Source organism: Lithobates pipiens, unplaced genomic scaffold (assembly GCF_037356315.1).
Source record: "Lithobates pipiens isolate NorthernLeopardFrog02 unplaced genomic scaffold, aLitPip1_a1.2 Scaffold_8, whole genome shotgun sequence".
Classification (NCBI taxonomy): Eukaryota; Metazoa; Chordata; class Amphibia; order Anura; family Ranidae; genus Lithobates; species Lithobates pipiens.
Genome location: NW_027507903.1, coordinates 463,345,205 through 463,489,383, shown reverse-complemented (window position 1 = coordinate 463,489,383; position 144,179 = coordinate 463,345,205). Strand labels below are relative to the sequence as shown.

Below are 144,179 nucleotides of genomic sequence, written 5' to 3'. Positions count from 1 at the left end.
CTAAAACTGGAGAGTGTAAAATCTGGTGCAGCAGTGCGCGGTAGCCAATCAGTTTCTAACTTCAGCTTCTTCAATTAAACTTTGGCAAACAAACCTGAAAGTTGATTGATTTTTTAATCTAGCTTCACAAGATTCTGCACTCCAGTTTTAGTAAATCAAACCCAGCGTGTCGTACACTATTGCCAGTTACTGGCCACTTAGACCCCATTCCTGCCCAGGCTAATATTCAGCTTTCAGTGCTGTCATATATTTTGAATGAAAATTAGTCATGCAACATAGCACCCAAATTCAATTTTTTTTTTTTTTTTTTTAGAGAGAAATAGAGCTTTGTTTTGGTGGCATTTATTCACCACTGGGGTTTTATTTTTTGCTAAATAAACAAAAAAAAGACAAAACCTTTGTTTGTTAAAAAGTCGTTAACATTTCACAAATAGGTAACTTTTCCTCACTGTTGTTGTTAAAATTTCACAAATAGGTATTTTTCTTCTTCACTAATGGGCACTGGTGAGGCTGCACTGATGGACACTGATGAAGCTGCACTGATGAGGTAGCACTGATAGGCACTGATGAGGCTGCACTGATGGACACTGATGAGGTGGCATTGATGACTACTGATATGCTGCATAGATGGGCACTGATGAGGTAGCACTTATAGGCAGCACTGATGGGCATTGATAAGCTGCACTGATGGGCACTGATGGAGCTGCACTGATTATAATGAATGTGCTTACTGTGCCCCCATAGATCGGCTCTCCTCTTCTCACACTCTGTCTCTGTGTGAAGAAAGGAGAGCCAATAACCGGCAAGTCTGTTTAGATTGTGACATCTGTGATTGGACACAGGTTAACACATGGTAAAGAGCTGCTGCGATTGGCCCTATAGCCTGATCTGTGATCCGCTGTGTCCAAGGCACACAGTGATCACAGAGCACTCTTGGAAATGGAGAGCCATCTATGGCGTAAACGGAAAGCAGTTAAAAACAAAATATAATGCTTTCTATTGTTTTAATCCTTTGTTGCATTATTGCATATCAGTGTTGCCGATCGCCTGTAGCCTCTTTGTTGCCACTTTCTGCCTACATGCATTCCAGCAATCAGGTTCCCTGATGGTGACAATAGTGGACCATGTCAGTGTAATCTGTGTGTTGTATGTAATATGTCCAAGTTTTGTGAGAGGTGACGATTCAGGGGGACAGTTGGAATATGGAGACACAGCATTGTCACCATATAACTGGAAGTGCTTGAACTAGGCAGGATCGTCTGGTATTATTTTAATGAAAGATGTAATCAGCCAAGATTTAGACTTTAAAGCTCATTTATGCTGAACCCAGCTCCTCACCAATGTTTTATTTTCCTATATGCATTTCCATGTGTGTTACTTACAGCAGGAGATGAGCTTTAAATACTCACTTTCTTTAATGAAATGGAGTCTTTAACATAAAATTATTTTATTTTTCTGGTTTACTGGTCCTTTCTACTAGAAAGTACAAGAAATGTTTTCACAGAGTGTTAGTAGCTACCCAAGTGATTGCATACATTTTACACACTAAAGTGTACCTTTCATTAAAGTTCAGTCTGACAGACTTACTAAATCACATTATTTTTTGGCATAAAAAAAAAATCCTTCTTTTAGGTAAAATACTGCCCATAGCACTCTTGTGTGAGCTAAAACGTCGGCAAAAAATTGCAAGAGAAGTTACAGGAATTAAAAATTCCAATATGAGTAGCATTCAAAATATAGTTTGTATATTGAGCATTCAACCTATTTTAATAAAATAAAGAGAAAATATTAACCTATGATATACTCAATTAAATGGACACTTAAGCCTCATACACATGATCGGATTTTCCAACGGGAAATGTGTGATGACAGGCTGTTGGCGGAAAATCCGACCGTTTGTACGATCCATCGGACAATTGTGACATTTTCCACGGACAAATGTTGGATAGCAGGTTTTAAAAATTTCTGTGGACAAAGGTGTGTTGTCAGATTTTCCGAGCGTGTGTGCACAAGTCCATCGGACAAAAGTCCAAAGTACAAACACGCATGCTCGGAAGCAAAGACGAGCCAGAAGCAGAACTAGTGTTCGTAATGGAGAATTAACATTTGTGACGTGGCAAATTATGAAGTCTCGAAATGCAGCGCACATTCTCTTTAACCACTTGCTTACTGGGCACATAAACCCCCCTCCTGCCCAGAGCAATTTTCAGCTTTCAGCGCTGATGCACTTTGAATGACAATTGCGCGGGCATACAACACTGTACCCAAATGAAATTTTTATCATTTTTTTCCCACAAATAGAGCTTTCTTTTGGTGGTATTTAATTACAGCTGGGAGTTTTATTTTTTGCTAAACAAACAAAAAAAGATGCAAAAAAAAAAAAAAATCATGTTTAATAGTTTGTTATAAAATTTTGCAAACAGGTCATTTTTCTCCTTCATTGAAGTGCGCTGATGAGGCGGCACTGATAGGCTGCACTGGTGGGCACTGATAGGCTGCACTGGTGGGCACTGATAGGCATAGTTAAGGTGGCACCAATAGGCATAGTTAAGGTGGCACCGATAGGCACAGATAAGGTAGTACTGATGGGCACAGATAAGGCGGCACTGATGGGCACAGATAAGATGGCACGGATGGGTGGCACGAATGGGTGGCACAGATGGGTGGCACTAAGGGGCACTGATAGGTACCACTGATAGATGGGACTGATGGGCACTGATAGGTGGCACTGATAGGTGGCTCTGATAGGTGGCACTGCTGGGCACTGATGGGCGGCACTGATGGGTACTGGTAGATGACACTGATGGGCACGGATATGTGGCACTGGGGTGCAGCACCGTTGTTGAGGCAGATTGCGGGCACTGCTGGGTGGCACTGTGGGCACTGCTGGGTTGCACTGTGGGCACTGCTGGGTGGCACTATGGGCACTGCTGGGTGGCACTGACAGGGGCACTTATTTATTGATGGGTGGCACTGGCAGGGGGCAGGTGGGCACTGGCAGGGCTGGTCGTGATCGAGACTGATGTCCCAATCACGGCCGCCGGTGATCGGCTTTTTTTTTTTGAGGAGGAATAATAGCCGATTACCGGCTCCGTTGTATCACATGATCAGCTGTCATTGGCTGACAGCTGATCACGTGGTAAGGGTCGGGAACGACCCCTTGCTCGGATCGGTGATCAGGCGAGTCTCATAGACTCGCCGATCACAGAGTGCGCCGCGCGGGCCCCTCAGGGGGCGCGCAGGCCGCTCGTGCATGGGACAACGTCAATAGACGTAGTCCCGGCAAAGGAGGTCCGTGCTATAGCCATCATTTGGCTATAGCGCGGATTTCAACTGGTTAAAGGTAAAAGATACAACTACGTTGGTGTCCCTTGTTAATTTTACATTGTATTTTTTTTGTGTAACTGCCTACTCCCAAACTGTCACTGTAAAACACATAGCCAAGTATTATTTTCCACATTTTTTTTTTTATTGTGCATTAAAAAAAAGAAAACAAATAAAATTAGACATGCTATCTGCCAATAGAACTTAACCAAAAAGTGCATTCTATGCATCCAAAAATATAGAAAATATACCACATCAAATCATTATTATTCAACCAAAAAATAAAATAAAAGCCTCATGCATGTGTCCTGCTTCTTAATATAGGGGCTCAACAATGACAAGAGTTGGTGAAAGCAGGGGTCCGTCATCCGGAGATAATTCCAAAAATCATCTGGATTATTCTCCTGGAGCTCCTGCAGCAAAGGCTTATAACAGTGATGGCAAACCTTGGCACCCCAGATGTTTTGGAACTACATTTCCCATCATGCTCATCTACACTGCAGAGTGCATGAGGATCATGGGAAATGTAGTTCCAAAACATCTGGGGTGCCAAGGTTCGCCATCACTGGCTTATAACATAATTGGTCACGATTAATAAATCAACCAATTTTTGGTCCAAGAACTCCTCCTGTTCTTGGACTGAACTTGGGTCAAAGCAATAACTCCAAGGCCAATAATAAATAACACGTTATCTCCTCCAATTCCACAAAATCCAGGCGCATGCCTTCGGACAAAAGTCCAATGTTTTGTCTGTGGAAAATCTGATTGTGTGTATGAGGCTTAAATGTTATCCTTATTCTTCATAAATAATCCATACACATCTACTACTCAATGGCCCTCTAATCTATTTTTTTATTAAATTACTTCCTATTGTGCTTCTCTACTTTCTTGTAACGACCTCCGTGAGTTGCAGAACCTCTCCTTTCCCCCTCACTTCTGTTTGTTTGTAACAGGCAGTGCACGTTATTTGCGGTCATGTCCAATGCTCTGTGTACACTACAATTCCCAATTCCATAGTCCGTTTCAGTGTCTGTGTTCCTACATACAGAGGGACCATGGTGTTAATGTCATTTTAAACTGTTGTTTAGTTTACTCATTGGGATATGTGGGGGGGGGGGGGGGGGAGAGATGGATCTAACCATCCAATAATCACTGTGGATATTCCATGTCATTGGAGACTGCAGGGTGTCTATTGTTTTCTATCAGGCAGACAATGGGGCTGATTTACTAAAGGAGTTAAAGGAACTTCGCTCTACCTATATAAAACGAAATTCTCTCTGTAGAAAAAATAAAGAATAAACTCTTACTTACTACAGGCATACCCCACTTTTAAGTACACAATAGGGTTTATTTACTAAAGCTTGAAAGAGCAAAATCAGGCTCACTTCTGCATAGAAACCAATGAGCTTCCAGGTTTTATTACCAAAGCTTAATTGAACAAGCTGGGGTTAGAAACTCATTGGTTTCTATGCAGAAGTGAGCCTGATTTTGCACTTTCCAGCTTTAGTAAATAAACCCCATTGTGTACTTAAAAGTGGGGTATGCCTGTAGTCTGTGTAGTCCGGCACTGACATCTTTGCAGTTGATGTTCTCCTTGTGCCACCCCTTTGCGATGCCATCTTGAAACTCCTGTGCCTGTTGCATCCTGGTTCCTGCGAATGTGCCGACACTACATGTTTCTGCAATGTTATTGGGAACTTGCAGAGACCTGTGGTGTGTCTGTGCATGTCGGCATTGAAATTGTGCGGGACTTCTACCCCCTGAAAAACTGCTTCCTGTGATGTGTGAAGTGGACATCCCAGGAGGCAGTGGGTGGCCAAGCTATGTCATCCTGACCTAGGCGAAGAATCAGGAAGTACTGTGCTGCACAGGAAAAAATAAATGAACTGTCTGCAAATGTTTTAGGAGGGGAGGAGGAAGCAGAGGTGTGGAAGTCCATTTCACGGGTGAAAGTCCACTTTAAGAATCTTCACAAAATAAATTGTGTCAGTTAAAGCGGAGTTCCACTCGTTTTAATGTTTATTAACCTCCCTAGTGGTAATCCCGAGTCTGGCTCGGGTTGAGATTTTAGCAACATAAACGGTAACCCCGAGCCTGTGGCCCCGAACCTGCTCTTCTGGGGTCCCTCGGCGGCTGTCTCGGCTTCCTCCCGTAGGTGCTTCTCACGTTAATGCGAGCTCCCTCGCATTGGTGAGAAGCACTGCGGGCGCGCTCCCGTGATACAGCCGGCGGCTATAGCCGCTCGCTGTATCACAAGGCCCCGCCCCCCGGCGCGCTGCGTCATTGGATGTGATTGACAGCAGCGCGAGCCAATGGCTGCGCTGCTTTCAATCCATCCACTCCAGCCAATCAGCGGCCAGGCTGAGCGGCGAAGAGGACGGCGGGGGCTAGCGCGGGATTTTCGAGGGGTCAGGTAAGTAAAACGGGGGGACTGGGGGCGCCAGCAGTGTGAGATGTTTTTTCACCTTAATGCATAGAATGCATTAAGGTGAAAAAACATTTACCTTTACAACCCCTTTAAACACTAAATCTAATGACAGCGACAATTCTGCAAATGAGCAAATTTCAGTGTTTTTGGATTTGATTACATTATTGAATAATTTTTATTATTATATATTATATTATAAACTATCATACCCGGGATGTCTGCTAGACTCTGGTTTGAACAGATTCAAGACAGTTATTCCTAAGAATTACAGGACTACAATATAAAACGCCAAATTTCCATGCAAAATAATTGTACCGCTTTCAGCACCTAAAACCAGAACTAATCATACCGCCAGGGAGGTTAACCACTTCAGCCCCAGAAGGAATTACCTCCTTAATAACCAGGCCTTTTTTTGCGATAAGGCACTGTGTTGCTTTAACTGACATTTGTGCGGTCATGCAACGTTGTACACAAACAAAATGTATGTCCTATTTTTGCCACTAATAGAGCTTTCTGTTGGTGGTATTTGATCACCTCTGCAGTTTTTATTTTTTGCACTATAAACAAAAAAAGACAGACACTTTTGAAAAAATAAACTGTATTTTTTACTTTTTGCTATAATAAATATCCAAAAAAGAAATGAAAAAAAACGAATTTCTTCATCAGTTTAGGCCAATATGTATTCTTCTACATATTTTTGTTAAACAAAAATTGCAATAAACGTATATTGATTGGTTTGTCAAAAGTTATTGGGGTTGATTTACTAAAGCAAAAAGACAGTTCATTATACAAAGTGCAGTTGCCTTCTGAAAGTGCAGTTGCTCCAGAGCTCAGTAAATGAGGCAAGGCTTCACTATGCAAAGAATACCCAATTACGTGCAAGGAAATAAAAAAATAAAAAAACAGCATTTTTGCTTGCACATGATTGGATAATATCAGTCAGCAGAGTCTCCGCTCATTTACTAAGCTCTGGAGTAAGTGCACTTGCAGAGTGCAACTGCAATTTGCAAAGTGCAAATCAACCCTAAAATGTCTACAAAATAGGCAATATATTTATGCCATTTTTATTATTATTATTTTTTTTACTAGTAATGGTGGTGATCACCGACTTTTAGCAGGACTGCAACATTGCGTCAGACAGATCAGACACTTTTGACTCTTTTTTGGGACCAGTGACATTTATACAGCGATCAGTGCTAAAAATAGCCACTGATTACTGTATAAATGTCACTGGCAGGGAAGGGGTTAACACTAGGGGACGCTCAAGGGGTTAAAGCGGAGTTCCACCCAAAAATGGAACTTCCACTTAAAGTGCTGGTGACCCCCTCACATGCCACCTTTGGCATGTCATTTTTTTGGCGGGGGAGTGGGTACCCTGTTTTTACAGGCACCCAGTCCCCACTTCATCCCCTGGCACCATGGCACCGGAAGGAAGATCACCTCTCCCCCTCCCTCCCTGCAATCTTCTGGGACACATCAGAAGATTGCCCAGCCATTCATGGTGCGCAGCACAGCTTGCTCATGTGCAATGTGCACCTGGCTGTGAAGCCACAGCCAGGGCCCACAGTTAGAATGCCTGTGCCGTGGAGAGGAGGGAGGTGTTTCTAACTGTGAGGGGAGTGTACTGACTGGGAGTAGGGAGAGATCAATATCCCTAATAACTAGGAACAGCAGATCTCCCTCTCCTCCCCTGCCAGAATGGGGATCTGTTTGTTTACATTGACAGATCCCTCTTCTGGTTCTCTGTGGAGTGGTGGCCGGTGGACATCGCAGCCGCCGGCCACACACATCAGCTCTGGCACTGGCCTGCTATTGCTCTTAAAGCGGCCGATGTACACCTAAGGCAATGTGTGCTGCGCCAACCTGCTGCAGTATAATGACGGCGGCTGGTCGGCAAGCGGTTAAAAGTCATTAGCTGCAAAACGTGTAGCTCCTGACTTTTAATAAACACACACTCACCTGTCCCACGATCCAGCAATGTGGCCGCCCGAACCCTCGGTTCTCTTTCTCTCATTTCCCCAGCGCCGGCACTACAAGTGTGAGCACCCGGTTGTGATAGCTTTGCCTCCTCAATGGTGACGTGTCACAGAAGATTTCAGGGAGGGGTAGAGAAGAACTTCCATTCGAGTCGCCTAAGCAATCTGAGCGGAAGTGGGAGTGGGTACCTGTCAAAACTAGGTACCCGCTCCCCCCCAAGAAAATTATGTGGTATGGGGGGGGGAATGCTTAAAGCGGAACTTCCCCCTTTAGGCGGAGCTTTGCTTTAACTGCATATGATTTGCTATTTAAAGTAAACATTCGACAATTTATTGTGAAAATATTCTTAACACCTTTAGTAAACAAGTTCACCTGTCTTGGGGTGAAATAAGAGGATCAGCAAGACACAATGACTATACAGAGCTAACAAGTGGGAAGCACAACTTACATATGCAATAAACAAATAATTTTGTACATATACATTTAAAAAAAATATAGCTCAGGGATTCACAGGTATTTAAAAAAGCACAAATAATCCAAGGCTTTTCTCACTAATGTTTCCAAGGGTCACAAGCCTTGATAAAGGTGGTCTGTGACCTCCTGAAACGTTGTTGAATAAAGCCTTATTTATCCTCTTTCAAATACCTGCAAGTGACGCAGCTTAATTTTTACTTGTATATCTCTTACAGTGTGCACCCAGGACTTTATTAATCTAAATTGTGCAGGAATCAGCTATTGCTTTTTTTTTTTCTTACATGTAGATAGAAGTTTTGTTAAACATTAGCAGGCATTGCTAAAAATATTTAAATTAAATGAGAAACCATTAAAAAGCATATAAACTCCTTAAAAGATGAGCAAGGATATCATTATCTTTGCCTTATATACAGTATATTATAACCATCAAAAAGTGAATATTTTAAAGTAATGACACCTTAATTAGTACGGTAACCATGCTTAAAATCTTCTGTATGTTTGCCACACAATGTGACATCCTTAAAGTATAACTAAAGGCAAAACTTTTTTTTTTTAGGTTTGGATAGAGTGGAGATGGATTAGAACATCTGTCAGTTTTTTATTACTCTCTGTGCCTCCGTTAGGGAAATTCACCCTCTCTATTTGTCCTATTTACCATTATCATTGAAAGTGAAAAGAAAAAATTCCCACATTTTGGGTTGTCCCCAGAAAAGTAATAGAGGGGAAATCTTCCAATGGGGACACTAGTTCTGGTGACCTGGGGGTCCCCCAAGGGATTCTCTTAATTTGCAGGGATTTCCTCTCACTTTCTGTTTGTCTATGGGATAGGAAATGAAGGCAAATCTCTGAAATGGGACACAGATGGTGAAAAAAATCGGATAGGGGTTATAACCATTCCTTGCGCTATCCAAAAGCGAAGAAAAAAAGTTTTGACTATAGTTCTACTCTAATTCCCTTATCATTAGATGACAAAGACTATATAATATAAATATATTTTCTTTCATTTGCTATATAGAAAACGTAAAAGCAGGTCATATTCCAGTATCCTGCATCCACATCAGCGAAATATAAATTCTGTTACTGCACTTTCCCTGGGTTATTTCTCATTGTTATGCCATGCCAACATATTATACCACATTTTTCAACGTACACAGAGCCATTAAAGCATATCGGAACCCAAGAACAAAAATGTGATATTTTACAGATAACCAGTCCTCAGATGTGGTAGCTGCATTCTTTTTCCTTTTTCAGGCTTTTATTTTATTTTTGACTAGTGATTCTACAGGTAACACATTTACAGGGTCACAGGGTGACAATGTTGGCTTTGTTGTATCTAAGTTACGGCATCTTAGGACAGGACTACAAACAAAAGTTCATTGTTAGGGTTTACATACCCTTTAATATCATTTACTGACATTAACAAAACTTACAATCTAGTGCCCTACCATACCCATACATGCATACCTATGCCCATACTAGGGTCAGTTTTATAAAACACCAATTTACCTACTACATAAACCTCATACATCTTGATAATAGATACAAAAAGGAATAAACATAATTTAACTAAAATATTTTAGTGGCTAATGATACTAATGTGTAATATTCTGATATGGAACGTACTTCAAGTTACTGAAGAAATTTGAACTCTCCTCCCTTTAATTCAAAATGGTTCCATGCCACATTGTGTGATCATGGCAATACGTTACCAATGACCACGAATCAATAGTCAAATATTGTACCGTGTTAGCCATCAATTAATGCAGAAGTAAGGAGTTTACCCTTTATTGACAAACTTATGTTGTTAAAATGTAAGCTTTTGGGATTTCTTAGATCCCTCTATCAGGCTTTAGACAATTCATTGGGAAATGTATAAAGCCCGACAAAGGGACCTAAGGAATCCCAAAAGCTTGCATCCTTAAACCAAAGTTAGTCAATAAAGAGTATCACTTAAACTTCAAACTTTCTGCTATCACCACAAACAAGAATGCTCATTAAGAACCATGACATAAGTGATAATTACATTATTGATTATGGGGCTGCTTAGTAGGCTGCCACAGAGGGCGGTGATTCTTCCTTACCCACCGGAACAGCTTTTACTAAGTGATGGTGAAGATGTGAGAGTCCAGCACCAAAGCATCTTGAATTTAAAGGAATCATTTTGTTTCTCCAGCAAGGTATAACAAGGAATCAATTCCTTATAAAAGATTACAATCTTTTACAAGAAATTGATTCCTTTTTTTATGCCTTGTTGGAGAAATAAAACGATTCCTTTAAATTCAAGATGCTTTGGTGCCGGACTCTCACTTCTTCACTGAACTAACAAACTGCAAGTGCCATGTGAGTCTGGGCACGGGTGTCTGGATCTCATCCTATTCATATAGGATTTTGGGGTAGTAGGACCTTTATCTTTTCTTTGAATGTTTTTAGTAAGTGATGGCTTCGACCATTATAGGATAACCATACACAACTGGTTGATATAGGTCTCCACACATGCTGGATATAACTTAACAATGCATTTCATAGATAACTGCATATATTGACCAGGAATCAGACTGATTACAATCCACTCAACATATAAGTAACATACAAGTAACAGGCAAGAAGTTCTCTTTATTAAGTAGACATAAATTACGTTCTAAAGTTTATACAAATAAAAAGAAAAGGTATAGTTCACCATTTCTTGGATGGGTGGTTGCCTACTATTTCACACATCTAAACTTTGTATTTTTTGTAAAAGAACACCTATCTAGTAGGAGTAAGGGAGTATCTCTGGGATCTTAGAAGAATGTACTTAACAGAGGAGAATCATTTTGACTGTAAAAATAATTTCCTTCCTTAGCTTTTTGCGGATTTATTCATTATGGACTTTTGTTGAAAAATTTCTTAAGCATATTGAGAGTAGTGTCCTACCTGGTAGATACCAATTCTTTGTAATGGACCACCAAAAACATGTATTTGTATGATACAATTTAACAGCTAGATGATTCCAGGTATGTTTTTCGTTAATTGAAGAAAGTACCTATAAACCTTTTCAGGTCTTTCTATACCCAAAGTTTTGATGCATATTGAGCTAGCCATCACATTTAATCAAAATGCTGATTACTTTTTTTTTATAAAAGAGTGTTTTGTTTTGTTTTTAGGCAAAAAATAATAATTTAGGAACTTTACGTCCTGAGCATTAACGTTACTGTTTGGCTAAAATCGGGATAGTTATCTACTACTGTGGTTCCTTAGGGTACAAACAAAACAAATATATGACTTTGTGTCTTTGTGTGAGTGTTTACCACCTATCCTTACCTTCCATAACACAAACAATATGGATCCTATGACTTTTTAATAGTAGTTATGAACTTGTGATCTCAGTTAGGATAAAACGTCACTTTTACTCTTTATAATGTAGCACTGTTGTCTCTTCAATAAGAAGACATTTTTGTTATATATTTCTGTTGTTTACATACTAGTACAAATAACGGGTTAACATGTTTTCGTAGTTTGGCATAGATAACTGGATTCTAGACTATGTTTTCTATGACAGCACAGTGATAATAAAATGATAACTGATTATGCTCCCAAGATGGTTGTGTAGTTGTTTAAAAACAAATGCTTAAATGGCCTCTTGCATCACTCTCTCTTGTATATTATTTTGTAGTGTGTATTGCACACTTGGCAACTATACTATTAAGAGAAAAGAAAATAAAAAAAAAACATTAATCTTAAAACATACGGCAGCTGACTTATGTTAAGCACCATGATTTTGGAGTCGACGTAGACTTCTAGATGTTTAGTTAATAATGGTGTATTTAAGAGCATACAAATACCAGTTTTGTAATATGTGGTTAATGACATGATCATGTTTACATCCAATTTTTTAAAATTCTTTTAAATATATTTGCAAAAGGTATAAGACATGCACTGTATTCATTAGGATTTGCTATTCTATTTCTACATTTGGCAGCCACTTTTGTTTGTTTGGTGATGCAAAGCAGGTTTTTTGTATCATATGGTTATATAGTTTGTATGTAGGGAGACTGACACCCCAATGTCAATCCTCCTCGTGACGCCCCCTAGAGGTGGAAACAAATTAACACTTATTCCCTACTTTGTGGAGGTAGAAAAATGCACTTTTTATGTAGGAAAAGGTTAAAGATGAACTTAGCTGAACTTATCTACTAAAATTGATATGTTTTGAGAGAAACATGTAACTGAATGTTTTTTTTTTCTTAAAAAACAGCACTTGAACTGTAAAAATCAAGAGCTGAAATGCTTGTATTGTAAACTAAACTTTTGTCAGTTGTTTAAACTGCTTTAATTTAAACAAAAGACTGTATAAATCTTTGTATTTTTTGCTGATTCTTTTCTAAAAACAAAACAAAAAAACAAACGATCTATATGTGAAACAAATATATAAAGTGAAGCAATTTATCAAATAATAGAAATGTAAATTTAAAAAAAAAGGTGTAGATGTACTGTAGAGATATATGATATAAAAAGTTAGAAAAAAAAAAGGTAAAATAATGCAACTATGCTATCCATGAATATTCCTTTGTAGTAAAGCTGCATTAGGTGTTGTATATTAGCATACTCTTCGATTAATTTAGACGTGTGTGTGTGGCATAAAAACAAAAAGTACCAAAAAAAAGGTCAATGCTACAGTAATTGTTAAGATGTTGATCTCATATAATGTGCATTCAGATGATAAAAATGTTTTTGAATCACAGATCCCATAAAAGCAGACTAGCAAAATATTTATTTAAGAATAATTTTACACAATTACACCCACTTTTAAATATTTTCTTCACAATTTTAATATATGATTTTAAAACATTTTTTTTTTTTAAAGTTTGTAAAAACATATATATAATAAAAATATATATATAATTATATTTCCCAACATGTATTTGTTTTCTACACTATACTTTCAATATACCTAGATTGCAGCCTTTAGAAATGTGAAAATGTGTTTTTAGTTTACATTTTTTACCAGCATTTTCTAGACAGGCAAACATCTAAATTACAGGTAAAGGGGGAGGGGGGGGGGAACAGTTTGTAAGGTTAAAAGTTCATTTTTCAAGTTCCTTCCCAGGAAGTTTACAGAGCAGTCCCAGTGACCTTTGCTCACATGGGGCCTTAAGGAATGGCCAATGAAATGCCTAAAAAAATCTTAATACAAAACATGATTTTAGGTCTGCTTTCTAAGCAAAACAAAAAACATGCTAAAGATGAGGACATTTCCAATAATATAATAACTAATAATTGCTCTGCAGCCTATATGATTAACATTTTTCTACACAATGAAATTTAAATTGTGCATTTTTAAAAGCTAATTTTTGCTATAACCACACATGTATTCACAACATGCCATAAAAGATGAACTCAGAAACCTTCCTTTTGTTATTTTTGTATAACAGGTATATCTTAGTTGATCTTTAAGCAATAATTAGATAATATGCATAATTTGGTAAGTTTTTACAAAAATAAAATATTTCTTTTTGCCCTATTTAACAAATTATATAGTGACCGGTTTATTTATTACATTTTAGCACACAAGGTGTTTTGAGGTGGAAATTCTGCATTTTTGTGTTTATTCTTTTATACACATTAAAGTGCTTTAATTTTTTGTTAAAAATAAATACAAATGTAATTTCTTTATCAGTGTAAAAGGGACCTACATGTAAAAAATGAATTATTTAATTGCCTGCTGCTGTGTTACGGATTTTATATATATATCTCTATATATATATATATATATATATATATATATATATATATATAAAATCTATCTATCTATCTATCTATCTATCTATCTATCTATCTATCTATCTATCTATATATATATATATAGATATATATATATATATATATATATATATATATATATATATATATATATATAGAGAGAGAGAGAGAGAGAGAGAGATACATATCTATATATATCTCTATATATATATTTAATAGATTAAAAATAGAATTATTTTACTAAGATAACAAGGATAGTTTTAAAAATGCTTTGCAAGTGGTTTGGAAGGTGATGAAGCATTTTTAGGAAATAGGTTTGAGGATTAAGATTAACAGAATTAATTTTAATAAAACATTTAGTAATTTATAAGGTACACACAAATTCTTATGATTAAAAGACTACTGTACAACAAATTTTAGTTTCTTAATCAGAAGTAGCAGTTAAAGTAATCAAGCATATTCATTTTTCTACCACTTTGAGCAACATTTATAGAAGAAATGGAGGAGAGATTTAAAGATACTGCTATGATAGATCAAGTCAAAACCAGGGGTTTTCCATGTGCATTTGTCAGTAAATGACCCTATTTACCATTTCATAATGTACATTTTATCTCTGTGTGTTGAATAAAAAGAAACACCACAGCACAGGAAGTGGAGGAAGGTAGCAGGAACAAAATCTTCTTGTTTATTCAACTCAATTGAAAAATATATATATATTTTAATACAACAGTGCTGGGAGAGGCGGTGGCATGTTAAGAGTTAAGTTGTGGGGGAAGTTGCACAAAGTGAAAGTTTGCAATTAAAAGGAAGGAAATAAAAGACTTGCAGCACTCTGCTTTACCAGAGTTGATTATCCTTCAAAACAGACCTCATTAAAGTGCCTGACTCTTTATGTTTGTTTGTAATTTTTTTTTTTCCTTGCCAAAGGTAAAGAACCTATAAAAAATAAAGTGCCCTCACACAAGAACTTATTTTCATTATTTTTCTACCACACAGCTGGTGTTTAAACTTATTTAATTTAAATTAAAATGCAATGATATTAACACCCTTTTTAGTTATTCAATGATAACAGAGCCTTTAGCTAATAATTAGCAGTAAATAAATATATTTATATGGAAAAAATGCACAGTATAAAATGCATAATATAGGTGTTTATGGACAAAATTAAATTAAAAAAAAGTTAAATAATATCAGAATTTAAACAAAACGTCAGCTCTGTAAACTTAAAATTGGTATGCATCAGTCTTAAAAAAAAAGGTTAAATTTGTTAGGTACTTTATAATAGTCTTCGAAAACATTTTAAATTGTTTGAATGGCGCAGCATTTTAATTTATAAATAAGGCCTTAAGGAGGGTGTGGAAAGAAAAGTATGTTTCTCCAACTGGTGCATTTAGATAATATGGAATCTGACTGGTATTCAGGGTCACTAGACATGTTGTTAATTTGGCTAAGGATTTGGTTCTAGATATCCGTCGAGAGATCAAACCTTCTGCCACCCAGACAGCATGCTAATCACACCCCGGAAAGAGAAGCTTGTGAATGGGCTTTGCTTAAAGAAAAAAAAAAAAAGAAAAAGATGACTATCACCCTTTGTTATATAAAACAAGATATAAAATTGTCACTGCGGAGATGCACAAAGCTTCCCTTAGTAGAAATGTCAATGCTTACATATTAAAATAAGGAGGTAGTATTTATTTATTTTTTTGTGAATTTTCTACATAATGCATTAGCTGCAGGAGTGAATAAATTAATCTTTAAGGGGTTTTCTCTCTTTTTTAAACATCTGGGGGATGAAACACTGGACAAAACTGATACCACATCTGCTGCCTACAAAACTGTTAATCATCAGACTTCTTTACACATTGCCTATGGGGGATGTATATATCATTTATAACCCATTTGTAGGTCCTGTTAATGTCAGTTTAGCTATACTTAGACACTACCCCATGAGTAGTCATTTAAACATCATTTGTTTATGCAGCAAAACTACTAAGAAATCTTTTTTTTTTTTTTTTTTTTTTACAATCTTTAACAGTAGCAAGACAAATAAGCAAACTTGAAGATGTATTCATTGTTCATATGTAATCTTTTTTTTTTCTAATAAAATCTAAAATTGCAAATGCATCTGTGCAACACCCTACATTTATTTAACGTGTGTAAAAGCATCAATTAAAAAATAAAAAATAAAAGAGATAAAACACACACAAACAGCTTTCAAGCTGGAATGCGATACAATAGTGTCTCTGAAGTGTTAAACAACCCACTCCCTGTATATAGGATCAGTGAGGCAATAGGAAAAAGGAAATGAAATGGGAACTTGAGAGTATTTAAAAAAAAAAAAAAGAGCATGCTGTCTGAATAGGTCTAAGTTCATTGCATTTTGTTCATAAATGCAGCCTATGGGAAGGGAGGGGGGGGGGGCAGGGGATGGTATGTTCCATTTTCTCAATGATGACATGCATTTATCAATGGATTGCTGGCAGGACAGGAGAGGGTTAACACATAGCTCAGATTAGATTGTGCTGTCAGACATATAAGTTCCAGCTCTTGTAAACCACATGATACAAGGGGAAAACCTTTACAATGTGTGTTGTACAGCAAAAAGTACAAAATGCTACCAACATTTCACGTATTTCATGTTCTTTGAACAGATTTTTAATTGTGAATGAAATCCCAGACGTGGACTAATAACTTTATTAATCTATCATCGTGTTGCACATGTGAGCCTGTGACGTTACAGAAATGCAGCTCATTCAATAACAGATGGTGGATAACAATTAAATACTGTGAAAAATCAACATAAAATTCCCACAGTTCCTACTTTTTTCAACCAAATTTTTGTTGGATGCGAATGTCAGGCATATCGCGCCGCCGGACATTCGCCACAAACTTTTGTTTTGCAATTCTTAACCTATTATCTTCCTAATTTTTTTATTTTTTTTTTATCTCAACCTGTTAAGTGATTAAAAATGTTGTACCTAACTGATAGCAAGTGTTTTTTTTTTTCCGTCGGGGTTACTGATATAGAGAGAAAGCTTTCTCCCAAAAAAAAAAAAAAATTGAGTCTGCCCAGTAACAAACATCGCGCAGTAGCAAGCTCAGTACAACTATTGGCTATGCAAATACAGAAGGGGGGAGTCACACGGCTGCCTAAACGGATTCTCACACTTAAAGTGGTATTTTTGCTTTTGCTCTTCAGTACTAGGGAGTGCAGAGCAAAACCAGGAGTTGAATATTTTCACTGGTTTTAATAAGTTACTTCTGTTCTTAGGAAAGATTTAGCTGGACTTTTAATTAACTAGTAGGTTTTTTGTTTTTTTGTGATTTTTTTTGTTTTTTTTTATTTTTTTTTACGACATGCAGGTTGGCCTGAACAGGTATTAAACAAGACGTGTTTAGACCTAACAAATTATACACACCCGCTGTACAAATATGCACTTAGCATGGGTAATTCAGGGTGTCACTGTTTTCATTCATGGAATCTTATCAGTGAAAATTAATATTTTTACAATTAAAAGGCAGGGAGGTTCAAAATTGAAGAATGTACTGTCATTTCTTTTATATATATATTACATATAGATTATTATTATTATTCAGTATTGATGTAGCCCCAACAGTTTGTGCAGCGCTTTGTGGACAGACAGTACAGTTACAATACAATTAAATACAGGAAGAATTGGAGGGCCCTGCTTGTTACAGCTTATGTATATTGTCCTCACTGTATTTTAAATATATTTTGTATATTTTTTATCATTTTTTTTTTAATGGTATAGTGCAAATAATGTAGACAAAAAAAGTGATAGTAATATTGTGGTAAAAAATGCCCTGAATTTCCTCGAAGTCACTATCATCCCCACCACGCTCGGAGTAGATAATAGCAGCTACTGACAGTCACAGTGAAATTTTCCAGGAATTATCCTTGACAGCCACAAAATATAACCTATATTTGCAATTGCAGTCCGATGACCATAGGAAAAACAAAAAAATCAAGGGATTTTCAATGCCATCTACATATGCTAACCATTGTTAGCGCATGTGCCAACACACATTGGCATGTGCCAACTTCGCACATGTGTCTTTGTTCTTGTTTTTCTTTTCCCTGATTGGCTTACAGGTAGTTAGAACCTTTCAAGGTCAAAATAGTAAACTTTTTATGTGGGAATCCATAACGATATGACATCAATTTTCAACTAAATTTGACTATTTTGTGAACAGAGCCCTACTAATACCAAGAAGAACTAAGATAAGACTGTCTAGGGGAAATTTACTGACATATGCTTACCATAAACTACACAAGTGGGCCTTGGGTGGTTGGAGCAAAGATGAGTAAAACACCTTTGAGTCATCATGCTCCTATAAAGTTCAATGCTTTGTACTTAAAACTAAAAAACCCACAATACCCCAATTCATAATATTTTTAGTGTAACCTCATATTAGTTCTTTATTTGTTAAAACAATTGTCTTCTCCAGGTAAAGACCAATCAAGAGCAGTGATAATATAAAATATGCAGTGACCATTGGCTACTAATAAACTTTTAGCTTTCATCAGTTTAGAGCACACAAAGCAATGCAAGATGATCACTGATTGGTTGCATTGGGTCACTGCATTGTTCTCACTAAATAAGACAGTAGAGAAGAGAGAGTAGATTATCATGGTGGAGAATGGTCATTTAACAAAGTAATGTTTACAAAGGAAGTACATGTGGCTCATATTCTCCAATGCTGCCACACCACCCTGCTTTTCAGTTTGTCAAATCAGACAAACACAGGTACCCGACACCTAAGATATAAAACAGATAACCTGAACATGGATCGCATTGGCCACCAATGATTCAGATGTTTGATAATACAGCTTGAAAGCTTAATTTGAATAATTTTGATATTAAGACCCAATAATGCCAATGCAGTTTGCTCCTATGGGAATCATGAGAATTGAAACCCAACCCATTTTTCAGCAGCTTAGGTTACAGTTCATTGGTCTACACATTTTACCTTCTCAGTACCTGGGGGGCCATACAGAGGGAAACACATTTTCGACAAATTTTCATAAAATACAAACAACTTTGATCATTTTTGGTTCAGCATGTTCACCTGTTTTAAAATAAGATCAGAGTGTGATTTAATTATCAGTTGTTCAGATGGTGTGTACTTTTTTTGTTCATCAGTAGCCTTATATTGATTATTCATTTGATTTATAAGAATAAAAAAAGTTGGATTCAAATTTGACTGGCTGTTTTTTTACCATTATGTATTATCCCCTTTTGAAGAAAACCAATGGTTGAAATGATTGATTGATCAATACAATCAATTTGTGGGTGATTTTAGCATAGTATTGCATGGTGTTTGGCCAGCTTTGGTTCATGAGGTCTAGCAAATTCTGTAAAAATGTATGTGCACAAGAATCTTAACTAAGTAGGTTTTATAGGTTGAACTTGATGGACTTTTTTCAACCTTGTCTACTATGTAACTATATATATGTGTATATATATATATATATATATATATATATATATATATATATACACATATACATTTATAATCTATAGGCATTTTTCTTGTTCTGGATATAGTACAGAAGGGATAAAACCCCTGTCATGTTTTTATTACTGTCTGTGTCCCCACTGGGAAAATTGACCTGATGGGGGGATTTACCAAAACTGGAGCATGCTAAATCTGGTGCAGCTGTGCATGGAAAGCCAATCAGCTTCCAAGTTTTATTATCAAAGCTTCATTGAACGAGCTGAAGTTAGAAGCTGATTGGCTACCATGCACAGCCGCACTAGATTCTGAGTGCTCCAGTTTTAGTAAATCTTCCCATCATATGACCTATTGGAACCTGAACTGATAGAGAGGAAACATATAAATCTAAAATGTTTATTTGTTTCTGGTCAGGGACACAGGGGAAATCTTCCAATGGTAACATTCGTACCAGTGCCCCACAGGAATATTAGGGAGATTTACTAAAACTGGAGCACTCAGAATCTGGTGCACCTGTGTACAGTAGCCAATCAGCTTCCAAGTTCAACTTGTTCAATTAAGCTTTGAAAATAAAACCTGGACGCTGATTGGTTTCTATGCAGAGCTGCGCCAGATTTTGCACTCTCCAGCATTAGCGAATACCCCCATTCTCTCCAATGGGACCCACACAGCAAAAAAAAACTTGCCAGGGATCTACTCTTTTCAAAACTAAAAGAAAAGTTGAGGCTTCAGATATATTGTAGGAATGAGTAAATGTTGTTAACCCTTAGTAACCAGATTGATAAATTGTCAGATAATTTGATTTCTCACTCATTCTGTTGCATTGCACACCTCACAGCTCTCAGTGCCACCTTACTGAATAAGGCAGCTTGTCTACAAGTAAGGTCCATGCAGTGTTTAGTGAACATATGTATGATTGATAAATGACATCCAGAGTCCATTTATGTCAGCCAGCATGCTAAAACACATGTGCACTGGTATACATTGTGTGGGGGTGTTGCATTTTTTTTTACAACACATCACACTGCTTTTTTTCATATTGATGTGTGACAAAATTACACTTTATTCAACTCTATGCGTTGCAGTATAGCAGTGCACCTGTATGGCGCAAACACGGCACCTAGAAAACAGCTGTTTTCTATGTGCCCGTGGGGTTGATTTACTAAAACTGGAGAGCGTAAGATGTGGTGCAGCTGTACATAGAAACCAATCAGCTTCCAGGTTTTATTGTCAAAGCTTAAATGAACAAGCTGAGGTTAGAAGCTGATTGGCTACCATGCAGAGCTGCATCAGAATTTGCACTCTTCAGTTTAATAAATCAGCCCCCTTGTGTTGAACCTATGTATCTATCACCATTTTTTTTTTTTATATAAAGTAGAGAGGGAGGTTGGATCCTTACACTTAAAGTATAAATACATGCAAAACTTTCTTTTTTTTTAGTTTTGGATGGAGATGGATTAAAACCCCTGTCAGTTTGTATTGCTGTCTGTGCCCCCCATTAAGGAGATTCACCCTCTCTATTTGTCCTGGTTACCATTATCAATAAAAGTGAAAAGGAAATCCCACTTTTTGGGTTGTCCTCAGAAAAGTAATAGAGGGGAAATCTTCCAATGGGGACACTAGTTTTGGTGACCTGGGGGTCCCCAGTGAATTCCTGTAATTTGCAGGGAATTCCTGTCACTTCCTGTTAGGCTATGGACAGGACTTGTAGGGAAATCTCTGCAATGGGACCCAGATGAGATTGCTCTATCCAAAGTGGAGAAAAAAAAGTGTTGCCTATAGTTCTTCTTTAAAGTACACACGATCAGAAAATCGTATGAAAAATACCGCTTTCGAAGCAACCTGATTGGTTAGTACACAGCTTTTGAGAGCCGATCACGAGAAGTCATGTGAAACTATTCGATGGGACAAGCATGAAATTTATCATACCAGATTGTACGATTTTCATTTAGGGCTGGTTCACACCGCAAAAATTCACTCCAGATATTTTCCGGATGCAATTCTGCATGTGCGTTTTTAACTCGTTTTTGACACGTTCTGGTGCATTTTTGATCTGTTTCATGCAAAAAAAAAAAACGCACTGGACTGCATGTGATGTGAACTGGCCCTTAAAGCGGAGTTCCACCCATTTAAAAGTCAGCAGCTACAAAAAGTGTAGCTGCTGACTTTTAATAAACAGACACTCCCCTGTCCCACGGTCCAGTGATGCGGCTGCCCAAATCCTCACCCCTCTCCGCGGCACTGGCATTGTAAAGGTGGGCACCCGGCTGTGACTTCACAACCGAGTCACGCACTGCGCGAGTCGTGCTGTGCATTGTGAGTGTTAGCGGTTTTATCCCTGCTGTATGGATCTATATTAAATAAATAAATTATTTTTCACTGGAGTGCGGCCATCTGGACTTTTTTTTGTTTTTTTTTGCATACTGAGCCGCACCCACACCTGAAGAGGAAAGAGACCATTGGGTCCAGACACCTGGAGTGGGTTCTCCTCTGCTGCATTGTGAGTGGCCAGGCAATCTTCTGGGACCTGTGACGTGTCCCCAGAAGATCGCAGGAGGGAGGGGGAAGAAGAGAACTTCCGCTTGGTGCCGTGGTGCCAGGAGCAGAAGTGGGAGCTGGGTACCTGTAAAAACTAGGTACCTGCTTCCCCCTCCCCCCCCCAAAAAAAATGACATGTGGCATGTCAGGGGGTAAGGTTTTTTTTTTTTTAAGCGGAAGTTCCACTTTTGGGTGGAACTCCGCTTTAATCAGTACAAGTTTAAATATCTGAGAACACAATCTTGATTTGATACAAAGAACAAAGTGCTCACAAGCCCCCTTGTGGTTGGGGTATAATTTGATGAAGTCATAAGAGGCTAGCTATCTGAATGTATCAGGGGTTCCTGTGTGCAGGTAACTCATTGTCCTCTCTGATCCCCATATGTGCCCCTTGGGCATTTACTTTTTTTTTTTCTTTTCTTCCCCCCTTTTTTTTTTCTTTGCTTTGTTGTATTCTGCTTTTCTCATGGGGTGTTATTTTGAAAATATTAAATAAATATGTAAAAAAAAAAAAATCTGTAGAAGTTGTCTTTTTCGAAAATACAATACAAATACACTACAACACATGGCATCACTTCCAAATTTTTATTCTGTCGTACGAAAAATTTAGTAACTTTAATTAACGCTTCCTTTTCGATATGAGATTAGCGTGCAAAAAAAAGGCGATGATTTGTCAGGTAATATCATCGTGTGTACTAAGTATTATCCAGCAAAAGTAAGAACCCCTGATTACATCCACACCCTATTAGATTGTAAGCTCTTCTGAGCAGGGCCCTCTTGTATTTTATTGTATTATAACTGTATTGTCTCCTTTTATATTCTGCCTTTCTCAAAGTGTGTTATTTTGAAAATATTAAATAAATATGTAAACAATTAAATTCAGTACAAGTTGTCTTTTTTTTTTCGAAAATACAATACAAATAAATACACTACAACATATGACATCACTTCCAAATTTTTATTCTGTCGTATGAGAATTTTCGTAACTTTAATAAATGCTTCCTTTTCGATATGAGATTAGCATGCGGAAAAAAAAAGAGGGGCGATGATTCGTCGGACAATATCATCGCATGTACTAGGTATTATCCAAAAAAAAAAAAAAGGGGGGGGGGGGTGATGGTTCATTGGATAATATAATCGCGTGTACTAAGTATTATCCAGCAAAAGTAAAAACCCTGATTACATCAGCACCCTATTAGATTGTAAGCTCTTCTGAACAGGGCCCTCTTGTATTTTATTGTATTATAACTGTATTGTCTCCTTTTAGATTTTGCTTTTCTCAAAGTGTGTTATTTTGAAAATATAAAATAAATATGTAAAAAAAAAAAAAATTCAGTACAAGTTGTCTTTTTTTCGAAAATACAATACAAATAAACTACAACACATGACATCACTTCCAAATTTGTATTCTGTCGTACGAGAATTTTCGTAACTTTAATAAACGCTTCCTTTTCGATATGAGATTAGCATGCGGAAAAAAAAAAGAGGGGCGATGATTTGTCGGACAATATCATCGCATGTACTAGGTATTATCCAGCAAAATAAGAACCCCTGATTACATCCCCACCCTATTAGATTGTAAGCTCTTCTGAGCAGGGCGCTCTTGTATTTTATCGTATTGTAACTGTATTGTCTCCTTTTATATTGTAAATTGTTGGCGCTATATAAATCCTGAATAATAATAATAATAATAATAATGGAGACGTCTCCAAACCCCTTACCTAAATGTTTTTCTTTTCAAAACTTTTTTTTTTTCTCTACCTCCCACCTAGCCTACCCCTTGCAAGGCAAAGCAACTCCCAAGTAGAGTTCTTTTCCTGCTTGCAATTGATAGCACCTACAAAGTGACTTTAATTACATTTTTTTTTTTTTTCCTGTATAAGGCAGATGGGGGCGGGGTTTAAAAGAGAGGAAAAAAAAGTGTAAGAGCTGTCATGTGTGCCCTTATACTAGGGCCTCCTGCTTGCTGAGCAGAGAGAGAGAGAGAGAGAGAGAGAGGAGGAAAAAAAAAAAAACTTAAAAAGTCTGGCCAGCTGCTGTTCTACATAATAACACCAAGTGCTTGGGCCAGCCCTAGTGCAAGCTGCGTCACTGTGCAGCCAGGGAGCAAAGTGGGGAGACTGGTGTGAGCCTGGTGTGCACTGGAAACAATAGATCTCCCCCTTACCCCCCTCAATCTTCTCTCTCGCCCCCACCTCTTGGGCTTGATCTGCACCCGTGGAAGTGGATCCAATACTGTCAGCTAGTGAGAAGCCTTGGAGGAGGCGGCCAGCATGGAGCTGCTATGCTGTGAGCTGGAGACTGTCCGCAGGGCTCAGACTGACCCCACGCTGCTCTTTGATGATCGGGTCCTGCACAACCTGCTGACCGTGGAGGAGAGGTATCTGCCCCAATGCTCCTACTTCAAGTGTGTCCAGAAGGACATCCAGCCCTTCATGCGGAGGATGGTGGCCACCTGGATGCTGGAGGTTGGTGGATTTCCTTTTTTGAGATCTCTAAAAAATAAGAATGAAAAAAAAAAAAAGTTTGCAGTTTGACAGCTTGCTGCAGATGTATGGAAGGATTGCAATGTGTATGTGGCATGCAGGATCGTCCCCAGGATCCATCCACATTGGCGATCCCTGCATACAGATCTGGGCTGTCATACACAAGGAAGGCATTCTGTGCACAAGGATAAGCAGAACCCCCCCCCCCCCCCTTCTCTGTGCCTGCCTGCTGCTGGGATCAATAGCTGTGTTGTGGGGCTTGTGATCGGGGTGCTCCTTTGTAGGGTGTCTGGGAGCCTTTATATTGTACTGGGAATCAGGAGGGTGACATGGACACGTGTTGCAGAGTTTAATGAAACTCTTTGCAGCAGCAGCAGGAAAAAAAAAAAAAAAAAGTTTTGTTGGCAGGGATCGGCTGGAGCTGATCGAACTTGTTGGGGGGTCCAAGGAAGGGACTAAGGGGTGCTGGGGAAAAGAGAGGTCCCCCTTCTACTTAGTCCACGTATGCACACACAGGCTTCCCCATGCATTGCCTTCTTTGTGACATGTTTCACCCCCCCCCCCAGCTCTAAACTGCTCCTGGGCACAACGTGGGAGATGCCTCTCTAGATGGGGGGTCACTCCTTGTCCCCCCTAAAAGGAAGGGGGGTTTGGGCACAGGTAAAGGGGGGCCGACTTAATATACTAATATGACTTTTAATCATTCCATGTGTAGGGGTGCTGAGTTTCTTAGGCTTACCTTTTGGGGGGGGGTGCAGTGTATAAGATCAGCCAGATCACCCTAAAGAGGTCACGTGCCTCTTTTAATTAAAGGGCCGCCGGGGGCCCTTTAATTAAAGAATCCATGCAGGTTGGGGGAAGGGGGAGCTGTGAGTTTGATCGGTGTAGATTGGGGTGCCTGAGATTGTGGGTGGCCCGATCCTTCAGTAGATGGCATCTGGTCTGTGAATAGCGTGCATTACTGGTGTACGGCCGCGAGTTAATGAATCCGACTGGTTTTGGGGTGATCTTGAAATGAACCCCTAAATTAAAAAAGAGGGGGGCACCGCTGATTAAGTAGCAGACCCCCATGCAGCACCCCAGCCCCATCCCAACCTCAACCCCCCCTCCTCCTCCTCCTTCCTTCCTTCCATAGCAGCCATGCTCTCCTGCAACCCTGGGACCTCCTGCCCCCCTTGCTTTCATCGAGACTTTTACCCCCCAAAACGTGGCCCCCCAGTCCCCACAATTGTCGGTAAAGATGCAGGGGGGTCTGATCTCCCCTCCCCCGCAAAAAGCGGCCGTCTAGGCATTTTTTAAGTATTTTTTAATATTTTTTGAAAAAATGACGAACTCAGAATTCGTCCCAATGGCTGGGGTGGAGTGTGACCTGAAATGTGTGTGTGTCTCTTTCGCCTTTCCTATGGAGCAAAGGGGGGCTGTGAAGGTGAACCCCAGCCTGGACACATCATAATGTAACATGTTAGAAACTTTTATATTAAAGATTTGTCTGATTTTCTGCCGTATTCAATGCATTATTTAACCATGTCCCCTCCCTTTCTCTCTCCCTCTTTCCCTTTCTTACTCTTCTTTCACCCCCCATTCCTACCACTTTCTTCTCCATATTTTGTCATTTTGACCCTTTAAAACTCATTTTCCTCCCTTATTTTGTCATGCTTCCACTGCTTTTTGTATATTTATTTTATATTCTTTTTTTACTTTCCCTGATGCCTTTTCTGTGCTTGCCACCATGTTGTCTCTTTATACTTCATGCTCCTTGTCTGTCTTTTCCAACCTATTTACATCATTTGTTTACCATTACACTTACTTTTCTGCTTTATTTTTATAAACTGTTATATGTTTGCCCTCTTCTCCCTGTACATGTTACCCTGTTGCTGTTTCACCTTTGCCCATATTAACTTTATCATTTTCCTACTCATGCTTTTGCATGTTTGCCTCCATCTTGCTTTTCTACCTGCATACTTTGCTATTTGGATACTTTGTCCTGTTTGCTTTTTTTCTTTAACCATTTACTTCTATATTATTCCTCTATTTTGCCTCTAATCTCCCCAATGTTTGCTCCATAACACATTTCCATATTTCCATATTAATTAACTTTTTTTTAACTCACATGTCTGCTCATGCTTTGCATCCTTGCCACCATGTTGTAACTTTTTTTTTTGCTTTAATATATATTTATTTTATTTATATATTATTCTGTTATTATTCTTTAACATATGGCCTTATTTGTTTATTTTCTTCAATATTTCACCTTTTCTAACCTCTATGTCTTTAAATGACATAATTATTCTTTTAACCTCTGCTTGTATGTATTTCAACACAAACTACTTTTTGATTCTTTCATACCACTTCTCCATATTGTTTTGTTATTATTATTCCATGTTTTGCTTTATCTTTCTTATTTATTTCTGCATGCTGTCTTCTGTGCAAATTGTTTTATGTTATCTTCATTTCCCCTTATATTCATGGCATGCAATTTGCCCCTTTCAATACTTTTTGCCTTTCTTGTTCCCCCCCTCCCCCCCCCCCATCTATACTGCCTGGCCCCCTTCTGTTCATTTTTTCCATAGGTCTGCGAAGAGCAGAAGTGCGAAGAAGAAGTTTTCCCCTTGGCAATGAACTATTTGGATAGATTTTTAGCTGTGATTCCCACCAGAAAGTGCCATTTGCAGCTTCTGGGGGCGGTCTGCATGTTCCTCGCCTCCAAGCTGAAAGAGACTATCCCTTTAACCGCAGAAAAACTTTGCATATATACTGACAATTCCATCAAACCCCAAGAGCTGCTGGTAAGCAGCCCCTGTTACCTAAAATAAATATGTACAGCTTTTTTTTTTTTTTTTTTGTCCTTCCATGGGAAAAGGTATTTCTGGTTTAACTCCATAGGAAACTTTCTTATCATGCTCAGGGTCAGCCCTTTAAACATTATTTTTTAAAGCCTTGCTTGCTTGGGATTATGATTTTTTTTCCCCCTAAATATTCTAGCACAAAACATATGTTCATATGTCTCTTTTTTAGGTATGTATTTATAATAGATGATGTGTTTACAGTATCTTTTTTTTATTATTCTTGGGGGGAAAAAAGAGTGAATTTTTTACATACATTATATTTTTTTTTACATGCAAACTTTTTAAGTTCTTTCTATATACCACTTTGATATATGTGTTTATATAGATAAAACTAGGAGGTGAAAGCAGTTTTATTTCATATGGCGCTGGGCTCCTATGACACTTCTGTGGTATCTTCTGCCACCTAGTGGCAGAGACTGGATGGCAGCTATCCAGAACCTAGTGGGATGTATATTAATTAATTTATGTAAGACTCCATCAAAGCATTTATTTAAAAAGAAAAGTCTTTGCTCTTTGTGACATGAACAAAAGCAACCCTGCTTCTGAGCTCTCTCTAAGCTCTCCACCTAAATAATAAGCAGCCGGAGTCAAATGGTCTCTGGTCATCAGGAGCATTGTGGTTGTTTCATGTTGTTAGGGGCTGCACAGAAACCTTTTTTATTTTATTTTTTTAAAGTAGGCAGGCACTGTCTGCAACACTTTAAATGAGATAAGTGGATCAGCAAAGCACAGTACTATGTAGCGCTGCTAAGCAGGTTTCAGTACCGGCCTATTTAATAAGCAAAACAGCTACCCCCTACACAAATACAACTTGTATGAAGAAAAAAAGGGCTTTATTAACTCACACTGATAAGAGATGAGCTGGTGTGTATCTAGTATTTACTTTTTGTGGTTCATGACTGACATAATAAGTGGCCACACATATAACCAAATATTTTTAGGTTTTCACATATGTGTGGATGTTTGAGGCATTGGGAGGTCTATATATATTGTTGGAATTATGTTTAATTTCTAATAGCAGTAGGCAGTCAGTCAGGTGCAAACTGATATTATCAGAGTTGTCCTACAACAGATACGTTTTTAAATGGCTGTTATGCGATGTACATCCATTGGCGCTACTTTGTTAAGGCTATATGTGTGTGTTTTCCATATTTCCGATACCTTGGTCTGTATATGCATTAAAGCATGCTTGTTATAGTCACTGTGGAACCTAAGGGGCTAATCCTCCTCATTGTGTACAAAGGATAAAAACCCTGGCTTCTCTGATCCTCCTCTTCTTCCACTGTCCCCTAGTAGTTTCCTGATAACAGAGAGTCTATGGAGTCAGGTTGCACATGCTCAGTTTGGTGTGTATTGCTAGAGAGGTTTTTTTTTTCTTGGGAGGATCCATGTGATCAGTACAGGGCCAGTCAGCACTGTCTAGACAGAGGGCCAGGGGTCTTGTAGTCTCACTCTTAGACAGAAAACTCCTCCTATATGCTTTAACCAGTGCTTGGCTGGATACTGATAGAAGTCACAAGACTGTTCTGACTGCTGATGAGAAAAGGTATTTAGCAGTTTATATTTACTAAAATAATTGCATTTCCATGTTCTTTGTACCGTGGGAGATCAGATATAGGTAATGCAGGGTCCTGGGTTTAGTAACACTGTAAAGTGTACTTGTCATCGGGCACGGGTACCTAACTGGCATAGCATACAAAGCCAAAGCCCATGTGTACCTCCCCACAGGTCCTCAGGGGCCCCAAAATGTCATGGAATACTATTGTGCAAAAGCCGAAAGAAGCCTCCCTAAGGTTACTACTAGTAATTAATAGGGGGGAGGTGTGAGGGGCGGGCGATCCTTCGACTCATGCTGCTGAAAAAGTTGTGATTTACATATTATTGTACCCTTGGATTTGTATAACCCATTATGCTGATGGCTCTATTCATGGATGGGATGAACATCTTTGACACGTGAGGCCAGTTACACCTGTTGTATCATATTGGCTACTTATACCTGATGACAGATGTACTTTCAAGAAGACCTCTACCTTCAACTCAAAATGGAGAAACAGGAGACGCGGCCTTTTTGGACATAGTTCTTTTAGACAGAGATTTGCACCATGGAGGCAATGGGGGGTCTGATCTGAGACAGAAATTGTGGAGCATGCAATATTCATAGTGTGGGTAGGGAGAACTTTTCTAATTATACATACACTGTATCAGAAGGATTGTTCATTAAGGCAAAGGGGAAGATTTACTAAAACTGGAGCACTCAGAATCTGTGCAGCTGTGCATGGTAGCCAATCAGCTTCTGATGTCATCTTTTTCACTTAAGCTTTAACAATAAAACCTGGAAGCTGATTGGTTTCTATGCAGCGCTGCGGCAGATTTTACACACTCTAGTTTTAGTAAACGTCTTCCAAAGAGTCATTTGTAAATAGCTTTCTTGACTTCTTAAGGCTGGGTTCACACTGCTGCGGGGGGAGATCCGGATGTGATTCGCACCGCAAATCACATCCGATCTCCGTAGCGATGCGAGTACAGCCATACAGATAGTATGGCTGAATTCGCATCGCTCCCGCAGCAAACTCGCACGGGACCCTTTTTTTGGTCCGCAACAGAATCGGATCGCATCGGGGTTCACACCATGCGATCCGATTCCTGTGCGAGTTGGCAGATCGCACTGCGATATGCGGACGGATCTGGGGGTGTCATTAACATATCATTGACACTCCCAGCCATCCGCATAGGGCAGTGTGAACTGCCGCGGGAGTAATGCGATGCGGGAAAACGCCGCGGATTCTCGGCGTTCCCGCATCGCAGCGGTGTGAACCCGGCCTAAAGAGAACTGGTCACATTTTCACTAACCTGTGAAACACACAGCACCTGGTACATCATTTACTTTGGGAAAGCTCCATGCTTGTACCCCCTTTACCTGCTTTGGGCACTGTAAAATCTTATATCCATGTCTGCAAATTCTTCTTCTCATCTTTCTCCTGGAATGCTGAGGCCATGGCCACTTTACAATTTTAAAAGGAACATAAAACCGACATGAAGTCATGCTAATTTGCAGGTCCATCATGACTATGACTAAAGCAAGTCTTGAATTCAGATTGGACTTTACTGGAGCGTTGCACACTAGGCGCTGTGTACTTAACAGGGTAGTGAGAACACAACTGATTCTCTTTAAAATGACCTGTTGACTCATAGATTGGATTGACTGGCTTTGAATTCCAGAGTCATTGTCCACACTTGCTGGGTGAGTTACTGGAATCTGCACATCATCTTTGCTCTTTGAACTGCCTTAGTAAATAACACCCAACAGAGTGATAATTTTGTGCTATCTTTTGTTGTGTGCAAGAGAGCAATTTTCTGTTTACTGTGAAGTTTATTGTATATGTAACAACAGCTACTCATATATGTATAGAGTGCATTCTGACTTGTAAAATACCCTTTTAGAGCTGTTGTTTGTTCTGGGGGACGGAGTCCCTAATGAGTACATGTACATCGGCTCATTGCAGTTTTTTTTTCTAGCAACCCCAATTGATGTTCTAGAGCAGGAGTAGGGACCTCGGCCCTCCAGCTGTGGTGAAACTACAAATCCCATCATGCCTCTGCCTTTAGGAGTCGTGCCTGTGATTGTCAGGGTCTTGCTATGTCTCATGGGACTTGTAGTTTCAAAACAGCTGGAGGGCCGAGGTTGCCTACCCCTGTTCTTGAGTGGTCTTATTTATTAATTATAGATAATGCAAATGCACATATATATACAGTATAATGTAAATGTACAAGGTGCAGCAAAGCATAGCTAGCAGTTTCAGTTCTGTGCATTCCGAATAGTGAAAGATGAATTCTGATTGGTTGATGTGTACTTGCCATGAGCTACTATTTCTCTTACCTTAAGGCCTACTATCTCTGGTCTATTACTTGTCTTCATCTATTGTTGCACTACAAGTCACATGGCAGGCTGTGATTCTAATTTTCACTATGTAGTAAAAGTTGGTCGGGAAGACCTACTGTTTGGGAACAAGTGTGCAACCAGTGAAGTGTTAAAACTTATGTCTGGTATGCTTGTTCCAGGTCTATGAGTCACTAATAAAAGCAGGATCAGTTTGATAGATCTGGAGCCTTCTTTTAAGCTGAGTGCACATGGTTGCTGTGCCTTAACACACAGGTGTTAACGTCCATTGTATTAAGATTAATTTTAATGGGCTGCCCTAGCACTCCAAAAAAATGCATGCATTTTTTGTAATGCACTGCACCTCAATGCACAGTAATGTGCTGTGGTGCGCTGCAATGCACATCCACTGGCATAGTGCATTGGGGTACCAATAAGAATAAATGGCACTGCAGCAAAACAACAAACATAATGCAGTATGCTTTAATGCACCGTAGTGCGTTACTGTGCATTATGGTGCTGTGCCAGCATGTACATGTACACGGGACGTTTTTACAACCCCTCCTGAACGATTTAACTTGACAGTAACCCACTTTTAAAATGTCAATTTTGCCATGTTTAGATGCCGTGTTTGTGTTTAAAATTGCTTTTTTTTTCCAAAACAGACAAAAATTATAAACGCCTGCAAACGAAGCGTGGCTAAACACGAGTTACCGCATTTAGCAGCGTTTAGAATCGTTTGGCGCTTGAAATGCCCCTGAAGTCAGCATCTGAGCCCATTTTTTTGCGTTCCAAAAAAATCCTCTAAACTCAACTGCCTTGAAACGACGGTAAACGGCCCTGTGTACATGTACTGATAAGATAACAGAGAAGAGTTTAGGAGCAGTTGAAAAAAATGCAACATCCGTTTAGCAGCAGCAGTGTACATGAGGCCTACTTACCGCACTGCAGCGGTGTAAACCCAGTTTTAAACATTCAGGGTTCAAACACACTTCTGCAATTTCCATGAGCCACTGAAATGCATGATAACGCATGTTAATTGCAATGTATTACAACACACTGTAGTGCATTATCATACATTGTGGTACGTGGTGTCATAAAATGCTGCATGTCTGTTTCTTGGTTCATTGCTGTGCGCTAAAGCAGCCAATATCAAACATGCAACACATGTTTGCATGTGCCACAACACACATTAACACACATACATTAGTAAAATGCAGAAGTGCGAATCCAGCCTCAAGTTTCAGAGGAAAAGTGTGGCTGTTGCCCATAGTAAACAATCAGCTGTTTGCTTTCATTTTCACACCTGCGCAAAGAAGATTGCAATGCAGATAGTAATGAGGATGTGAAAAGTGCAGTAACCTATGGCGACTCAGCTCCATCTACTGCTGCCATATCAGCTGGAAGCTGATTGGACCTTGTTTTTCAGAGTTTGTTAAAAAAAAAGTCTGTTTCCTATAGCAACATATAAGAGTCCTCATTTTTAGTTTCCCAAGCTGCAATGGGAGAAGAAATTCATATTGGGTTATTACAGACATTCCTTGATCTCTTGTCTACAGGGGCAAATTTTATATTTTTTCATTCATTTTTGTTAGAATCAGCATTTTTTTCTAGACATTATTGTAAACACCCCAAAAAGTATATATATTTTGTAAAGGAAGAAACCCTGGAGAATAAAATGGTAGTTGTAGCAATTTTTTATGTTGCATAAACTTTGCGCAGTTATATATAAAACACATATTTTCAGTGAATTAATGAATTAATGAATTTCAGTGCAAGCAAACACAATATTATATCTAATGTTGGTAAAATATAAGAGGTGGGGTTGCGATGAGTAAATAGATATACCAAACAGGTCAAGTCTTAAAATTGTGCATACAAGTGGAATCCCAAAAAATGATGGTACCCAAAATTAGGCCACTTTAAAAGCTTTTAGGGTCCATTTACACCAGTGGGACTGCGTTGGGTGGCTATTCCAGCACAGTCCCACAGCACCACCAGTGGAAAAACAAGGTAAAATGCCTTTGCTCCAGTGTGGCTGGTTCTCACTACTGCGTAGCGATTGTGAGGAAGGTGTGCCCAGTGCAGTCAGTTAAACTCTGAAATGTCACCGTGTGACATTTCAATGAAGTTAATTTAAACAAAACAAAAAAAGAGTGAACAGGATGGTTCTGCACACTAGCCATTGCATTTCAGTGCAGCGGCTGGTGTGAATGGACCCTTACAGGTCTTCAGTTTAGAGTTAACCGTGAATTATGACCCTAGAATTATTGCTCTCACTCCGTTTGCAACAATACCTCACATGTGATGCAATTAATGTTACATACATGTGCTCCCCTTGTGGTGACCTTTTTATATGGGGTGGGTGTGGGGATGACAGGGGTGTTTTAATAATTCTCTTTTTCTTTCTTTTTTTTTTACTTTATTGCTATCACAAAGGAGCTAACAAGCATAGGCATGATAGCATGGGCAGGTGACAAGTCTGTTAGACCCCAATGTTTCCCCTGTTGACATTATTCTAGTACAGATCATGCTGTAATAGCTGCATTCTTGGCTCCACTAGCTGGAAAATGACAGCTGTAACCCCAGAAGTGACATAATACACGTTGCTTCCATGGTCATTAGTTGCTCATTAGTTGCAGGAGGAATCGAGGTTCCTCCTGCTTTAACCAGGGAAGCTGTTTCCTGTATCCTGGGCTCTCCAGTAGAATGGGAGAGTCCATGAACCACGGCGATTGGGGGGGTGGGTTGTGCATCTCTTTGGGAGTCCTGTAAAAGTTATCCATCTAGAGCTAATCACTTTTACCTCTTAAAACCAGGATTAAGCTCACAACTGCAGTAGCAGCAGTTATCTTGATATAATCACTTACACAGAAAACACCCTTGCAGTGCCCCCCGCACTGCAAGGGTTGGCACTGTGGGGAGGGGGGGTGAGGGCACTGCAAGGGTTAAGTGCTTAGGTCTAGGTGAAGAGGAATAAGCTGTAATACTTACCTAATTCATTGCTTCAACGTGCTCCCTCCATGCTGTGTGACGGCCCCCCTAAAGCCACTTCTCTTCAGCACTTTGGCCTGTAGTCGTAAGCTGATATCACATAATGCGGGATTAATAACCCTGCATTGTATGTGAGGCAGTGCGGGACCAACTACAGCTTGGAGTGGCACAGAGAGGAGGTGAGGTGAAGCCTGCTGGAGTGTGAAAGACTAAATCTTATACTTAGCAAACAAGATATTTTCTTAAAATTACAGTTGCCTGCATATGTCAGTTTATTGGTTGTGTTGATGTGGACATTCATAATCAGGTTGAAGTGTTTAGATTTTGGAACAGCTTCTCTAAAAACATATATAAAGCCATTTTTTTTTTCAATTAAGCAAAGAGGTGTTAGAACCCCTTTTTATTGCTTTTTGTGCCCCTGCCAGGGAGAATTACCCTCTCTTTTTGTCACGGGGACCATTGTCATTGGTACAGATGTGGTGTGATGGAAAATCCAACATGTAAGGCCGCGTACACACGGGCGGACTGTCCGCCCAACTAGGTTCGTCAAACAGTTTGACAAACAGTCCGTTCAAAATTAGCATGAACGGACTTGACCACACACGATGAACGAACAGTCCGCTGAAAACTTGCGCGATGACGTGAACGGCACGTACGACGGGACGAGAGATTCGAAGTCCTATACACTGCAATGCAACCTTCGGCGTGTAAATCCTTTCTGAGCATGCGCGGAACTTAGTTTGACGAACAAGCCTACACATGAGCGGACTGTCCGCTCAAACCAAGTTTCAGCGGACAGTCTTACGGAAATTCCGAAAAACTTTGTTCGTCAGACTGTCCGCTGAAACTGTCCGCTGAAGCCCACACACGAGCGGACTGTCCGCTGAAACACTGTTCAGCGGACAAAGTTGGACGAACAGTCCGCCCGTGTGTACGCGGCCTTAGAGTTGTTACAAGAACAAGGTGGTGAGGGGTAAACTTACAAGGGTCCTAGCCACCCCCTACTCTATCCAAGACGTATAAAAAATTAGGTTTGGTGAAACAGCCGCAGTCTACATATTAAGTACCATTGCCAATGCAGCCCGGTGAGACTCCCTGAAAGACATAGACAGTGCAAATTGTATCTATACCCAAAACATTTGTCGTTTTGGATGGATGGGGGTACGATTAGTCAGGTTTTATTGCCAATGGAGGCTCTGTTGGAGAGATTCCTTCCCCTCTTGTCTTATAAAAAAAGATTGTCCCCAGAAAAGGAATGAGGGTAAATCTTAAGTAGGGGAGTGCTAGCTTTTAATTGCCATTGTTTTGCCATTGTTTTCCCTGTTGCAGATTTTCCATAGCTTCCTGTCTGGTTAAAGATTGTACTTAGAATAGAAAGTGAGGGGGAAACGCTTTAACTGAGCCCCTGAAAGCAGTAAAACCTGACGAGTTTTGTGAACATGAGCTTTCCTTTGTTTATCCAAATCTAAAGGAAAAAGTTTTTGGTATGGAAACACTTTGGGGGAGATTTACTAAAACTGGAGTGTGCAAAATCTGGTGCATCTGAACATAGAAACTAATCAGCTTCCAGATTTTAATATCAGAGCTTAACTGAAACATCTTAACTTAGAAGCTGATTGGCTACCATGCTCAACTGCACCAGATTTTTCACGCTCCAGTTTTAGTAAATCACCCCCATTATCTACCCTGAAAGAAAGAGAGTCATGGAAGAGTTTCTGACAGACATGCGTTCTAATCTCAATGTTGGTTTTTGCTGGTGAAGGGGCCACAACTTGTAAGTAATCACTCTGAAGGCCAGTACAGCAATGGTGGACGTCTTTAAAGACATGGATTTTAATCCCATTGTTGACTCTCACTGGTGAATGGGGTTACTACTTTCAGATTAGGGACTCTGAAAGCTAGTATAGTCTGGGTAGACTTCCTGAAAGGCATTGGTTCTATGTTGATTTTCATGGATGAAGGGGCTGCAACCTGCAGATGAAGGACACTATAGCCATGGGAAGCCTCCTCAAAGATATGGGTTATAATACCCATGTTGACTCTCACTGGTGAAGGGTTAAAACTCTCAGGTTAAGGACTTTGAGGGCCTGTATAGCCTGGGATACTTCCTGAAAGACTTTTGTTCAAATCCCAATATCATCTCTTGCTGGTGAGGGAGCTGCAACCTGCAGGTTAAGTACTTTGAAGGACAGTAAAGCCATGGGAGGCTTCCATAAAAATGCTAGATGTTATCCTAGCATCGACTCAAGTTTTGGCTTTACATAAAACAAATGTATTAGTCACAAAAAAATTTGAAAATCTAGCATATGTTGTCTATCATCAGATGAATTAACTTAAGCTGGCCATACACCATGCAATCTTCTTATTCAATTTTATTTAGATTTACCTTCAATTATTTAGTGCAAGGGCCTACCTGATTGCATACAAATTGAAAGAATTTTGGTTTGCCCTACTATTATATGGTTTTGGTAAATCTAAAGGAAAGCTGTACAAGAAAATTGTATAGTGTATGGCCAGCCTTAGTACTAATACTCAATAATGACTATTGATTTGCATGTAAGTTATGATTGAATAAAAGACTCAGCTTTGTGTTGGCTTTTATTCTAGGAATGGGAACTGGTGGTCTTAGGAAAATTGAAGTGGAACCTTGCTGCTGTGACACCACATGACTTTCTTGAACACATATTACGGAAGCTGCCTTTACCTAAAGAAAAGTTGCTTATGGTGCGAAAGCATGCACAGACCTTTATTGCACTCTGTGCCACAGGTGGGTCCCATCCCTTTATATATGGCATTGGTCTATTCTGATTTCTTTTGCTACAGCATGATGTATTTTCTATACATATTATTCTACTTTTTCTTTTTTTCTTTTGGTCATTGTCCCTTTCAAACCCAAATGTTACTGCTGGGCATGCACAATTATTAAAAAGAATAACTGAGTGTAATTTTATATGCAATTCGCATAAGTATCTGAATGTGATTTTTTTATTGGCCTCCTGCATTCCCCCTGCACATGAGGACTAAAAATGACAGGACATCACGAGCATTTCGGTCATTGCTGCATTGCAGATGTGTTATAAGCAGGACAGAGAGCGCCGCTCCTCCATCATTGGCAAATCAGGCTGAGGCCTTATTGGCTGAGGCTTTATTCCTAAACAAGCTGAGCTTCTGCTGCAGTGGAAATCCAGGGCCTGGTTATGTTCTGGATATGTCTGCATAGCACTGCTTGTGAAAATATCATCTTTAAAGTATATCTAAAGCAATCTGTGTGTCATTGGTGAGATTTCCCTTTACTTCCTGTCCTGTATACTCAACAGGAAGTGAGAGGATATCTTTCCACGGTGAGGGAATTCCCCTTTTAGACCACTGTCATGGGAACAAGTGACACCACTGGATGGTTTCCCCTCTATTCCTGTTCTGATGGCAACGCAAAATTTAAGGATTGCTCTTCATTTCCAGTGACACTGGTGATAAGGACAATTAGGGTGAATCTCCCTAACAAGGACAAAGACAGCAATAAAAAAAAAATCCAAAGGAAAATAAAAAACTATTTTGCCTTAAATTATACTTTAACCACTTCCTGACCAGAGCGTTTTTTGCGATTCGGCACTGCGTCGCTTTAACTGACAATTGCGTGGTCGTGCGACGTGGGTCCCAAACAAAATTGATGTCCTTTTTTTTCCCACAAATAGAGCTTTCTTTTGGTGGTATTTGATCACTTCTGCGGTTTTTATTTTATGTGCTATAAACAAAAAAAGATCGACAATTTTGAAAAAAACACATTATTTTTTAATTTTTGCTATAATAAATATCCCCCAAAAATATATAAAAAAAACAATTTTCCCTCAGTTTAGGCCGATATGTATTCTTCTACATATTTTTGGTAAAAAAAAAATCGCAATAAGCGTTTATTGATTGGTTTGCGCAAAAGTTATAGCGTCTACAAAATAGGGGATAGTTTTATGGCATTTTTATTAATAATTTTTTTTTTACTAGTAATGGCGATCAGCGACTGCGACATTTTGGTGGACACATCGGGCAGATTTGACACATTTTTGGGACCATTGCCATTAATACAGCGATCAAAGCAATAAAATTGCATTGATTACTGTCACTGGCAGTGAATGGGGTTAACGACTAGGTAGCGGGGCGGGGTGGAGTGTGTCCTAGGGGAGTGTTTCTAACTGTCTGGGGGCGGGGCTGTGTGTGACACCACACTGATCGCTGCTCCCGATGACAGTGTGCTGTCACTAGGCAGAATGGGGAGATGCTGATTACATCAGCATCTCCCCGTTCTTGAGCTCCGTGACACGATCGTGGGTATCCCCACGGCGATCAAGTCCGCGGGACCCGTGACCACGGTCACAGAGCTCTCGACAGGCGCGCGCAGCCGGAAATTCAAAGTAACGTACTGGTACGTTACTTTGCCCAGCCGCGCCATTCTGCCGACATATTTATACAGGAGCCGGTCAGGAACCGGTTAAATGGAATCTTTGACGCTAAACGCCAAACGTTATACAATTACAATTTCGTTTTTTTTTATTTCCTTTAGATTTATCTTTAACTATGTATGAATGCTTAAAAGGGAGAGTTTTTAGGTTTGACCATCTTTAGGTAAATCTATAGGACAATTGTACGATAGGATTGTATAATGTATGACCAGACTCATGTATTTCTAATACGCATCTTGAGTTCTTGTAGTAATGTCACTTGGGAGTCATTTTTCTATGTTCACTGCTGGGTAGTTCATGACTGTATTTCATTTACAAACTTGCAGATTATATCTCTATTGGCTATCTGTATAATATGGAATGTGGTCAGCATTCCTGCTAAAAGACTTGACAAGATAAGATCAATTAGACCTATGTCTGTAGTTTCTTTACCAGACTGACCCTACCCAAATTGCATTTATACTGACAATTAGAACAAAGTATGGGTATGGTGTCATATTATAGTTGTTGAGTCATACGATTCATCAGAAAGCAGAACCTGCATATTTAGAAAATAAGTCTGACTACATATGTGACTATAATTACAATTCAGGAATGAGAGCAAGGTTTTTTTAAAAGACACATTAGTGAGATTATATGCAAAAAGCTTATCCCTGCAACATGAATGTTTATAACATTGTTGCATAGCCAGAATGAAGCACATGAACACTGTGGCCGACAAATGTCTGCTTTAATCTGTGATCCCGCTGGCTGCATGGTTACATAGCAATATAATTAAGCTGTTTATGTAAACCCTAACATTGATATTCCCCTTTTTGCTTCTTTCTGGTTTGTTAAATGTACCACTGAAAGTGTTATATCTGTTTGATGAGGGCATCAATACCCGTTCATCCCGCTAGAAATCAAGTGAGCTTGCAAGTTTCTGTGCACTCTGCTGGTGCATAACAGAAATCCCAAGCAATGTTGTTCACACTTCACCTCTGTGAACTACAGAACATTTCCCTCTACAGTATGGTGATGGAGAGAGGGGGAGTTGTTCAGGAAATCAGGAGCACACAGCCTAGGATAGCATTCCTCTATAGATACAGTCAGTGCTTTTTTTTCCTCAGGGAATAGGTACAGGAACTCCACCCTTCTGAGTTACCCTTCATCTCCACCCCCTACGCGTCTCTGAGCACCATCCCTTGGCTCCACCACCTACCCACCTCCCAGTACAGCACCTTTCAGAGACTACAGAACCAAGTATTTTGTGCTTCTCAGTAATTTCTATGAAATGTATTAATGAAAACAAGAAAAATAGTAAAACAGATCCCTTGCAATGAGCAACAATAGACTTCACCCCAGCAACAACAGATTCCCCACACAATAAATGACTTCCCCCCAGCAACAATGGACCCCCCCCACCACAAAATACCACCCCAGAAACAATATAGACCCTCCAGCAGCCAGCAACAATAGACCTTTCCATCAACAGTAGGTGCAACCCAGCAACAATTGACCCCCCAGCAAGATAAGACCCCCCCCCCACCAGCAACAGTAGACTTACCCAGCAACAATAGACCCACCACACAAAAACAGATCCCCACCAGGGACAATAGATACCCCAGTAGCCAGCAATAGTAGACCTTCCAGCACCCCTTGCCAGTACATACATTCAATGCTGGAGGTGCCGGAACTGCGTCCCCCTGCGTTCCCGCTGAAAAAAGCCCTGGATACAGTACAGTGAGTGAGCATCGTTGGCTTATGACAGATATTGTGTTGTTGGCAGGATCACTGGGTAAAATAAAGGAAAAAAAGCAGGAATAAAAGGAAACCAATGTACCCACCACATCCAAAAAATGTCAAGTTGCAATCTATTACATTTTTGTTTCTTAGGTATATATATATACACTTTAAGAACATGCATGTGTGCTCAGATCAACTTACAATAGCACCTTGGTCAGTTCACAATCTGGTCATATGGGGATCCTGTTTAGGGCGATGAAGTGAGTGATGGGGGGCTGTACTTGTACACTTGGTGATGGGGAACACAATAGTGACCTGATAGATCTTCAAACATGCCCTATGATTTTGTTAACCAAGAGTGCTGCTTTATTGACATTGGAACTGTGCTTAAAGTGGAAGTAAACTCCCCTATCGTTTTCAGCCAAGGAAGCTGCCATTTTTACCCCTGTTTAATCATCAACTGCTATGGTGCTGCACATGTGATTCGTTATGACACCAACCATTGGATGGTTTGATAGTTTGGCTCAGAGCACAGCCAATGTGCAGTTAGCATTCCCGGCATGCCTTTTTTTTTTAACTGTTTAAATCAATGGGTTTACCTCCACTTTAAAAGAGAAGAATGTTGTTGTTTTTTTCCTGATTTAGACTTATCTTGGTGGATGCAGCATCGAAGCGATCGAACATTGCCAATCACTCAGTTCTGACAGTTCCCAGAGCAGAGAGCTGTAGACTGTCAGTCACAGCTCTCTGCTCTGCTCCCTCCTCGCTCATTGTACTGCTAAGTTGTGGAAAGGTGGGGGCGGTCGTTGAGAGCCTGAGAATGGTGTCAGTCCAGGCATCTGACCGATCCAGACTCCCATTGTTGGGATGACATGGAGCCGATATCCGTGACGTCAGCAGAGAGCGGACTTCAGTCTGCTCTCTGCTAAAAACATGTTACAGGAGTGCAAAATGAATTGCACTCCTGTGATTCTAAGGAAAAGTACAGCCAAACGAGTTTCGCCTGGACTTCTATAATCCAGGAAGCTGTTAACCGAAGAGTAAGTACTTTATTGCCCAATTTTTTAAAAGTTTTGGATAGAATTGGATTAAAACCACTTTCAGTTTATGTTTTGCTGTTTGTGTTCCGTTGAGGAGATTTCCTTTCACTACTGTCCCTGAGACACAATTGAAAGTGGGAATGAAATCTCTTCAAATTAAGACATTTCTCCTCCTCAACAGTTGCCCTTAGAACAAGTATCCCCATTGGAAGATTTATCCTCACCTTTTGTTGCGGTGACAACTGTAAAATTATGGATTTCCACTTACTGTCTCTGTGAAAATGGTGACTAGGATAAATAAGGGGGGTTCCTATAAGTGGGGTTAAAGACAGCAATAAAAAATAGGCAGGGGTTCTAAAAGGGTCCATACTGCTACTTAGCATAGAAGGCAGAAAAAAGGTTTTTGCTTTCCAGAAATGTTAATGTCCATGGGCACCTTAAAGGAGTTGCAAAGGCAGAAGGTTTTTTTTTTATCTTAATGCATTCTATGCATTAAGATAAAAAAAACTTGTGTATAGCAGCCCCCCAGCACCCCCTAATTACCTACCTAAGCCCCTTCTCTCTGCAGCGATGTCCACGATCCCCTCAGCCATCCAGGACACTCCTCCTGATTGCCTGAGATACACATGGAGCTCTGGCTCGGCTTGGGTGCCCTCTGTAGCAAGCTGCTGGCTAAAGGGCACTCAAAGGAGGGAGGGGCTAGGAGCAGCAAAGAGGGACCGAGAAGAGGAGGATTTTGGCTGCTCTGTGCAAAACCAACTGCAAGGAGGTAAGTATAACATGTTTGTTATTTAAAAATGAGCCTTTACAATTACTTTAAGAAAAGCCCCAGTGCCTTAAGACAACAGATACAGTAGATCTGCTTAGTGATAGTTTATGAGAATGGATAGGTGTGGCAGTCAAACTGTGCATTTTTCTGTACCACACCTAGAGTTTTAATCCACATAGAAGCTCCTGATTTCTCCACACACTTTAACTCTTCTGTTTTTAAATCAAGGAAACTATATTGCCTTTGAAAGAGTCTAGAACTCCAGAATTAAGAATCAATACCTAGCGGGCTCTGTTTTGGTAGCAAATCTCTATTGGGAACAATGGATACATTGCTAGTGTAAAAAAGAAACAGATATGTAATTAGTACTGTCTAAAGCTGGCCATACACTGGCTAGTTGAGGAACATGCTGGTCCTTCCTAGCTTACCAAAAGTCAATTGAGCAATCGACTTTTGTTGAAACAGCCTGCTGGAACATTTTCGGACAAACAGCAGCTGCATTAAATCTGATACAGCTGCTGTTTTGTGCATTTTGACAGCTAGTAGGGCCAGGTCTCAGGGTAACCCTGCTGATAAATACGGTACCTACAGCATTATTGTGACAGTAAGTTGAGCTATAAGCATAACTAAAAGTCTAAGCATATTTGACACCCTGTCTGCTCTGTACAGCAAAATTGTTTTCAGCAATAATCAAAATGGCGATCACTGGGAGGAATGAAAGAAATACATTGGTGGTCAGTGAGGAGAATTCACCATACATTGATGGTCAGTTGGGAGAATGTTCCTTACATTGGTGGTCAGTGTGGAGTGCGTCCCTTGCCTAAGGAGTCCAGGAGGGAGAATGCCCCCCCCCACCCACCAAATTGGTGGTCATTTAGACAATGCCAGTATTCCTTCCACTGACACCAACGATGGGGCATAATTCCTTCCACTGACAACAAAAATGGGGCACTAATCCTACCACTGACGCCAACTATTTCTCCCTCTAATACCAAAGATTGAGCATTGTTTACTCCCACTGGACACAGTCTGGCCTCCCTAAAGTGGCCCTTTATTTAGAAGGTTTGGAGACCCCTGTCCTATACAATGGTGGTCAGTAGGGAGAATGTACCTTTAATAAGGGGTCAGCAGGGAGAATGCTTATCACCTGTAGGGTCAGTGGGAAGGATGCCCTGTTCATTGGTAGTTAGTGGGGAAAATGTCTCTTATGTAAAGGGTTAGTTGGGAGAATGCTCCTCACATTTATGGCCAGCTGAGAAAGATTGCTTCTTAAGGTTGTTTTTCAGTGGGAAGAATGCATCTTACATTCGTGGTTGGGAAGAATGCTTCTTACATTGCTTTTTGTGAAAAGTATGACCTTACATTGGTGGACAGTGGAAAGAATGCTCTTTATATTCATGGTCAGTGGGATAAATGCCCCCCTTAAAGACTGCTAAAAAGACCAAGGTACATTTGTTAACACTGTATTAAAGTGTGGTTACATGAGTTGCATGTGGTAGTGATCACATAAAATTTAAAAATGTTGTGATCACACAAGATTCATTGCTACTACATGCTACTTATGTAATTTACATTAAAAGGAGCCATTTATTTCATTTGTTTAGCAATCAATCACTACATTAGCAATTCAATAATTTTTAAATCTATTAAAACATAATATAATGCAGTTGACCCGTTCATTGATTTGGTGGCTACATTTGTTTCCCTTTTTCAAGATAAGTATAATTTCTGCAACCCCATATCTTGCCAGTATTCCAGTGTCCTTGTACCTTTATATGCACAAAATTGATAACTCAAACAATGGTCTAAAGCAGGGGCCTCCAAACATTCTAAACAAAGGGCCATTTTTCTGTCGTTCAGACTTAAAGGGCCTGGACTGTGGCCATTGGGAGTAGAAAAGGTCCCGACGTCAGTGGGATTAAAGAATACCTCATCTTTGGTGTCAGTGGGATGAATAGCGCTCCATCGTTTGTGTCATTGGGGGGAATTGTGCCCCATCACTGGTGTCATTGGGAGGAATTGTGCCCCATCTTTGTTGTCATTGACAGCAATTGTGCCCCATCATTTTTGCCATTTGGGAGGAATTGTGCCCCACTGTTGGTGTCATTGGCAGAAATTGTGCCCCATCATCGATGTAATTGGGAGGAATTGTGCCCCATCTTTTGTGTCATTGGAAGGAATTGTTCCTCAGCATTGTTCCTATTGGGAGACATTGTGCCTCATCGTTGGTGTCATTGGGAGGAGTTGTGCCCCATATTTGCTGTCATTGGGAGGAATTGTGTGCCATAGTTGGTGTTATTGGGAGGAATTCTGTCCCTTTATTGGAGGGCATTAAGCCTCATTGTTGGTATCAGTGGATGGAAATAGTATCCCAGGGGCCAGATAAAAGCTAGCAACGAGCCACATCTGGCCCCCGAACCGGAGTTTGGAGACCACTGGCCTAAATCAAGAGGGCAGCCTGCTTGTCTATAGATAGAGTACACAGCGAGTCAGCGTTTTTACCCTAGGATAGAATGTATGCTACTGGCAGAATCACCATGTGAAAATAAAGGGGGAAAAAAAATCTGAAAATGAAAATTAATGCAGCCACATCATCTAATAACTGGTGAGCTGCAATATATTACATTTTGCTTGTGGATTTGGAGACACTTTATTCACTAGTGATTAGGCTAGCATGACTGAGCTACTTAAAATAGCCCATGCAGCTCTAGCCTGTTTGATTTGGAGGAACTTCTTGCTGCCTGCAGCAGAATGATGACATCATTATCTCTCAAGAACTATTTTTTTAAATTAAAGTATAGCTTTTTTTTAAATATAACATTGCAAGGTGCACTTAAACTGCAGAAAGACTGTTCTCTCCCCTTCAATCTATAGTTTTATGTAGATAGTGGTTTGCCTTTTTATGGTAAGCCAGTAGAGCTCATGAAAAGGAGCTGCAATTGCCACGAGACTGTAAAGACATATTGATGTATATGTAAAGTGCAAAATAAATGTTACACTTTGGTTAAAGTCAAAGTCTATATATGAACGCTTGCTGCCTTAAGTTCAGAGAAACACAGACCACATGTACATGTCTGCAGGCCATAGTGAGTATGCTGTACCACACAGTCCCTCAAAATGTTACACTTCTAGATCAACAGAAGAAGAAAATGCTCTATTTTAGATACTCTATTTCCAGGTGAGCCTAACTTTCTAAGAAAACCCATCCAATCCAATAACTGGAATTTGGACTCTGTTTTTCAAAACAGTTATTTTTACTGCTGCTGTCTATTTATAGTAGTAAAACAGCATAAATCTTCCATTTATTTACATTAAGAGTGATGTGTTTGCAAAATGCATGCCCTTACTTAGCTCTGTGCATTCATGTATTTGTCATATGCTTTGCATTATATATATATATATATATATATATATATATATATATATAGTGCAATCTGTAAAGATTAATTCCAAGCTAAAAAGTAGTGAGAAAAAAATCTTCCCAGATTTCTAATCAACAATGATTACCTTTAGGACCCCCTCAGACTTTTCCAGTGCATTGCGGGCATCTGGGGGGAGTGATCCACAGCACTGTAAAAGTGATCCGGTGGCTGTACAGCTGCTAAAGTCACTTTTACTTGCAAGCCAATTGTTGGTTGAAAACAAGACCATGGCTGCAGTTGCCTCTGTTGACACAGTACTGAAATAGCGGGTCTCAAACCAAAAGTTGAAAGAATCCAAAGATATAGTTGAATACATAATTACAATTACAGACCTAAAGGAGGGTTTATTTTAAATGATACATAGTTGTATTTGATAATACTGTCTTCTGAGTCCATTCAAGTACTTATCCCATATTGAAGCTCGAAGAAGAGGGAATTTGTTGCTCCTAAAACTTGTTGGCTGTTTTTTTTTTTTTTTAAATATGAATAAATAAAGGTATGTTTGGACTATTTTGCCTTTTGGTTTGGCATTGTTATTTTTATATTTTGAGTCACTTCCAAGTACTCATTGAGGGAGGTCTATTTCTTTCAGAGCTGCCTTACCGAAGCCAGTGAGCCTACATTCTGGCATTTAAACTGTTTGCACAAGCATTGAAATTCCAGTGGCTCTTAATTCTGCATTCACACCTGAGCGCTTTCAGCTCGTAAACCGCTAATTTCAAAAGTTCCAGAACGCCCGAAAAGCAAAATCCCATTAATTTCAATGGCACCTGTTCACATAGGAGCATTTTTTCGCCTCAAGCAAAACTCCTGAAGCTCAAAAAAGTACTTGAACTTCTTTTTTGGCAGGTTACTTCAATAGACATGCCTGACTTGAGCAGAAAAACGCTTGTAAAACACCAGAAAAAAAAACACTCAAATAGCATCTCTCCACCCCTAATTTCCTCTCCCTCTCCTCCCCCCTAGTGCTTAAATTGGCTAAACAAAAATGCATGAAGCTGTGAAAACGCTTGTAATACACTTCAAAAATGCTTTGAAAAAGCTGCAAAAAAAGCTTAAAATAATGCCCGAAAAATGCCTGTAAATGATACGCTCAGGTGTGAATGCAGCCTTAATGTGTTTCTGCATTGACAGTGGAACAGGGATAGAGGTAAAATCTTGAATTGGTGACAACTGTCTAGGAGACTTGTCTTACTTTTGAAAGATCTTTTCTCACTTCCTGTTTTATCTTGAGACTGGATTTGAAGGATAATTTCCCCTACGGTACAGAAAGAAAATGTAGGGTTTAACCAACTTTGGCCAAGGTTTTGGCTCTACATATAATTTCAGTTTAAACGAACTGTTGTGGATTGCTGTTTATTGAATAAGGCAGAAACAGATACACAACTGTCCAAAAAATTTGAAATATAACATATTCTTCATTTCTGTGTATGGTCATTTTAAAGGGTTTCCCTCAATCGCTGTGCATTCTTTGTGATTGTTAACCACTTCAGCCCCGTAAGAATTTATCCCCTTCCTGACCAAAGCACATTTTGCAATTCGGCACTGCCTTTGCTTTAATTGACAATTGTGCGGTCATGTGACGTGGTTCCCAAACAAAATTGACATCCCTTTTTTTCCTCACAAATAGAGCTTTCTTTTGGTGGTATTTGATCACCCCTGCGGTTTTAATTTTTTTCACTATAAACAAAAAAATGCGACAATTTGGAAAAAAACACATTATTTTTTACTTTTTGTTATAATAAATATCCCCCAAAAATATATATAATTTTTTTTTCCTCAGTTTAGGCCGATACGTATTCTTCTACATATTTTTGGTAAAAAAAATAGCAATAAGCGATTATTGATTGGTTTGCGCAAAAGTTATAGCGTTTACAAAATAAGGGATAGTTTTATGGCATTTTTGTTAATTTTTTTAATGGTGGCGATTATTATCATGACTGCGACATTATGGCAGACACATCGGACATTTATGACACATTTTTGAGACCATTGCCATTTATACAGCGATCAGTGATATACAAATGCACTGATTCCTGTGTAAATGACACTAGCAGTGAAGGGGTTAACCACTAGGTGGCAGTGTAGGGGTTAAGTGTGTCCTAGGGGCGTGTTGCTAACTGTGGGGGGCGTGGCTGTGTTTTACAGATCACTGATCTCTGCTCCAATCACAGGGAGCAGAGATCAGTGTCACTGTTGCTAGGTAGAACAGGGAGATGCTTTTTTATTTTAGCATCTGCCCGTTCTTCCTCTCCGTGAGGCGATCACTGGTATCCCCGTGGCGATCGAGTCCCCGGGACCCGCGACCGGACTCACGCAGCTTCCCGCGAGCGTGCCACCGGCGGTGCTTGCACGCGCGCCCCCCCCCCCCCCCGCTGTCTCTTAAAGGGAAACGTAAGTGATTTTGCCTGTACATGCCCTTCTGCCAACGTATATCGGCGTGAGGCAGTCAGGAAGCGGTTAAACTGTATAAATGTACTTGCCATTCCTATATCAGCTGATTTACTGTCAACAAGCTGTGTTTTTTTCCATGTATGACTTTTGTGGTTTCATAAAAACAAATATGGACTGGGAGGTTTGTCTTCTACTAGGAAATTTGCCCACTGGAAATGAGTATAGCCTTCCAGGAGAATATCTCCTGACAAGGCCTCTATTAAGGTAACATTATAGACACTCATAGCGTTAACCGGTTCAGTGCCCGTGTGACATCCAGTCACGTCACTTGGGCCAATGGTCTGCAGAGCCCCTTGATGTTTATTGAATGCGATCAGTGTGTTGCTTGAACACTTGAAGGGATCCTCTGTAGATGCTGAAAGGGTCTTCTCTTTTAAGAAAAACTTGCTAACATGTTGCCCACGTTGGGTACTGTTTTCAGAAGAGAAGCCAGCAATGACAAGGCAAAGATGGATTGGATTAAGCTAACTTACAGCCCTGTCCTTCCTTCATCAGCAAATTTTAAAAACATGGGGTAAAAATGGAGACCGAACAGTGAAGGACAGCTTTTTATTTTTACGTAGAAATGCATTCTGTGTCCTTTGGGCCTAACATAAATAGACGTCAAAAGCATAGCATACTCTGCTTTATCCTTATCTCTTTCTGTTGTCTATTTATGGCAGGCTCAGTAGATAATGGATAAGGCAGATAATGTGTTGTTGCACAGAGAGCAGACGTAATATTTTAGCAAACTGTCATCCTCTACATGTAATAGCTGTAGGCTGGGTGTTTTATTAGTTGTAAGCTCAATAGATTTTGCTTTAAAGAAAGTCTAATGTTAAAAAAATTTAAATAAAAAAAAAGTGTAAAAGAAGGGTAATGTTATTTATCAAGCCTGTTACCAGAGACTCTGAATTTCGCTGCCTGGCAGAACTACACTGGCATCCAATGTGTTTCCAATGCTTGTGTCTCTTGCTGCAGGCTGCGGTCCACCCACCCGTCGCATCAGCAGCTCTGCAGGAAAACAGTAGTAATGTAGCTCCCAGTAAATGGACCCACTAGCGGGGGGGGGGGGGGGGTGTTAGATGTCCCATTGAGCCAGAAAGACTATACAGAATGTAAGTTTTAACTTTGCTCCAAGCATATAAACTAATTGCTGGATTTTTTCACCGGAGGTCAGCAGTGGAGGCTCCTGTATAACGCTCATTGCTGCATTCCTTAAAACAAAATTAAGTTTGGCTCTATTTTGGTAGAAAGGTCCGATATGTCCATTTTAGGACCTGTGTCAACAGATTGTTTTCACTTCAAAATGGCATTTGCATACCCATAAATAACAGGTCAGTAATGGGTCAAAAACAGGTCAAATGTACCTGTCAATAAATTCTGAAATATCTCAGAAGTATCTTAAACTGACGCCATCAACACAATCCCAAAGCCCATTGTCACAGGCAACAAGTGCCCCCGTATCAAGCCCCATTCATACACAAAACCAGAACCCCCACCCCCGCTATCTAAGCCAATGAGGAGAGAGAGAACCGGGAGTGCCACTGCCCTCATGCACATCACTGCATCAAGATGGGGCTTGAGACCCAGTTGTCCTCTGCAAAATTACTCTTCCTCATCTATTCTTAGATGTCTACAGCATAAAGTCTAATTATTCTGTATTCTAAAATAAGAATTAGGAGAGCTAGAATAAACAGGAAGTGTGCAGAGGACACAGGACAGCTCTAAATTGCTGACAAGATCAACAGTTTTCTTTGCACTTCTCAAACAGATATAACAAAATGCTTCCAATGGTACAATAAACAGACCAAAACGAGTAAATAGGTTCAAGGTTTTATATATATGCAGGGGTATAGTAGTCTCCATTATCTTCATAAGAGAGACCAGACTTATATGCATGTATTATGCAGCATTATGGCCTCTAGGTTGATCGGTGTCTCTGTGGACAATATTTGGGCCTGGATTTGTAAGAAGTATTTTTGGTATAGAGAGGCTGGCCACGTTTTCTTTTTTTTCTTAGGTAAGCCTTTAGGGAACAAAATGTGATTGGATCTCCATCCCAAACTTTAGCTTTGTAAAGGGTAAGAAAGGTTAGATCCACTGTCAGCTTTTTATTGGTGTCTGTGCCCATTCCATAAACAGGATATGTATGGAGACATTTCCCCAACTGGATAAAAAAATCTGACAGAGGTTTTAACACTTCCCTGCTCTATCCAGGACAAAAACAAAAAAAAAAAGTTTTGGCTAGAATTCCATATTTAAAGGGTAACCACTTTCATGGGGGAAAAAATAGCAAATAAAGAAAAAATAATATAGCATATACAATTGCGTCACAAGTCTTATTGTAATTTAATGTTATTAAAAAAATTACCTTTCCTTTTCAATCTGCAGCTCTGTCAATTTCTGTAAAATGCAATGCAATATGGCTATCTGAAGGTGTTCTGTACACAGAATGTGTACAGAACACCCCCCAGAAACATAATTTTCTGCTTGTGTGATTGGCTCACTGATTTTCCTAGAAGTCCACAGTAAGATACAAGTCAGAAAAAAAATGTAATTTTTGGTATCATTTTTGGCGAGATACTCCCAACAGGAAATCACATCTAAAGGGATGTAGGCTCAGCAGTTTTCCTCATTAGAGGCCTGCAGGCGCAGCAGCTGGTTGATAATTAAGAAACCACTCCTATTAGATTACCTTACCACATGGAGACAGACAAACACACATAGATTTCTTTAGAATAACAAAAGGTAGGAATCTGCAACAAAGTTTGTTATAATCCCTGTTATGATCACCCAAAGGGGAATGTTTTTCTCTCAACAAAAGTGGAGTTACTCTTTAAAGAAGGATTCCAAGTATGACATTTAATTTTACATTGCTCCTGCTTGGACCAGTGTCACTATGCATATATCATACCTGTGTGATCCCTTTATAAAAATAGAAGAGCACCACTCAGTAAAAATGCTTTAATAAATCATATAACAATATAATATCACTTACATATTGAAATACAAAGGGCTGTCATAGGCATGTTTCCAAAGGTCCAAAACACCATAGTGAGGTCCGCAAGACACTGGGGAGGAACTCAGCTCTGTCTGGCACCTGAAAGACTGCAGAGCGGCTCATGGAAACAGTGTGTGACGTCAGCAGGGAACATAACGCGTTTCAGAGCATGCACGAAGTCTGTGGGGCACATGCGCGCTCCTTTCTCAAGTGTTAGCATGATCCCTTTGGTGTGATCCCTTTGGAAGCTGTAATGTAAATCATTTTCTGAATGGTGCCCGTGCCAGGCAGCTGACCTGCTATGTAATTTTTGTCTAATTCCCAGTGTTTAGTTTTCAGGGTGGCTATGTTGCTTCTCCATAGATACTGTGGAGAAATTAGTGTTGTCACCCTAGGACAGGAAGTGTGTTGCTGGGCAGATAACCAGGTGAAAAAAAAAGAACAATAAACTGTTGCAACCACCGCATCTAAGGACTGGTAATCTGCAATCTATTTATGTTTATGTTTTTCTGTTTAGATTTGGGCTTGAGGAGGGCAGGTCCTCAAAATCTGCTGCACAGGGATTGAGAAGTATTCTGCAGCTCAGATATTACAATGCTACTGCACTAAAGACACAATACTGTGCCCTTAGCCAAGAACAGAGATGATTTAATCTGGGTATCATGACTCATCAATTCATGTTTTTTTTTTTAACCACTTTTGCTATAGCTAAATGTGAAATGATAAATAGTTCTTGGATGAGACAAGCCTGCATCATAAAAAGGATGTCATATAGCTCTCTTAAAGGTCAACCCACACATAACATGTGGGGAGGTTTTTAATAACACTGTATACAGGTATACTGAAGTCCAAGTCTTGATGGAAACTCTTTATATCAACTATAGAAAGTGTCCTTGTTGCCCAAAGCAACCAGTTGGTGTTTCACGGTAGTGGTTGCCATGGGCAGTGAATATGTATTTAATGCATAAAGCTTGTTGTGTTCATTTCTTAAAGAATTCAAGCTGGAAAAAAAAAAAAATGACCAATGTCCAACCAGGGCTTTCCTCGTTCAAAAATTTTATTTTATGTTAAAATAAATTACATGTACAGAATATAAGACAAATTATGTGATACCAGAAATAAAAAGTAGACATATTGAAGTACGGATGATACAAAGCAAAGAAGAATTTCAACATATTCTCGTGGGAATGACAATAAATGGCCTTATATATTTTAGAATTTGAAAACATTCTTATAGCTGAGTTTTAAACATTTTGATCCCAAGAAAATATAAATATGTCTAAAAGAAAATATATGATTTTAAAGTTTTGACCATAACTTCTAAAGTATGTTTATAGTAAGTATTATATAGTAGGGGAAGAACATAAAAGGTATATAGGAGGGGAAGGGGAGGGAATAATTCTCCGGAGGAGGTTTTACATATCATCTAATGTTGGAATTCTATAAAAAATCTTAATCACCATAACAATAAAACTCGGTTGTCAATATTATCTGACGTATAATATTTAATCCAGGGTTTCCATATGATATCAAACTTTGTCATCTGGTTTTTATCTATAGCGTCCATTTTAGCATGGATGAAAGATTGATTGATTCTACGTTTGGTTTCTGCAATATTCACCACATCTGTTTTCCACGCATTGGCTATAGTCTGCTTTGCAGCTATCAGGAGTGTAAGGACTAATTTGAATTGTTTCTGATTCAGAAAGGCTGGTTTTAAATTAAGGAGAGCTATAATTGGGTCTGGAAAAATTGGACGATCAAAAAATTTTGTAATTATCAGAAAGATCTTTTTCCAAAATGATTGTACAATTGAGCAATGCCACCAGGTATGTATATAGGTACCTTTTTCTGGACAGCCACGAAAGCAGAGGCCAACCAGGGCTTTCCAACAGGAAGTCAGCCGTTCCTTCACAAATATCTCTCCTGATAATTATTGTTTTTAACACAGCAGTCTTAAAGTATATGTAAATCCCAACAAGGAACTCCTTTTACTGTAGTACAGCTAGTGGCATCAATTCAAATCCCAACCATGGCACTACCTGCCTGGAGTTTGCATGTCCTCCCTGTGCCTGCATGGGTTTCCAAAGACACGCTGGTCAGTAAATTGGTCCTAGCATATGTATGTATGAATGTGAGTTAGGGACCTTAGTTTGTAAGCTCCTTGGGGGCAGGGACTGATGTGGATGTACAATATATATATATATATATATATATATATATATATTATTCATTTATTACAGATACTTATATAGCACCATCAATTTACGCAGCTCTTTACATATATATACTGTGTGTATATATATATATATATATATATGTTAAGAGTTGTGTAAATTGATTTGACTATATAAGTATCTGTAATAAATAAATGCCTGTGCAAGAAAGACCAGATGATTCTACCAGATCACCTCCTGTGCTGTACTGTTTCCATTCCTCTTGTAGGACTCCAGAACAACCCCCTCCCTTTGGTATTGAGATGAGCAGAGGGGTAGGTGTTCTGTAAATTTTAAGTATAAGTTATGGCAAAACTTATTTTAGTTTTCATTTTTTTTTTTTCAAAAATATAAATGTCTTAGTTTTTAATTCGAAAGGGATTAGAACACCTGGGATTTCCAATGGGACATGGGACAGGCAATAGTGGGCAGTGGATGGGGGGAAATAGTGTCTCTTCATACCACACACAATACTTTTTTCAATGCAGCAGGTCGCAATGCGAACCACCTCACTGCATTGACACTGCAGTGAATAGAACTGTATTGGAATGTCACTCGTGACATTTCAGTGGAAGTCTGTTGAAAGAAAAAAGTAAACAGCGTGATGTGCAGAGATCAGTGCATCATCACTGTGTCTCTCAGCACACACTGATGGCTGTGTGATTAGTGCGACTTGCAAGGTTGCATTGATCAGATCCTCACATGTCATGTCTCTTGCAGTGCTGTTTCATTCATTTCCTCTAGAAGGAAAGGTGTGGCACAGTGTTAACCAAAACTTGCAACTTGCTCTGCAGATTTTTTAATTTTTTTTCACGCAGCCAGCCAAACGGAGACCTACATTAGTCAGGCTTCTTGCTTTCCTGGAGTCTTGTGAAATATCTCAAATTCAGCATCAAAGTGTTAACCAAACATGTATTCCTGTGTGCTGCTACATTGCACTCAGATTTACCAAATATGATGAATGTGAAATACCCAGTTATGCAACTGAACATGTAACAGAAGGTGTGATGTGTATATGGTGCCTATGTATGCTGCAGTAGATTGTTTAATCCCTAAAGCAGATCTAGCATCAGATATATATTAAGTCACATAGAGATCACAGTTACTCCCCTTAAGAATGTATTCATCTGCTGTACCCTCCAGAAGTACAGAGCCATCTCTGATCTCTGTTCACGTGTTCCATCAGATTAGGCGACCCATCAGATTTAGTAACGGAAGTGATGGTCTGTCACGGCCATCTTGGTACACCCCACACTCGGCCACACTAAGCCTACATTCTGAAGACATCTTTTTACACCCACCGAAATCTTGCATTTCACACTTATTTTTACTACTAAACTGAGCTTGCTGATCTCACACGTTTGCTAATCTGACAGAAGATCGTTGCTTTTATAATTCAATGTTAAAACAGTGTCACAGACTTGAAAATACTGTATTTAACGATATAAGCTCAGTTTAGTCTTAAAAATAAATGTGAAAGGCAAGATTTGGGTGGGTGTAAAAAGATGTCCGCTTGGCAACTTCAGACTGTAGGCTTAATGCCGCTGAGTTCGGGGTGTACCAAGATGGCCATGACGGAACGTCACTTCCGTTACAAAATCTGACGGGTCGCCTAATCTGACGGAACACAGGCATCATCCAAAGTCACCATCTACTTCCTGGACTGAGATGGTGGCTCAGAGAGGACATGACCATTTAAATGGGAAATCCAAAATGTTACAAGAAGTAAGTCAAAATTTTCAGAGACGGTTAAAGTGACAACTGTCCCCTCTCTTTGCAGAGCTTTCCACTGATTATCTGCTGGCCCTCTGGGCCAAGAAGTGAAGGAAAAAATCTCTTCTTATAAAGACATGCTGTATGTGTATCCTATGCACCTCAGCTCCACCTAGTGGCCACATTGATGATGTCTTTTACTACTGCCCATAATAAAAGGATATTTATTTAGAAGTGGAAACAGTCTAAAGAACATTTGCTTCTTCCAGATTTGCACAGAACAAATGTACCATACATGCAGATTCATTGCATGAATGTCCATGCAAATATTTTGATAAATAGACCCCTTAGTGCAAAATTTCTAAACAAAGGTCCGGTTTATTGTTCTTCTGACTTTAGTGGGGATAGATTGTGGCCAGATGGAGTGGAAATTTTTCTGGCATCAGTGGGAGTAAACATCGCCATATTTGGTATTAGGGGGAGGAATAGTTCTGCATCGCAGGCATTATAGGGAGCAATAGTGCCCCATTATTGGTGTCAGTAGGGGAAATGGTTCCAGGGTTGCCAACCGCCAGTAATTTTACTGACAGTTTGTAAAAACCTGTAATTTTTTTACAACTGCCAGTAAATATCAGGGGCTGATAATTTCATGCTGTGTTGAATTTTTAAGTGTAAATCAAGCAAATTATTTGTTATAGGTATTGTCAGCGTGTACATATCATGTTTATACTGTTCAAATATTTACTGTGTTAGTTTTCAATAGGAGTTCTGTAATTTCTAAGGCTCTCAGTAAAAAATGTGTTCCGCCAATAAAATGTAAATTTTTTGTCAGTAAAAAAATGCTGCGGGAGGTTGGCAACCCTGGATGGTGCTCAGCTGTTGGTGTCAGATGGCAGAATAGCATCTTATATTAGTGGGAGGAATAGTGCCTCAAGGGCCAAATAAAGGCAACCAAGGGGTCGCATCTGGCCCCCAGACTAGTGTATCCAAGTAAATTACACCTTTCTTTTTTTTTTAGAACAAATTAGTGCTGAATGTTAGTGGTAGTAAACGCAGAAGGTTTTTTACCTTAATGTATTCTCTACATTAAGGTAAAAAACCTTCTGCATGCAGACCTTCTGCACCCTCCTTAGTCCGCCTTCATACTTACCTGAGCCCAATCTCCAGCCAGCAATGTGCACAAGAGCAGCAGCTCTATCCCTCCTCATTGGGTCAGACACATCAGTGGCAGCAATCACAGCCAGTGAGGAGGGAGCAGGGGCAGGATCAATAGATACACAGAGTGGGGTTCGGGAGTGAGCATGCACGAGTGCCTCCAAAGCAAGCGGCTTGCTATGGGGAGAGGGGGGAGCCAGGATCACTGGCGTGGGACTTGAGAAGAGAAGGATCAGGGCTGTTCTGCAAAAAAACCTTTGGACAGAGCAGGCAAGTATGTCATGTTTTTTTTTTTTAGTTTAAAAAATTGAACATTTTTAATCACTTTAATGGATATCTCCTGCTTTTATTATCACAAGAAAATTGGCCATAAAATAGCAAATATAAATTTCTTGCCCTTACCTTGACCCTTCACTAAAAAAAGAACCCCCTCCTCCAGACATGCATGGGCAAATACGTTTATGGCCATTATTTGTGGTTTGTATCTACATACAAACTATAGTGTGCATTTTGCCTTCAGAGAGGTCAATTAATCCAAATTTGTTGCCACACTGATCCTGTGATGGGGAACCCACCCCACCATCTCTCAATCATCACTCTGTGGCAGTGCCAGTGACAGCGTGATCACAGTGCTGGGCATGAATGATCCAGCACACTTTCAATACAAAATAACAGTGCATATATGTGGCAGCATGAATTCAGGCCCACCCTGTGCTGCCATATGTATGCGTAGGGTGAGTGGGAAGTTAAACACTGGTTCTTATGGTAATGTTTTCATGGATGTGGGAATTTTTACCCAGAAGTAGACACAGATTTTTACCAGTCTCCAGTTTTGCTACTTGGATGGCCTGCTTGAAATGTACCAGTTTTGAAACTTTAATTTGAAGCGTTTGCTTAGCAGAAATTTGAACTTAGCATTGCAAACCACAAATAAATAGCAATAGACTGCCAGTGTTTGTCATCTGAGAAATTCTGAAATATTCATGCATTTAACATGGGCATCAGCCTAAAGTAATAATATTAAAAAAAGAATTTGGAAAAAATATGCTTTTTTTTTTATAGTTGACCCTGTGCAAGGAAGGCACAGGCATAAGGAGAACATACTGTCTTGTGTGTATACCTTATTGTACAAATCTATTTAAAACGTAACTCCAGGCAAAACAAATATTGTCTACATACAAAGGGGCATATTAGCATAGGCATGTTAGCTGAAACTTGGTGTCCTTTGTCTGTTTCCTTCACATATGGGCAGTAATGCAGCATGAAACAACTCCTGCACTGCCTCTATGCATGAATTTCCCATAATAAGGACCAGTCACTGATGCTCTCTTCCCATGTGTGGGGTGACTGGTCTTGTATCCACCCCTCCTATAGTTTTCTGCAGGCAGCCTGTAGTGGGAGGAGCTTCTGGGCCCCTCCCACAGCTCTGCTTCCTGCACAGTCTATGTACAGCACAGTAATGATGTCACTGCTACTTTTACAAGATAATATCTGTGTGTGTGTAAAGGAATTTGGTGAAGACAAACTGGATTAACTGTATATCCCTTGTGGTTATTTAAGAATATATTTAAAGTAGAAGTTCACCCGAAACTAAAGCCCCATACACACTATCAGATTTTCTGCAGATTTTTTCCTTCAGATTTACCAAAACCATATAATAGGAGGTCAAACCTTAGGCGTTTCAATTTGTATGCAATCAGGCAGGCCCTTGCACTACATGGTTTTGGTAAATCTGAAGACAAAAATCAGCAGAAAATCTGATCGTGTGTATGGGGCTTAACTCTAAACCTACTGACATCCACATTCTAAAACAAATCTATAAATACTATAATACTGTATCTATAATCTATAATACTGTAAAGAAGAAATCGCTATACCTTTCCTGAAGCCATTCCAGTCCAATCTCTAGCGGCGAATGCTGTGTGCAGGAGAGAACTGACAATGGCTGTGAAATGCCTGGGAAGTGACCTCACCCATAGACTAAAGCCCCGTACACACGATCGGACATTGGTCGGACATTCCGACAACAAAATCCATGGGATTTTTTTCTGACAGATGTTGGCGCAAACTTGTCTTGCATACACATGGTCACACAATGTTGTCGGGAATTCCGAACGTCAGCGGTGACGTACAACGAGCGAGAAAATTGAAGTTCAATAGCCAGTGTGGCTCTTCTGCTTAATTCCAAGCATGCGTAAGAACTTTGTGCTTCGGAATTGTGTACACACGATAGGAATTTCCGACAATGGATTTTGTTGTCGCAAAATTTAAGAACCAGATCTCAAATTTTGTGCGATGTAAATTACGATGGAAACTGCCCAATGGAGCATACACGTGGTCGGAATTTATGAAAAAAAGCTCCCATCGAACATTTTCCATCAGAAAATCTGACCGTGTTTACAGGGCATTACTATGGGGCTTCCATTGTCAGCTGCCTTTCTTGCCGTTCTTCCACATACTGAAGCCGCCGCTTACAGCTCAGTGTGGGACTGACAGCCCGTTCACACCTGAACGTTTTGTAGCCCTACGCCTGAAGCTACAAAACGCTGGAGGGGAAAAAATACATTATTCTCAATGGAGATCGTTCACATCTCCACTCCATGTCGCCTGAAGCCGAACGCCTGAAGCTCAAACAAGTTCTGGACCCTTTTTTGTCGCGCGAATCGGGCTGATTTGGACGTTTTCATTCCCATAGAAACTAATGGAAACGCTCGATTTGAGCGACAACGCGCGTTTCTACGGGCGTTTTGACGCTGTATCTGCTCAAGAAAAAATAAGCAGATGAAAAATATTTTTCCTATTGGCTGAAAAAAACGCTGAAGTTAAAAAACGTTCGTTGTCGCGCGTTGTAGTGTGACAAAACGCTCGTTGTCGCGCGTTGTAGTGTGACAAAACGCTCGTTGTCGCGCGATAAAACGCCGGTAAAAACGTTCAAACACGCTACGCTCAGGTGTGAATGCAGCCTAAACCAGAGTGGCTGCAGAACAGGTAAGCGATTTTTTTCTTTACATGGCTAGATAGATTCGTTTTAGAATGTGGCTGCAAGTAGGTTGAGAGTTAGGTGTTGGCTGAACTTCTACTTAATGAAAGTTTTTGTACCACGAGTTCAGCTTTAAAGTGTATGTAAACCCTAACAAAGAATGTCTCTTATTTGCTGTCTTCTGGTCTGTTAAGTATACCATTTAAAGTATCTTGTTATGTGGATAAGTGCAACAAAAAAAACCTACTGATCCTGCCACAAATCTAGTGAGCTGATCCTTCTTGTATAGCCCATGCTGGCTGTTATCAGTTAGCATTTTTCCCAGTTCTCTTTGTAGACTACAGAACACCTTCACCCCTGTGTTATGAAGAAGAAGAGAGGATGTGTTCTGTAGACCTAAAACCCTTCCTAGGCCGACAATGCCGCTCCTCCATAGATACAGTACAGTGAGTAAGGCTTAGTTCATACTACCGCAACATACAGTGCGACTTCCTAATGGCTTGAGTTCTACTTTAATAGAAGTATAAAATAGAAGTAGTACAGGAACCTTTCTAAAGTTGGAGCGACTTCAGAAGTGGTAAATAAGACAGGCTCTCATTGACTAACATTGAAATTGGCGGTGGAGGTTGGTGTCCCAAGTTCTCCTTTTGATATTAGCAATAAAACTTGGCATTGCCATCCCGCAACCTTCTAATTGGACAGTGAAGGGACATCCCTACACCAATGAAATCTTTCCTGTGCTCCAAATGTATTTGGACATTTCTCAATGCAAGGAACAAGATGTAATAAAAACTATCTACCATGGTGGTTAGTTTGCTGTCCAGACAGAGAGTCAAGGCTCCTGCAGTCTCATAGGACAGTCAGAAGAATATGAAAGCTCATCCTACAGGCTTTAAGCAGACACTGATAGAAGTAAAAAAAAATGTTATATACTGCTGATGAGAAAAGGCATTTAGCAGTTAATAGTTACTAAAATAATTGCATTTCCATGTTCTGTGTACAGTGGGAGACCAGATATATTGAATGCAGGGCCCTGGGTTTAGTAACACTTTAACCTTCCATGGTCCACAAATAATATTGAGCAGAATTAAGTTCAGACTATTGGTTATATCCAATTAGCAGGATGGTGATGGGGAGATGACAACATTTTTTTGCTTTTGTGTAATAAGGAGAAGTGAGGTATCCCTTCTGCCTGTGCAGCCTTGTCAAAGTGTGTGAATAAGTTCATCCCTCTGTCACTTCCGTGGGGTGTTCTATCAGTAGAGTTGTTTCAGCTTTGTAATATTGCTCATTGTGCCCAATAGGTATGTTTAAGTGATGCTCATGATGTTAGGAGACTCTTGCTGTTCTTTTTTATGGTGCCTGCACTGCTATATTTTTTGTAAAGACAGGTCTGCTTAAAATGGATATAAAAATGCTGCTAACTGCTTTCTTGAGATTATGTTGCCACAGCACAGAGGTTTTGCTTCCATGAGCTTAAATACTGCACAGTGCTGTTAGACAAATGTGTTTTCATGCATTTGGAGGGGAGGTGTTTAAGAGCTTTCAGGAGGTGGAGAAATGCTCTTTTATAGTCCAATGAGCAGGCAGATGACAAAGGAAGGTTCGATTGGAAATTGTGGTGTTCCTCTACAGCAGTGGTCTCAAACTGGTGACCCTCCAGATGTTGCGGAACTACAAGTCCCATCATTCCTCTGCCTGAGGGAGTCATGCTTGTAACTGTCAGCCTTGCAATGCCTCATGGGACATGTAGTTTCACAACAGCTGGAGGGCCGCCAGTTTGAGACCCCTACTCTACAGGCTATACAGCTTGGCAAAGGTGTTTGAATCACAAGACTGTCTGAACAGAAATACATGTATTGTATATTCGCAGATAAAACAGTTAAAATATATGTATTTCAACTCTATATATGGCTAATTGGCCAGGGGGTCTGTTTTAAATAGCCATTGCAGTCACTGAATATGGATATATGGTAATAGATTTCGTTCCTTTTCAGACTCCTAGGTGGCCTTTTATAATGTTACTCTTCCCCCACTTTCCTCCATTTCGTTCATTTTACACATAAATAGAATGTCTGCTGCTCCGCTAACTCATGTGCACAGAATAGGCCGGCTAACCCCCTCCCCGTCTTTTTTTTTTTTTTTTGTGGGTACGTCAGGCCGAATTTTTATCAGCGTGAAGGTCGCTCACATGACTCTCAATAGCTGGAGATGAGAAGGGAAATCTGCACAATAGGAGCCACACTCCCCCCTTAGGAGACACTTGCCGCACCAATCGCTGCCTTTAATTAACATGCTAAAAATAGGAGCCACTAATACAAATTGCAGCCTGTTGCCCAACAAAAGCCTAGGCCAGAGCAGCCTTTGAAGGCCAAGTTTATGGTGCTTGCTCTGGAGGTTACAGAAAGAGAGAAGAGAGTGAGTTTTTTTTTTTTTGATGCTGATTCCCCTAGTCACTCTGGGCCCCCCGCCATTTTCTGTCTGTCTCATTTGCATTTTGAATGACATTAAGGCCGCTAACGAGGTTATTGAGCATTGCAGTGGTCTCCTGTGGCCACACGTAGAGCTGGACCTACAGCAGTGCAAGCTGGCATAGTTTCTGTGACTCTTTATGTGGGATAAGAATTGGCTTCATCCTATAAATGTACGTAGAACACATAAAATGCTTGACTTTTGCAAAAGGCACAACAGCACATACTTCCAGAACAAGCACATCCATATAGGCGGGGGGGGGCATAAAAGTATGTATATGTGTCTGTAGGTCAATGTCCTTTGTAGCTCAGTGCCACCACAGTTAATGCGTGCTTTGGCACAGTCCTGCCTGCTCCTGACTGTCTGGCCTGTTCTCTTGCAGACTTTAACTTTGCCCTGTACCCACCATCTATGATAGCGACTGGAAGCGTGGGAGCCGCAATCTGTGGGCTGCAGTTGGACGACACGGAAAACGAACTCTCTGGCGATAGTCTGACGGAGCACTTGGCCAAGATTACTAACACAGATGTGGTGAGGATCCTGTTCATCTCCATATTTTTTTGACCCCTTGATAATTTTTAAGTGTGTACAGCATCCTTGGAAAAAGAAGGTAACACAAGCATCTCTGTGAAAAAAAAAAAAAGCTTGGAATTCCCCCGAAGTTTTGGATCTACATATTATATTTGCAGATGTGGTTTTCTCGATCACTGAAACTGTTTGATAGTTCCAAAAAAAAAAAAAATAACTGCACTTTTAGAGGGTAGGGTGTGGGGAGGGATTGAATGTACAAGAGATGGTACCCATGCTTGTTGATATATATATTTTCTAATGGCATGCAACGCTGCATATGATATATATATGTATATATATATATATATATATATATATATATATATATATATATATATATATATATATATATATATATATATATATATATACACACACATACACACACACACACATACATACATAAATATATATTGCGGTGAACATAATATCTTCTGAGAACCCTATACCGGCTATACACTTCAAACAATATATTTTTTGTCATTCTTTATTTGTAAATTCTGTACAACAGACATTACAGAACATTAATAAGGAGGTACTATTATAAATTTAATCTAATTCAATAATTAGATTGAACCTATTGGACAGTCAATATACACACAAAGTAAATATATAGGAATACCAATAACAAAGTGTACTTGGCATACATAGCAGGCCTATTCTGGATAAATTGTCGCATTCCTTAACTAATAAATTCCTTGCAGGATTTTTTCGAAAAAGTAACAAAGTGCATAATTTATTTGAATAGAACGATTGGTTAGATTCAGGGGAGAGGTAATGATGTCTCTACCAGTGCAGAGAAACGTTAATGCAAATGCATCATCACTTGATCATACATCGCACAACTAATCACCCAAAGACATGCTTCTTCATCCAAACGATTGTTAAGTCAGAAGATCATATTGTTACTTGTATGGCCAGCATTACCTGACTTAAAGCGGAGTTCCACCCCAAAATTTTTTTTTTCACATATTCAGTCTTTTATTAATAATAAAAACATTTGGAGTGAATTTTTTTTTAAAACATACCAGAAGTGCCCTGTTGCTGGGTTGTGGTTCCTAATCTGCCACTTCTGGCTCTGCGGCGATCCGCATCACTTCCTCCCTGTGCTCGTGGGAAATGTGAGTCATCATTTCCCCGGAGTCAGTGGGCAGGACTGCACGAAAAAAAACGTGTTATTTCCCGACAGGAAATGACGCGATTTAAGCAGATCTATCTATCTTGCCATAACAACAGGGCGGGACCTTCCTCCGTTGCCGACCGTTGTTTTGGCAACTTGCTAAACAATCGGCGGTACGGCCACCGGAGCTTTGCGCATGCCTTAGATCGAGAGGTGCATGCTGGTTACCCAGCATGTACCCCTCAATCGGTTATCCAGGAAGAGGTTGCGATTGGGCTTCATATGCCCACACTCATCATGGAAATGGCCATGATGAGATTAAGATTAAAAAAAAAATATGGTTAATATCCACTAGCATATACACATATCGTTTATATGTGTTATTAATGCAGTGTGAGGGAATGCCTGGAAAAAATAAATAAATAAAATATTGGTGACCGGAACTCCGCTTTAACCTATGGACTATTTGTTGATGGAAAAGGTTATATGGCTGTGTGCTGTGGATTGTTGTTCTGGCATTGACACTGTCTGATGCTAAATTCCCTGATACAGGGCTAGCCCTCTATGGATTACAAGTACCCTATATATTGTTTATTATCCGTATTGTTACTTTTATCTGATCTAAGCCTGCATTGTCATTTAGCATTTCATGAACATGTGCAGAATTGTGCATTTATGTGCCTATCTATTTGAAGAAGCTGCCCTATGCACACAAACGCAGCAAAGTAGCTTATGCACCTTTTTGAGCTTTGCACGCTTTTTAATTGTGCATTTTGCTGCGTGTGATGCATGTTTTTTTCTAAAGAAAACTTGTCTTTTTCCTGTGGTTGGGGTGCCATTAACAGTGAATTGCAACACAAGCACAACAGTGATTACCTGTGCCTGCCCTGCGCCCATGAATAATTATTTGCAGGTAATTGCTCTGTAAGTGGTCACCATTAGCTTCGGGAGCTGTCAGCACCCTGCTGCTTTCCATTGGGCTTTCGCCGACAGTGAATCGCTGGGTCTCCTGCTAAGTCTCCCTAAGTATGAATGAGGCCTTACTTACACCTTAAAACTCAACCATTGGATCCATTTAGATTGGAAATGATGAGGGAAAAAACTAATTAAGTATAATACACTATACAGCCCCATTAAAAACATTTGGAAATGTGCAATCCTGGTGTATCAGGATTTCTTTCAATCTGACCTGGAAAAACAGTCATTAGCATCTGAACTCCACAAAGATCCATTTTACTTCAATGTGACTGAAGTGTCTAACATCTAAATTCTAAAGTGTTTTGGAAGTGCAAGATTAGATCGTTAGGCATTACAACTTAAGCTGGCCATAGATTATACAATTTTTTTATTCAATTTCCTTTAGATTTACCTTTAACTATGTAGTCCAAGCACCTGCCTGATTGCATACAAAATTGAAAGTGTTCAGGTTTGAACTCATATTATATGGTTTTGGTAAATCTAAAGCCCCATACACACTATCAGATTTTATGCTGATTTTTGTCTTCAGATTTACCAAACCCATGTAGTGCAAGGGCCTGCCTGATTGCATACAAATTGAAACTTCTAAGATTTGGCTGTAGACTGGCTCAGGGTCATTAAACAGGGAAGATTAGCATGACAAGCATTTTCATCTTTCATGTTCAAGCGCTTCTTTGAATCTGCTTTATAGCACCCCCAGTACCCTCAAAATCCAAGGTGCTATGTATGCCCAATTGACAGTGTTATCTGCTTGATAGCTCTGCTCCTGCCTCTTCCAATTGGATGAGCCTTAGACCCCTTTCACACCACCTCGCCCATTGCGTCGGCGGTAAAACGCTGCTATTTTTAGCGCGTTTTACCGCCGGATTTGCAGCGCATTTCGGCCGCTAGCGGGGCGCTTTTACCCCCCGCTAGCGGCCTCGAAAGGGTTAAAACCGCCGGCAATACACCGCAATAGTGTCATTTTGCCGGCGGTATTACAGCGCTGCCCCATTGATTTCAATGGGGAGCAGTGGTGGAGGAGCGGTAAACACACCGCTCCTTCACCGATCCAAAGAAGCTGTTGGCAGGACTTTTTTCTGACATCCTGCCAGCGCACCGCTGTAGTGTGAAAGCCCTGGGGCTTTCACACTACAAACAATGGTGCAGCTTCTTTAGGGCTGATTGCAGGTGATATAGCGCCTGGAAAACGCCCTGGTGTGAAAGGGGTGTTACTGTTGATTAGTAAAGTGACATGTCCCAGTGATGGGCATGCACTGTATATGGCACTTTGTTTTCTGTGCAACATTGTAAAAAAAATTCTAGGGACACCTTTGTCATTAGGCGGAGTCTTATTATAATTAGGGGCGGGTTATTCAGTTTAAGGCGTGGTGTAGAGGAAAAAGGAAAACGCGGCCCGCAGTGAAACATGGGTGTGGTTTAAACGAAATAGTGGGTGTGGCTTAAAGGAGCATGTCTCAAAGGGGGTGTGGTCCGAGTTTGAGGTGAATGAGAGATGGAGGGAGAAAGAAAGAAATAGGGAGGGAAGGAGAGAGAAGGAAGGAAAGAAGGACTGATGGAGGGACAGCAGGCCCAGATCCACACCACAACAGAAATATGTGTATTCCAGAAAGTTTAATAATCATCAGATAAAGATACTCCAAACACCTGGTGTTGACGCTTCAATCATCCCGGCACCATGGTGGTTATGGTGTCAGGATGATTGATGAGCATTTTTTCTATTATTACATTGTAATATAAAATTAAATCATTCAACTCACCATAATGCAGAATCAGAGGGAGCCCTGAGTGTGTCACCTGCCAAGTTGCCTGCCACCAGATGCTATCAGGTGTCCCCAGAGGAGTCCTTCCTTACAGCAGGCTTCCCCAGCTGAGTCTGTCCTTACATCAAGTGTCCCCAGCAGAGTCCGTCCTTGCATCAGGTGCCCCAGCCGAGTCCATCCTTACATCAGACAACCCCAGCAGAGTCCGTCCTTACATCAGGTGTCCCCAGCAGAGTCCCTCCTTACATCAGGCATCCCCAGCGGAGTCCCTCCTTACATCAGGTGTCCCCTGCGGAGTCCCTTCCTACATCAGGTGTCCCCATCGGAGTCCCTCCTTACATCAGGTGTCCCCAGCGGAGTCCCTTCTTACATCTGGTGTCCCCAGCGGAGTCCCTCCTTACATCTGGTGTCCCCAGCAGAGTCCCTCCTTACATCTGGTGTCCCCAGCGGAGTCCCTCCTTACATCTTGTGTCCCCAGCGGAGTTCCTCCTTACATCTGGCATCCCCCAGTGGAGTCCCTCCTTACATCAGGTGCCCCTGTGGAGTCCCTCCTCACATCAGTCATCCCCAGCGGAGTCCCTGCTTACATCCTCACATCAGGCTACCCCAGCAGAGGCCGTCTATACATCAGGCGTCCATCTATACATCAGGAGTCCCTCCATACATCAGGTGCCCCCTGCAGAGTCCCTCCTTACATCAGGTGCCCCCTGCGGAGTCCCTGCTTACATCAGGCGCCCCCGGTGCAGTACAGTCCCTTGGCTCTGCCTCTCACAAACTGGTATGCCAAAATCTGTTTCCCCAGAAAACCTGTTTCCGCCTGGCTCTCGGCTGAGATGTGAACTCTGCCCCTCCAGCCCAGCTCCTCTTACTCTCCGCCCCTCCAGCCCCCTGCACTGCAGCTCTTCTCACTCTTCTGTGTAATGTTATTCAGCCGTCTACCACCCCCGTGCGTGCCCGCAGTTTTCATGGGGGAAAACTGTCTAAGTACAACACCATGAAAAGGGAGCGCACGGGGGTGGTAGATGTTCAAATAACATTGCAAGGGAGGGTGGGAGGAGCTGCAATGCAGAGGGCTGGAAAGGTGGAGATTAGGAGGAGCTGGGCTGGAGGGGCGGAGTCCCAATCTCAGCCAAGAACCATGGGAAACAGGAAAGAGATCTCATGGTGGCGACCATATTTTTGGAGCCAGAAGCAGCTCCGGTGCCAAAAACAGTCCTGATTTCCTGGGACAAAAGCAAAATCCCGGCAATTTAATCAGGACGGCCTCCGATTGGGATTGTCCCAGGAAAATCGGGACTGTTGGCATGTATGAACAATGTGCACATCACATCATGTACATACAGTATGTGCAGAGTTATATTAACATAACTGCAAAAGGTGGCGCAGTCCAGCAAGACTCCTTCCTGGCTGTTTGTAATAAAGGTTATGTAAGTTTAAAGTGATATTAAACCCAAAAACAATCATTTATTATATTTCAGCTTACTAATTATTGGTATGACAGCTGCATTAGTTTTTTTTTTAGGCTTTCTTTCCATTATTTTCATCTGGTGATCCATCCAGCAAATCAGCTGTTTTTTTTACAAAAGCACAAGCTATCCAGCAGAGAGTATCAGTTTACAAGGATGAGCCGAACCACTTTAGGGCTCTTTCACACGGGGTGGATCCGTGATGGTTTGCCCTGTGGATATCCGCTTGCTCAGTGGGGATCGCACCGTCGATCTCCACTGAGCAGGAAGATGACAGGTCTGTCTCTGCACACTGTGTAGGGACGGACCTGTCAGAGCGCCACTCTCCCCTATGGGAGATCAGGTGACGACGGACCGCAGAGTCCGTCGTCACCCGATCCGATGTCGGGTGGAAAAGTAGGTTTTTCCTCCGTCACACTTTTTTGGATCGGAGCGGGTCGGATGTCAGCGGACATGTCACCACTGATATCCGACGCTCCATAGATCGGCCACGTGTGAAAGAGGCCTAACACTGTCAGGGGTGAATAAAATGACCAGTTCTATTCATGCAAAATCTTTATCTCAAAAAACAAACAAAAAAAAACTGATTGCTGTAACTGATTATAAAGTGTGAGCTGGAGTTTGGCCTCAAGTTCTTAGTGTATATGATTCTGCTAATACATTTATACTCCCCCAGACTGACAATGCAGCTTTCTGCTGTTCCTCATGTGCTCATTCATCCAAAGTGGTGTCTGTATAATATAGGAGGTGTGTTACTGGCCAGATCACCAGGTGAAAACAGAGGCCAAACAAAAGCCAGAAAAAAAGGAATGCAGCCACCACATCTAATGATCGGTAAGCTGCAATATAACACATTTTTAGGTTTTGGGTTCAATACCACTTGAAGGATAAGTGCATGTTAAAATGAAGTGCAGTTATTCTTTTTGCCCCTTAGCCCTGACCTAAGCCAACCTCCCCTCCCCTCTCAAAAGATGCATTCTTGCTTTGATTTGATAGCCGCGGCCTTCATTGATTGTTTATATTCTGGCCACTTCAGCACATTACAGCCCAATAGACTTCTATGGGGCTGTCTCTCACATCTCTGACTTCAGGACACAACCCCTAGGTGTCTAAGCCCTTGTACACACGGTCGGACATTCTGACAACCAAATCCGTTGGATTTTGTCAGACGGATTTTGTCCGAAACTGTTGCATACACATGGTCGGACAAAGTTGACGGAAAATCCGATCGTGCAGAACGTGATGGCGTAATTTTGTTACGATGGGACTACGTTCAGGCTAGTAGCCAATAGCTTTGGTCTAGGAATTTGATCTGAGCATGCGTGGCACTTTGTCCGATTGGAATTTTATACACACAATCGGACAAAGTCCGATCAGAACATGTTGTCGGAAAATTTTATAGCCCAGCTGGAAAACTTGGTCCGTCGGAGCCACAGGGTTGGATTATTCGACAACACGGTCCTATCGGACATTGTCCATCGGAATATCCGACCGTGTGTAAAAGGGCTTAGAGGTTGTAATACACAGACTCAGTCAGGAGAGTGAGACTTACAGCACTGGATGCGAACAAACACTGAAGGCTGTAGCCATTTGATTGAGCTAAGTACTCTGTGCAGTGAGTTAATTTAGGTCAGAGGGGCATTTTGTCTTTATTTGTTACATATATATTTGTTACATATATATGTTATATATATAAGACCAGTATGGTGACTTGAATTTATGGGAGGAGCCCGAGGGGTATTTAAGCAGACCACTCAACTGTGGTCTTTGTCGGTTCCCGTGCGCGATTCATTACGTCACCAGGTCGACACTTCTCAGCTCACTTTGTGTTTGTGAGTTTGTGTTCCTGAATTCAGTGTGTTGCGGTTGCTCTAATCATAAGTTTTTGATCGACTATTGCTCACTGTCGCAGGTAGGATTTGTACCCATTTCCCCCATCACGTATAGTTTTGCGATTCGTTATGTTCCCCATTTCATGTTTACGGCCGTTGCCGCGGGACTTACTAATCATTCGTATGTCTCCGAGTGCAGACGTTAAAGTTCGTACCAACCACGAGATTAATTTCTCAGTGCATCAAAGCACACTGTTACACTGCACATGGCGAGTCACAGGCCTTTAATTTTACTAAATCATTTCATGCACTCCATAGCCCGATTCAAATTTAGTTGTGTCGGCGGCACAATGATTCGTGTCAGATTCATAAATTTACTACCGATTCATATCGGATTCATTTCCTACAATTTTTAACCCATTCGTAATGGATTAATTTCAGTCACTTTACAACAGATTAGTATCGAATTAATTTTATACTTGTTTACAACCGATTTGTATAGGATTCAATTCACTTTACAACCGATTTATATCGGATTAATTTCATACACTCTACAAACGATTCTTATCGGATTAATTTCATACATTTTACAACTGATTTGTATCGGATTCATTTCATACATTCTCAGACACGGTTATAATCGTTCATGGTTATAGTTCATTCCTCCATACTCAATTTTTTTCTATCTTTTTTGCCTGCCAATAAGGCTACTTTCTTGCAATCGTTGCAAGCATTTCTCCAATAGCACACAGTCCAGCATGCATCCCTGCAGTCAATTTCCATGACAGTTTCCCAGCTTCAATCCATGATGACCTCATTGTCTTCAGCGGTCTCTGATGTTCAGACCAGAGTAGCAGTCCTGGACATGCGCCAAGCCGCAGCCCTCCCAGACTCGATTGCTGTTCTGGTCCTGCCATCTCCTGCAGGTACACCAGAAATGAGTCCTACCATCCTTCCCGCCCATCTTGTCCCAGCCAGCATCAGGAAGGTCATCAATCTGGCTTCCCTCCTTATATCAGTTCATGACCTGGCCGAGAATAAGTCATATGCCTGGGGGACATTTCTGTGGTCCCTAAGCTCAAAGCCCCCAGGCTCACCCGCAAGTTGACAGTCACCAAATTAGCCTTGGCTTTTTGGATGTTGAGAGACGTCCTTTGCTTGACCAGCCCCAGCAGGAGGAAAGAGCTGGACTTATACCTCCACACAGTGGTGGACTTAGGCTATAAGTACGGGGGGTATTCGTTTTACAACTCTCACCATTCATTCCTGGCTAAAGCAGCAGCCAAGCTCGCACAGTTTCATGCCAGTACAAACTGGGGTGTCACAGACCTCTTCTGCCGCCACTTTGACGGTCTACTCTCCCCGCTCTGCGCTATCTGCCAGTCCTCTACCCATACGGCAAACTGGTGTTACAATGCAGCCACTAGACGCCCCCTCAACTTCCCCTCCACCCCTGGTTTCGGTCAGGGCTTGCCGGCCCCCAAACAACTACGCCAGGTGGATAAGTTGGGATTGTCACACTCGACTGGTTACTATCTCACTTGCCCAGACAGCCAAACTCTAGCCCGTTGCTAACTTTTCCGACCAGCCCCCTGAGTGGCAGCCAATTCATCAGGCATGTTATAATCCTACTGATTAACCTAGGCCTTGACCCCGTTCGATACTCCAGACACTTCTTCCGAAATGGTGCAGCCTCGGCCGCATCTCAGCATGGAGCACAGACATGTCATTAAGAAATTGGGAAGGTGGAAATACGCCTGCTTCGCTCGTTATATTCCGAACCCTCAGGTAGAAATGGCACAAGCCTTTACCAAACTCACTCAAGAGTTACTTCCCTATCCAAGTTTTTTGCCCCCTTTCTTGGCATACTGACCAGCAGACCAGGTCTATGTTATGTTGTAAGTCTTGTCGGGTGTTTATGTGGTTTATATCTGTCTCGTCGAAGGGGTTCAACCATGAATAAGAATGCCAGTATTGTGGCCTGAATTTATGGGAGGAGTCCGGGGGGTATTTAAGCAGACCACTCATCTGTGGTCTTTGTCGGTTCCGGTGCACGATACCCTCCCTCGTATTCCCCTTTTTCAGGGCACTCCTCAGCACAACTCTATCCACAATCATCCATTACTTATCTTGGGTATGCCCCCTTTCTTGGCATACCGACCAGCAGACCAAGGCACACCTCAGGCCTATGTTATGTTGTAAGCCTTGTTGTGTGTTTATGTGGTTTAGTATCTCACAAAAGGGAGTAGTACACCCCTCACATTTTTGTAAATATTTTGTTATATCCTTTCATGTGACAACACTGAAGAAATTACACTTTGCTAGAATGTAAAGTAGTGAGTGTACAGCTTGTAGAACAGTGTAAATTTGCTGCCCCCTCATAATAACTCAACACAAAAAAATTAATCTCCAAACTGCTGGCAACAAAAGTGAGTACACCTCTAAGTGAAAATTTCCAAATTTGGCCCAATTAGCCATTTTCCCTCCCAGTGTCATGTGACTCATTAGTGTTACAAGGACTCAGGTGTGAATGGGGAGCAGGTGTGTTAAATTTGGTGTTATCGCTCTCACTCTCTTATAATGATCACTGGAAGTTCAACATGGCACCTCATGGCAAAGAACTCTCTGAGGATCTGAAAGAAGAATTGTTGCTCTACATAAAGATGGCCTAGGCTATAAGAAGATTGCCAAGAATCTGAAACTGAGCTGCATCATGGTGGCCAAGACCATACAGCTGTTTTACAGGACAGATTCCACTCAGAACATGCATCGCCCTGGTCGACCAAAGAAGTTGAGTATACGTGCTCAGCATCATATCTAGAGGTCGTCTTTGGGAAATAGAGTGCTGCCAACATTGCTTCAAAGATTGAAGGGGTGGAGGGTCAGCCTGTCAGTGCTCAGACCATACGCTGCACACTGCATTAAATTGGTCTGCATGGCTGTCGTCCCAGAAGGAAGCCTCTTCTAAAGATGATGCACAAGAAAGCCCGCAAACAGTTTGCTGAAGACAAGCAGACTAAGGACATGGATTACTGGAACTATGTCCTGTGGTCTGATGAGACCAAGATAAACTTATTTGGTTCAGATGGTGTCAAGCGTGTATGGAGGCAACCAGGTGAGGAGTACAAAGACAAGTGTGTAGGCCAACATGTACTGTGACATACTGATGCAGAGCATGATCCCCTCCTTTTGGAGATTGGGCTGCAGGGCAGTATTCCAACATGATAACGACCCCAAACCCTATTAAGCATCTGTGGGGCATCCTCAAACGGAATGTGGGGGAGCGCAGGGTTTCTAACATCCACCAGCTCTGTGATGTCGTCATGGAGAAGAGTGGCAGCCTGTGAAGCTCTTGTGAACGCCACACCCAAGAAGGTTAAGGCAGTGGTGGAAAATAATGGTGGCCACACAAAATATTGACACTTTGGACCCAATTTGGACATTTTCACTTAGGGGTGTACTCACTTTTGTTGCCAGTAGTTTAGACATTAATGGCTGTATGTTGAGTTATTCTGAGGGGACAGCAAATTTACACTGTTATATAAGATGTACACTCACTACTTTGCATTGTAGCAAAGTGGCATTTCTTCAATGGTGTCACATGAAAAGGTATAGTAAAATATTTACAAAAATTTGAGGGGTGTACTCACTTTTGTGCGATGTGTTGTCTATATATATACTGTATATACAGTATCTCATTGGGATCTGTGCGTCCGGCGTCCCGCATGTAGATTAGGGGGCCGGACGCATGAAATAGGGTGGCAGTGCCCCTGCGCTCCGTATGGAGGGGCCACCACTGGTGTGAACCCAGCTTTAACCACTTAAAGGGCTTAACCGTTAAAAGCTTAATTTCATTTTGGAGTGCTACAGGAATGAGAGTCTACTGATCACATGACCTCCCCACCACCCCTCCGCCCTGCTAACTCCTTAACGACCCTTGAACAGTAACCTCGGATTCCCACAATGCAGTTTGTTTACAGTCTCTCCTAATTTTAGATGACCCTTTCTCGCTGAATAGGCGAACAGTTCTTTCAGAAAAGTTCAAATAAATGGAAATGGCCCATTAGCTTGCAAGACAAGTGTTTCCTGTTAAAAAAAAAAAAAAGATTTTGGTGACAAAGAAACCATGTCAGGAATGTCACATGGAGGTTTTAACCAATCGTGAGAGTGTTTTACTGTAAACCTGAGGTATTTTTTTGTACACCTACACTGTTTCAAGATCTATACTCATTATTCATTCTCAGATTGTTGAGAGCTACACCCATGAGGTCATGAAGGGGGAAATCGAGAAGAAATTTGTTTAGAAGCTTCTGATTCAGAAAAAGAAATACCTAACAAACTATTGCGAACAAGATGATTCATTTTCTGGACATTCCCAGTAGATTAGTGTGCATCCTGTGAACAATACATAAAAAATGGACATAGCATAAACACATTTTATTTTTATTTTTTTAATAGAACTGAAGGCAATTGTTTTTTTCATTTTAGATAAAGTAAGGAATACCTATCAATTTTTTGCCATCTAGTCCCATTTGGGAGATTTCCCTGCACTTCCTGTCACATAGTTGCAAGAGAAAGTGAGAGAAAATCTCTCCAAAATGAGAGAAATCCAGGTCACCGGGTTTCCATTCTATTTCTGCTCTGATGACCACTCAAAATTTTAGATTTTCTTTCAGTTTCACTTTCAAAAATAATGGTAAACAGGACTAATAGAGAGGGTGAATCTCCCTAACGGGGAGCACAGTCAGCTATAAAAACTTGACAGGTGTTCTAATCCCTCTCCACCCTGTCCAAACCTTAAAAAAAAAAAATGTCTCCTTTGTTCTTTGATGGACATTGCTCTTCTATTATTTGCCGATAGGGTTCTATAGCCTGACAGGTGTTCTAATCCCTTTTCACTCCGTATCTTAAAAAAAGATTTTGCCTTAATGATCCAATACCTAGAGCAGTAGGCTAAAGAAGAATGCACCATGCTTAAAATGCATAACGCGTGATAATTTTTTATCTTCTGGTCACCTCTGGACATTTATACCTAAAGTCAGCTGAGGAAACTGTAGAGGGAAGAAAGTTCTGGGAATGTGGAGGGCAATCAGAAGACTAAGGTTCACACATGTCTGACCGCAGTTTGAGCACGATTTTTAAAAGGAATCCAGTGCGGTTTTGTTCAGATATGATTCAGGTGCAAATTTGTATTTGAAATCGCACCTGAACCGGACTTAAAAACGCACAAGACTCTTTAGGGTCGGTTCACACAGAGGCGACCCGTCAGGCGACTTAGCCGCCTGACAAGTCGCGTCCCACTCTATGCAATGGAACCGTTCTAATCGGAGCGACTCAAGTCGCTCCGACTTAGAAAAAGGTTCCTGTACGACTTTTGGGGCGACTTGCATTGACTTCTATACAGAAGTCATTTCACAAGTCGCCGCTGAAGTCGGATCCCGGTCGCCTGAGGCAGTCGCGCTGCAAGTCGTGCTGCCTCAGTGTGAACGGGCTCTTAAAAACCCACCCCAGCTGGCTTGCAGATATGTGAGCTGGCTTCATAGAGAAGGCAGGCAGTTGTTTCAGTGGGGAGCATCGATAATTTAAAAAACTATTAGATAGGCACCTGAACGACAACAAGACACAGGGATATACAAAATAAAATCACACACAGGTTGGACTCAATGGACTTTTTTCAACCTCGCCTACTATGTAACTATGACGTGGTTCAAAACACATCTAATTTGCTTATATGTGAAACCAGTTTGTTGATATGTAGAGTTCAGACCCATACACGCAGCCATATACCATCTACGGAGAATCTTGATGGCTGTTTACACTCACCGACCACTTAATTAGTACACCTTGCTACTACTGGGTTGGACTCTTTTGCCTTCAGAACTGCTTTAATTCTTCGTGGCATAGATTCAACAAGGTTTTTGGAAACACTGCTCAGAGATTTTGGTCCATATTGACATGATGGCTTGGATTGAGATAAGGTAACTGTGGAGGCCATTGGAGTACAGTGAAGTCGTCATGTTCAGGAAGCCAGTGGTGAGATGATTTGAGCTTTGTGACATGGTGCATTATCCTGCTGGAAGTAGCCATCAGAAGATGGGTACACTGTAGTCATAAAGGGATGGACATGGTCAGCAACAATACTCAGTAGGCTGTGGTGTTTAAATGATGCTCAAGTGGTATTAAGGGGCCCAAAAGTATGGCAAGAAAACATCCCCCACACCATTACACCACCACCAGCCTGAACCGTTGATACAAGCGAGGATGGATCCATGCTTTCTTGTTGTTTATGCCAAATTCTGATCCTACCAGCTGCATGTCGCAGCTGAAATTGAGACTCCTCAGACCAGGCAACGTTTTCCCAATCTTCTATTGTCCAATTTTGGTGAGCCTATGCAAATTGTAGCCTCAGTCACTTAAATCCCCTTTCTTCCTCATTCTAATGCACAGTTTGAACTTCAGCAAGTGTCTTTATAACATCTAGATGCTTAAATGCATTGAGTTGCCGCCATGTGATTGGCCGATTAGCAATTTGTGTTACCAAGCAATTTAACAGGTGTACATAATAATGTGGCCAGTGAGTGTATATACATAGAGATGCATCAAAGGTTAAGTAGCGTTTTTCCAGGAAATACATTTTACTGCAAGGCTGATGGACATGTAAGCGAATATATTTAGGAAAGGTGGCTAATGGTAAAACACACACTAAAAAATTAGTTAATAGATGCATTTTCAGTTTTCAAATAAAGATAGGGCTGTAGAACACCAAAGCTAGCCATACAAGTTAGTGTAGAAGGAGGAATCCATTGATTTCACTTGTCCAGTCAAGATGAGGTAGGCCTGATTCACACCTATGTATTTGTAGTGCTTTTTTAATTTTCCAGATTTGCATTTGCACTACAGTCCATTTAACATGGTTTCCTATGGAACACGTTCTGTAATGCAAATCTGCAAAATGCAAAAAGCACTAACAATGCATAGGTGTGAATCAGGCCTCACTCCCAGGCCTGCAAGCTCATTCAACTCAGCAGAAGCTGAAAGTGTATTTGAAACTGTAATCTAAATAGTATGTCTTTTCTGCAGTAAAAAAAGAAAAAAACTGCCTGTTTAAATTTTTTTTTATTTAAATTCCACTTTTTCCATAACCAAGTTTATTATGTCAAAGAAAAATAAAACAAGAAAAAGTGCATACATATTATTACATACAGCCAAAGTGTCACTGATATCAGAAGGGTGTACAGTAAGTAGAGTACAGCCAGTTCAAAACCGGTGTCATGAATAACAAAAATTGTAAAAAGGATAAAAAAAAAAACAGGGAGAGAGTGGTAGCTGGTCCCGACCATGTGGGTCAGCTAGACCCAAACCAAAACACACAGTTAGGGGCAAACCATCTAACTGGCAACATAGATTCAAAATGCCTTACGTACAAGTATCGGAGTCTTGTAACCAACGATCCTATATTCTGTTGTATTTGGCTGGGCATTCCCTGTTAATATACATAACCTTTTTATATGGTAAATTATTATTGACCTCCGCCTTCCACTCCACCAGCCCAGGGGGTGCGGGCCGCATCCACTTCCGGGCAATGACCTTCCGCACCGAGAACAAGGTCTCATGCAGGAACGTCTTAGCGTATTTGTCTATAGTATCTGGGAGTACCCCGAGTAGGCATTGTTTTGGGTCTAATGTGACCGGAGAGCCCATGTGATCGTGCAGGAATGTTATAACTTGCGCCAACAGGCCTTGTATTTTAGGACATGACCAGATTAAGTGAAAGAACCTACCCACCTCACTCCCACACATCTGACAAAGGGTAGATTGAGTGTTTCTGTATCTGGCAACCCGAAGGGGGTGAGATATGCCTGGTGGATAATATAAATTTGGGTCAGTCTGTCGGCAAGTTTGGGTGAGACAGCCTTACAGGATTCCAAAGCCTCCTCCCATTCCCCATCCTCCAAAGGGCCTATCTCTCTCTCCCACCGGGGCCTGAGATTATGTGCCAGTTTGGTGGAAACGGGGGTAGTGAGCATGTCATAGAAGGACGAAGTTAATTTGCGGGGGTCAGTACTCTTGATTATGGCCATTAGTGCATTGGTGGCTGACTGCGGGATGGATTCTGAAAACTGAGCCCAGGCCGCGTGTCTCATTTAAATTCCACTTTTAATACTAATATAAAACTGATTGTACTATAGGAGGGTGTAGCTAATCAACTAAAGTATCTCAGATGAAATTTTTGTGTCAGCATTAATTCTCAGAAAAATTAGCAGGAAACTGGCAGGATTACGTATTCACAGCAGCAGGGACTGGGATAGGGAGAGATTTCAGGAAAAAACACAGCAAATATATCCTCTTTAAACTTTATCTCAGCAGTCGAGGGCTGCAAGATGTTAAATTCTGATCATTCTTGGAACGGGCTGAATTTTTAATTGGCAAAATGTCTGTATTTCTTTTTTGAATACTGAGTCTGTCACAGGACTGTGAAGACAGCACAGTTCATATGAGGTAAAATGCCTATATTGGTATGACCGAGACTGGCAGCTAATGAAGGATTGTCGCTCGCCTGGCTTGTGTTATCACAGTTCTGCTGACTTTTGAAAAGTCCTTCAGTTTCCAAATGCTGTTTGATGTTGGTAAATACTGTAGATGCCAAAATGTATAATGGGGTATTATAGGTAGGTGCCTGGGTGAACAAATTAGAAGGGTTCTACAGGAATACTGAAAAATCTGTTGTATTTTTCTTGTAGTAATATACAGGAGATCCTCCCTCATCTAAGAGTCACCCCATCTTGGAGAAATTCATTCTTAGAACAGAAAACCTTAACAAGACACTGTTGTCAGATTGTTAATTTTAGCAAAAAAATCTTCCCATAAGTTTAAATGTGCAGTTAACATACCTTAGGCATGTTATTTACCTGTAAAGCCCCAAATGGCTTGAGGTTTCAACTGGGTGCCGCACTCTTGGATGTTATGTCAGCGACCCCACCCCACCTTTGTGCCTCCCCTGGCTTCCTTTGTTTTTTATTGTTTGTTGATAGTAATTTTTTGGAGTTTAACACTTTTTTTTTCAAGGATTCAACTTAAAAAATAAGTAGTCTTTTTAGTAGTAGTTTGTTTTAATTTCTTTTGTGGGATTTATTTAAATTTTATATTGGCCTGGCCTTTTTAAGTTTGGGATGCTGAAAGCTTAGCATTATTTTTGGTGTCGATCTGTTTTGGTAACGTCAAGAAAACAAACCTAACTAAGACCAAAATCATTGTACATAAAAAAAAAACTGTCACTGATATTCACTGCACCCCCCCCCCCCCCCCATCCCTATAGGCAACATAAAAGTTAGGCATATACTGGTTAGGCCTATTATCCCTGATTAAAACTGACCTCCTACTGGCCAGTTTAACACTGCTGTATCCTCTGCAGTGTCCTAATTTTTGTAGTAAAACCCTAGCCTGTGCTTTTTGCCTCCAGTAAATTTCAGCCTAGCCTTGCTCATTAAAATTGTCCTGGTGCTGGCTAGTTTTACACTGCTACCATCTGTGGTATAGCAGCAGGAGGGTTTTGCAGCTAAAACTTGGGCAGACCCCCCCCCCCCCCTGCAAAGTATGTTTTAACGTTAAGGAACAAGGACCGCTTCCCCACCTCAGGTGATCCAAGAAGGAAGTGGGTCTTATGATAGAATTAGGAAGCCCCTTTAGTTATAATGAGATAAGTAGACATCCACTCCCTTATTGGAATGTGTACATAAAGCATGGTTACATTACCACCCATTCTTCCTTCCCACAATCAAAATTCAGTCTTGTTTGGAATTTGGCATGGCTGTGAATGGAAGTTCCCATCTGCTATTTTGGCGCTAGATCTCAATGGCGCACAAGAGCAGTGCTATCACCACATTATTTACTTCCTCCAGCCCCATAACAATAGGTCTGTACCTCTGCATGGATCTGGAGCTGGGGGCGGAGTCACATTTTTGTTGCTGTTACTAATGTAAAAATAAAATAATAAAATTTTGCAAAAGTTAGACTATGCCTTTAAGTAACATCTGTCATTCGCAAAAAGGAAGCATGACCGCATTTGGGGGGTCCCCAACTCCTGGAAATTCTGGCCTTTTGAACAGGCCGCTGTGTTAGTTTTATTTCTTCAAAAAGTACAGCCACAGAGCGATCAGTGTGTGGGCCGTGTCTTCCTGTCAGTGACTCATTAAAAAATGGACAAGTTAAGGTTACAGCATTAAGCTGAGTGATCAGCTGCCTAGCACTTAACTCCTGACTTGCTGGCAAAGAGAAAAGGTTATGTGATCGAGGAATCAGCTGTAAGACGGGGCTTAGGGCCTACCTCACCTATTTTTCCTTGCCAAGCCAGAGCCTATCAGGCTTCACATGCAGAGCTGTATTTATGTTGCTCAGCAGGCTTTATTTTGTTGGAACACAACAGCATTCTGTATTACTGACTCATTGGATTCTTAAATAAAGTCAGCTGCAGATCTTTCAAGAGACTCCTTTCCGTTCTGCAAGAAAATAAGAAAAGAGCAGCCAGATTAACTGTGTCATTGCCTGGCTCTGATGCAGAATCTCTCCCAGTAGTCAGCAGAAAAAAGGAAGTTACCTAATAATTAGCATCTCCTGCATAGTTACAGTATTTGGTCTTTGGGTGTTCAGAAAGTTAAATGCTGTGAACACTAAAGGTCCACTGCATACATGTTCACAGGGGCATGCTGACATTTGCAGTGCCCCTGCAGGTTTCCAGCAAAATTTTGATTTATTTTATATCACTTGGTGTCATTCTACTCACAAGTAGGTATACATACATAAAGTGAATCTGTGACCAGACTATGATCAATCGAGTAATAACATAATCTTAATGTGCTTTAGGACCATCCCTCACTTACCTCTGTAGCTGCAGGAACTGTGGCACAAGCCATCTTCAAATATCACAGCAGAAGCACTGAAGTAATCCAAGTCCTTTTCTTAACAGCTTAGCTCGCCCTGTTTTCCTTTCCCAGTGCTTCAGCTTTGGGTCCATATCCATTACAGCACATATGCTTTGACACATGAATAGTGTGCATTTTTGCCTGCCTTGCAATGCATTTTTATTTTACACGTGTTGCATTTTTTATTTCACCTAACTTGAGCTGAAAGGTGTGCAATTAGATTTTGCCAGCTTCATTTTTTTCAGTTCACACCAACGCTGAACAATAGAAAACAAGGCTTTACACCTTGTCCATGTATTAGGAGTGCAGTGAAGAATGCAGCCCAATGCATGTTGTGCGAATGTGCACTCTGTATTTAGATTGAGGAATAAAAGGCTGCCAGGCTGCTGAATAGCCTGCTGGGAAAGGGGAGCAGGATGAACTGAGTTGCTGAGAAAAGGTAAACAGCTTTGAGGACTTTGATGATGAATTGCTCAACAGTGCCTGCAGCTAAAAAGGGCAGTGCAGGCGTGTTTTAAAGCTCATTTACAACTTTTTAAGAACACATAGCTATTGGATAGCTCTTCCATGGTTTTGAACACATCAATCACCATACTGCCTTCTTGGGAGAACTGGAGATAAAAGTTACCAGTTCCACCAGTAAAATGACTTGATATCTGAACCTGAAGGGTTGATATTAGACTTGCAGTGGAGGTTCCTGCTTCATAAGCTAATAGCAGAGGTAGGTGCTTAGGTAGACATGGTGGATGAGACTCAAGGTAGAAGGTTGTTGATTTGGCGAGTATTTATTGGAAGTCCAAAGAGCTGCAAGAGGTGGAGTGATGGCACATTGTTTGCTGGCTGTGTAATTCTTTTCCTCCAGCTTTATCCTCTGGGGACATGAAACACACCAAGGTTGGCCAGATCACGAAAGTATGAGGAATACCCTACACGTGTTTTGGCAGCTAAACCATTACTATATATATTTCATCTGTGTATTTGGCCAGGGTTGCCCTTTAAAGCCCAGACTTGCTCTGTGTGTGCTCTTCTTCCTCGCTAGTGTCAGGTCGTATTTTGTATGCAAGGAAACAGCAGACAGAATAGCCCGGAGAGAGAGAAAGGGATAATGAGATAGTTTCCTAAGTTATTTTTGCCTGCTTTGGCAGCTGCTGCAAGTTCATTCAGCTTTTTGTTCCCCAGTGAGTGTTTTGCGTGTGTGGTTACAATGGGGTGATGCAGATACACTGCAGGCTGATGCTAGAGTTCCGTTGTCCCATTCATAAGTCTAGAGAAGGGTGCAGTGCTTGTGAGAGAGCCAACTAGCAGAGGAAGTAAAGGGCCCCATCTAATGAGCGTCAGTATACATACTTTTGTTTCCGCCCCATGATCTACTAGCGAGCTACAATCATCGGGTTTGATGCTTGTCCCTATGACAAGCACAGCAGATGCCTTCTCTCTTAAAGGACAAAGAGCATTTATTGCCGGCTACAGAGATTTGTATCAAGATAAATTTAGTTTATTTTTAGCATAATTAGCTTTTTGGCAAAGGCTAAATACAGGGCCCCAGATGGCTCAGTTCAAGAAAGCGGAGTGTTGAATTCATCAACTCAAAAAAAAAATGCATTCAGACTTTACAGGTCCATAAAAGCATTGCTTTTCATAAATACAAACATTTGAAGCACATATACATATAAACAGGGCTACTTGGAACTGGATATTGCTAAGAAGTCTATATATAAACACGGGGCACACATCATCCAATCATGTCATGCAAAATAATCAAAAAGCACACAAAAGGCAAATTATATATACCACGCTGCCCAGCCAGGGACAGATCCTGACAGCCTGCTATTTGATATGCTTACAAGATAACAGGTGGCTTTTTATACCTTGCAATGTTTATTGCTGCCTGCACAAAAGTGCACAAAAGTGAGAATAGGCCATAAGACAGGACAGGCCTTGTCTGTCTAAATTATACATCTGGCCCTTTCACACTTAAAGAGCAACTCCACTTTTGTTGAGAAAAAAAAATCCCCTCTGGGTGATCTGTGTTCATTGCAGGTAACAAACATTATTGCAGATTCCTATCTTTTCGTTATTCGGAAGAAATGCCTGTGTGTTTGCCTGTGTCCATGTTCAAAAGTGAGTCTAATAGGAATGGTTTCTTAATTATCAACCAGCTGCGGCACCTGCAAAGCTCTAATGAGGAAAATTGCAGGGCCCACATCCCTTTAGATGTGATTTTCTATTGGGGGCATCTCACCAAAAGTGACATTTTTGCTGCAGGGGATGCCTGAAACTTGACTTGTATTTTAGTGCAGACTTCTGGTAAAATCAGTGAGCCATTCACACAAGCAGGAAATTACATATCTGGGGGCGTTTTGTACACATTCTTTCTACAGAACACCTCCAAGTAGCCATATTGGATTGCATTTCACAGAGAATTACAGAGCTGCAGATTGAAAAAGAAAGGTAATTTTTAATAACATCCAAATACAATATGACTTGTGAAGAAATGAAAAAATAGGAAAAACCTATTGGCCGCGCACCCTGGACAATAATCAATGTGAATAAACGTGTTCAAAAACTTTTTGTGAGCAGCTGGTAGTGAGACCAAAAGTCTAATAATGTGTTAAAGAAATCAAGTAAATTTAATATACTTTATATACTTATATACCTTGATACTGCGCTCTAAGTGCTCAAAAATATATACAAAAAAATGCAAAAAATCCTACGTGAAATTAATAAAAAACATATATGCTAAAACACTAAAATTAATGTCCATTTCCAAAGAAATTTGAAATCAAATTAAGTGTCCGTGAACCACCACCATGAATCTTCTATCAATGTGAGTGATGGGAATCCCTGTGATCTGGGTGAGAAAACATCTTCCACCGTCACTAGGCAAACAATCTACTCACAAGAGGGAGTTGACACCCATTACAGGTAGTCAAACCAGGTGCAGATAGCAATGTAAGTATGCGTTATGAAGGGAGACTGGTCCACAGCCCAATATGCTCCAATGATCAACCAGAAAAGTTTGGCACCCATTACAGGTGGTCAGATCAAGCGCAGATACCAATGGAAGTGTGCCTTCTAAAGGCAAATCCCTTTATTCCATAAGAGGCATTGGCATAAAACATAGTAAAAACACTTTGCCCAAATCAAAAAGCATGCAGGTATGCCATTTGCATTCCAAATGCATTTCGCCAGTAACGTTTGACGTCATCAGGAGTCACCCAAGTCATCAGGACTTCTGATGATGTCAGACGTTACTGACGAAATGCGTTGGAATTTATCGGGCTGTGGACCAGTCTCTCTTTAGAAGGCACACTTCCATTGGTATCTGTGCTTGATTCAACCACCTTTAATGGGTGCCAATCTTCTTAGATCAATTATTGGAGCATATCGGGCTCTGGATCATAAGGCATACTTCTATTGGTATCTGCACCTGCTTTGACTACCTGTAACGCATGTCAACTCCCTCTGGTGAGTAGATTGTTTTCCCTGGTGGTGGAAGACGTTTTCCCACCCAGATCGCAGGAATTTCCATCACTCACATTGATAGGAGATTCATGGTGGTGGTTCATGGACACTTAATTTTATTTCAAATGTATTTATTATTTATTTTAGTGTTTTAGCATATATGTTTTTTATGAATTTCACTGTTTTATTTTTGCATTATTTTGTATGTATATTTAAGTACTTGGAGTGCGTTATGAAATTTACTTGATTTCTTTAACACAATATGACTTGTGTCGTAATTGTATATGCTATATTATTATTTTTTTTATTTGCTATTTTTTCCCCCACGAAAGTGGAGTTACCCTTTAAGCATTTTTACCTGATGCATTTCCATTGAAATCAGTGGAAATGCATGTCAGTGCACTATGATGTGGGTTATTAGAATAGTTGATATACAATGTAAAATGTATACATTTCCATTGATTTTTAAACACGCATGTATAAATGGGACCTCCAGATATGGGAAAGCATCTTCCTCATCATATTATTCTTTTACTATTATTCTTACATGACATCATCCTCACCTCTGCACCATGGCCAATCAGAGAATGCCTTATATTCATTGAAAAAATACAAGGCTATCCTGCAATAGCTGACATGCCCTACAAGCGACTCTCTCTCTCCAGCAACAAACAGGAAGTGGCTGGTAACCATGCAGAAAGACAGAAGTGATTATTCTATGTAACACAAGCTACCACAACAGTCTGTTACAGTATGCCCAGCAGCCACACTGTTCTGCAATGGAAATAATTTGTTTGAGTCAAACTGACCCAAACAAACTGTTTAAAGTGAAAGGAAACCTAGAGTTCTGGTTTAATCACCCCACTAATATTTTGCTTGTATTAATAAAGTAATAAAAGCTGTACTTGTAAGAGTTCATTGAGTTTAGTAATGCCCCGTACACATGATTGGATTTACAGACAACAAATGTTGGATGAGAGCTTGCTGGCTGAAAGTCAGACCGTGTGTATGCTCCATCAAACATTTGCTGTGGGACTTTCCACCAACAAATGTTGGCTAGCAGGTTCTCAAATTTTCCCGCCAACAAACTTTGTTGTTGGAATTTCTGATTGTGTGTACACAAGTCCGCCGCACAAAATTTCACGTATGCTTGGAATCAAGCAGAAGGAACCACACTGGCTATTGAACTTACTTTTTCTTGGCTCGTCGTATGTTTTGTACGTCACCACGTTACCACATTCGTAATTGTTAGCCAACATTTGTGTGACTGTGTGTATGCAAGACAAGTTGGAGCCAACATCCTTTGAACAAAAATCCACTATTTTGCTGTCAGAATGTCCAGTCGTGTCTACGGGTCATAAGTGCAGCTGTGTTCACACTGAATATCCAATCATAATAGGGAATTTTGAAAAAAAAGACTTTTACTTTTGCATTATTGGGTGATTCAAGTGCAGAGTCTTTACTCCATGGAATTGATAAACATTTACAGTTTTTATTAATGTTGGCCATCGGCGCTAGTGTTTTTTTATTACTCTTTTCTAATATATTGCCTTATATTCCCATGCTATATCAATGACAAAAGTTCCCCCATTTGCCATTTTTGGTAAGATAAAAATATATCAAAGCAGACTCCAGCTGGGAGTTATTTTAGCCTGAGAAACATCCTTGTGAAAAGGGGTTATGCTAAAGAAAGTCGTTTGGATATATTTGTATTGTTTTGTTTATCTGAGCTGGGAAACACTGGCAATTTATTTTACTGACATTAAAGCTAAACTCTAAGCAGAAATAAAAGACAAAAAATGATGAAGCTTTTTAATTATTAATACAGTATCTAATGTATTTGTTCTTTCCAATGATTTTTATTGAGGTTTTCAATAAGAACATATGAATATAACACAACACAGTGACCATTCTTTGGTCCAGCTTAGTACTTAGCACTGGATACAGACAGGAACAATGAAAAAGTTTAAGTGCCATCACCGAAAGAAAGAGCAACCAATAAAATAAAAAAACAGAAGATAAGATAATGACATAACAATATTTGTTCAACTTAAATCAGGTAATTAACGGTGACCTAATAGATTGCATGGACTTCTGCAAGTCCTTTCACATTTTATCTAGTACTGAGGTCACACTGAACCAACAATGGCTTCGACATTAAACCAGCTTATGGAGAAGAAAAGAAAGAATAAAAGAGAGGAGAATAAAGGGTATATAGAAAATCTGTTGAAGAGAAAGGTGAGAAAAGAGTAGGAAAAGGTATGGCCGACTGAGTACCAGGCATGCAACCTCTTAGGCAGTGTTTAGGTGTCTCTCCATCCAGATCAGAAGAGTTCTGAAAGATATTTCATGTCGGGATTCCATGTTTTCTTGAAGTAGGCCTGCTTATCCCTAAAGGATAGCCACCATACATTCATTGATCATGATCCGAGTTAATTTTGCCTTTAAGAGTTCAAAGGGTGATCTCCAGGACCCTGCGATGGATATCCTAGCTGCTGTGAATATGAATGCGATTAGGCGTCTCACATATCCCAGAATCTCCTCCGGCCTCTCCAAGAGGGCCTGCTGTGGAGTCTTGGGTAGGTTCCCTTGGGTGAGGGAATATATAAAATGATATGTACGGATCCAGATCAAATGTATTTTTAATGCAATCAGAGTAAGTAGCTGAATTTGACTTAGCATCAGATTGCTGCAGTCCTTGTACAGCAGAACATAGATTGAGGTAGGAAGAAGCAGCAAAGCCTAAGACCAACCATAGATGGTTTGAATCTAAGCCATTTCAGCAGGAACTGGCTGAGATTCGAACCATTAATGGGCAAGTTGAATGCAACAAGTTGATCAATCGATCAACTTGGGTACAACAAGCCTGCCAGATTTACATGCGATTGTTGTTAGTGGCTGCTAAAGCCAATAGCGTTCATCACTGTCTTCTCCCGGCAGGGACAGCTTCCCCCGCCAGGAGAATACAATGTCTCTGCAGGAGGGATTTGTTGATGGGGGAATCATGCAAATTTATTTCCTGGAACCCGTGGTTGAGAGTCATGTTTTGGAAAATATGGTAAGGTTTAAAGCAGAACCAAAGTAAAAAAGTAAAAAATTGTGAGCAGACAGGCAGTCTCTGTCTTTCCTGCAATAAAACGAATGTACCTGTCTGATCGCAAGCTTCTTTAGAATATACACTGAGCTGCGCATCAGAAATTCAGTGTACATTCTCAGCATGACAGTGCCAGGATGAATAAACTCCGATGCACATGCCTGGGTGTTACATCCCCCCCCCCCCCCCCCACTGGCCAATCACAACAGCCAAAGTTCCCACACCCAGGAGAAGCTATCAACACTAGTTAGGCAGCTTGTCCATGTTGCATTTCTGGAGCGAAGATGAGTACTTGCTGACTTAAAAGCATTACTCGGGAAATCACTCAGGAAAAGGTTAGAGCCTCTTCAAGGCGTACCGTCTTCTGATTGGGGAGATTTCTCCTTATTTCCTGTCTGGGCACAAAATGTAGGGAAACGTGTCCAACGTGGGCACAAAAAAAATGCATGTATTAAAAAAAAATTTTACTTCTCAAAATGTTTTCCTAATGACAGCTGCTCCCCCTAGGTCTTGTAAGTTGTAGAAACTGTTCACTACTTGGGTAACAGAAAAGAAAAGTCCTGACAGAAATTTCTACTTTTCCCTATCTATAAAAAAAAAAAAAATGTACTGCATGGTATATGCATTATCCTGAATATAGCAATAATAATATAATGTTAAGCATTAGCCAGCTTCTGATTGGTTGCTATGGGTTATCCCACAGCTTTTTCTCAACTACTTATGGATAAGGTCAAGTTTTTCAGCAAACAAAATGGCTGCCCTCTCCGCTGACAGAAGACAGACCCTTTTTTTATGCATTTTATGGGGCCTGAGCCTTCCGCTGTAACATAAAGCAGTAAATGTCCCTACAAAATAATTAAATGTCCCCACAAAAGGACTAGGCTTGACTGATGCGAATGAATGAATTTGTTCAGTCTGTATAGTGGCGCTGACCTTAATAAACTTTAAAGAAAAAAAAAAGTGAATTGTGTTAACACGGCACTTCAGAGCCTCTGTGATACGGTGAAATAATGAAGCACTTAGCAGTAATTTGAGAATGTCAGGAGAAAGCAAATCACATTCACGACTTCACAGGCCCTGCCGCATGCTTTCCTTGTGATCTTGGAAAAGGATATTGAAGCCTCATAGCATTTCCCATGCACTTTGTTTAACCCTCTTGTGGTCCCTGGGGAAGGACCAGAGCTGTACTCTTGCCTTTGCTTGGCAGGTTAAATAGCCACAACACTGGGCTCCACCCACTTTACAGCATCATTATGTTTTTCTGACATATTGTAAGGCAGGGGTGTTAAACTCTCTATTAAAAAAAGAAAAAAAATATTGTATGTGCTGTTCTACTTCCTGTATTGATGGGCTTTTGTTCACTTCAGACATGTTTTACATTCACATACAAGTCAATGTAAGTGCAAATCCTGTTGAAGCAGGTCAAAAGGAAATCAACTGCATGTCAAATGGTTTCTCGATTATCTCACAAGTGTCTTAAATTGATGCCATCAACACATTCCCTAAAGCCGGTGTCCTATTATATATGGTCCACCATCGGATAGTGTCCACTGTGTACTGCGCATGCGCAGTACACAGCACACGCAGCTTCCGAAAATAGCCGAGGATGAACGGTGCCTGCGCCGTGAGTCCAGGTTCTATCCCCACCATCCAAGTGGACATAGAGTAGTAATATAAAAGAGCCAAACCCAGCGAGGCCGAGCCCGAAGCGTGGCGAGCGAAGCTCGCCCGCGAGGGGCTCTCTAATTTTCACAACCCTATGTCCGCTTGGATGGTGGGGCTACCACCTCCACTCACGTCGCAGGCACCGTTCATCTTCGGAGGATTTCCGAAGCTTCTTCTGCCATGCGCAGTACGGGGCGGGCACTATATGATAGCAGGACACTATCTGCCAGAACACCGGCCATACATGGGTTGAATTCCAAAATAATCCCAGATAGCAAGGATAACTTGCCACAAATGTGTGACAGTGTTGAATTGCAAGTCTGTTAACTTGCTGCACATTTTCACTGGCAAGTTGTACACTTGAACACTTGCAGAGCACAAGTTCTAGTTGACACTTTTCCAATTAGTAGCAAATTTGCGTGGCAAGTCTCTAGCAAAAGCAAAGTTGCAGTGATAAGTCACTCTGCAAGTCAACAGCATGAAAATTCAGTCACAGTGACCCCCGTGGTGGGATGACTATTGCACAACATAACTGAACCAGAACTTGCAGAATGTTTGCAAGAAAAAGATGATCTGGAGTCATGCAATGCAGACTTGCTGCAATTGTGCAACAAACTTGTGAAGCCTGGCAAGTCTAGCAATAGTTTAGCAAGTCGTTTTCACACTTGTAGTACAGTTGCTTGCTATCTGGGATTTTCTTTCGAAAATCGAAACTAAGAATTTTTGTTTGCATTTTTGCTCGCACCATTCATGGGCCAAAGTAGCGGCCGATTTTTGTGCGGCCATCGAATGTGAGTGATCAGGCACGATGGAAATCTTTTGAAAAATGAACAAATTTCTAATCGATGATGAGAGAACTGTGCGAGAAATATAATCAAAAAAGAAATACGCATGAGCTGTGACCTTTAAAAAAGAAAAGATTTCCGGCCACAAAAATTACTTTCCTTAGCAACATGAGGTGAAATTGAAGGCTTGGTTGGTCAAATTTCGAAAATCACAAAATGCACTAAATTTCTGATTTAAGAAAAAAAGAAATTGGTTCAGAGTTTGACCCACGTATGGTCTGCATAAGCCCATTGACATAGGCTCTTAAAGTGAATCTAGGCCAGGGGTCTCCATACTTTCTAGACAAAGGGCCAGATTACTGTCCTTCAGACTTTCGGTGGGCCGGACTGTGGCCATTGGGAGTAGAAATTGTCCTGGCATCAGTGGAAGTAAACAATGCAAAACAATTCCTCCCTGAGTATATGTAAACATGTACTAGGAGGAGGAATAGTGCCCCCTGGTGTCAGTGGGAGGAATAGTGCCCCATTGTTGGTGTCAGTGGAAGGAAAGGTACCCCAGGGGCTGGATTAAGGTAAACAAAAGGGTTGGAGACCACTGATCTAAGGGTGTTTTATTGCTGATGAGGTAGAGAATAAAATCAGCACTCCACTTATAAAGTCCAGAATAAGATTTTATTCAAATTCATCAAGAAATCGTTCCTCATGGGTCACTTTTCTTTGGGTCTATAAACAAATTAATGTCTTGTATAACTTGTGTGAAGCTTATTTTCACTGAAATTCAGCAGCACTCCTCACCATTGCAATAATATAGGGTTTGTATTACTGTCGGTGTCCCCACTCGGGATATTAAACTTATTTTATTTGTCAAGAAGTGATGGGAGATCTTTCAGTGGTGGCAAATAAAAGGGGATTTCCTTTTTGATTTGTAGGGCCTTCTTCCCATTTCCTGTTGGGTCTCCAAAGCAAGAAGTGAAGACAAATCTCTCCACAGGGACACAAAAAAAAAAAGAAATCTTTTCAAAAATTGAAAATTAAAATAAAAGTTTTGCTTTTTAGATATACTTTAACTCCAGCCTAGTCCAAACACCACTAACATTTTCGCAGCTAATGCAGGCAATCCCACTGTCAGCCTGATTTTTAGATGGTGTGAGGAGTTTATGATTAAGATATGCAAGTAAATGCTTAAAGCAAAGACTGAAAATAAGATCTATGTCCTTACATATGTGGAATTTTTCGGTGCACTTTACATTTCCTTGAAGCGCTTATTTAAAGTGGACCTTGCAGTAAAATGCAAGGTCTGCTCAAATCACCTGGGCCCCCACCCCTTTCAAATAAGCTAATGTAGGTGCTAAACAGCCTTTCTCAAAGTTTTTACCCCAGAGGAACCCTTGAAATAATGTTCAGGTCTCAGGGAACCCCTGGTAAGATTAGCCCATCAGGGGATCATTGGAATAATTACCTTTACATTGGTAATAGGGGTGGCCACAATGACACCCATTGGATTTGGAACAATGCAAATACCTTCAGAGAGGATATCAGTGAGCCACAGCTCAAGGAACCCCTAGCCACCCCTAGAAGAACCCTATGGTTCCACAGAACCCTGGTTGAGAATAGCTGGTATAAAATTTCTCTGAAAAGAAAAACGTTAAAAGATACTTTACCCTCGCTGGGCATGACGTCATCATATTTCTGGGAATATTTCTGGGCAATACAGAGCAGGTAAAATATCTCAGAAAAGACAGCCACTTGTTTTAGCATCTTCTCTCAATATTTTGGCTGCTCTGTATTCTCTCGGATCTAGCCGGAAGAATGAGTATGAAGTTATCTTTGCCCAGGCGGGGTTGAGGTTAGTATAAACCCTAACTTTTTGCTTTACAGATACAAGTGACAACTATTCATAATAGGTGATTTGTAAACGCAGGGGGGGCAACAGTGTAAACAGAACTTGCAATTTACTGCAAGGTCTGCTTTAAATCTTTTAATGCCTTGGTTCACAGAATGACCATCTTGTTATATCTCTCAGAAAGTCCTGCACATTCCTGCTGGAATTTCTAATCTACCCTCCTTTTACTGCTGAATTCTTCATATGAAATGAACATATAGCAGGGATAGTCTGAGTTCCTTCTAGTGGCTATAAAAGGTGGGTTGAGCTCAGAACTCCCTGGCACGACTGCAGTAAGTGGGTGGAGTTTTGAACTTCTAAAAATATGACGTGAAAAATCAGGTACAGAAATCTTGCCAAAGGAATACCTGACATGGCTAGGAAGCCCAAATAGAAGTATATCCAAACCTAAAACTATTTTTTTTTAAACGTTTGCAATGAGAGATTTGTATTAAAACCTTGTTATTTTTCTTCCTATTGGGAAAACTTCTCTTTGCTTTCTGTCTTGGGCATACAGCAGAAAGCGAGAGGAGATCTCTCCAAAGTGAGGGAAACTCTTTGACAATTGTCACCAGAACAGGTGGCTCTATTGGAATATCTCCACTCTTTTCTTGTTCAGGTACCAATCATAACGTTTTACATTTTCCATCATCTTTTGTCCCAAACGAGAGTGGTCATAGGGCAGAAAGGTTAAAAGGTTTTAACATTTTCCCACTCTACCCCCCCCCCCCCCCAAACAATTATGAGCTTTACATACTGTAAATCTAAAGAACATCTAATGATAAAGCATTATTGGCCTCTCCACTACAATTCCCTCATCGTGGGTGCTACAAATGTAAGCTATACACAACATATGGGTGTTTTTGGAAGATTCTACTAAAACCACATAAGACGCGTCATCCGACAAGGAAATAAGTCAGTGGGGAAAGGCGTTTACAGTGTGAGCCACCGGCGGTGTATGTGCTATAATTCAGCTTGTGGACACGGCTGATCACTCTGAATAACACGTGTGGTTTAAAATAAACCTTTGGCACACAGAGAATGCGCTGGGCAGACTCAGGCCCCAACCATTTAACCAGAGTTCAGCGACTCTGATGACAACCGTGTGCGTTTAGCAATTAAAAGCTGGCAAAGGCTTGCAGACTTTTAATTCAGATACAGCTCATGCTGATCATTTCCTGTCCTCCAAGAGGAAATTCCTGATGGAACTGAGGAATCATTTTTTTGTTTTTTTTTCTTCACCACAGAAATAATTTGTCATACTTTTTCTTTATTTCTTAATTTCTGTTAAGAAAAATCAAGCAATCTGTATAACAAATGTTTTAGTGCTGTTGTGCTAAATTGACAAATGTATATTATTTTTTTTCTTTTAAAGAAATTAATTTAGATTAAGAAAGTATGGAGTGTTTTACAAAGTTTGGGAATGAACTGTGGTTTTATGAAACACGGCTAGATTGTAGGCCTTTAAAGCTTAACTCCAGCCAAAAATAACACGATAAAATGGAAAAAGCCCATATAAAAATAAAGTATCAAGACCAACTTTATCTACAATATTCACCCCCAGTCCAAAGATTGACCCCACGGTATTTTTCTCTACTGCTAGATTTCCTCAGTTTGATGTCAAGCATCATTCGGTCCACTTCCTCTAAGCTTCCTGGTCCCACCCTAGCCTCTGATTGGACAGTGAAAGGAGAAGCAGAGCAGCACAGTGATGAGCTAAAAACTCTCTGTGGCTGTTTTTTCTAATCAGCATTCTTCTTGTCAGCACATAAACTGATTGACTAATTTTACTACTTCTCATACTCCAGCCCTGCTGTATGAGCCCTTTCACACTGGGATGGTGGGGGCAGTAGTGGTAAAGTGGCGCTAGTTTTAGCAGAGTTTTAACACTGTTCAGGTGGGAACGGGGCACTTTTAACTCCCTGGAAGGGGTAAAAAAGGGTTAAAAGTGCCCGTGTATCGCCGCTGCTGAAGCGCTTTGCAGGCACTTTGGCAACACTGTCCATGCATTCCAATGGGCAGCAGCAGTGGAGGAGCAGTGTACGCATCGCTCGCAAACCGCCCCAAAGATGCTGCTTGCAGGACTTTTTCTAACGTCCTGCAAGCGAACCACCTCAGGCTTTCAAACTGGGACTGCAGATGAAGCAATTTTCAGGTGCTTTACGGGCCTTATTTTTACCTCTAAAGTACCTGAAAAACACACCAGTGTGAAAGGGGTCTACAGGGATTGCAAGAGGCTGATACCAGGTCTGCAGTGGGCGTGTTAGCAGGAGGCAGAGACAGCTGTACACTGATCTTCCCAGTGAAGAGCTATGCTTGGAGGGCATGGTGGAACTGAACATAAATAAATCTTTCCAAAAGTGACCCTGAGCTTCCTGGCATTCATGAAATCAACCCCCCTTTAAATGTTGATTCCAGAGTCTTTAGATTTCTTAGGATCGATAGATTGGTATTTGATGGTGTGGCCAGCAAAAAAAAGTAGAGTAGTGACTGATTTATTTTGCTGGTATGCTTTTATTGGAGCTCTATACTACAGCAATAGGGTCACTGTAAAATCTTTAGTGTCTTTCTGAGGCACTACAGATTTTGTCACACTCATAGCATTAGAGGAATTTTGACAGGAGTTTGCAGCTCTGCCTGGAAACACTATTGAAAGCCTGAGGGCTCACTCACACTATTGCGGTGCAGTAACACAATGTGCAGAAATAATTGTTTACATTTCTGCAGTGCCATTCATTGTGAAGGAACTCCAATGCACCTTGTTAACAGGTGTGCTGCCAGAAACGATATATGCATTTCCGTGCATTTTGGTATTTTAGCAGCCTATTCAAATGGGCTGCCTTAATGCAAGGCATGCTAATTCAGTACAATAGTGTGAAAGAGCATCAATGAATGTGCAGTGTGGGCTTGAACAAAATTCATACTGAGGTAAAGCAAGTGGAATTTCTGCCCTAAAGCACATGTAAACCTAATTACTTAAATCTCATATAAGCTTTTTACGTTAATGTCATTTCAAAAATGTTGTTCCATATTTTTACGTCTGCAGCTTTTATTTAAATAGTAATTGGCCCTTCTACAAAGGGAGCCATGCTCATGTGCTTCCAGTTAAAGGGTACTAATGCTGTGTTCCAGTTTCCTGTGTTGTCACCACACCAGCTTCTTGTAAAGGCTGCAAGTGGCTATTTCAACATACATTACACAGGCATGGTCAACTTTTGTCACCATCAGGAATCGTACCCTGTGAAATGGCATGCAGCTATCACTGGAGTGCATGTTGACAAGAAATTACTGCAAAAAAAGCTGCAGCAGTAGATGTAAAGAAGAGAAAACAGCAATTGTTTATGATACAGTGACTCGGCAAACTAAACGTCCTTCAGTTTTTGTATGTGAAGAAAATTAGCAGTAATTCCAGTCTAGCGTCAGATGATCAGTGAATGATTTCTACCTGTTGCCTGAAGTTGCCCTTTAAATATTTAAGAAACACAAGACATCACCGGGTTTCAGAGCTTTCCGTCCCCTTGGTTCCTAATCTTTGTTAAACTAGCAGTCTGGGGAGCAGTGCACACAGTACTGTTCCCACGCTAGTTCACAAGATCCATTCTAGTTTCAAATAATACTGAAGAATCTGTGGAATTCCATTTATCTTGTACCATGAAAGTTGATGCAGAACATGTCAGCTGCTTAACCCCTGGAGCACCCAGAATCCTCCAAGCACAGAAGCACAATACATTGGGGATGCTGCCAGCACCTTAGGGGTTACAAGGACAAGCAACCCCAGAGATGGGTGACCGCAGATTTGAAAACCACAAGAAACCTAAACAGTTTCACTTGTACAGAAAAAAACACACAAAAAGACTTATAAAAACAGACATTTGGCAGGTAGGACTTCTACCTAAAAGGCGCATAATGAAATACAGGTTAAGTTAAGGTCTTAGCAGAGTGGACAAAAGGTATCAAAGGTTTGTGACTCGGAAAAATGTACATTGTTCTGTAGAAAAGAAGAGAATATTCTTCAGGAGGGGGCTTGCTTATGTGGCATCTCAGTAGAATATTAGGTATTTGTTTACAATATACAGCTCTAAATCCCTTTTAGTCTATGGATTAAAGATAACTGGATGCTGTTGGGATTAATTGTTGGTATTTCATTGTTGGTATTTCCTTCTTAAAAAAAGCAAATATATCTTCAACTATCTGAATATTTGATTATACTTTGTGTATCTTGAATCAGATGCTGCAAATGTGAGCTTGCTATGGTAATCACAAATACCTGTGTCATAAGACAATATAGAAATATTATATATGGTTCCTGTTTTTAGACTTTAAGTGAGAATTTCTGTAACCATAACAAGAACCTGAAGTATGAAAGTTGTGCCCACAAAGGCAAGCAGAAAACAAAGGACTAGTTACCAGTACTCCCACTGTCACTGATCTTTTCTCCAGTTGTGCCTTATTTGTTCTGCACTGCTTGTGTCACACTGTCATGGGGACCGTTATATTAGAGGGGAAGGATTTGCTCATGTTAGAGCTGCCCTCTGATGACTAGGGATCTGATGATTGGTGGGGGAATATTTATGGAGCAGCAGGAGAGGTGGAGGAAGCTCAGAACCACAGAATGAATAAAGCAGATGCAGGGAGATCCTTGCACTGCAGGTTCTCAGGTACAGCTTCCTCTCCAGCAAGGATAACATTGAGCAGCACAGTAGCAACATTACAAAAATCTTACTCCAAATCTTGTTAGATTAGCAGTCAGAGGCAGCAGTATATTAGATAATCTCACACAGCAGATATACTGTACACCTACGAGACTCAAATAACTGCTTAGCCACTGGAAGTGCATTGTTAGTTTTCAGGGTAAATTTAAGTAAAACAAAATATATCTTTTAGGTACTGCTTTGGCACAGTTAACATTGCTATAGGCTCCTAATAAGATAGAAAGTCTTCATTTTTAAAGTTCAGGCCCACTTTAAGGGGGATTTTCCTATTGTCATCAAGAAAGTAGATAACTTTTCCACACACCATGTTCCAATATACCCTCCACATAGAGTAGTAAATATCTCATTCACCCCTAATTTTCCAGTAGCTCAAAGGGAACTGAAATTCTGGGAGCTGTTTGGGTTCAAGCAATGCTAAATCGATTCATTTTGGAGACAGCAAAAGGGCAGTAAGTCTTCGAGCATTAGCTATGTCACTAAAAAGTTTTCAAAATCATTACATGTATGTTTTTTTTAATAAAGCCAGTGTAAGTACCTACATTTGACCTGGTATTAGTCTCTTGCAGTCCCCTATGCAGCAGCACTGGGAGTGAGCGGGGCAGGGCAGGGAGCCAATCAGGTGTTGTGCATACAAATATGTTGACAAGAAACATGTTTAAGGGGACCGTGGGCAGAGGGATGACTTCATCAATGTGCTGCTCTTTTACTGTCCAGTCAGTAGCCCTGGTGTGTCATCCACCTGTAATGTGTGTGGGGCTGTGCAAATCTCAGAAATAGATCAACATATCTGGTGGCTGATAAAAACAACTCTTGTGAGTGTGTGTGTGTCATCTGTGTATTTAGCTGTTTGCTCATGTTCAGTTTTATTGAATCTTTTTTAACCTATATATATGTTTTTTATTTATTGCACAGGATTGCCTTAAAGCATGTCAAGAACAGATCGAATCTGTGCTGGTCAGCAGCCTCAGACAAAACAGACAGCAGGCACAGCAAAGAAACACGTCTAAGACCATAGACGAATTGGATCAGGCCAGCACCCCTACAGACGTGCGAGACATCAACCTGTGAGGACTCCCGCAAAGCGAAAGAGTCTCTTTGTTTTCTCCCTTGTTCTGTATTTTTTAGAACAACCCGTTTATATCTGCTCCCACTTAGGAAAAAAATATTTAAAAACTATTTTAAATACAAAAAAAAAAGAAAAAAAAATGAATTATTATGTGTTTGGTGCCTGTCGTGTCCATTTAGAAGGGAATCCCACAATATATTTGATAATTGCTGTTCTTTATTATTATATTGTTTAAAATTAAGTGCTTATGTAAGCATAAAACCTAGCTAGAAAATTGTAAGTCTGCATTTGTGGGATAAAACTTTAGATGTTCCTTTTTTTTTTTCTACGTTGTAGTTGCTTACACCTCTCTCGCTAGACGTCGCAGAGGGAGTGAGCAGTTATTTGTGGTGTGTTTTTCATGTGTAGATTGCAAAGCAAAAGACTAATGGATTCTAGAGACCGAAAATCAGAATGATCCCTAAAGAGATTGAACCAGTTTTCCTATTTTTGGAGCGTTGATAAATAGGGATCTGTTCTGTTTTCATTGTTATCTAATGAGAGGTGCTTTCTCAATCTCCTGTTTAGTTTTTGTTTACTTTTGCTATCTATGGTAGCTGCTACCGAAAAAAAAAGATGCTTTATTTTTTGCAAGCCTAAGGCAGTTGTTTTTTTTAAACCATTGTTTTACCCCTTTTTCTTTTTTTTTCCTTCCTTAGAGAATATGTAGACATTGAGAGGGGGTTTACAGCCTACTGTGGATCACAAAATTGGTCAAGTCCAACTCCACCTTTGAGACTGTAAGGCAGGGCAATGAACTCACCCTGTTTTAGTCTTTAGGCCTTTAGAGTATCAGCTGTGTCCAGTGAAAACTATTCAGGTTGTATCTTTTTGTCAAGAGGCAACCAAAGGCCCAGCTGTGTATATGAAATTAGATGTTTATATTGGCAAGAAGCTAAGAGAAGAGTGCTTGGTTTAGGCCAGGGTTTTCCATAGGTATAGATACATAACCAGATGACACTGGCCACAGAACATACTTGAAAAGTCTTTGGTAAAAAATGCTATTTCTAGAAGCCATTTCACCAGCAAGCCCAAAGATTTATGATGAATGGCCATTGGAACGAATTAACACTCAAACACTAAACGCGCCTAGTGTCAGCGCACGTTAGACGCGTTAACACGCATTTACACTCATCAAGCTTTTTTTTTGCCAAATCGTTGCTGCCCCTGGACGTGCTGGCAGTCTCTAAATGCCCTTGTGTCAAAAAGCCTCTGTGTGCATGGACACTAGGCAAACATGTAGGGGCATTTAGAGGCAAGAGCAATGTCAAAAAACATTGTGTGCATGAGGCCTAAGACTTAGTACACCTTTTATTGTGATGTGCCTGAAATTAATTTAGTTGATTTAAACTGAAGGTCTGATTGGTCTTCAAATGAAGTTGAATTTTTTTGCCCTGCCTTACAGTGTAAAAATGGTCGGAAATGTGAAGTAAAATGCCTTTCAAGGCAAGCAATATATGGTCCAAGCAAGCTGAAACAAAAAAATATAAGGTACTCCTTGTCATTCTGAAACAAAACACAGCTCCTTTGCATTATAGGAGCTTTTTCCCTCAACACTGCTGGGGATATCACACGTTTTTAAAAGCATTTAGCTATTAAAAAAATAATACATTTTGAAAATCCACCATGATGTAACAGGAGCTGGTTGGTCCATAATCTCCTTGAAAAGCCCTGAACTTAAGACAGTGGCATTTTTTTAATTGCTAAACGCTAATTATTGCTTATTTTGTGGAGATATTCCCATTTAAATATATAATTTTCTTTCCCCACTTCCACTGTTGTATTCCACGGCCGGTCTGCAGTTGTCATTATTGTAAACCATTTCATTCGAAAAAGCACTTTGAAAATAGTTCCTAAGGGATAAATGGGATGGTTTATGAAAATTTTTGCTGACCCCCTACATTTTATTCAGCCTCCGAGACCCCCCACGACAGCCTGAAGGCATTTTGGTGTTGCTGGATTTTTCAACACCTGCAGTTGGATGACATTCCTTTAAGAACATTCCGGATGTATCAGAAACTAAAGTATTGTTTTCTTTTGTTCTATTATAACCCTGTAGGATGTTAACCCCTTTGGTTGACCTTATTGCTAGTGTGGTAAGCCCTTCAGGGTTCAATTCATTTTATTTTAGATAATTGTGATGAAATCGCTGGCGAAAAAAACGGTAAACATCAAGAAATTTTGTTGCATGAAAAAAATTTGTGCCAGTGTACTTGAATTCGTTTTTTTTTTTTTTTTTTTTTTTTTTCTTGTGGTTGCTACAGCAATTTGGCATCATTTTATTTTAATTTTATATATGTATTTTTTAATGCTGTTGCAACTTTTTTCATTGCTGTTGCACAATGTTATGATACAGTTGACACATTTGTTAAGCTGTTTGCAATTTGAAACAAGTCAAAAATCGAAACACAATTGAAAATGGGGTTCACCACGTATTGGCTATAAAGGCTGATACGAGGAGAAAATATATATTTTTTTTGTTTTGTTTTGTTTTGCGCTGCTATGGAGCTAAAATTTGTTTCATTCTTATTCACATTAACAGTACTTAGCTGTATTGTTTCACTGAGTGTGCTGCTATTTTATAAACATTTTTATAATATATTATTTTACTGCTTAAAAATTTTCCAATCCTGAAGTAAGTAGATGGTTAAGTGGACATATAAGGATTTTTGATTACTGGAAATGCCCTTGTATAGTTTTTTAAAATTGCTTCTAAGAGCGTTAATGACTTTTTTTTCTGATCTCACCCCAAAAAATTGGTAGAGTTACCTCAGGTTCACTGGATTCAGTATGGTTCATACACCTTTAATACCTCACACTTTTTCAGTTTTCCTCTGGGAGCTTCGTGCCATGGTACAAAGCAGCTGGAAACTGCATTTGTACTGGAGATCTTGCTATTCATTCCTTTTTCAGTTTGTACAGTTTTTACTTAAGGCTCAGGCAGTTGTCCTGTGATGCAAAAAATGAACATGCCACAATAATAGCATTGATCCTGCCATCCATAGCTCCCAAAAACGAAATAAAAATGTTCGGGGCAGTATTTATAGGAAGTTAGATATTCCAAGGGAATTTAATGCATATCCTCCACACCTTTGGAAGCAGAGACTGACAATTTTAAGCCAGAGCATGATCTCTGGAGTGTTACTAGAAATCAGTAACATCAAAAGAACTATCAGAAGAACAATAGTTCTGGCCAAAACATAGCAGACTCTACTAAGACTGGGTCCACTTTAACAATGGAAATATGACAGGTAGCCATCTTGTATCAGTCTTCACTTGGTATTGTGAAAGCTGATGTAGTGCCTTCAAAATGACTTTCCCTACTGCTATGTGAGAAATGTGTATATTTTATAAGACCAAAAAAAAAAGGCCTATCAAAAAAAGTGAGCCAAAATTGAAGCAGTGCATTAACTACAAGCAAATATTTTATCTTTCTAATGTTAGATCCATAAGAAGGTTAATTTCAGTTGGCTACTAGAAGTTAGCGTAGTTTGCATTGTTGTCTGCCTTACTGTACAAACTGTTTTGTTTACCAAGGCACAATGATTGTCTAATAAATTGTAGCATGTTCATTTTTAAAGTGCTTGTAAAGGTAAAAAATGTTTTTTACATTAATGCATTTTCTGCATCAAGGTAAAAAACCTTTTTCATGTCCGTACCCTCCAGCCCTCTTTAAATACTTACCCAAGCCTGACCTCAATCTAGCACTGTTCTTCTACCCTCTTCTCACGGGAGACTCAGCAGAGGCTTTGGCTTATGCTGCTGTCAATCAAATCCTGTGAGCAGGGAGTGGGGCTGAGCCACACTGTGCGTGTCAGGCTGCTCTGTGCAAAACCATGGCACAGAACAGGTAAGTATTATATGTTTATTATTTTAGTAAAACAAATAAACCTTTACAATCACTTTAATTGTATTTTTGCTGACCTGATCTGTTTGAGTAGTCTACCCACTTTCCATTAGTGGAAAAGGAATCTAGTTATGTAGAGCATTATTACAGAATAAGGCCATAAATTGGATAATGTAAGGCAGTGCAGAAAAACCAGAACCTTTCCAAATACTATGCCAGGCTTTAGATGCTCAAATATTTTCATTTTCCCTAATAGGCTTTTAAACAAGCCCTCGTTGACCTCTGTCGCAGCAGGCACTATGATGCAAATTATCCTCAAAGTTTATTTCAGAAGCATGTCAATTTCACTTTCTCTCAGCATCCTGTTACCCCTGCCAGGCTTTTGTATTGTAGTTTAAACAGCGGGCAGGTGACTTGGAAGAAGGAGGTGAGCAAAGTGCCAAGACCCCACTTAAATGACTTTGCTGCTTCTGGATCTTGAAGATGAATTGCTCCACAGCATCTACAGCTACAGAGTCAACTTTTGTTTTAAAGCTAATTTGCTGCTTATTAAGAATTTGTAAATATTTGAACGTTCATAGTCTGTCTACAGCAATTTACAATCATCTGTGGAATGCTTTCATACACAGAACATTTGAAAAGTCACAGATGCTTAACATATAAAACAGGACACAATGAATACTTCATGGATCTATAGAAGTGTAAAAGAACATGACATGCACTGGCCTGCTTTGCATTATCAAATTTGCCGAAAAGGCAGATGTGTACCCCACATTTGAGATAGAAGTTAAGAAACTGAGAACAGCATAAGCTTTCCAGAATTGTTCATTTATTTTCTCACCATTTTTTAGAGTTTGGCCTTCAGTAAAAATGGTCATTATCACCTTTAGAAAAGAAAAAAAAAGTTTCTATTATTTAGATGTAGGAGTTAAGGGAACGGCATACCATGTATTTAAAGCATGTGAAGATACTCAAAATCTCACGCTATGATGGGTATATATGGCATTTTCACAAAGCGCTTTGGTGAGCATAGTCACTGATTTTTTTTAATTAATCAAGAATGAAAACATACAAATGATGATTAATTTACATGTGTGCATTTCTGGATTGCAAGAGGTTTAGTTATATACTCGTTTAATAGTATGTAGCCATCATACAGCTGCTAAACAACCCAGAATCCAGTCTTGCAATGTAAACATAAACTCTAAAGATATGCTAGCATGATGATTTAAGGCACAGAAAAAGCCTTGTAGTTGGTACAGACTGGTTCCAATCAATTTTGTATGTCACCCCCCAATCCCCCCTTATACTCAGTCCCTGGACACATAGAAACTTTTTGAAACTTACCAGTCATTCATTATTATAATAATAATATGGGACCTAAAGGGTATTATATTAAAGTGACATGAAATGTGTAAGCTTTATGAATTTATGGTTATTTACGTGAAAGAGGTAATGTGGGTAGTTTTAGTTTGTTCTGTTAGACCACACCTGTTTATTCTGGCAGCCAAGATGTTTCTCTAGTGGTATTAGTCCATAATACTAGTTCCCTGTGACTGTCAACCAGACTTAAGGCTAGCCTGGCTCATAAAGGGCATCAGTTGTCTGAAGGAAATACCTGTTTTCATTGCCAAAAATGACCAATCACGTTTCCATTTATTTTTCCATAGAATGAGAGGCATTTGGTAGCTGTAGGCAACAGAGAACAGTTCCTTCTTAAAGTAAACCTCTCATGAGAGTACTATGAGGGCTACCATTGCTGATCTTTCCTTCTGAAAAAAGTATATTCCCTTGGATGTCATGCTGATTCACTTCAGTGCTTTCTAAATCCCTGATCTGGAACAAATAAGGTAAAAGGTTCTGACTCCACTTGCTACATACCTATTCAGGGTTAGTAGTTTATAAAGTACTAGAGCAAGAGATAGACAGAGTGGAATGATAAAAAAAAAAAAAAGAGGACTGCAGTGGAAACTGCCCAATATTTCTCTCATGACAGGTACTCATTTAGGAAAGGAAAAAAGAAGACTGAGGATGACTGCCAGAGCAGTGTGCAGGTGGTGGTTTAGTGTAATGTTACCAGCAAGATACCCTTGTAGGTTTTGCTGTAAAGAGTTAGGAAACGTTAAGTGCATTAAAGGCAGAGACAGGGACCTGCTGGCTGTTGGGTGAGCTCCAAGTTTCACCAGTTGGCAGTAACAGCTGGATAGGCACAAATGGCTGCAGCGTAGCTTAGAAAGTTACATAAAAAAGGCTAGTGATTGTGTAGAAGTTTAAGTGTTATACTTTAAAGTAAAAAAACAAACAAAAAAAAACTGAAAAGAATTTTGTGGGTTTGCCATCTCTAACTATGAGGTAGGTAATACCACCTGCACTTGGTTGGTGATTTTAAACAGTAGGGTTTGTACCCTAGTTTTTTTCCAGTGACCATTGTAAACACATGTGTGGCTTCTATAGCACTCAAAGCTGATGACCTTTTTTTCTGTCTCAACCTGACTTCGGTTTCATAAACCCAATTGGAAGCTACCCTTGCCAATATAAGCTGATCGCCGAGTGGAGGGGTGTTCCATTTCATAGTTGAATGGGAAAGGCCCCTTTAAAATGTACCATTTTACTCCACCCAATAAAGACATTCATATTGTAAATTGTTGTACACATCTTGTGACATCATAAAGGCCCAATGCTGATACATATTAATTCAGAACTGAGATAGCATAATTTATTATGGAAAAGAGGAGAACAAATCTTGATGCCCATGGCAATGAATCAAATCCCCCCATTTGTCCTCATAGTAGCATAATAAATGGAAGAATCTGGTTTCTATGAGCAACAAGCACCGCTCTTGCTCAGCTGGGGACCACGATAGCTGCCTGCACTGTTTGAAGGCAATTGGTACAATTTCAATTTGCCAAAGCCTTATCTTCTAAATGGAGGTTGTGTCTGAGGGCTCAGATAAATTGCTAGTGTGTACTGCTGCTTCAAATGGAATCAATTTTTCCAGGAGACCTTTGGGTTCATTTACTCAAACTGGAGAGTGTGAAATTTTGTGCAGCTCTGCATAGAAACCAATCAGATTCCAGGTTTTATTGTCAAAGCCTAATTGAACAAGCTGAATTTATAAGCTGATTGGCTACCATGCACAGCTGTTCCAGATTTTGCACTGTCTGGCTTTAGTAAATCAACCCTCTTGTGCATAACATTTGACAAGAGAGGAAACAAAAGTCATATTTATTAGTGATGGAGGGATTTTTGTATGTGTTTTCTTCATAATGTTTAACTTCTAACTGGAGTGACCTATACACAGAAATTCCAGAGCTAATTCTGTGGAAATTTTATGTATTGCTACAATTAGCAATAAGAGAGAAAAGAAAAGAATAAAACATAAAAACCCTCATATGATATCACACTATTTATTGTTTATTGAATGGCAGAAAAATGCCAAATTCCTTGCACTTTTGGGTAATGAAAGCTGTCAATGTGTATCAAAAGCTTGCTCACATGAGGGAATGGGGGCAGTTGGGGTGGGGGTGGGTTGGGGGGGTGCATCTGAATGCACAATGTGTTCCCATTCTGCTGTTTCCAAAGTTTAATATTTGTTAAGTAAATATTTTATCTGTGCCTGTTGTCCAAAGCACATTAAAAGACACCTATTGTTAACCATAAGCTATGTGAATGCAGTTTCTTTGGAGAAATGTTTAATTACTGAAAGCAGGAAATGGATTAAAAGACTAGAAGTTCTGGGGGCCTCGCCTCAGAAGAACTTCCAGCTGCAAAAAATCCTTCCATTTATGCTGTTCCCTAATAAGTCTTCTCTGTAAGAGACAACCACGACCTTTTGCAATTCAGCAGTTAGTGCCTATGTGGCATATTTTAGCCATTTGGGCTGTGAGAAAGTTAGTACACCTCTGGCTTGTTACGATGTCCATTGTGTGTTCAGATTTAATGGACAATAGAAGCAGGCATTTTTCAAGCTTAACCAATGTTGTCAAGAGTGAGGCCTACAAAAAAAGCAGTTAGTGTTAGTACTCTTGTTAGGAATGCAAGTTATTCCTACTGAGTCTGGTTCAGCCAATCAGAATTGTTCAGTTGATGTAAAAAGCATAGAAATAGTGCCAATTGGTTGTGCTGGTTTTACGAAAAGGCATAAATTAACAACCAAATATTGTAAAAAAAGATAATGCTGCTGGTCTTTTTTCCTCTGTCCTCGACATCCCATTGGCCAGTGGATTTTTTGTTTTCCCACTGTGTACCTCAATCACTCTGCACAGTCGTGTCAAATTTTTGTTTTATTGCGTTAATCAAGTGTGATGCCATATAAAGTCAATGTTATTCTCTCACAATGTACTTTTAAGATTAAAAAAAAAATACATAAGGAGTGGACATTTACATGGTCAGGGATCGAAAGTGTCAAAATAAATTAAATAATGTTAAAATTGAACATTTTAGCAAGTTTGTGAGATTTCATGTGGTGGATAAGACTGATGCTACGTAGTGTTGTTCATTACATATGGAAAAGGTCTTATCTGTTCAGTGTTAAAGTTGTTGCTTTTGTATTATTAACATGTTAATTGACTAGTTTGCAATGAAAGAGATGGATTCTTGAAATGTGTTCGGAGGGAAATACGTATGCTGTGTGGGTAATAAAATTCACCTTGACCTAAACTGACTCCTTTTTCTTTTATTCAAGTTCTGTTACTATAAAAGGGATCGCTACTTAAGCAAATAAAATAAATTATCTCAACAAGAGGGTTTTGGCAGCATGTAAGCAATCTTCAGATGGTTATCCCAAAAGGGAAGATAGATAAATACTTGTCTATTATATCACCTAACAGCTAAGGAATGCGCTAAGCGTTCTTGGAAATAAAGATGAATTTCCGTGAAGGCTAACAGCGCATAGTAAATGGTTGCAGTAGCTCATAGCAACCAATAATCTTAAGTATACCAAAATGCAATACCTTCCTCTAGATTTGGATAGAGTAGAACCCCTTTACAGATTGTATTGCTGTCTGTGAGAGCTTCACTCTCTTTAACCACTTGAGTAACAGCCTATAATAGCCTTCGGTACCAGACCATTTTTCAGAGCTGTGATAGCTTGACAGTTACTTGATCAAGCATTTTTTTTTAGTCAGATAAGAATTTTCTTTTGGTGGTATTTAGTAACTACTACATTTTATTATATAAAGGAAAAATGAAAAACAGTTTACCTTTCTTTTAAAATAAAAATGCAAAGACAGTTTGAAAAACTCCAAAATCACCTCATTTTGGAAAGTAGACACCCCAAAGTTCATCCTCTCTTTGCCATAATTATAATTTTTTGGGGAAGTGAAGAAACATGCTGGTACTGAGGGTTTAGAACATGGAGCTAGTATAATGGTGCACTAGATACAGGTCATACAGAGAGGGAGGAGGTGGCGAAGGGGTTATAGTAGAGATCACATGCAGGATAGAGGAGGTGAAGAGTAATATACATATCACATTTTTTTTACTGCTATTGTTGCCAATATGTACAATGCTCAGGAACTAATTAATGAGTCATTCATTCATTAGTTAATGTTTCCTCGTCTTCCTCTAGTGTAAGAGGAAGAGGCAGGCTCACACATTAAACACATTAGTTATCTCTGATCACTGTGATTGGTCTTTCTATAACTAATCACAGTGATCCCAAGGTGCATAGCACAAAGGGGGTGATTTACTAAAACTGGTGCACACAGAATCTGGTAACCAATCAGCTTCCAGTTTTTTTTGTCAAAGCTGAAAGTGGTTCTAAAGGCAGAAGGTTTTTTTTTTTTTATTTGAATGCATTAAGATAAAAAACCTTCAGTGTGCAGCAGCCAACCTCAGCACCCTAATACTTACCTGAGCCCCATCTCGATCCAGCAATGTTGCACAGTGGGGCCAAGCCGCGGCTCCGTTTCTGAATGGACACACAGAGCAGCTGTTCAGCTCAGGTGCCCCCATAGCTAGTTGCTTGCTGTGGGGGCACTCGGCAGGAGGGAGGGGAAGTGTTTGTGGACCGAGTCATTTTCTGACATTTAGCCCATGTTCACACTGAGCTGCGGGAATGAAGCCCTCGCACTATTTCACTCCTGAATGTGAGTCCTGATTTCGGCAACGATTTCACAGACAACAGATGTCAATGGAAATAGCATCAAAAAATCACAAAAAGTAGTACAGAAACTACTTTTTGAAATGGGTGCGGCGCAGCAAATGCAGCGTCACACCAATTAAGACGGTGCCACTGCCGGCAATTGCTGCCAATTTGACATGCAATTTGACATGTCAATTCGCATGTCAAAACACACCAATGTGAACAAGGGCTCACAAGTTGAAAGACTGCCTTCTGTTTTATCTGTGGTATTAACCCTATCCCACTCTAAAAAAAAGGTTTTAGATTTAGATACTTACTCTCCAAAAAAAAAGTTTTTTTTAAAAGAGTATGTCCAGGCATTATCCAAATCTATTCCCCTAAACTTTCCTCCAGTCTAAAGCTGCACAATTCTGGATAAAATGAGAATCACAATTTTTTTGCTTGTAGTAAAGATCACAATTCTGAAGAACTTTTTTATTTTAAAGATTTACAACTAGGGATGGCCTCGCAGTTCACCCGGCAGTCGCTTCACGGCAAATTTTGCGTGTTCGTGATTTGCCAAACCGGCGGACTATTGGAGCTGTTTGCCCAGCATAAATATGCGTTTACAGTGTGAAAGAACTTTGACCCATGATGACACATCCATCATGGGGTACAGGACAGCCAATTGGGACATTTCAGCACATGGACAAATGGGCATTCCCCCTACCTTATAAATAGACCTGATCTGGCGGCCATTTTACATTCTGTCTTATGTCAGTGTAGGGACAGGACGCTGTGTGGAGCAGGGAGAGACTGTAGTGACACAAATCACTAGCTATTAGGTCCACAAAAGTCCTTTTAAGGACTGGTATAGGTGTAGTACAGTATATAGGGTTCAGTGCACTGCTGTGCTGGTGATTGCAGCTGTCTTTTGTCAGTGTAGGGACAGGACGCTGTGTGGAGCAGGGACAGTCAGTTTAATCACTAGCTAGCTATTACTACTAGGTCCACAAAGGTCCTTTTAAGGACTGGTATAGGTGTACAGTATATAGGGTGCTGGTGCACTGCTGCTGACTGCTGCCCGATTCCGCAGCTGTCTTTTAGAGTGTAGGGACTGTCTGCAAATCACTAGCTACTAGATCCACAAAGGTCCTTTTAAGGACTGGTATAGGTGTACAATATATAGGGTTGTGGTGCACTGCTGTGCTGCAGATTACTGCTCGTTTCTGCAGCTGTCTTTTATCAGTGTAGGGACTGAGGGACAGTCTGCAAATCACTAGCTACTAGGTCCACAAAGGTCCTTTTAAGGACTGGTATAGGTGTACTATTTGGTGTGCAGTATATAGGTGTGTAATACACGTATAAAATACTTGCACATATAGAAAGCATAGTATAGTGCATTTCCACAGTGCAGAATTGTGACTGCTGAGCTGTTCTGCAGCGATACTACAAAGAGTGACAAACGCAATAAAAAAAAAGTATTATAACTGGTGTGATAGACCAGTGGCCCCCAAAAACGTCAGATTGAAGTGGGGTGTTATATACCTTCTTCCACATACATACTGCACTTCTCTAGAGACTTTTGTCACAGGGACATTTAAAAAATGACAGGCAGAGGAAGAGGCAGGCCCTTCCGCAGGGGTGGTAGGGGTAGGGCAGGAGATACAGGCTTGAGCCAAAGTGGCAAATTGCAGAAGGTGCGTGCGATTACGTCAAAGGATGCACCAGACTTGGTTGAGTGGCTCACTCAGCCTTACTCTTCTGCACCCTCCCCATCCTCTTGATCTGCACCCTCTTCTTCACTCTCTGCTGTGTGCACCCCCAAAGACACTACCACCAACACCACCACCATATACCTTCCGCTTGAGTCACAGGAATTATTTTACGATCCATATCAAGACATTTCCGATGCGCAGCCACTCTTGGCATTGGATCAGGAAGAGGAGGTAGCAACAACAGTACCCAGATCAGCCCAAGGAGGAGGTTTATCCCCGGTGTTGCTGCTTACTGCGAGATCTCTAATTATAGCGGTGGGGAAGGTGACATCGATGATAATGTGTCTAGTGATGTCACGTGGGTGCCCACAAGAGAGGAGGAGAGTTCAGAGGGAGATATGGACTAGCAGATAGGGAGGAGAAGCAGGAAGAACTTACATTGGACAGGAGGGACAAAGAAGACTGCTAATGTATCAGGAGCGAGGCATCAACCATGTACGATCACATCTGGCGCTCCCAGGACGCCGACACATGGCTCCGCAGTGTGGGCTTTTTTTAACGTGCCCGCTGACAATAGTGTTGCCATCTGCAATCTTTGCAGTCAACGCATAAGTTGCGGTAAGCCCAACACTCACCTAGGGACGACCGCCTTAAGAAGGCACATGAGCTGCCATCATCGAGCCCAGTGGGAGCAACGGAACACACAAAGCCACACTCCAGGCTCTCACCGTCCAGCCTCGTCTTCTACTTCTCCTCTCTCCTCACAATTGTCCTCCACTCTACCTTCCATCATGCCATCCTCACGTTTTTCTGGAAAAAGGCAGGCTTCCGTGGGCCAAATGTTTGAGCGTAAAAAAATTATGACGCCGGATAACCCTCTTGCCCCAGGGTTGACAGCTGGCTTGTCAGAACTGATAGCCCGCCAACTACTGCCATATAAACTGGTGAACTCAGAGGCCTTTTGAAAATGTGTGGCCATTGGAACACCACAATGGAAGGTCCCAGGAAGGAAGTATTTCTCACAGAAGGGCATCCCAGAGCTATATGGCCATGTTCAGTGGCAAGTGAATGTATCTCTGGCACACAGTGTCGGTGCCAAGGTACATCTGACCACAGACACGTGGTCTAGCAAACATGGGCAGGGAAGGTATATCACTTTTACTGCCCACTGGGTGAACCTTCTGACGGCCGTCAAGCATGTAACCCGTGGCATCCTTGTAGATTTGGTTTTATCGCCACGGATTGCATGCAGGCCTGGCTCTTCTTCTCCTCCTCCTACTCCATCCTCCTCCCTCTCCTCCTCGGCTGACTCCTCCTTTTCCGCTGCTAGTGTCTCTTCCACTGCGCCGCCCAAGCTCCCCAGAACCTATTCGACATGCCAGGTGAGACAAACTTGGTCGTGCAGCAATTCGCTGTCAAATACCCTGGGGTCCAGGACATCTTGCGGCAGGCAAGGAAAATCTCGGCCCATTTCAGAAGATCTTACATGGCCATGGCTCGCCTTGCTGACATTCAGCGGCGACAATCTGCTGGTCAGACGTCTTGAGTCATTTGTGATTGCCCGACGCAATGGAACTCAACCTTCTATATGCTTGATAGGCTGCTCCAGCAGAAACGTACAGTTAACGTCTACCTGTATGAACTCTGCGGCAGAATAGGTTCTGGGAGCTTGTTTTTTTTCACCGCACCAGTGGCTGCTCATGCGCGACGCATGCAGACTTCTGTGGCCATTTGATGAGATCACCAAACTGGTCAGTCGCAGCCATGGCGCCATCAGTGACATGGTACCTTATGCCTTCTTCTGCATTGCGTTGTGTCATTGATCAAGCCATGGAGGAGCAGGAAGATGAGGAAGTCGCAATGCTGGATGAATTCCCAGGGGAGGCTACTCTATCTGAGACAAGTCAACAACAGGAGTCTGAAGAGGAGTCAGAGGAGGATGGTGCCGGGGCGGATGAGGAGGAGCAAGAAGAGCATGCTTTAAACCTTTCTGGGATCCTTGTTGTTGTGCATGGATGGGGAGAGGAGAACGAGGAGGACGACATTATCCTGGATGATGAGCAGGAGCCAGGCCACCACACCGCTTCCAGTTTAGTGCAAATGGGAGCCTTCATGCTCCAGTGTTTTAACAGGGACCCCTGTATAAAAAGCATAAGGGTCAAGGACCAGTACTGGGTGGCAACGTACTTAGACCCGAAAGGACGTTCAGCGCAGCAGGGGGGATCTTGACCAATAAGCGCACTCGCCTAGCTCACGACAGTGTTGACTACCTCACATTTCTAAAAATGAATGAGGCATGGATCTCGGAGGAATTCAACACATGTGACCAGTAGACCATGTATATGCATAACTCTATAAACAATTTATTTAATCGAGCACACAGACCTTTTTTCTACCTTTGGCTCACTTCCTTGTACAAAAAAAGCACAGCGTACTAAATGTCCGTACCCTCCTGTTTGAAGAGGTTGAGCGGTGTCATATTTTTGGGTCCCGCAGTGAGTTGCTGGTATCAGTGCTGCTGTCAGTGCTCTCTATCTCAGTGTCAGTGCTCTCTCTCCATCCCGGTGCTGGTGTGGTCTCAGTGCTCTCCATCCCGGTGCTGGTGTGGTCTCAGTGCTCTCTATCACGGTGCTGGTGTGGTGTCAGTGCTCTCTATCTTGGTGCTGGTGTGGTCTCAGTGCTCTCTATCACGGTGCTGGTGTGGTCTCAGTGCTCTCTATCACGGTGCTGGTGTTAGTGCTCTCTATCTCGGTGCTGGTGTCAGTGCACTCTATCTCGGTGCTGGTGTCAGTGCACTCTATCTCGGTGCTGGTGTCAGTGCACTCTATCTCGGTGCTGGTGTGGTGTCAGTGCTCTCTATCTCGGTGCTGGTGTAGTGTCAGTGCTCTCTATCTCGGTGCTGGTGTCAGTGCTCTGTATCATGGTGCTGGTGTCAGTGCTCTCTATCTCGGTGCTGGTGTCAGTGCTCTCTATCACAGTGCTGGTGTCAGTGCTCTCTATCTCGGTGCTGGTGTCAGTGCTCTCTCTCTATCTCGGTGCTGGTGTCAGTGCTCTCTATCACAGTGCTGGTGTCAGTGCTCTCTATCTCGGTGCTGGTGTCAGTGCTCTCTCTCTATCTCTGTGCTGGTGTCAGTGCTCTCTATCACAGTGCTGGTGTCAGTGCTCTCTATCACGGTGCTGGTGTCAGTGCTCTCTCTCTATCTCTGTGCTGGTGTCAGTGCTCTCTATCACGGTGCTGGTGTCAGTGCTCTCTATCACAGTGCTGGTGTCAGTGCTCTCTATCACGGCGCTGGTGTCAGTGCTCTCTCTCTATCTCGGTGTTGGTGTCAGTGCTCTCTCTTTATCTCGGTGCTGGTGTGGTCTCAGTGCTCTCTATCACAGTGCTGGTGTGGTGTCAGTGCTCTCTATCTCTGTGCTGGTGTCAGTGCTCTCTATCACAGTGCTGGTGTCAGTGCTCTCTATCACAGTGCTGGTGTCAGTGCTCTCTATCACGATGCTGGTGTCAGTGCTCTCTCTCTATCTCTGTGCTGGTGTCAGTGCTCTCTATCACAGTGTTGGTGTCAGTGCTCTCTATCACGGTGCTGGTGTCAGTGCTCTCTCTCTATCTCGGTGTTGGTGTCAGTGCTCTCTCTTTATCTCGGTGCTGGTGTGGTCTCAGTGCTCTCTATCACACTGCTGGTGTGGTGTCAGTGCTCTCTATCTCTGTGCTGGTGTCAGTGCTCTCTATCTCGGTGCTGGTGTGGGGTCAGTGCTCTCTATCTCGGTGCTGGTGTCAGTGCTCTCTCTCTATCTCGGTGCTGGTGTCAGTGTTCTCTCTCTATCTCGGTGCTGGTGTCAGTGTTCTCTCTCTATCTCGGTGCTGGTGTCAGTGCTCTCTCTCTATCTCGGTGCTGGTGTGGTCTCAGTGCTCTCTATCATTGTGCTGGTGTGGTGTCAGTGCTCTCTATCTCTGTGCTGGTGTCAGTGCTCTCTATCTCAGTGCTGGTGTCAATGCTCTCTATCACGGTGCTGGTGTCAGTGCTCTCTATCTTGGTGCTGGTGTGGTGTCAGTGCTCTCTCTCTATCTCTGTGCTGGTGTCAGTGCTCTCTATCTCGGTGCTGGTGTCAGTGCTCTCTATCACGGTGCTGGTGTCAGTGCTCTCTATCTCGGTGCTGGTGTCAGTGCTCTTTATCACGGAGCTGGTGTCAGTGCTCTCTATCACAGTGCTGGTGATCATCTCCAGCACCGTCTTCATAGCCTACCCTGACCTTTCCTCTCCTCCATTGCCTTCATGCGCTCCTGAGTCCTGAATTGTCAAAATTTCACAGATAAAAAAAGAATGCTTGTCGTTGTCGATCCCAGATTCCCTTCATACTTTTGTTATGTCAGTGGCCATGTGGGGGGACTATGTGTGCACAGCTAGTAAGTATTTTGTGGCTGAAAATATGACCTGTAGGTTTTTAAGGTTCACCTGCCATTGAAGTCAATGGGGCCCGCCGCAAACTTTGCGGTTCGCAAACTTTTGGCCGCATTCATGGTTCGCGTTCGCGAAACGTCCCGTCGGAAGTTCGTCCATCTCTATTTACAACCCCTGAACATTAGGTTATCAAACAAGATAGCAATCAAATAAAACATAATACTCTTTGCTTCAATCAAGTTTAAGGAAATGTAATGAATAATAATGTAGCGTGTAAAATAAACAAAATTACCATTAAGTTATATTATGATCTTTTTTATTTAGTACTCGCCAATACCAATTACCTATACCTACTGCAACTTTTTTGTTTACACCTCAGCTGTCATTAATGGTACAAAACATTGAAAAGTTATTTTACAAATGAAATACTTTTTTAAAAAATGTTGCTTTTTTCAATGTGAAACGTATAAATATATGTTAAAGGTATCAAGATATTAATGAAACAAAGCAAACAAAAAAAAGGTTTAATTATTAATTATAGAATATATTATTAAATCTAGTTTATAAAATAGAAGAAATTAAAAAAAAATCAGGTAAATAATAATTAAATGGAGAAGAATAAGGATTTAATAAGGCTGATTATAGTAAATTAAGTGTTAATAAGTGGTTAAACAGAAAAAACTATTTATTAAAAACCCAACAAAAATAATATATATTTTTTTGACTTGACAAGGTTGCTTTAAGCACTTCAATGCACTTTCACCTCCTTCCTGCCTAGGCCAATTTTCAGCTTTCAGTGCTGTCGCAATTTGAATGACAATTGCACGGTCATGGAAGGCTGTACCCAAATAAATTTTTAATCATTTTCTTAACACAAATAACGTTTTCTTTTATTGGTATTTAATCACTGCTGGGTTTTTTATTTTTTACTATAAAAAAGATTTTTTTTTTTTTAAATAAATACATTTTCGAGTTCCTGTTAGTAAATTTTGTAAATAAGTAATTTTTCTCCTTCACTGATGAGCACTGATAGGCTGCACTGATCAGGCGGCACTTATGGGCATCGTTGAGTGGCACCGATGAGGAGGTACTAATATACTGCACTGATGGAATCTAATAGGTGGCACTGATAAGCGGCACTGATATGTGGTACTGGTGGGCACTGATAGATGGCATGGATAAGCTGCACTGATGGGCAGCACTGAAGAACAGGCATTGATGGGCACTGAAATGCTGCACTGACTGGCATCACTAATGAGCATGCCCTGATTACCTGCCCTGCTCTCCCCTGTGAGGAGATACCGCAGATCGGCACTTCCGATTAACAGCACTTCCACATTTACATGTGACATGGTTAAAGAGCCATGTCATTGGCTCTTTACAGAGATCGGGGGCGTGCTGTATCCTGGGAACACGGTGTGGCCATGATTGCTGCGCTGTGTGCCCCCCAGAGGTCCATTCTGGGGCACTGTCATATGACGTCCTCCCAGAACGAGAGCCACACCACTCCTTCGTCATTTGATGGTGGGTGGTCGACAAGTGGTTTAACTGACTTAATTCACACTGAAGTTTATTTATCCTTTTGATCTTTAAATGAACAGAAAGATACAATGTTTCTTTTTCTCTCTTTCAGCGCTGAGCAATGTTGTTGATAAACATTTCCGGCTGATTTTTTTTTGCATCCAGCAGCTCAGTTTGTCAAAATCAGTACAAACATAAATAGGAGGGGTGGGTGCTGTGTCTGTCAATGAACTTCAGAGAAAAGGATTTTACCGTCCCCTTATGGCATAAGCCTAAACTACAATCTGTCTGATCCACCGAGAGATGGTGACTGATGAGACCACCAGTCCCTTCTTCGAACCAGCCACCTATACAAACAGCGAGTCCGACCTCAGTAAAGGAGCCGTAGCAGACAGATACCCCCGCAGAGCCCAGACCATGTCCAAGGAATACAAAGCCACCTCTTTGGGGTGTGACGGCCGAGGACATAAGGACGGAAGCACAATGTCCTCATTTAGATGAAAGGCCGAAACAACCTTTGGAAGAAACGAAGGCTGCTGGCACAGCACCGCCTAATCCTTGTGGAGGTTTAAGTAGGTAGACTTTCAAGATAAGGCACCAACTCAGAAACCCTCCTGGCAGATGTAATGGCCACTAGAAAGACTACTTTCTGAGAGAGTGTCAATAAGGGAATCTCCCTAATATTTTCAAACAGCGGTTTCTGAAGCTCCGAGAGCACCAGATTCAAATCCCAAGGGGGTAACAGTGGTCGAACTGGAGGCCACCTATCGAACCCCCTGAACAAACGTATTCGCCAATGAATGAGTCACCAAGGGACACACCTAAAAAGACAGCCAAAGCTGATATCTGCCCCTTAATGGTGCTTAATGCTTAGTTTCTGATCCACCCCTCGCTGCAAAAACAGCAGGATCCAGGAAACTGAATATGTACGTGGATGCCACCCCATCTCCTCACACATGGAGATGTAGGCCTTCCATGTTCGGTTATAAATCTTCTGAGAAGATCACTTCCATGCCCTCAACATAGTGCATATTATCGAATCCGACACACCTTGGTCCCTTAGCACCTGGTTTCCAACAGCCATGCCCTTAAAGCCAGTGACGGTAAAGCAGGATGAAGTATTGGACCTTGCAACAGAAGGTCCTCTCGCATCAGCAGTCGCCAAGGACATCTGCCACCATTCGTACTATGTCGGCATACCACGGACGCCGAGGCCAATCTGGGGCAATCAGAATTACTGGAATCCCCTCGGTCTCCACTCTGAGAAGCAGACGTGGTAGACGTTTGAGTGGGGGAAAAGCATGAAACAGTCAATAATGCCCCCATGGAGCCACCAACGCATCTGCTGTGTTCGCCCAGGGATCCTTTGATCTGGCCACAAACCTCTGTACCTTCGAGTGAGTCGAGAAGCCAGGAGATCCACATCTGGCATGCCCCACCTTAGGCAAAGGAGCTGAAATACATCCAGATGTAGCAACCATTCCCCTTGGTCGAGCATTTGACGACTAAGATAGTCCGCTTGCCCAGAATGTACATGGCCGACAGAGTCGGCTCGTGCTGCTCTGCCCACCGCAGGATGTGAGTGACCTCCAGTGCTGCAGCCAAATTCCTTGTTCCTCCTTGATGGTTGACATATGCCACCGCCGTGGCGTTGTTCGACTGGATACTGACCAGACGCCCCTGCAGCCTCTGTGACCATGTGGAGAGGCACCATCTGATTGCCCGAAGTTCCAGCACGTTGATCGGCAGGCGGGGACACTCGCCTGTCATCACTTAAGGACCTAAGGAAAGTCACACAAAAAGTCCACCGTCCTAGCTGGCACAGACTGAGGGGCCCCCCACAGGACTCACCACCCTGACCCAGGTACTGCGCTGTTCTGCTGCTGTTCGCTCTCCCATGTGTCATCCATGAGGCGTCTGTGTGGAATGTGCGCTGTTCTAGGAGAAAACAAGCACCCAGTGCTAGAGGCAAAACTATCTGATGCTACTAGAAAATTGCCGCCGACCACCTCAGCAAAAACGTCTCAGGGCGCCAAGAAACTGGCCAAGGAGCGTGTGAGCGCTTCCTCACATGTCTCACATGGCACAAACACCCCACAGGGAAGAGGACGAGCGGACCCCCAACACCAAGCGCAGCCCCCTGCCAGGACCCAGAGCCCCCCTGGAGGACCGCAGGGCAGGTATGTGCGCCAAACCCGCATTTCCCCAGTCAAACAGTGGCCCACAGCATGGGGAGGAGGGAAGGGACAGGGATAGAAGAAAGGGATAGTGGCACATGCGTCATTTTGCCCTGTTTCAATGCGCTAAGCAGATTGGCACCGTTGTCACACACCACTTTACCAACTGTCAAATTGAGCGGTGTTAGCCACTGATCTGCCTGTGAACGCAAAGCTGAAAGGAGTGCCAGGCCAGTGTGGCTCTTGGCTTCTAGGCACAACAGACGCAGCACGGCATGGCAACGTCTCACCTGGCATGTCGAATAGGTTCTGGGGAGCTTGGACGGCGCAGCGGAAGAGACGCTAGCAGCGGAAAAGGAGGAGTCAGCCGAGGAGGAGAGGGAGGAGGATGGAGCAGGAGGAGGAGGAGAAGAAGAGTCAGGCCTGCATGCAATCCATGGCGGTAAAACCAAATCTACACGGGTGCCACGGATTACATGCTTGACGGCCTTCAGAAGGTTCACCCGGTGGGCAGTAAAAGTGAAATACCTTCCCTGCCCCTGTATGCTAGACCACGTGTCTGTGATCAGATGTATCTTGGCACCGACACTGTGTGCCAGAGATACATTCACTTGCCGCTGAACATGGCCATATAGCTCTGGGATGCCCTTCTCTGAGAAATACTTCCTTCCTGGGACCTTCCATTGTGGTGTTCCAATGGCCACAAATTTGCGAAAGGCCTCCGAGTCCACCAGTTTATATGGCAGTAGTTGGCGGGCTATGAGTTCTGACAAGCCAGCCGTCAACCGTTGGGCAAGAAGGTTATCCGGCGTCATCATTTTTTTACGCTCGAACATTAGGCCCACGAAAGCCTGCCTTTTTGCAGAAAAACGTGAGCTTGGCGTGATGGAAGGTGGAGTGGAGGACAATTGTGAGGAGAGAGGAGAAGGAGAAGTAGAAGACGAGGCTGGACGGTGAGAGCCTGGAGTGTGGCTTTGTCTGTTCCGTTGCTCCCACTGGGCTCGGTGATGGCTGCTCATGTGCCTTCTTAAGGCGGTCGTCCCTAGGTGAGTGTTGGGCTTACCGCGACTAATGCGTTGACTGCAAAGATTGCAGATGGCAACGCTATTGTCAGCAGCAGACTTGTTAAAAAAAGCCCACATTGCGGAGCCATGTGCCGGTGTCCTGGGAGCGCCAGATGTGACCGTACATGGTCGATGACTCCCTCCTGATACATTTGCAGTCTGCTTTGTCCCTCCTGTGCAATGTAAGTTATTCCTGCTTCTCCTCCCTATCTGCTGGTCCATATCTCCCTCTGAACTCCCCTCCTCTTCCTCTCTTGTGGGCACCCACGTGACATCACTAGACACGTCATCATCAACGTCACCTTCCCCACCGCTATAAGTAGAGATCTCGGAGTAGGCAGCAACACCGGGGACCAACCTCCTCCTTGGGCTGATCTGGGTACTGTCGTCAGACTGCTGAGTAGCGGTTCTTGCTACCTCCTCTTCCTGATCCAAGAGTGGCTGCGCATCAGAAATGTCTTGCTATGGATCGGAAAATAATTCCTGTGACTCAAGCGGAAGGTATGTGGTGGTGGTGGTGTTGTTGGTGGTAGTGTCTTTGGGGGTGCACATAGCAGAGAGTGAAGAAGAGGGTGCAGATCGAGAGGATGAGGAGGGTGCAGAAGAGTAAGGCTGAGTGAGCCACTCAAACAAGTCTGGTGCGTCCTTTAAAGTAATTGAACGCACCTTCTGCAACTTCCCACTTTGGCTCAAGCCTGTTGCTCCTGCCCTACCCCTACCACCCCTGCGGAAGGGCCTGCCTCTTCCTTTGACTGTCATTTTTTAAATGACCCTGTGACAAAACTCTCAATCCCTATACCGATGAAGGACTGCTGCAGTATAGGGCAGCGGTCAGCAGTAGTGCACCTCAACCCTATGTATTGTGGACCTATACCAGTCCTTATAGAATAGCAGACTGTACCTCACTCAACCCTATGTACTGTAGTACCCTATACCTTACCAGTCCTTATAAGGACCTTTGTGGAACAAGTAGGTTGTGTGTGACTGATTAGCAGACTGTACATCAGTCCCTATACCGATGAAGGACTGCTGCAGTATAGGGCAGCGGTCAGCAGTAGTGCACCTCAACCCTATGTATTGTGGACCTATACCAGTCCTTATAGAATAGCAGACTGTACCTCACTCAACCCTATGTACTATAGCACCCTACACCAGGTTATTACCAGTCCTTATAAGGACCTTTGTGGAACAAGTAGGTTGTGAATGATTAGCAGACTGTAGCAGAAGGGCAGCAGTCAAGTATAATATTCTTTCTATATTTGGAAGAAAGAATATTATACGTGTACAAGCCTATTACCATACCACTGATACCAGTCCTGAAAAGAACCTTTGTGGACCTAATATAGTAACAGCTACTGATTAAACTGACCCTCACTGCCTCACACACTGCTTCCTGCCTGTCCCTATATAAACTGACAAAACAGAGGCTACTGGAACAATAACTGGAATAGCACTTTTGTGGACCTGATAGTAACAGCTAATGACTAAACCGACTGTCCCTACAGCAGACACACTCAGGCTGCTGCAACAATCAGTAGCACAGCAAACCTATATCCTGAACTGTGAACTACACCTAACACCTATACCAGTCCTGAAAAGAACTTTTGTGTACCAAATAGCTAGCGATTTGGGTCACTGCAATCTCTCCCTGCTCCACACAGCAACCTCTCACTGACAGAAGAAAGAATGTAAAATGGCCGCCGGATCGGGTCTATTTATAAGTTAGGGGGAATGTCCAAGTTTCCATGTGCTGTAATGTCTCAATTGGCTGTCCTGTACCCCATGATGGATGTGTCATCATAGGTCAAAGTTCTTTTACACAGTAAACACGGAAGTCCGCCGGGCGAACGGCGCCAATAGTCCGCCGAACGGGCGGACCGCGAACAGCCGAAATTCGCCGCGAAACGACCGCCGGGCGAACCGTTCGGCCATCCCTAAAGAAGAGCTGCTGTGTCTGTCAATGAACAATAGAGAAATGACAAATAGTTTTCCAATTTGTTTACAAATAAATATTTGTATGTGCATTTGTATTCAGCTCCCTTTACTCTGATAGCACTAACTAAAACCTTGTGAAACCAAGTGCCTTCAGAAGTCACCTAATTAGTAAAAAGAGTCCACTTGTTTGTAATTTAATCTCAGTATAAATACAGCTGTTCTGTGAAACTCTCTGAGGTTTGTTAGAGAACCTTATTGAACAAATGCCACCATGAAGGCCAAGGAACACACCAGACAGGTCAGGGATAAAGTTTTGGAGAAGTTTAAAGCAGGTTATAAAAAAACATTCCAAGCTTTGAACATCTCTATGAGTACTATTCAATCCATCATCCAAAAATAGAAAGGTTATGACACAACTACAAACCTACCAAGACATGGCTGTCAACTTAAACTGACAGGCCAGGCAAGGAGAGTATTAATCAGAGAAGCAGCCAAGTGGCCCATGGTAACTCTGGAGGAGCTTCAGAGATCCACAGCTCAGGTGAGAGAATCTGTCCAAAGGACAACTATTAGTCGTGTAGTTCACAAATCCAGCCTTTATGGAAGAGTGGCAAGAAGAAAGTCATTGTTGAAAGAAAGCCATAAAAAGTGCCATTTGCAGTTTGCGAGAAGCCATATGGGGGACACAGCAAACGTGGAAGAATGTGCTCTGGTCGGATGAAACCAAAATTTTACTTTTTGGCCTAAAAACAAAACAGAAAAACAGAAAACACTGCACATCACCCTGAACAAACCATCCTCACCGTGAAACATGGTGGTGGCAGCAACACATTGTGGGGATGCTTTTCTTTAGCAGGGACAGAGAAGCTGGTCAGAGTTGATGGGAAGATGGGCGGAGCTAAATACAGGGCAATCTTAGAAGAAAACCTGTTAGAGTCTGCAAAAGACTTGAGACTGGGGTGGAAGTTCACCTTCCAGCAGGACAATGACCCTAAACATACAGCCAGAGCTACAATGAAATGGTTTAGATCAAAGCATATTCAAGTGTTAGAATGTTCTAGTCAAAGTCCAGACCTAAATCCAATTGACAATCTGTGGCAAGACTTGAAAATTGCTGCTCACTGACATTTTCCATACAATCTGACAGAGCTTGAGATATTTTGCAGAGGAATGAGCAAAAATTTCACTCTCTAGATGTGCAAAGCTGGTAGAGACATACCCAAAAAGATAGCTCCAATTGCAGTTGTAATTGCAGTTGTGTGTGAACACACAATCTGTCTCCTCTCCCCTGACAGGATGTGGATCTGTGTGTTTACACACACAGATCCACAGTCCTGCTCTGTAATGAGCAATCGCGAGTGCCCAGTGGGCATTGCGGCCACCAGCCACGCGCATCGGCCCCTCAATGATGGGGCGGCGCGCACCCCCAATACCACCAGGAAGACGAGGTTGACAGGATGGGAGATGTCATATGTCTATGGTAGGTAGGGAAATGGTCAAATAACAAGTTGCATTAACTAATTTCTAAATTTAGGTGAAATTTGAACAATTAATGAGGATAAAAAGGGATAGAACAAAAATATACAGGTAACATGTTTACAATATTTTTGAAGCAAGACTGTGGTGCACACGGGTCAATAGTCCCATGATAGGACCCAATCATGGAGTTTTAAGTTGTCCTTCTAAGGCCGCGTACACACGCGGGGACTGTTCGCCCAACTTTGTCCGTCAAACAGTTTCAGCAAACAGTCTGCTCAAAATTAGCATGGACGGACTTGCCCACACACGACGAACGAACAGTTTGCTGAAACCGTGCGCGATGACGTGAACGGCACGTACGACGGGACGGAAAATACAACGTCCTATACACTGCATTATAACTTTCGGCGTGTAAATCCTTTCTGAGCATGCGCGGAACTTAGTTTGACGAACAAGCCTACACACGAGGGGACTGTTCGCTGAAACAAAGTTTCAGCGGACAGTTTTACGGAATTTCCGAAAAACCTTGTTCAGCGGACTGTTCGCTGGAACTGTCCGCTGAAAGCCCACACACGAGCGGACTGTCCGCCGAAACACTGTTCAGCGGACAAAGTTGGGCGAACAGTCCCCGCGTGTGTACGCGGCCTAAGATTTTTTATCTCTTTGTGCCCAGAGATTGGAAGGGCAGGCACAATTGGACTTTTTCTGCTGACACTCTGCTGTGTTTTTATTTGAATAATCTTATGTAAGAAAGCCATAACATGTGCAACTAGCAGGTTGGGGTTATATGTTCCACATATCTGCAGCAAAGGGAATGGGCTGAACCTCACTCATTGATATCAGCCAATCTGAGTTATATTGTATTAAGGTCACATTTTTTATTCTTACTAAACAGATTAGCTAGACTATAGATTTCACCATAGCAGTTTGCATATTGATTCCTCATCTTGAAAGGGGCTTTAAAAAAAGAAAAAAGACTTTAAGTTTCCTTTTCTGAAATGTATTCTATGAAATGAAAACTACAAAAAAAAACTCTCATTATGAAAAATGGAAATACCTCTGAAAAAGAGAAGCAATCCTTCCTCTTCAGTAAATCTCTCCCCCCACCCTCTGTCTGAATGCAAAATGACTCAAGAAATCCCCTTTATAAATTCACAACAACCAGATTTCCCACATGCTAGCTAGGGATGATTGACAGCTGAAAGGCCAATGGAAATCTTTGATGTTTCGTGTGTCTAGGCTGCTTAGATGTAAATTATATATAACTTATAGCCTGTTCCCACTGAATTGTTATAGGGACAAACAATATACAGCTAACAGAACAGAGATCCGCAGAAAGTGCAGGTGTGTAAAAACCATTTAAAACATGTAAAGGGTGGCACAGTGGTGTAGTGTGTAGCACTTTTGCCTAGCAGTAAGAAGGGTTGCTGGTTCGGATTTCAACCACGACACTATCTGCCTGGAGTTTGCATGTTCTCCCAGTGCCTGCATGGGTTTCCTCCGGGTACTCTGGTTTCCTCCCACAGTCCAAAGACATGCTGGTAGGTTAATTGGATCCTGTCTAAATTGTCCCTAGTAGGTGTGTGTATGAATGTGAGTTAGAGACCTTAGAGTGTAAGCTTCTTGAGGGTAGGGACTGATGTTAATGTACAATGTATATGTAAAGTGCTGCGTAAATTGACGGTGTTATATAAGTACCTGAAATAAAAAATAAAATGTAAATATTATATTGACGAGCACCCAAGGCCTGCATCCACCCAAGGCCTGTAATAAGCACATTTTAGTGGCACTTTTGTGGCACTTTTCAGGCGCGGTCATCGACCCCCCCCCCCCCCCCCCCCCTTCACCCACTTTCACTCCCTTCCTACCCAGGCCAATTTTAAGCTTTCAGAGCTCTCACACTTTGAATCAGAATTACTCAGTCATGCAACACTGTACCCAAATGAAATTTTTATAATTTTTTTCACACAAATAGAGCTTTCTTTTCATGGTACTGGGTTTTTTATTTTTTTGAGCTAAAAATAAAAAATTTAAAAAATTTGAAAAAAAATGTGTTTTTCTTAATTTCTGTAAGATAAGATTTTGCACATAAGTAATTTTGACCTAAATTCATACTGCTACATTTCTTTGGTAAAAATAACCCAAATCAGTGTATAATTTTTGGTCTATGTGAAAGCTATAGAGTCCACAATGTAACCAATCATTGAAAATTGATAACACCTAATGTACTGATGGCCTATGTCATTTTTTGAGGCCCACATGCAAGACAGTACAAATATTCCCCAAATTCCCCCTTTTTTGGAAAGTAGACAGTCCAAAGTATTTATTAAGGGGCATGACAAGTTTTTTGAAGTTGTAGTTTTTTCCCACAATTCTTTGGAAGATTAAGAAATAATTATAACTTTTTTCCCCACAAAAATGTCATATTAACAAGTTATTTCTCACACACAGCATGATACTTGTCCAGCGATACCACATGTGTGAGCCTTTTTCACAACCTGGCCATATAGAGAAGCGCAACATCCAAGTAGAACCTTCAGTATTTTTGCTAGAAACATTAAATATTTTTCTAACAGAGGCCCTAGAGAATAAATTGGTGATCACAGCCATCACAGAATTGTGCCGCAGCGCAGCCTCGATGTCCACTCAAGAGCAACGATAGGCCCACCTGGCCGTTTATGTACAGTGGGCGGGTGGGAAGAAGTTAATACACAAAATGCCCACTTATCCACATATAAAAAACATTTCTAAAGAATACAATATGATTGTCCACTAATGCTTCATTATTACATAATACCAAAATATAGTGAGTGAAAAAAATATTTGATCCCCTGCTGATTTTGTACTTTTGCCCACTGACAAAGAAATGATCAGTCTATAATTTAAATGGTAGGTTTATTTTAACAGTGAGAGACAGAATAACAACAAAAATATCCAGAAAAATGCATTTCAAAAAAGTTATAAATTGATTTGCATTTTAATGAGTGAAGTAAGTATTTGATCCCCTATCAGTAAGCAAGATTTCTGGCTTCCAGGTATCTTTTATACAGGTAACAAGCTGAGATTGGGATCATTCTTTTAAAGGAGGTGCTCCTAATCTCAGCTTGTTGCTTGTATAAAAGACACCTGTCCACAGAAGCAATCTCTCTCCACCATGGCCAAGACCAAAGAGCTGTCCAAGGATGTCAGGGACAAAACTGTAGACCTACACAAGGCTGGAATTGGCTACAGGACCATTGCCAAGCAGCTTGGTGAGAGGGTGACAACAGTTGGTGTGATTTTTCGCAAATGGAAGAAACACAAAATAACTGTCAATCTCCCTTGGTCTGGGGCTCCATGCAAGATCTCACCTGGAGTTTGAATGATCAAGAGAACGGTGAGGAATCAGCCCAGAACTACACGGGAGAATCTTGTCAATGATCTCAAGGCAGCTGGGACCATAGTCACCAAGAAAACAATTGGTAACACACTATGCTGTGAAGGAAAACCTGAAGCGCCCGCAAGGTCCCCCTTGTACATGTACAGGCCCATCTGAAGTTTGCTAATGAACATCTGAATGATTCAAAGGAGAACTGGGTGAAAGTGTTTTTGGTCAGATGAGATAAAAATCAAGCTTTTTGGCATCAACCCAACTTGCTGTGTTTGGAGGAGGAAGAATGCTGCCTATGACCCCAAGAACACCATCCACACTATCAAACATGGAGATGGAAACATTATGCTTTGGAGGTGTTTTTCTGCTAAGGGGACAGGGCAAATTCACCACATCAATAGGACAATGGACAGGGCCATATACCGTCAAATCTTGGGTGAGACCTTCCTTCCCTCAGCCAGGGCATTGAAAATGGGTCATGGATGGGTATTACTGCATTACATTGACCCAAAACACATGGCCAAGGCAACAAAGGAGTGGCTCAAGAAGAAGCACATTAAAGAGGAACTGTAGTCTGCTCACATAATTTGTAATAAAAATATCTTTGCCATTCTGAAGCTTCCCTCCAAACACTTTACATATTATTTTATATATACTGTGATTCTGTACTTGCCAAATATGCTGCAGAAATCTCCCTCCACTAAGTATGGCTGCGTCCATTTGAACTGTGGGCAGCTGAACCTGCTGCCTGTTCACTTCCTGGATTTACACAGACACACAGAGGCACACATCCAGCTCTGCAGCTCTCATTTGCCTTCTTATAAATCACCCCCCTCCCTTCCTGGCAAACTCTCACCAGAGTGATAGAGAGAGCTGTGCATGATGTCATAAGCCTGGGCTTTTTACCAGACAAGAAACAGGAAGTGGGCTGTATAAGGTATTTACTGGCAGAAAAAAAATGTTTTACTATCCAAAGTTAAAACAACAAGGGCAGAAGATTTAATAGATGGAAAGATGAAAAATGTACTGAAGTTCCGCTTTAAGGTCCTGGAGTGACTTCCAGACCTTAATCCCATAGAAAAAGGTTTGAGTTACCAAACGTCAGCCTCCAAACCTTAATGACTTGGAGTGGGACAAAATCCTAAGAAACGTCTGACCTCTGCAATTGCCAACAAGGGTTTTGCCACTAATTATTAAGTCATGTTTTGCAAAGGGGTTAAGTACTTATTTCACTCATTAAAATAAAAAACAAATTATAACTTTTTTGAAATGTGTTTTTCTGGACATTTTTGTTGTTATTCTGTGGCTCACTGTTAAAATAAACCTACCATTAAAATTATAGACTAAAGCCGCGTACACACGGGCGGATTGTATGGCCTACTTAGTCCGTCATACAATCCGACGGACAGTCCGTCATACTTTCGAATGAACGGACTTGACCACACACGGATGCACAAACAGTCCGTCGAAAGCTTGCGCGATGACGTGTACAGCACGTACGACGGGACTAGAAATAGGACGTCGAATACACAGCAATGCAACCTTCCGCCGTGTAAATCCTTTCTGAGCATGCACCATTCTTAGTCCGTCGAACTAGCCTACTCACGAGCGGATTGTCCGCTGAAACCAAAGTATGAAGGACAGTATTACGGAAATTCCGAAATACTTAGTACGCCAGACTGCACGCTGAAAAAGTCCGCTGAAGCCCACACACGAGCGGACTGTCCACTGAAATGTGTTTCGACGGACTAAGTAGGCCATACAGTCCGCCCGTGTGTACGCGGCTTAATCATTTCTTTGTCAGTGGGCAAAAGTACATACCCAGCAGGGTATCAAATATTTTTTCCCCTCACTGCAAGACAAATAAAAGATAAAGCAAATTAAGTGATATATCGAGTGAGTCTGCTCAGTGCAATGCCATGGAATCCTTCACAGATTAAAACCTGCCATAGCCGATTATACTCTGTAGTATAAGATGCATGTCGCGGGGGGAGGGGGATGCAATTGCAGAGCCCTTCCAAGCGTTTTATTTTTTTGAAGAAGGGCCCATGAGCGATATGGATGGGGACTGGGGGAGGGGACTAAAAATAAAATAAAAAACAAGAATATGAGCAAAAAAACTAAAAAGGATGGGAAAGAAAAAAAAAAAGAAACCTTTAATACACTGTTGTGTACCAGTGTATTTGCTTATACTACATCTACAAATTTGTAAGAAAAGTCTGATACTTCGCAGTTAACGTAAAATGGGCCCACTGTGTCCAAGTTTTTTTTTTTTTTAAAGCAAGCTTCCTATGAAGCTGTAGGTTCCTCCATGTGCATTATATCATTTACTGTTCTAATCCAATGGTGCACAGTGGGGAGAGAAGGGAATTTCCAATGTGCAGGTATGCAGGCCCTCGCTGCATTTAAAAAATGTCTCACTAGAAAATGTTGATATTTTTGTTTGGAAAGAGGGCTAAGGTGTAGTCATGGACAAGGCAAAGGTCTGTAAGATCTTCAATCAAAGCACATACAGCCTGCCAGTAAGGTCGAATTTGAGGGCTAGTCCAAAAAATATGATAACGCATTCCCCTGTCTTCCCCACCTCACAAATAAAGGGGGGTCGACAATAGAAAACACTCTGTGTAGTCTCTCTCCGGAACTCTATACCATCTAGTCAGGACCTTATATCCTGAGTAACAAGACAATGTCTTAGAAAGTACAATCAATAAAAAGGGAAAAGTCCAGTAACATATTTCCATAAGTTTCAACAACATAGAATTACACTATCTCACAAAAGTGAGTACATCCCTCACATTTGTGTAAATATTGTATTATCTTTTCATGTGAAAAACACTGAAGAAAGGATACTTTGCTACAATGTAAAGTAGTGAAAGTGTACAGCTTTTATAGCAGTGTAAATTTGCTGTCCCCTCCAAATAGCTCAACACACAGCCATTAATATCTAAACTGCTGGCAACAAAAGTGAGTACACCCCCTAAGTGAAAATGTCCAAATTGGCCCCAAAGTGTCAATATTTTGTGTGGCCACTATTGTTTTCCAGCACTGCCTTAACCCCCTTGGGCATGGAGTTCATCAGAGCTTCACAGGTTGCCACTGGAGTCCTCTTCCACTCCTCCCTGATGACATGACGGAGCTGGTGGATGTTAGAGACCTTGTGCTCCTCCATGTTCCATTCGAGGATGTCCCACAGATGCTCAAAAGTGTTTGGCCAGTCCATTATCTGGAGATATTTGGCCAGTCCATCACCTTTACCCTCTGCTTCTTTAGCAAGGCAGTGTTCGTCTTGGAGGTAGGGATCTGAAGGGAAGGGATCATGCTCTGCTTCAGCATATCACAATACATGTTAACATTCATGGTTCCCTCAATAAACTGTAGCTCCCCAGTTCCAGCAGCACTCATGGAGCCCCAGACCATGACTCTCCCACCACCATGTTTAACTGTAGGCGAGACACACTTGTGTTTGTACTCCTCACCTGGTTGCTGCCACACACGTTAGACACCATCTGAACCAAATAAGTTTATCTTGGTTTCATCAGACCACAGGATATGGTTCCAGTAAACCATGTCCTTCATCAGCTTGTCTTCAGCAAACTGTTTGCAGGTTTTCTTGTGCATCATCTTTAGAAGAGGCTTCGTTCTGGGATGACAGCCATGCAGACCAATTTCATGCAGTGTGCGGAGTATGGTCTGAGCACTGACAGGCCCCTCACCCCTTCAACCTCTGCAGTGATGGTGGCAGCACTCATACATCTATTTCCCAAAGACAACCTCTGTATATGACGCTGAGCATGTGCACTGAACTTCTTTGGTCGACCATGATGAGGCCTGTTCTGAGTGGAACCTGTCCTGTTAAACCACTGTATGGTCTTGGCCGCCGAGCTGCAGCTCAGTTTCAGGGTCTTGGCAATCTTCTTATAGCCTAGGCCATCTTTATGTAGAGCAACAATTCTTTTTTTCAGATCCTCAGAGAGTCCTTTGCCATGAGGTGCCATGTAGAACTTCCAGTGACCAGTATGAGAGAGTTAGGCCGCGTACACACGGGCGGACTGTTCGCCCAACTTAGTTCGTCAAACAATCCGACAAACAGTCCGCTCAAAATTTGCATGAACGGACTTGACCACACACGATGAATGAACAGTCCGCTGAAAGCGTGCGCGATGACGTACGTCACGTACGACGGGACTAGAAATAGGAAGTCCAAGACACAGCAAAGCACCCTTTGGGCTCCTTCTGCTGACTTTGCGTTAGTAGAAGTTTGGTTAGAGACGATTCGCGCTTTTCAGACTTCAGCTTAATTTGTCCGTTCACTGCGGCGCAGTCTACCTGTGAGGTTTGTATCTGTCTTTCGGTACACGTGGATCAGTTGTACCTGTTATTAGGCGCTTCTGGTCCGCTCGTTTCTGGGTTTCAGGTCGTTCTTCATAGGTCTGGCTGTTCTTCAGTGCGTTCAGTTGAGCTTGTCTGTCCAGCCGACCGTTTCAAAGCCATGGAGAGTGGACGTACTCGGGAACGAGTTTGTGCTATATTGGGGCTTGGTGTTGGGGTTAATACTTTGACCCGAGCCCAGTCTGTGAACAGGGTGAGGAGGAGTTCATGGACAAAGAATTGGTTGCGCCAGCGTGACCAATTCTCGCATATGCCTTTACTCCGTGAGATCCGTGAGAATAATCCTGATGATTTCAGGAATTATCTCAGGATGACGGACCCCGTTTTTCACCGTCTGCTGGCTTTGCTGACCCCTTATATCAGCAGGCAGGATACCTGCATGCGGCAAGCCATCACTCCGGAGCAGAGGCTCGTCGCCACGTTGCGCTACTTGGCGACAGGGAGAAGCCTTCAGGACCTCAAGTTCTCGACAGGCATCTCCCCCCAGGCTCTGGGGATCATTATTCCAGAGACCTGTTCTGCCATTATTCGGGTCCTGCAGAAGGAATATATGAAGGTAAGTTTGTTCTTTTAATATTGCATTATATGCATTATATGCATTGTATGTTTGTATTCATTTCATCATGACTTTTAATATCCATGACAGGAATATGATGTGAATGTCTCCTTTATATGAATGCATGCATTTTATTTTTTTGGAATTTTTTTTTTTTTTTTTGTGTCATTTTTTTTTAGCTTTTTACCTTTTTGTGTCCCACGTGCATATTTGCTTTCATTAACGTCCTCAGCATTCAATCCTGGGCCCCATGTACACCCACAGCCGAGACTGTTTTTCTCTATAATTCATATTGTCAGCTCCATTGTACTATTTTACTTGCCCCCCCCCCACCCTTTGTATACTCTTTGTATACACCCTGTGTGTGTGTGTGTGTGTGGGTGTGGATAGATAGATATATAGATAGATAGAATATAGATAGATAGATAGATAGATAGATAGATAGATAGATAGATAGATAGATAGATAGATAGATAGATAGATAGATATAGATATAGATATATAGATATATATGGATTGATATATATGGATTGTCAACTCATTAATTAGTCCCCCCACTCAAATTGCTTGCAGGTGTTGGATACTCATTAATTAGTCCCCCCACCCCACTCAAATTGCTTGCAGGTGTTGGATACTCATTAATTAGTCCCCCCCACCCCAATCAAATTGCTTGCAGGTGTTGGATACTCATTAATTAGTCCCCCCACCCCAATCAAATTGCTTGCAGGTGTTGGATACTCATTAATTAGTCCCCCCACCCCACTTACCCACCTAATTTATGTCCCCTGGTCCATCAGAGGGCTGATTAATCTGTGAATTGGTCCGCCTATTTTTTTTTTTTGCAGAAAACAAATTTGCAATATTTCTGTTTAACTGTTGTTCCAAAATGTTTTTGAGTTTTATTTGTTATGAATTGTTTTTATTTAATGACTAATTTTTTTTTCCTGTGTTTGACTCCCCAGTGTCCTTCCACGCCACAGGAATGGCAGACTGTGGCTTCCCAATTCGCTGCCCGTTGGGACTTTCCCAACTGCGGAGGGGCGATCGACGGGAAACATGTGAGGATTGTGCCCCCACCCCATTCGGGGTCCTACTATTGGAATTATAAGGGGTTCCATAGTGTGGTGCTAATGGAGGTGGTGTCGGCACAATGTGACTTTCTTTATGTGGATGTGGGGAAGAACGGCCGGATGTCTGACGGAGGAGTCTTTAGGCAGACCGAGTTCTGCCACCGTCTTATCACTGGTGGCCTGGACTTGCCACCAGATGCCGAGAATGTGGAGGGTCTACCGTTTGTGTTTCTGGCTGATGAAGCGTTCGGTCTGAGTGAACATCTTATGAAACCCTTCCCCCAAAGGACCCTCACCCCGGAGAGGAGGGTTTTTAATTACCGGCTGGCCAGAGCAAGAAGGGTTGTGGAGAGTGCCTTTGGCATTATGGCCAGCCGGTTCCGTCTGTTACTGACAGCGATCAACCTTGCAGAATATAAACTGAACTATGTGATCCTGTGCTGCTGCATTCTGCACAATTTTCTACGGACATTTTCAGGTAACCAGTACCTGCAGCCTATTGGGCCTGAGGCCGGACTAATATTTCCAGAACTGACAGGGCTGGATCATGCCCTTCCTGGCTTAGCCCCCCAAACAGCACGTGAGGTGCGTGACCGCTATGTCAGCTATTTTAATGGTAGGGGGGCTATTCCAATGCCAGCTGAGCAATAAAAATGTATTTTTCTTGAAATATGTATTGTCTGTTCAAATTTTTAAGTTTGGTTCTTGTTTGCTTTTCACGTTGCTTGTCTCCTACATTGTCCTAATTCAGGGATATGCAATTGGCCAACCTCCAGCTGGTGCAAAACTACAAGTCAATCATGCCTCTGGGTCTCATGCTTGTGGCTGTCAGTCTTGCTATGCTTCATGGGACTTGTAGTTCTGCAACAGCTGGATTTCCACTAATTGCATATTCCTGTCCTAGTGCATTTGTATAGCAAAGTGGTTTTTGACAAAAGGAAATAAGGCCCTTTGTGATAGAAAGCACAAAATGACTTCCCAAACTGGTATTGAGTATTGAAAGAAGTAGACACACACACACACACATCTTTTTTTTGATTTTTTAATAGTGCACATTCCAACCAGTGCCTCTTTTTTAGATATTTTTCTCTTTGTGTGTTTTTTTTTTTTTCTTTTCTTTTTTTGTAAACATAGAAATATATAGATATATCTATATCTAAAATACAATTATCACAAAAATTAAAAATAAAAGCATATTTTTAACTATTTACATAAAACAAGGGGTAAAGCCAAATTTTGAAGATGCACACCAAAAATTGGTAATGTCAACATGTGCTATGTACCATCATGAGTGATCAATGGACGTGTTTGGTGTGTGCAATCCCTTCCTCTCACATACTAGAATGAGGAAGGGTTTGCAAACACTAAATGCGTCCATTGCGATCCTCTGATGGCACATAGCACATGTTGACACACCGTGTGCATCTTCAAAATTTGGCCTCTAAAAACAATATTGTAAAAACATTAAAAAAATTTTGGCAAGGAAATGAAGAACATGATGTTTCGTTTTAAGGAAAAGGGGCTTAGATTCTCCCTAAAACATCGATCGTGTTCTTCATTTCCTGCCTCATAGTGACCAGTTGCTGTTGCATGGCATGGATTTGGTGTTGCATGGCATGGATGTTGTTCTCGATTAAATCCATCCTGCCATTCCAGGCCATGATCTGCCCAATCAGCCTCTGGGCACTGTCGCTTGTAAATGGCTCTGCAGCTTGTTGTCCTTCCACAACCAGATCATCACCTAAAAACATGTGTAGATAAAAAATTGGTTAACATATACAGCCATTAATTGTTTACCTTAAGCTGGGTTGTCAGACACTCACTTTGTGGGGTGTGTATCTCCACCACCTCTTCCTCCTCCACATCTAGCCCTGGGCTCGGCTGATCCAGCGGAGCTACGGAGCTTGGTCCAGCGGAGGATACGGAGCTTGGGTGTTCCCTCTCGGACACTGGGCTGGGCAGCTCCAATACCGACGCGGGGCTGGGGCTAAGTGCCCAATCAGGCTGGCGAGGTCGGGGGGTCCTGGGCTGCTCCGCCTCTTGTCTGAGTCTTTGTTCCCCTATGAGAATGAAAAAAAAAAAAAAAGGATACTTTTAAGCATAGTGATATTTGAGTTCAGAAATTTGAATATGAAACATTGGTTTGAAGTGGTGTACAATTATTAGCTGGTTATTACAAGCTCATAGTTTAATACATCATTAAAATGACTTTTTTTTAGTTAGGCTGTGTTCAGACTGCTGCGATGTGTGAACGCTGCAAATCTACTGTGGTTTCACGCATCGCATGCGCAGTTCGCACTGCCCTATGTGACCTGCTGGGAGTATCAGTGTAAAGTTTTATTGACACCTCCAAATTAGTTCTCATTTCACAGTGCAATCTTTAAACTCGGACAGGAATCGGACCACATGGTGTGAACACCCATGTGATTCGATTCGGCTGTGGACTAAAAAAAGGGCCATGTACAAGTTTGGGCCGGATGCGATGCGAATTCAGCCATACTATATGTATGGCTAAAATCGCATCACACAGAGATCACATGTGATTTGCACTGCAGTGCGGTGCAAATCACATTTGATCTCGTACATTGCAGCAATGTGAACCTAGCCTTTAACCAAACTGTGATACTTTATATCTTTTGTCCAAGTTTCACAGACGGACACACTCGAATCATCCCCTGGAGTACCTGTGTGTGATTATGTCAAAAAATGTTCTATGATGTCCCAAACTACACTATGTGTTTCCCAGTCCAGATGTTGAACCAGCATTTTATCTATCTATCTATCTATCTATCTCATTTTTTTTATTGAGTCTACATTGCACTGAATAAATTTATGAAACTTTCTTAAAAATGTATATCCTATAAACTGAGTGTGACAATTCAGTTTATCATGAACAATACAAAAAAATGAATAACTAATTAAAATCTAATCCAACACCAGATAAATTTACACCATATACAAATTCATGCTATTTACGCCCACATATACGAACAACCATATGCGCTCATTACATGAACTATTAGCTACACGAATGATCAAATCCGCCAGATTTACATATAATACCTACACGAACGATTACGAACCAATCCGCCAGATTTACATACAATACCCACACGAACGATTACGATTAAATCCGCCAGATTTACATAATACCTATACGGACGATTATGTCCGACAGTCACGATAAACGCGGAGTTTACTCACTTTTTTTCAGGGCCTTTTTGATGCGGTGATATTGGTCCGGCTCCCTGGACTTGATGTCGGACCATCGTTTCCGGAGTTGGTCCTTGCCTCTTTGTACCCCAAATTTGTTCTGCAACGTTGTCACGACCTTATCCAAGATGCCGCTTTTCCGGACATTAGGTTTGGGGTACGGGCCATGTTCCCCATCATAGTCCTCCCTTCTTAATATAGCCACCATCTCCACCATCTCTTCAAAGGCCATATTGGTGGCCTTATATCTCCTCCTTGCTCCGGAAGCATGGGGTCCATGGCTTTCCTCCGCGCTGCTCACGCTGCTAATTGAATTTGCGTCCGCCATTTTCTCCTATCATTCACCCACAGCGGAACGAGGGTAAAAGGGGCGGGGAAATACGGTCACAAGGAACGTCAGGGGCGGGCGACGCAGGCGGAGCCTGAACGCATGCGCTGTATATAAAGCGTTACCGCGAGGCCGTACGCTTGTCCGAACGGAAGCAGCGAATGCTACATGCGACGGTAAGATAGTTATCGTTTTATTTTAGTTTAATTTTAAGCCTGCGTTAGGAATGTGTATATTGAAATTTAATCTTATTGATGTTTAATTGATTTTTATGTGGGTTAGTGGTTGAGTGGGGTTGGTGTTTTGTGTGGTAGTGTGGGGGTGGGGGTGGGTGTATAGGGGGGGGGGGGGTAGTGTGTGTTTGTGTGTGTGTGTGTGTGTGTGTGTGTGTGTGTGGGAGGGGTTGTGTGTGTGTGTGTGTGTGTGTGTGTGTGTGTGTGGGGGGGGGGGGGTAGTGTTTGTGTGTGTGGGAGGGGTAGTGTGTGTGTGGGAGGGGTAGTGTGTGTGTGGGAGGGGTAGTGTGTGTGTGTGTGTGTGTGTGTGTGTGTGTGTGGGGGGGGTAGTGTTTGTGTGTGTGGGAGGGGTAGTGTGTGTGTGGGAGGGGTAGTGTGTGTGTGGGGGGTAGTGTGTGTGTGGGGGTAGTGTGTGTGTGGGGGGTAGTGTGTGCGTGGGGGGTAGTGTGTGTGTGGGGGGGGGGGGCAGCGTGTGTGGTAGTGTGTGTCTCGCCTACATTGTCACAATATAAATAGTGTGCATTTGGTCTGACTTTTTTTTTTGTATTTATTTATTTTATTTATTTTTATTTTTTTTTCAGAAAACAACATAAACAGAAAATGCAAAGGTATACCCCAGACCCCTTTAAGGAGGAGGCCTTCCTCTCCACATTTCTGGATTTAATTGAGTCGCACAGTAGTCTTTGGGATTCAAAACACCCCCAATATTCTAGCCGTGCTGCCCGGAAGAAGACACTGGAGACGTTTGTGAAAACCCGACTACCCCAGGCAGACACTGACTTTGTGAACGCCAAAATTAAGAACCTGCGTAGCGTGTATAGGCGGGAGCGCAGAAAGATCCTAGAGTCCCAAACATCAGGATCAGCAGCAGGTCAGGTCTATGTACCTAAGCTGTGGTATTATGACAGGCTGCGTTTTCTGGATGACACATCAGAAGCCAGGCAGTCACTTTCTACTCTTCCGTCTACCCGTTCCTCCACCCTTCCCTCCACCTCAGGTGAGCCATCCCTGGAAGATCCAGACCCTTCCTTGCTGGGCGAAGTTGATGCGCCCAGCTGGAGCCAGGTATATTTTAGTTTCTAAAGTTTGGATTGCTCAAATATTAATGATGTAAAGTTCAATGTTTGAATTGCTTCCAAATCTAGGATTTCATCACAAATTAAATTAGATAGAAGGATACAGTAGTTTACACAAATATGGCTCAAATCTTGGTGAACTGATGGAAAAATGATGGTGTCAAAATGATAACCTTTTGTATTTCAAGACAAATGTATTTGCAAGTGAGAACTGTAAAATTGTTAGTGATTGATGATTTCAAAATATAGACATATTTTATTTATTGATTTCTTTTTTTTTTACACAGGATGAGCTCACCCAGGAGGAGGCCGGGACCAGTGGTATGGAGGAGGAGGCCGGGACCAGCCACACACAGGAGCTAGCTGGGCCCAGCAGGAGTCGGACGGAAAGTCAGGTCCCTCCCCTCCGCCTAGCCAGCAAAAGGCCCAGGAGGATGACCCATACAGAGGAGGAGTCCTTGGCACTTATACGCCAAGCCACCCAAGTTGTGTCCAAACCCCCCAATCCGGAGGAGGCCTATGGCACTTATCTGGCTAGTAAGCTACTCGAAATGGAAAAACCACAGCGCAACTTGTGTGAAGCAATATTTTTTGATGCCATCCAACGGGGTCTGAAGGGTGAGCTCACACCGACCACCAAGCTTTATAACGCAGACCCTACTGCTCCTCCTCCTCCTCCTCCTCCTCCTCCTCCTACCACAAGTCCACCACCAGAGGCACAGCCTCCAGCGACGCGTGGAGGGAAGGCTAGACGGAAGAGTCGCAAGTGACTGCCTGGCTTCAGTCTGCTCTGAAAGAAGACGCAGGCTGTTGTAGTACCACAGTCTGGGGACATAGATCTCATCTGCTGCTGTTCCTGGTCTTTGGGATTCTAGGACCATGTTGTGCTCCCTATTTACATGCTACACAGGTTCGGAATTTTGGTGGCCACTCACTTGATGTGTGCCTGGGGAAAAAGGCCTTCACGAACGTCAAAAAATTGTCTCCAGTGTTGCCTCCCCTCTTGATTTAGTTTTGTTCTGAGGAAAAATAAAAATTTATTATTTCAAAAAATATTGTATGTTTTTTTTTTTTTTTTTTTTTTTTTTTAATTTTGGCTTAAAAAACAAAGTTTATTTGTGAGTAGTCAAAAGACTCTGGGGGTTATTTACAAAAACACACGTTCATGTAAATATGCTAACTTCAAGTGCAATTTTTAAAGCACTGCAAGTGCACTTGGAAGTGCAGTCGCTGTAAATTTGAGGCTTAACATTTGAAATGAGGGGAAGCTCTGCTGATTTTGAACATGCAATCATGTGTAAGCTAAAATGCTGGTTTGGGTATCTATCTATCTATCTATCTATCTATCTATCTATCTATCTATCTATCTATCTATCTATTCTATCTATCTATCTATCTCTCTACTTGCATAGTCCTGCTTGGCCAAAAAAAAATGCAAGTCCATCTTATTTCAACCCCCCCCCCCCCCCCCCCCCCCAAAAAAAAAAATAAATAAAAAAAAAGTAGTTCCAAAAATGTATAGTAATAGAAAAATTCTATATTTTTTTTGTAATAAATATATATATATATATATATATATATAAATATATATATATATATATATATACATATATATATATATATATATATATATAATACATATATATATATATATATATATATACATATATATATATTTATTTTTTGAAATTTTTGGGTTTTTTTTTTTTTTTTTTTTTTTAGATATATCTATATATCTATATATATATATTTTTTTTTTGGGGTTTTTTTTTTTAAAAAATAATTTAGAATATATTTTTTCTATAATTGGAAGATTAATCATAGGATAAGGATGAATAAAAACATGTAGTATAACTCTGTGTGAATATAAGCAGCAAAGCTACTTCACTTTTCTTGCATTACGAAGAAGAAAAGAACGGGCTATATTAAAAAACCACAAAATTAGCAGCATGACGAATATGCTAGCTTCAATACGAACACTAGTTTTACAAGACCGAGCGCTTCCGCCCTGTCCGCCCTGTAAATCCTTTCTGGGCATGCACGAAACTTAGTCTGTCGAACGAGCCTACACACGAGCGGACTGTCCGCTGAAACCAAGTTTCAGCGGACTGTCTTACGGAAATTCCGAAAAACTTTGTTCGTCAGACTGTCCGCTGAAACAGTCCGCTGAAGCCCACACACGAGCGGACTGTCCGCTGAAACACTGTTCAGCGGACAAAGTTGGGCGAACAGTCCGCCCGTGTGTACGCGGCCTAAGAGTGATAACGCCAAATTAACACAACTGCTCCCCATTCACACCTGAGACCTTGTAACAATAATGAGTCACATGACACCAGGGAAAGAAAATGGCTAATTGGGCCCAATTTGGACAATTTCACTTAGGGGTGTACTCACTTTTTTTGCCAACGGTAACTTTGAGGGGACAGCAAATTTACACTGTTACACAAGCTGTACACTCACTACTTTACATTGTAGCAAAGTGTCATTTCTTCAGTGTTGTCATTTGAAAAGATATAATAAATTATTTACAAAAATATGAGGGGTGTACTCACTTTTGTGAGATACTGTATATGCACTATCAAGACATCTTGTATTTATAAAGAAATCAAATAAACAGAAAATATTAAAGAGAGAAAAAAAGGAGAAGAGAGAAAAGAAAAGGAAAAAAACCCCCAGAAAAGTAGAAAGAGGGTCAGCAAAGGTGCAGATATATATCGTATCCACGGATCCCATGTCATGTAAAATTTCTTAGTAGAGTTGCAAAGGATACAGGCAAGTCTATCATTAGTCATGATCCAGTTAAGTATATTCTTCACTAAATCAAGTGGAATCTTTGACTGCTTCCAATATTTAGCAATAGTTATTCTGGCTGCTAAAAATATGTATATACCGGTAATTAGCTTCATCGATTTTTTATGGACCTTATCAGGAAGCTTTTAGAAAAGTGCCGGCTACGGGGATCTATGGATATTAACCCCCATCACTGAATACTCCAGGTTAAATATTCAAATCCAAAATCTGGTGACAACAGGGCACTGCCACCAAATATAATACATTGTACACACCTGGCCACAACGTCTAAAGCAAATGGGGGAGCAGATGAGAGCATCCTAGCGACCCTGGTTGGTACTAAATACCAGCAAAGGAAGGTTTTGTAATTAGCTTCAATTAGTGTTGTATTAATAGATACTTTAGATAAAGCATAAGCAATATCTTGCCAGTCAGATAATTCAAAAGTGGTATTGAAGTCCCGTTCCCATTGAAGGGAGTTTAGTATTCGGGTCAGTAAGTGTAAGGTATACCATAGATATCCGTCCCCAATAGGAGGCCCCTCGTTTGACAAGACAATTCAAAATTTGTAAGTGTAAGGCCGCGTACACACGGGCGGATTGTCTGCCCAACTAAGTTCATCAGACAATCCGACAGACAGTCCGTCCAACTTTTAAATGAACGGACTTGACCACACACGACGAACAGACAGTCCGCTGAAAGCTTGCGCGATGACGTGTACAGCACGTACAACGCGTTTCAGCGGACTAAGTTGGACGGACAATCCTCTCGTGTGTACGCGGCCTAAGAGGTTCATCTATCAAGTTACATTTAGATCGCACAAATGAAATAAGCTGATTGTACCTAAATAATTCAATAGAGGGAATCTGTAACGTGTGCTTAAAAGATTGCAGGGTATGGTTGATCTCCATCAACATAGTCTCCTATCCTAAGAAGTCCCTTGTTTAGCCACCATTGAAATAACAGTTGAGTCAGGCCAGGGGAGAACTCATGGTTACAGGACAAGGGGGCTAGCGGGATATGAGGGGATGACAGGGATTTATGATGTTGTATTCCATCCCAAACCACTAGGGAGTGAGATAAGGTGGGGCACAAAATAGGGGCGAAGGCAATAATGTCATATTTAGATCTATTTCCCATGCTGAAACAAAAGAGGGAATAAAACAGTCCGGAAGGGCAACCAATGCAACGTATGTTCTAGAGAGGCCCATTTGTGTCGGTTGACCAGCAATACAGAGGCGCTAAAAGATATCGGAAAGCTCCAATCAAAAAGATATCAAAGAAAGGTAATTGAATCGTTTGTCATGGTGGAAGGGGTGGTAAGATCATGGATTGATTATCAGCTATAGTTTTCAAAACCACCTCTCTTTACAAAAATCTTGCGCTCTAAACTTCATGCTTCTATAAATTTAGGAAATATAGAGTCATATAGCCCTGGTGGAAAATCTAGATTTCCAATCACCGGTATCGCAGGTGATGTTGACAGGGAGCTTATCACCCAGGGACTATTCCTAAGAGCATAAGTAGTGCCCTGAATAGGAGGATCTTTTACCTGGGTGGGACATCCTTTACAAAGCCATGAAAGAGCCCTAAGCGGTATAGGGGACGTATGCTGTTCCAAAGAAATCCAACTCTTTTCCCGATTATGGTTGCACCAATCCAAGATTCTTGCTAAAGGTATAGCTTGATAATACCGTACTGGATCTGGGAATCCTATGCCCCCACAACATTTAGGCAGCATGAGAGCATCTACGTTAATTCTGGCTGCCCATAAAAAACTGTACACAAGAAATTCACTGGTATTGCCACTGATAGATTTGAAATGGATATAGTAATCGGGAAGGGCATTCATTTTTAAGATGCTATTCGACCCAACCAGGTATGATTAAGATGTTGCCAATGCCAAAGATCGTGTCTAATACTAGAAAGCAGTTGTGGAAAATTACTCTAGCATATGTCCTCTAAGGAATGTGTAAGAAAAATCTCTAAGGACTTAAGCTTGCCCGTCGCCAACTTGAACGGGAAGCTTGATTTCAAAATAGGTACACTGGCCGCAGGGACTGTGAAATTCAGTACTTCAGATTTAGCAAAGTTTATTTTATAATTTGATAATTGTGAATAAAAATCCAGTTATTTGATTAAATTGGGTATCGATGTGTCTGGACTAGTAACAAAAAAGAGCAAGTCATCTGCATATACAGATACATTGTTAGACATTTTTCCAAGCCATAGATTAATCCGTAGATTAAGTCTTATTAAGTCTTATGTGGAGTAACAGCAGCTCTAGGGTGAGTATAAATATGAGGGGTGAAAAAGGACATCCCTGTCGGTGAGTTGGTGGATAGAACACCATTGGCTTTAACTGCTGCTGTTGGATGGTCATACAACGCGTCTATCCACTTCATCGCATTTGTGCCAATCACAATATATTGAAGAGTGCACCTCATAAACAGGGCCGCTGATAGAAATCATGGGGCCCCGTACAGCCTACCTGACGGGGCCCCCTCAGCTCCTCCCTGGCCCTGCCCCTGGTCCCTCCTTCGGTCCCACCCCTGACCCCACCCATTGCCCCTCCCCAGACCCCACCTTGAAACAAAGCGTTGGTTTGTCTACAAGTGATATTTGTTTTTCTCCAGCCAGTTATAGGTTTAATTATCCAAAATAAATACTGTTTTCAGATGAGAACAGACCTCTTTAATATCTATATGTAATACAAACCATTAATGAATAAAATTTTATTTTTGGTATTTATTGCAGAGTATTGTCAGGGTAAGTATTGCAGAGTATTGTCAGGGTATGTATTGCAGAGTATTGTCAGGGTATGTATTGCAGAGTGTTGTCAGGGTAAGTATTGCAGAGTATTGTCAGGGTATGTATTGCAGAGTATTGTCAGGGTATTTATTGCAGAGTATTGTCAGGGTATTTATTACAGAGTATTGTCAGGGTATGTATTGCAGAGTATGTATTGCAGAGTATTGTCAGGGTATGTATTGCAGAGTATTGTCAGGGTATTTATTGCAGAGTATTGTCAGGGTACGTATTGAAGAGTATTGTCAGGGTATTTATTGCAGAGTAGTAGTAGATGTTGTACTTCAAGCCCCCCCCTCCAAGCAAGCATACACCTCACCTTGTTAGCTGCCTTGGCCCCAGCAGAGATCACTTCCTCCCTGTTCTTGAGTGTCCACAGACCACAATATCTCGATTGCCCAGCCCCTGCTCTCTCTGCTCGCCTCTCACTCTGCTACTTCTTCTCATGCGGAGAGAAAGAGAGAGGAATATCACTCCGCAACACCATAAAAGTGCTGGCCGGGACTTGTGCGATGTGCCAGCATGAGGAGCAGGCGCAGAGAACGCATTCTTCCACGCCCGAAATACAGAAAATAGTCCCTCCTCTGCAGCCGTGTATTTAAACAATTAAAAACACATATTCTAAAAAAAAAACAGCGGGAGGGGTGGGGGATGGATTGGATGGGGTGGTGGATAGAGTATGGGATGATCGGTGGCTGGAGAATAATTTTTTTTTTTTACATGAAAATTTACTTTGCTGTTCAGGTTGCCTGGGCCCCCCTGCTGGTCAGGCCCGGTACAGCAGGGCCAGTAGTACTGGCCTATCAGCGGCCCTGCTCATAAATCTCCAGCTCACCTTATCAAATGCCTTCTCAGCATCTGTAGATAACAGAAGTGCAGGAAGTGCAAAAATGAATAAGGTTGAGGGCTCTGGTAGTATTGTCCCTTGCCTCTCTGCCTGGAATAAAACCTGGCTGATGGATAACTCTTTATAAGTAAGGTAAAAGTCTTGAAGATAATATTTTTGTAAACAACCTCAAGTCCACATTCAAAGTATTGATTGGCCATAGCTTGTGCAAAGCGAAGGATCTTTCTCAGGATTTGGCAAAACAATGATATGAGCATGTGAAATGTCCTTATTAGGGAGTGGGTGCCCCTGCAATATGGAATGAAAGGCAGATTCAAATTTAGGTGCCAAAGCTTGCCGAAATGTCTTATAATAAAGTAGTGCAAAACTGTCAGGGCCCAGTGATTTGTATACTTTTGAGTGCCAATTCAAATCCCCCCACAGAAAAAGGTTTATTAACCACTTCACTACCAGCCCATAGTCAAATTACCTTTGCAGATGGGTGGGTGTCATATAATGTCCTCGGCTTCTTGCCGCTCTTCCAGGCCCCGCAGCAATCAGTGAAAAAGCATGTCCTTCGGACACAGTCCCTCCCAGATCCATGTAAACAGCCATGTAAACATGTAAACAGCCAGTAATAGATGTCTCTTTACCACGTGACTAGCTGTGCCCAATCACAGCCGGTCACATGCACTGTCCACGTGCACGGCGCTTGTGCATGCCCCTAGGGCACGTGCAGAGCGGCTATCAGGGACAAAGCTTGTCACCCTGACACAGCCAAACCCCGATCGCGGTAAAGAGCCAATGAAATTGGCTCTTTACCACATGACTAGCTGTGTCCACAGCCGGTCACAGAATGGCAACATATTGTGGTAATGAGATGTTACCGGGTTCTCCTCCTCGCACACAGATCGTGTGTGAGAAGGAGATTGCGGTAACAGCTGGTTATTGCTTACAGTGTACACCAATCACACTGATTGCTACCAGCCATCAAAGCACCTGTCTCCAGCCATCAAAGTACCTGTCACCAGCAGTCAAAATACCTGTCACCAGCCATCACAGTACCTGAGTACCTGTCACAGCCCATATGAGTATATGTCACAGCCCATTTGAGTACCCGAGTACCTGTCACAGTCCATATGTGTACCCGAGTACCTGTCACAGCCCATATGAGTACCCGAGTACCTGAATACCTGTCACAGCCCATCTGAGTGCCCAAGTACTTGAGTACCTGCCACAGCCCATCTGAGTACCTGTCACAGTCCAACTGAGTACCCAAGAACCTGTTACAGTCCATCCGAGTTCTGAGTACCTGTCACAGCCCATCTGAATACCTGAGTACCTGTCACAGTCCATCTGAGTAACCGAGTACCTGAGTACCTGTCACAGTTCATCTGGGTACCTGAGTACCTGTCACATCCCATCTGAGTACCTGCCACAGCCCATCTGAGTACCTATCACAGTCCAACTGAGTACCCAAGTACCTGTCACAGTCCATCCGAGTACCGGGTACCTGTCACAGCCCATCTGAATACCTGAGTACCTGTCACAGCCCATCTGGGTAACTGTCACAGTTCATCTGCATATCTGAGTACCTGTCACAGCCCACCTGAGTACCTGTCACTTCCCTTCAGAGTACCTGTTACCACCCATCAGAGTACCAGTCACCAGCCCATCAGAGTACACGAGTACCTATCTGTAGCCCATCAGAGTACCTGAATACCTGTCACCAGCCCATCAGAGTACCCGAGTACCTGTCACCAGCCCATCAGAGAACCTGAGTACCTGTCACCAGCCCATCAGAGTAACTGTCACCAGCCCAGTGTACCCGAGTACCTATCTGCAGCTCATCAGGTTACCTGAGTACCTGTCTGAAGCCCATCAGAGTACCCAAGTACTTATCTGCAGCCCATCAGAGTATCTGAGTACCTATCTGCAGCCCATCAGAGTAGCAGAGTACCTATCTGCAGCCCATGCCTCATAGAATATACGTTGGGGTGTTTGCTTTCCAAAATGGGTTCATTTGTGGGTAATTCCATTGTCCTGGTGTCTTCAAAAGTGTAATAGGTCGTTAGGACATTAGACATGTAATTTATGCTCCTAGAACGTCTGACGGTGCTCCCTGCTAGGGATGAGCTTCGCGTTCGAGTCGAACATACGTTCGACTCGAACATCGGCTGTTCGCCCGTTCGGCGAAGTCCGAACGTTTTGGTCCGTTCGCGCCAAATTCGTGTGGCGCTCACGGCCCACAATGCACTGCGATGGCGCAGTGCATTGCTGGTTCATGATTGGCCAAGCATGCACTGTGACCCGCATGCTTGGCCAATCACAGCGCCAGCAGCGAGGAGAGCCATGATTGGCCACAGGCAGGATGCCTGTGGCCAATCATAGCTCAGGCAGTGTAGTGCACGCCCCACACTA

The 144,179-nt window shown here is 41.5% G+C and overlaps 1 protein-coding gene across 1 annotated transcript; it reads left to right on the top strand.

Annotated features, from left to right (window-relative positions):
• Positions 1-23,930: 23,930 nt before the first annotated feature.
• On the top strand, positions 23,931-105,403 carry CCND2 (cyclin D2). Its single transcript, XM_077468515.1, has 5 exons — positions 23,931-24,426; positions 27,015-27,230; positions 36,769-36,928; positions 61,924-62,072; positions 96,705-105,403. The coding sequence occupies exons 1-5, from the start codon at positions 24,232-24,234 to the stop codon at positions 96,858-96,860; spliced, it is 876 nt and encodes a 291-aa protein (XP_077324641.1). The 5' UTR covers positions 23,931-24,231; the 3' UTR covers positions 96,861-105,403.
• The last annotated feature ends 38,776 nt before the right edge of the window (positions 105,404-144,179 follow it).

Coding starts and splice junctions, on each gene's coding strand:
- CCND2 (XM_077468515.1), top strand. CDS start 24,232: ATGGAGCTGCTATGCTGTGAGCTGGAGACTGTCCGCAGGGCTCAGACT. Junction 24,427..27,014: donor TGGCCACCTGGATGCTGGAG/GTTGGTGGATTT, acceptor TTTTTTCCATAG/GTCTGCGAAGAGCAGAAGTG. Junction 36,929..61,923: donor TATTGCACTCTGTGCCACAG/GTGGGTCCCATC, acceptor GTTCTCTTGCAG/ACTTTAACTTTGCCCTGTAC.